At 36.0% G+C, this 114,399-nt stretch overlaps 2 protein-coding genes across 2 annotated transcripts; one reads left to right on the forward strand and one right to left on the reverse strand.

Moving 5' to 3' along the window:
• Positions 1–67,078: 67,078 nt before the first annotated feature.
• On the reverse strand, positions 67,079–67,951 carry CAPZA3 (capping actin protein of muscle Z-line subunit alpha 3; the record flags this gene model as incomplete). Its single annotated transcript, XM_079541299.1, has 1 exon — positions 67,079–67,951. The coding sequence occupies one exon, from the start codon at positions 67,949–67,951 to the stop codon at positions 67,079–67,081; it is 873 nt and encodes a 290-aa protein (XP_079397425.1).
• An 808-nt stretch (positions 67,952–68,759) lies between these two features.
• Positions 68,760–114,021, forward strand: PLCZ1 (phospholipase C zeta 1; the record flags this gene model as incomplete). The annotated part of the gene is made up of 12 exons (XM_079550807.1): positions 68,760–68,945; positions 72,215–72,449; positions 77,598–77,799; positions 82,076–82,220; positions 83,720–83,872; positions 90,675–90,902; positions 93,021–93,177; positions 94,592–94,708; positions 106,984–107,156; positions 109,884–110,016; positions 111,719–111,868; positions 113,939–114,021. The coding sequence occupies 12 exons, from the start codon at positions 68,760–68,762 to the stop codon at positions 114,019–114,021; spliced, it is 1,962 nt and encodes a 653-aa protein (XP_079406933.1).
• Positions 114,022–114,399: the final 378 nt, after the last annotated feature.

Genomic DNA, 114,399 nt, shown 5'->3' on the forward strand with positions numbered 1-114,399 from the left:
GTTCAGCACTAAATATAAATCCTGCATGAAACAGATGTCTTTGCCTTTTTTCTTTTGCGTTGCTTTGTTATTGAATTTAATGATTTGTCTACGATTTCTCATATTTTCTTTCTCTTAATAGTCAAGGAAAAGCAGACAAATCTGCAGTCATCTCTTTGAAATCTCTTCCTTGATAATTATAATTAAAATGATGGCAAAGAATATTAAAAAAGCCCAAAAGGTTAAGGGAGCAAAAGTGCAATGTATCTGCAGCATTATAATCCATTCTACTTAGTTGTTTATTATTACCCTCCCACTATGAATGTCATATGAGAGCTCTGAGACACCAACTGATGTCAAATTTTATTATCATTTTATCTCTACACAGTCTAACCATTTAATATTTCAATTTTTTAAAAGTTGTTATTATTTTTTAATAGATACAAACAGAACATATATTTCCTTTCCCAGTTCTCATCTCTTTAATAAATGTCCTACTTATCTTGTTATCCATGTTATTTCCCTACTTTTGCTGAAATTCTCAATATATCCTATAGTCCTTCAGGTGCTGGCTTCCTGATTGTCAGATTTCACCACATTTCTTAGAATTATCTCCTACCTTTCTTTGTTCTCTTTGATAGTAGACTCTGCAACACTATATTGAACTTCATCCTCAGAAAGAGCTTCAACATGTATTTCAGCTGGACTTTAAATATTTTTACTTTCAATACAGAATTACAGCCAAGTTAAGGATGCAGTTTAACTTCAGTGAGAAGAATTGTATTAGCTCTGCCATAGTTTTCTATGTGGAGGGGGGAAACAATGCAGGGATATTTTAAAAAATCTTAAAAGTAAGAAATTTTCAAATGTTATCCAGGTTGGAAAAAAAAGTGAATTGCAGGACTGAAAGATAATTCATGTTGGAAAGGACCTGAGGGTGTAGTCTTGTCCAACATTCTGCTCAAAGCAGAATCTATTGTTTGATTGAATATTCACCTTGAATACTGAGTTCGATTTTGGGTGCCTCACTACAGGAAAGACGTTGAAATGCTGGAGCATGTCTAGAGAAAGGCAATGAAGATGGTGAAGGACCTGGAAGACAAGACTTCTGAGGAGCAGCTGAGGCAACTGGGATTGTTTGGTCTAGAGAAAAGGGGAGGCTCAGGGGAGGCCTCATGAGATGGGAGCTGAGGCCTCATTTCTCAGGTAACGAGTGATAAGACAAGAGGAAATGACCTTGAAGAAAAGGTTCGGGTTGGATATTAGGAAAAGTTTATTCTCTCGGAGTGGTCAAGCATTGGAACAAGCTGCTCAGGGAATGGTTGGAGTCTCTGACCCTGGAGTTGTTCAATAAATGTGTAGATGTGATAATGAGGGGCAGAGTTTTTAGTGGGCTTGGTGAGAATGGATTGATGGTTGGACTAGATGATGTTAGAGGTCTTTTCCAACCTTAGTGATTCTATGAGTCCGTGATTCGATGATCAGATCAGACAGCCCAGCACTGGGTTTTGAATCTAGCTGAATTTTGAAGTCTCCAAGAATGGAGACTGCACACTGCACAGCCTCTTTGGGCAGTCTAGACTTCTCTGCTGCCTGACCTTCTCATAGAGGAAGTAGTTCTCAGATCTGGTCTGACTCTATCTTGTGTCTACTTAAACCTGTAGTCTCTCTTACACCTATAACACACCACAGTGAAAATGTCAGTTTCTTTTTCTTTTCTTTTTTTCTTATAAACAACCTCCCTTTAGGGACAGGTAGGCTGCTTTTAGGACTTCCAAAGTCCTTCTCCAGACCAAAACAGTTCCATTAGCTGAATCTGCCTTCTCTTCACAGGGTAGTAGCTCCACTGAAGTTTTACCAGCTTATTCATGTCTTTCTTGCACCCAGGGCCTGAAAAGGGATGTATGGCATTCCAGGTATGATCTAAGAAGTCCAGAACAGAGACTATAATCCCTTGAATTCCACAAACAACCAGCTATTGGCCATCAACCATTTCTGTTTCAGAGTTCTATTGCCTGTTCTCGACTGGCTGTTCACCAGGACCCTGGGTAAGTTCCATAGATCTGCTCCCCAGGCAGTCCAGGACCAGCCTGTGTGCTGGAAGGGGATCTGACTTCTGCTTTTGGCCCTGTTGAATTTCATAATGTTCCTGGTGGCCCTTTCTTTCAGCCTGTCTGGATCTCTGACCTAGTTGGACAGCATATTCTTATTCTCCAGAATTTGAATGATGCTGAATAAATTTTCTTTTAGTTTCCTACTAATTTTTCCTCCTTTCTCTTTCTTTCTTGTAGACCCCTGTGATTCATGATGTAATTTTGATAGTAGACCACTTCATTTCACTTCTCCAGTTTTTGATAGGCTTCACTGCATTGTCTCCTGTTGTTCCTGAAAGTATGAAGTATTTTCTGCTGTTTCAAAGTGTCGTCTAGCCTGCCTGCTACAATATGAAGAAGGACTCAGTGGCAGCATTGAATAATTATTTACAGAAGAAGTAAAAATTTTTTTTTTAGTTGTGGAAACCAGCCATCCATCATTTAAGTAAATTTTACTAAGAGCGAAACTGGACCTTCCAAGTAACCTGAATATAATGCTTCCTCTTTATTTCCATGGAAACTGCAACAGATACAAAGAACACAATAACATTATTTGACAGAGCAAATTCTCAGCTACAAAATCACTATTTTTTAATGTAGACACGACACTATCTGTTTTAGCCAGTGATGAAACAAGAGTCCACATGTCACACTTGTAAAAATCTGCACCAGAGGAGGTGAACCACTGTTGCTGTCATCACTGCTAAAATGCTCCAGTGACTGTTTTATTGTGCTCACATTCACTCTTTGATCTCCAGAAATGTTCGGCAAGTGTCAGTGAACATCAGTGGGTGCCATTTTTTCTGCATGGAGGAATTCAATGACACACCTTTTCTTCATACACACTTCCATGTCAGACACCATTCTGTCAGACTGCCCCTCTGCTGCCTTCTGTCACACAGCAACAAAATGAAGTGAAATATTGGTGTAAGGGTTCAACCTTTACTGCTATACCACCAACATCTGCCTCTAATGTCACGGACCATTATAATAAAATAGAAGGCATTACTTTTAGAGCAGCTGTCATACTTCTGTCACAGTCTAAGTTCTTCATTGCTACTGGCAATATCTGCAACTACAAGACCTAAAATAAATTACATCTTTCAAGCTGAAAAATTGATAGTTTGGGTTGGCAGTTTGAGAAAGAACATCATACAGAAGAAAGGAATAGCTTGATATATTTGCTGACATTTAATCTTTGCTCTTGTATTTGTTAGACTGACAAATAATTGTGGAACTGATACGCATAAGGAAACCTTTCTAAAGGGAGCAGTGGCTCTGTGCTTAAGACTGATGACAATTTCCGGCTCTCCGTTGTATTACTCCTGTCTGAAACACTACTCTGTGTGTCATTTTCCCATAGCTTGTTTTTCTTTACTTCAAGTCCACTCTTCCCTAGTTTTCTTATGTAATAAAGTACTCTAAAATACACAGTTTGTACTATTCTGTTTTGTTCTCTTAGACTGTCAGAAGTGTCCTCCCTCCCAGACATATGTATCCTTTACAGACAAAATTTTAAAAGTGGGAGCAGTAGCTTGGAGGTGAACATTAAGTCATCCAATCTTCTTCCCTAAGGAGAGTCATTGTTAGTGGTACAAATATATGTGCATGTGAATAAAGATGCTAATTCTTCATTATCGTTGCAACAGAATAATTGGTACTCTAATTTACATCTTCCTAGCAGTATCTGACTACCAAGATGTAATGAGATATTTAACATGTTGTTAGTCTATGTATATATGTGTTTTATACTTAGCAACCTGTTATCTCTCAGCTTAAACCAGCACTGTACAATTAGATCCTTTTCCACATAATTATTTTAACATATACTGGGCAACCCCCCAGCAGTCAAGTAACATGCACTGGATATAAATCATGACAGAATAAGGCCATTAACTCCTTTAGCTTGTTATTTTATGTTGTTTCACTTCATCTGAAACTCCAGATTCTTAAGAGAAATGGACTTTTTTAAATGAGAAATCTTTGCATTGCTGTTCAAGAGGAAGAAGATGAACCATTTAGCAGGTGGAATATGGATCAATACTTGTTTTCAATGGCTCCTGGTTCTATTACCATGGATGTTAGTGGATGTGTTGCCACCTATTTCTAAGAGTGTAAAATGAGAACCAAGTAGCAGTAATTCATAATCTGTCTTTTCTGTCTCCCTTGCTGGTGCACAGATAGTCCTGGAACCTTGAAATTCCATTGTGCATGAGCAAATTGTACTCAGAAACATGGGGTTTCCTGTAATCTGACAGTTCTGCCATTTTACGAAGTCCTTGCAATTCTGCTCAAATGGCTTTTTTTGCAAATAAGCTTTCTCTGTCAAATTAAAGTAGTAACTTATCCCTTATTCGCTCTTGTGTCTTTTTGTTGTTGTTTGTTTTTGTTTTAATGTTCATATACAGTATGAAGTTTTCTGCCTTCTGTGTCTTTTTTATTCAAAGAACAGTACTGAGCAGAGTACTTGTATTCTTATTAGAGATGATGCATATTAACATCAGATATAAATTATAATAGGTTATTCTCTCCAACTTTGCTGGCAACAAATGCATGAGCAGAAGGTAATTTTTTCTGACATCAAGTACACCAGTCTTCCAAAAAGCTATATTGCTTCAAATTCAAGAAACAGAAAATGAAATGATTCACTCGAAAACAGAGTCATGAATTAAAAAGAATGAAGAATGACAACTAAATTTAAGAACATTAGGTGAAAACAACCTTAGCTGCATTGGGATTGACAGGACTATTCCATTATGTGTTGACATACCGACAAAGTAAATTTAACATTATTTCTTTTCCTTGAATCCTTCTCCTGCAGAGAAATTCTGATTTTGTGAGGTTTACATCAAATGAGGTTGAACTGGAGTAAAGGTGACCTATTGCACCCGGGTTTTGTATCTCTCCTTGTCTGACCTTTGTCTTTTATCCCTGCATGTTGCCTAATCAATGATTAGGATACTGTTAGATAATTTTATTTTCTTAAAGAAAGCCTTTACTTTAATAATTGATGTGACCTTCACAGGGAACTTACTGATGGATTTTTAGGAATTTTCAGAGGTGGAATAAGTTTTTAAAACTAAACTTGCCCACAGTTTTCAATTACTTTTGCTTTGCAGTCAATGCAGCCTCAGGTGTGCTCTCAGCATGGAACAGTGTTGATATACAATTAGGCAAATACTCTATAAATTAGTGCACATTACTGTAACTTTCCAGATTTACATCATTATTTCTCTTCCCTTCAGCAAATGTTAAACATATTTCCATGTACCTTTGTCCAGTTAGCCCGATGTGGTGGCATGTCTTTTATGCATGCAGACATTTTGCTGAATTACAGCATTCCATAGCTTTATTGTAAAAATATTTCACTTCCATTTTTAATTTCAGATCACCTTACTGAGACTCCTACAAACTTCTTCAGACAAGAGTTTATTCTATACAGTAAATAATTTGGAATAGAGATATTAACCTAAAGTTTGTATCATTCTTGAAATAATGCATTCCCAAATTGACTGACTTGTCATAACCATAATGTAAATGTTAAAACGTGGCTAGAATTTATGTTGAGGAAGAACTGAGACAGTGATCATGGAAAGCAAATTTAATACTGTCTCTACATTACAGACATAGTTCAAAGTTACAGTCATCGTGTGTCAGAAAGGAAGTATATCAAATGTCTAAGTGGGCAGTCAAAACAGCTCCAATTGCAACCATCAGACACTTCCAACGAATTGCTTATGAATAAGCAGCAGGCTAAGAATTACTGACAAGCTATTTGAAGAGGAGTTTTGAGCAAATCTGAAAAAGAAATCAACATCCTTTTTCAAAGACAGTTAACAAACAGGGAGATGACATTTGGCAAACAGATAATTCAACATGAATTACTCACTCAAGACTACTAACAATCCCTAGCAATTATATGGTGCTTTACACATCCAGTGAATTGAGTAATCTCTGACATTCATTGAGTTGAACAGACTCTTGTCTACTCTTTGTGTTAAAATTCTCCTTCATGAAAAACTTAGTTTGGCACAGATTGACTCTTGTGATGGACTGGCTATTTGGCTACCAAAACCTGTCTCTGCATGTGGAAGTAAATACATGGAAAGAAATAAGATTAAGGTCTGAGGTAAATACATGAAGCCAGCTTATCTGTTTATAGTGTGCCACAAACGAGGAATGGTGTGCAGATGTTGTAACAAGCCTGGAAGTGGACTGGCAATTTCTCAATTACTGTCCTTTTGATGGGAAGGAGGAAGGACGTGCCTGCTGAGTTGGTGCATGCTGTGTTGGTACCTACTGAAACACTGGCTGCTGACTCAGTGGCTATGGCTGGCACAGAGCCCAAATGTCCTACAATGCCCATCCCCTTCCCTGCATAGATAGGAGCAGCAACAGCATCACTAGCAATATTTAGAGATAATGTAGCATATGTCAAAGTATGTGTCAGAACACTTCAGGAGATGTAGGATACATGGTAGGGGGAGAAAAGGCCTTTGCATGGCATTTTGTTCATTCTCCCTTCTCTCTGACTTGTATATAAGCAGAATTGTTCAATTAAGCTTTGAGTAAATGGTGTTAAGAGAAAACAGAAACTACTAGCCTCATAAGTACAGGCAGTGTTTTCTATGATATGTCCCTAATACTTCAATGAAATTCACACAGCAAATATTGTCAAAGCATCTACCTTCTCTGTTGAGAGATACAATTAAGAAGAAGTTGAATAGTAATAAGAAAAATATACTGAACCGGTACAGAGCATCTGATATTGGTGTAGTCCAAATTTTGGAGGATGTCTTGAACTGATTAGAAATTATAAGTTGTTTCTGGAAAACACAAGAGACTGCATTTGAATTTATAGAGATGATACATATTCTAAAAAAAAACAAAGGAAAACACATCAGTCCCCGTGTTTTTAGTTGATGGGGTTAAAAGACGAACTCATTAGCACATTCATGAGACATTAGCTTATCTGTACACCAGCCTTCTGTTGCTGAACAAGCCTCTAGAGTATCCACTGGTTCATTTCTCTACCATTGTCAGAAGTGCCACATGTACAAAGTTCAATACTGTCCCAGTTATTCAGCATTGGTGAGTTATCACTGTGCCCAATAGCTGCTCACTCATGTGTAAGAAAATCAAATGGTTCAGAAACTTTGATCTCATTGCGTGTCACTGGTTGTGTAATTTATAGGGCTGATAATTGAAAGTTGTAGAGGTTCCCCGAGTTAAATTCTCTGCTCATTTTATAATGTGCTTTGATAAATGAAGTAGGTTGGTAAGCATAATTACAGTACTGCTTTTTGGTATTTTTTTCTCTCTCCTTTAAGAATTATATTTAGATGTAGTGGTAGTACATTTTTTTAAATGAGCTTTTCTTTAACTACCATATGCTGAGTTCCTCCCAAAGCTCAACTCCTTTGGATACAAACTCTTGGAGAATGTGCGTTTTTGACAGACAGCCACCTGTCATATATTTGAATATGTGCATTATGATTTGCATATCCCTTTTATGATTACAGAAAATAAATGCTCATACTAAGCATTCATGGGTCATTAATAATCAATAGCTTCATCTTTCCTAGTGTCATGGTTAGTGTCCAAGTTAGTCTGATATTCAGAGAGAAGGGAATACATTCGTGATAGGATTCAAGGCAAGTGTGAAGTAAGTCTGGCTACATCCACATTACTAAATTCATCTGCTGCAGGAAGCAATTCCTGGCTCTACGGTCCTGAGACATAACTGGAATATTGTGTGTTTGCAAAGTGATAATAAAGTGAGATAATCTGAAAAAAAAAGTGAAATCTATACAGCAGCCTACTAGAGCAGTGTCTCCAGAGCAGGATGCCAAAAGCAGGCGTTTCTTGCCCTGCAGCATGTCCAAAGGGTATGTGCTTGTCTTTGTGGGCACAGAGCCTGCTGGCATCGAGTCTGAAGTCTGTCCCAAACTAAAGGAGCCCAATTTGGCACCATGTATTTCCTATTTTCTGCCTGAAGGGAGCCCTGAAGCAAACTACCATACCAACTGTGCCCTTGTTTCCTCCTGGATGAAATACATTTACTCACTCGGAAAGGAGCCTGGAAAGGCCCTGGCTCCCTGCGGTATGGATAACTGGGAACCAGGGGTGGGGAACATGTTTAATTAGTATAGAAGCCCCTTGGGACGGTGTGGTCTTGCCATACAGACTGAGAGCTGTAAGCACTACCACAGTTCAAATAGATAATTGAATACCACAATTTCCATGTCTGCTTGACTTTGCCGAGCTTTTTGTTGTCTGTTAATTATAAAGGGCAGTCCTGTCACCTGCCACTGTACATTCTGGGCTTAATGCAATTATTCTTATGGAAGGAAACCATTCACATTTTTTCCCATAATATGATTTTCCATTGCATATCAAGTAACATAGAAAAAAATAGGAAAGGTTGAGGGAACTGGGCTTGTTTAGCTTGGAGAAGAGAAGGCTCTGGGGAGACCTCATTGTGGCCTTCCAGTACTTGAAGGGAGCGTATCAACAGGAAGGGGAATGGCTGTTTACATGGGCTGATAGTGATAGGAAAAGGGGAAATGGGTTTAAACTGAGACGGGAGGTTTTGGTTAGTTATTAGGGGGAAGTTTATCGCACAGAGGGTAGTGACACACTGGAACAGGTTGCCCAAGCAGGTTGTGGATGCCCCATCCCTGGAGGCTTTCAAGGCCAGGCTGGATGTGGCTCTGGGCAGCCTGGTCTGGTGGTTGGCGACCCTGCACGTAGCAGGGGGGTTGAAGCTCGTCGCTGTGGTCCTTTTCAACCCAGGCCATTCTATGCTTCTGTGATTCTGTGATTCTGTGATTCTGTGATTCTAGGATTCTAGGATTCTATGAACATTATTCTACCATATTTTATTCTGTCCTTTAAGTTCTTTCCTTTACATGTTAACCATATCTTAAAGATGCATCTAGACAGATATTTTCTAATATTTCTAATACCCATAGAAATAAAATGGCTATCAACATTTAGATGTCTCAGAGCGATCTGTCTCCTGAGCATTTACTACTCATACTGTCCTTTTCTGATTAGTTCTTTCAAGCCACCACTTTCTCAAGTAGTAAGACTAATTAAAATGACAAAAATAAAAATTTACTCCTAAAGAGCTGTTTTATAAGCTGTTACTTAATATTTATTCAATTTTCAAAATAGCATTTACTGCATTCACTTCTTTAGATGGCTCTGTAACCATAGCAACATGATCTCATAACATATTCTTTAAAGCCACATTCTGGAAATGGCACATTGTTCCAACTTGCATTGTTTACTCTGGTAGTTTTATTAAAAATGATTGAATCTATTTGGCTGTTGCTCACATAATGATAATGCAGTTCACTAGCCCTTTCCAACCAAAAGGCCTTCCATGTATTGCCAAGTGGTAGTCAAAACTTCTGTTAAAGCCAGTGTGCATTCCTACCTATGTGGAAAAACTAAGATACAAATATATAAGCTCCCTTGCCAGCTGCCAGATAGAATGTATGTATGTGCAACAAAAGGCAGGCACCAGAACAATGTTCTGCCCTTCCAGAAACAACATTCTCTGTTCCCAAGTCAAACAGTGTGAGAAACTAAGTGAAAAAAAAAAAAAAAAAAAAAAAAAGAAGAAGAAAAGAAAAAATAAAGAGGGGTTTTCCTTTAAAACTCAAGCTGAATCAGATTAATTCCAGAGGTTTGGGAGCCATGCAGTTGGATAAAAATGAGTTCCAACAACTAGGTCATTGTCCATAAAACACACTCAGAAAGCCAGTGTGGGATTTCTCTTGTTTACACTGCTATTTGTTTACAATAACTGTTGAATTTCAAATTTATGCTGATGCGAGTGCAGAACTCGACCTCTTGTTTTCATGCAAACATCCACCACATGAAATAAAAAGAAGGAAGCAGTAAAAAAATCTGAAGGAAGCCAAAAAGTTTCCCAACAGCATAATTTTCATAGTTCCTTCTGAGGCCTTTCTGAAGGGTTTGGTAGTGCTGCTTTCTGTCTAAAATGACATATTTATGCCCTTATCCTTTTATTGTCATTCCCATTAGAATAGAACTGTAAACATTTTTAACGATGATATGTTTTCACTGATTATTCAACAAATATACCCAGTGTCAAGTTAGGGGAAATGAGGCATGAAGTACTGCAGGCAGAGTCCATACAATGCACTACAGAGGATTGAGAGCAGCTGCTGAACGCCATTGTGTTGAGATTTTCTTTGAAAAAGGTGCAGTTTTGTACAATAGACTGTAATGTTTCTAGAAGAGCTACTCAAAGCCTTTTGTGTAAATCATTTACATTCCCATTGTGTAAACCATTTCATTTGAAAATATCTAAGCAGTCAAAATGCCACAAATATTTGTATGATCCATGCTTGTGCTTGAAAATGCGAAAATACAATTAAAATATCCATCATAAAGGATATTTTAATATCCTGCAGATTTTCCTCAATTCTCCCTGCTTTGGAATCAGAGTATGTTGAGTAAGATATTCAAAGTTGTCTTGCAGAGTAAAACAGCTATTTAATTAGAGCTAGGCATCAGGACACCTTAGCAAATCTATTCCTTTCATGTAATTAATCCTTCTTTAGTGCCATTTATTTTAATGGGACATAAAGAGATGTTTACGTTTTCATGTTACCACACTTAGAAAGTTGCACAGTGATGTCATTTTGGGCTAATATACCTTCTGGTAATGCTGAATATGAACAGTCAAATGCCATTTCTGATGACTCATGGACATTACTGAGGTAATTCTTGTGCCTTGATTTTCCTTTGATGCTCTGTCCTTTCAACTTCATGATTTCTCTGCTCTTCTGAGCCACTCTGAGTCCCCGTCTGACCCTCGCTGACTCCAATCTCTCTGCCTCTTATATTAGATGGCCTGCTCACCATCTCTCTGATTTTTTAATTTCTTTATCTCCACTTCCGTTCACGTATGAAGCTTATTAGATTTCTTTGGATCAAGGGGGGAAATTAATTTGCTTCACTGTCAAGAAGCACAGTTTAAGAACTCTGGATGCCATAGTAGTCATGAACACTATGTAAAGTTACACAAAGGTCTGTAATATGTGAATGAAGGGCACACTCAGTAATTCAGTAGCAAGGAAGTGAGACTCTAAAATACACCGCACTGCCCCATTTTTATTTAAATAGACCAAAAAAGGAAATTCTGCAGTATCAAATATGGGCATCAACATTAGAAAGCAGTAATGAACTTCTGTACTTTTCGTAGAGCCACACTGCAGAAGGATGGATCACTTTGTCATTGGGTTTTTATCTGCTGATGGCAGAATAGGTGGGTTCAGAAACAACCTTAACTGTGCCCAATTCTCTTCCTAGGGAGGAGCAGAGCCTTCAGAGGATGCTTTCTTCTGCTGTGTCCAGTCCACTTCATTCTCTCTCCAAAAATCTCCGTCCAGATCTATTCCAGCTCTTCCTCTAAACCTCTGGGCTCCTTGCTGAACCAACCTGCAGCCTGTTGCCTTGAGCTCCTTGTCCAGCTCATGCAACTTGTTTGTCCCTGTCCCCATACTATACTGCACTACTTCCAGACACAGACTTTCTCTCAGGGTTTCCTGAGGAGTTTCTTTCCTTGTTCTTTGAACTACATCTTTTCTCTTTTCCTGTTGAAATATTCCCTGCTATCCATTGCTGTATCAGGTTGAGATAACCTACTTTAACTCCTCCTTCCTGACTCATTTTTGGCCATCCTTATCCAGTGGATCTTCCCTCATGGGAAATCTTCTCTTCATTGGCAGTTATTTCAACACATTTCATTTTTCTTGTGAGCATAAGTTGAAAAAAAGTTATTTTTCTTTACTCTTGTTCACTGAGGCAATCTTGTAGCTCAGGCTGCACTTGACATTTGAACTGAAGCAGATCTCAACTGTGGCAAATTTCAACCCTTTCAGTAAAGTTCACCAGACTTAAAAGAATGTATTGCAATGGCTGGTGTCTGGCAATCTTAATAATAAACATAATTACTTTAATAGTAATAATACCATCACTAGTCACTCATATTACATATATTTTTCTTGATTGTTATGGAAGATTTCCCTGTAACACTCTTTTGAAATTATATCATCTTTTTTCTCTGTGAGTAAATTATAATCGACATAACAATTTATCACTTGAGAATAGCAGCATGATATTAGATTTTTAAAGGCTGTTTTTATTCAGATCACTCTGGGGCAGGTTCCACAAAGTAGAAGAGATCATGCAGTTGGTCCTTCAAGGTCAAGGAGACTATAGTGAAACAAGCACATTTGGTCTTACCATTGACAGATGTCATACATGTATTCCATGGCTCTGTTTAAAGGTCTTCATGATACATCTAAATGTTCTTGTTCAGACAGCATCTATCATTCTATGACACCTCTTCCTGATCAATTGAGGAAAACAGTTTGGAACTGTTATATGTCATCTTAAAAATAAAATAAAATAAAAAATTTTAAAAAATAAAGATTTTTAGTAATGGAATTAAAAACAAGCTGTATCCTACATTCATTTCTAATGAGGGAATGATCAGAAAAATATTAATGTGCAATACAGGATATTAATGTTAAGCTGATCCTTTTCATGATTTCTTATGACTTACGAGAGAGTGTCCCAGTACAGAAAGTTAAAGTCTGCTTTTACACCATGAAGAGACCCCATTACTTAGTTTATTGGAAGGGAAGTGAAGACAGCATCAACACTAGTAGTATAAATATAGGCTTTTTTCTTTGGATCTTCTCTTTACTCATAGAGCATATACCTGTTGATAAATGTATCTATATCACAGAGGTAGTATGATGCTTTACTAATGCATAATCAAAACTTCAGAGATTATATACGAAATGCTGTAACAATTTTCTTTCTTTCTTTTTCTTTTTTTTTTTTTTTAAGGCAATATTTTTAGTAATAAAATCTTTGGAATAACTTTCCAAATCAAATTAATGTCTCACTTTAATAGCTGAGCATGACATATGTGTATTCCTTAAATAAGTCTAATTTGGAATATAACATGCGCAAAAGTTTTGCACTCCTCCTATAGGGTATTTTGTTGAAATTATTACACATAAATCAAAGAGATGATACTAAAATAACTTCACTGAGTCTTCTGTTTGCTTATTTTTTGCATGTTGGGCATAAATGATTCACTGTTTAGTGTTCCCTGGAGAGTTGTGAAATCCAAAACCATTCTCTGTTGAAATAGCATAGTATTATTCATGAAAATAAAACTGTATTTGAAAAAAAAATAAAATAGAAGCCTACTAATTAACACAGGGCTACTGCAAGCAGATGTATTATGTTTTCAATATTAAAGAATTAGCATTTTTATTACTGTACTATTATATACATCATTAGCTTATTTATTAAAGAGATGAAAGCTTTCTTAAACTTTCATGAGTACAGTTTGATGCAGCAGAATTGCCTTACTGGAACAAGCTACTCCAATTCTTTCCTCTCATTTTCATCATTCATTCTCAAACAAATAAGGTTTATGGTTATGGTTATGAGGCCAAAAAAGCTGAACTTACTGTATCTTTCCATAGGTGTGCATATAATTATCATGACATTGCAATGTGCTGCTCCTGTTCTCCTTTCACATTTGTAGTTAATACAGTGGAAAAAATAGGGTAATTCATTAATTATTTTACCTACCAAAATACCAGCAGTTCTTGGAAATTGCATTTGAATTCCTATGTTCAAAAAACGATCAGTAGGGATTGTCACAAGTATCCCTTTGCAACTCTATGGCCTGTGAAAATGTTCCAAAAAAGGTGTAGGACAAAGTATATTCATATTTCTGGGTAGTCTGAGAGAAGTGAGGTTCTTTAGGTCTGCATTTGACTGTCCTCTGCTGCCAAAGAGGGGTGCTGCCATTGTCTGTTCTGTTAGTTGCTTGGCAAATAATAGATTGTGTTTAATAACTGTGTGTCACTTCTCATTGAAAAAAACAGTGTCAGAACAATTGCATGATATGAACTATAGTCAGTGTCCAAATAGCGTTTGACAGACATCTCAGTGTTATGGTATTTTGTCCACAATTGGGTTTGCTTATCAAACTAACAGTTGTTTATTAGTGGTAAAAATAGGATGAAATTCTATTTATTAGCTGTGGAATCTTTCTGATGAATTGAACTGGACAGTGATAACAGTGTTGTTCAAAAGGCCAGTTAATTACCCTGTGTGCGTTAAACCAATCTCACACACAGAGATGAGATACTGATGTATTGCAAAACTGTGCAAGTTCAGGTGCTATGCATTCTTCCACAAAACTAGGACATCCCAGGATATTTGCAATGCTTTTTTATACATGTTTTTATCACTAGCACTACCCTGATACAGCCTGTGGCCTACAATTGAACAGCCAAAGGTGGGGTAATGATGTCCCTACCTGCAGGCTAGCCAGGCATGCTAATTAACAGCATGCTTTTTCAAGATGCTGCTTTCTTTGAAGACAAGTTTAGTTGTTGCATTGAGATTAGATTTTCCTCTACTTCATTACTTCAGTTGTTTCAAAACTGGTCATCCTGACTTAGATAAAAGGACAAATTCGCTATATCTAAGGATACACATACAAAGATTTATACAAAAGTTAGTTCTTACTGACAAAAATTCCCCCATTTGAAACTTACCTAACCATACAGGTAAGATCAGTCTCATTTTCTCTGAGATTTTGTTAGTTAACATCAGACAATGCTTAGATATACACTGCAGTGTAACACACAGACAAAATTGAACATTGCTAGAAATGCAACTGCTATATTTTTCTTATCAGGGAACCTGGAAATCAGTCATTTTGATACCTCTTCAGATCCATGAAGAATATTGTCTTTTTGAAACTCATACAGTATTTTTTATCTGCTTCCAAATGTCTTCTGCATCCGTAGAAATCCTACCACTTTGGTCTACATATAAGCAACAACTAGTGTTAATTGGTCACAAACCCCTCCTTTTCATGCTAACAATGTATCCAGGGCCTTTCTATTTTTCAGGGCCATCATTCCTGCTTGAGGCACTTCTTTTTGTCATGCATGTATCACATCCGTTTATTTATTTTTAATCGCTTGTAAGGTGGCTGATATATTTATAATTTCCTTTTCCATTTCACTTCTAATCAAGGGGAAAAAAAAAAAAATTGAGCAAAGGAAAGGAATGCACAGGGCCTAACTATTGAGTGTTTCCCTCTCCTTTGTCATCACTAACTTTTAAATTTGTCCTAGCCCACAGGCTTCTTCAAGATATAATAGCCAATGAAATTCCCTTCTCAGCATGTTCTGGAAGATGAGCATAAGTACAGCAATTGCTCTTATTAGCAATCTGAACTGTATTTCTGATTATTTTATGAAACATATTCTGATCCCATGGGTTTCATGATTTCCATACACTTCTCTGAGTTTTCTTAATCATCCAAAGGCAACAGAAGAGTATCATCCCACTTAGTTCCTTCATTTCTTTCTTCAAAGAAATCTGTAGTTACACAGATAAGCAAAATATGGACTGAGGAATATCAGAGATACAAAAACAAGGGTAATATTCCCCAAGTATAGGCCAATCCTAAATAAGTATTCAAACAGTTCCAAGTGCTGTTCATGTGTTTCTTTTGATATTTAACTTCAGCGAATTGACTTCTTCAGCTCTCCACTTCTCCTGTCGATTTGCCTTTATCCTGGTGCAATGAAGCCAAGAGTCAATCCCTTTTTAGTTTTACTGCAGTATTTGTTGTTAGGAGTTTCTTCAGTAAGACAAAAAACTTCTAAAGAGAGCTCAGTGGAGGGCCACAAATATGGTGCATCCAGGGGCAATGGAGTTCTTAACTGCACATATCTATGGAGCAAAGAAAGAACTCTTGCCAAAGATCAGAGACATTCAGTAATTATTTGATTTGATTATTTGACATGCATCTGATTGCTTTTTCCAGTCAAATCTATTTCACACTGTGTCAGTGAATATTAATAAATATTAATACCCTTTTCACTTCGATAATTCAGAAAAATCAATTTGCCAATATTTGCTGGGTAGAGAAACCCTTTTTATCTCTCTTTGGGTGTCTCCTCTGAATGTCAAGATTATTTTTAAGACAAATTCTGCACCTCTGGGCAGTACTCCTTGCAAACAAAAACATTAATTCCCACTGCTTATCTAACTAATTCAACTAGAGTTTCTGTCCCCATATAAGTACTCTTGTGTGTTCTTTCAATTAATTCTTTCATTACTAGATGAGTCAGTACTTTGTCCATGGGGTGTTACGACCTGCCATCTTCGGTACTTTTAATACAATGTAATAAGTAGAAATAGAATAGAAATCCTCTGTTTAATTTTTTTTTTTTTAGTATTATTATTTTTATATAAATAGGGACCTTAATATTTAAGAACATTTCAGGAAATAAGGTTCCTACTGTTATGGTGCTATTTTCTTGGCAGCTTCATCTGCTCTTCTATTCCCTTTGATTGACATCAGTGTATCCAAACTGGTGCACCTTGCAGAATTACTGCAACTTCTCTTGGTTTAAGTAATCTCATAATTTCTGTACTATTTTTGATAGAATTTCCTTGAGATGATAGTAACTCTCTTTCTTTCCTTACAGCTCCATGGTTATGTGTATCATTCCAAAGGCATATTTCAAGTCAGTATGCATGTTAGCTCACTTGTCATTTGACAGTTCTTCATGCTTGAGTCAGAGCAATTAGCTCACCTTTCTGAGTACATACTGGTTGGCAAGAGTGTTACTTCTTCTGTTCTTAGTTCTTCTTTTCTTCTAACTCTCTTTTTCTATTTCTTCTTCCACTGTTAGAATTGCATATCCAGATTTCTTTGTTCCCCCTTAACTACAAAGCTGCATCAACTAACATCTACATTGGTCTTCTATTTTTGTTCTTTCTCTGGTCTTATCTGTGTGAGTATAATGCAGCAATGAAGTTAAGCTATTTAGTGTTCTGTTGTGTTATATTCAAGCACTCTAAAGAACTCAAGTGATTTTCAGTCCTTTGTAAAGGAAAGGAGATGGCAAAGATTGTTGTAGCTTTAACCTAACATATAAAGCTAAATACATAGGTTTTCCTGGTAAGCAATATTAACTTTCAAAAGAGAAGCAAAGCCCACATCTCACAAGTGGAGAAAAGAACTTGAGAATCCATTCATGGGGACAAACTCCATGCTAATATTTAAATGTTAGCATAATATAAAGTCAATGTCATTTATGGTCTCAATTAAATTTGGTTTAAGCTAGCTGTAAGCACACATTCATCTCTTTCTTGAGATCCTCAACTAGAATAGAAGTGATAGAGCAATATGCCACAACAGAAATTTGGAGTCAGACTTGAAATAATATGGAGCAATTAATGGCCTTGTCTTTGATATGTGCATAAAACTTATTACTATAGATATCTGAAGGTAATGAATAGTCATATAAAAATAACAATAACAACTAACCTAATAAATCTGCTAAGTTCTTCTGAACAGAGTACATCAGAGTGCCATGAGCTGGGAAAGATTTTAAAGAGATTATGGGCTAAGGAATTCCTATCTGACAGATCCCTCTGGAGGTTGGGCAGGGAAGAAAACAAGAAGCCATGTGGCCCAAAGATGATCCGCTAACAAACAATTAAAGGATGTCTGGGTCAGAAAGAGAAGAGAGAAGGGAGACAAAAGTGGAAATGCTCTGTTGTACAAGCTGATTGAAATGCTAATGAAAGGAGTATCCCTTTGTGCTGCTGACGCCCGGCTTTTCAGTGTTGAAATGCCATGCAATTTTTATTTTTTTATTTTTTTATTTTTTTATTTTTTTATTTTTTTATTTTTTTATTTTTTTATTTTTTTATTTTTTTTATAAGGCAGATTTTGCCTGTTTGGGTTGCATAATTGCCAGTGGTTCCCTGATGTGATTGCTGATGTGTAATAACTGTTTTGTGCTCTGCATTAGCGATGGTTTCACTCAGTACCGGATGGTAAATCCTAGAATATTACATGCTGGGGTAATTATCCTGGAAACCATGACACCCTTTTCAAAAAATGCCAAGCTAACACTAGGACTCTGACTACTCTCATGATGGAGAACCTGCCTCAGGAGGAAAATTGTCTTCAGAAGGTGAAGTAACATATTATAGCTTCGAGGACAGGCTCTAGATATGGGACAGAATGACTAAGATTTACTCAAACGGGGCAGATTTGTGTAGTACAGGGAGAAAAAACAGTCACTACTGAAGTCATGAGTTTAGAGGAAAAGAAAAAGAATTTTACAGTCTCCAGCTCTTGAGATTGTAACAAATTCAGACGCTGTCTAAAGACCTCAAATACAATTGATTTTTTGCTAAGTTAGTTCTGTGAACATCCCCAGCTGAAGTTAAGAGGGTAGAGAGAATTAAAATGTTAGGTTTTTTTTTTTCCCCCACTTGCTGTGAAAGTGGACTTGCCGAACAAGAACACTTAAAGTAACATGGATACAACAAAATAAATTAGTAGTATGCTGGAGAGAAGTTTGGAGCAGCTTTTCTGGCTGAAAGAGTCTCAAAAGTAGCAGTGCCCTTTTACAGATGAAGAGTTTCCTAAGAAAAAGAAACAAAAAAAGAAACAGTCAAGAAAGGGAAGAGTATAAGTGTTTTGAAAGGAAGTGTTGCATTGATATAGGCTGATTCTTCCTGGATTTCAGGTGATATCAAGGGTATATTTACTATTTAGGTAAGTTAGATTATTTCCTAATATTTTGTGTTTATTTTATGTTTCTCTGAGCTTTTCTTTTCCCTTTTTTTCTGCACCCAGCAAAACTTTGGTCAGCTGTCCTATCTGTGAGTGATGATTTGTCCACATTTCCTAGCACAACATCACCAAAAACAAAAGATGACTGGAGAAAAGTGTCCTTCCTAAACTTTCCAAGCAAGTTAGTCTGTAAGAAAAAAAAAGGTGCACTAAAAATTGAGTTGGGAATGAAGTTGGGGAAGCAGAAAGAGAAAGAAAGGCCTAAACTGCTGAAAGCATCTTAGCTGGTAAAGTGCATGATGGTTTTTTGTTTTTGTTTTTTGTTTTTTTTCAAACTAAAAGGATCACTGGCTATTCAAGATTCACAAACCACAGCGGATAGTGATGAATGCCATCACAAACATGGAATATCTGTTCATGATTTTTTAACTCAGAATGATGTTCAAACCCCTGAGTTACTTATTAATTTGTCTTTTTTTTACCCCAATTTGTTTCATTTTGATCTGTCCTCATGCTGAGTTCTATTTAGGGTGTTTAATGTAAATCTAAATTGGATCCTGTTGAAGGTATTTTTTGTGCAAATAAATCATATATATAAACTAAAATCTTAGTATCTTTAAAATGTAAAAGTAAAAAAAGATATTTGCTCTTACACTCAATGTATTATTCATTCTAGGAAAGGAGACGTTTCTAACCATAATTCTGAAATCAAATCTGTAAAAACTGGTGAACTAGTTACAGTAAATATAGATTATTTCCTAACAGTGGCAAACCTGCCCACAACAGGGGGGTTGAAACTAGATCATCTTTGAGGTCCTTTTCAACCCAGGCCATTCTATGATTCTATGATTCTATGAGTCTGTAGGTTTTCAGAACATTTGTCATTGCTATGTCCTAAGTATGCAAAATATCTCACCAGGTTTTGCAAAACTTTGTCTCTTTGTTGTTTCTTCCAAAGCCTCTGCTAATGCAAATGTTGTTGATTCAGCTTTCTAACTTTCCAAACCTGAGTAAGAATGGTTACAACATCTCCGTGGAATTCAGTGGAAAAGATAATGGATCTGTTTAAAAGGGAAGGGAGTATCTTCTCTGAAGTTACTTCCACTTGAAATCAAGAACTCTTTTTGCATGACTTTCCTTATTATCAGTCCTGGAAATGAAAGTGGTGTGTTAACACAGTTGGTTGCAAATTCCCCATGTATTAAATGCAACTCTACTCTGTCACAGCCATACTGTATGTACTTCACAGCTGGCCTGGATGTAGTCCGTGAAGTAGACATAATCAAAGGAAAAACAGGAAAGTTTAAAATCCATTCCTGTGACTCCCAAAGGATCTTAATGACCTGATAATTATAGCATTCTTCATGTGGTTCTGTGCTTGAGCTCTTATTCAGAGAAGGTGAAGACGTCTCCACCCTGGGAAATGTCACAGGTGTAATTCACTGGAGCAGCTCTGCTTGGCTTACATAGATGGACCTTACAAAACTTTGTTAATTAGCTTGGCCTTCATAACACAGTTCCTGGTGTGGCATAATTAGAAGAAATACTGGACAACAGGTATATGACTGGACAACAGGCTGAAATGACTATTTCAAGCCATAGGCAGACACAACTAGGAATAAATTGCTGAGTCAGGTCTCTGAGCTTGGAAAACTATGACCATCTGGGAAATTTAAGAAGAAAAGAAAGAGTGCTACAAGGAAAATGTATTTGCATTCCAAACCTACATTCAGGATGCAGTAAGTCAGAGTAGACAAAAAAAAAAAAAAGCATCACTGAAAGAAAAAATATGAGCAGATTGTTGTGATGGAAATGGAAGAGACAGATCTCTCAAGGCTTGCATGGAATATGTTTGAGAAATAACAGGAAGCATAAAAATGTGATGCCGTGAAACAGAACATAGGTGACAGTGAAGCAGCAGTGGCAGCATGGATAAAAGACTGAAAGTAGACTGAAAGGAAAGGAACTCTCCACTTGTCATGGGGTGAATGCCCTGGCCCTGGAGACTCAAGGTCAGGCGAGGGCTCTGAGCACCCCAACTGGGCTGTAGGTGTCCCTTTTCATTGCAGGAAGATTGGATTAAATGGCCTTTAAAGGTCCCTTCGAACTCAAATGATTCTATGATTACATAAATAGTAGGAAAGAAAAATGAAAAAACAAGGTATTAAGCAAAGAGCAGAACTTGTGACTCAGCTGTAGCACAAACTCTTTGACTAAGCTCACAGAGGCAAAGAAATGATGTAAAACTATTTTACACTAGGCTTCATTTTGAATTTGGTTAAAAGAACTTATCTCATGGAAAGGACAGGGACTGAAGTACTCCAGCACTGATCCTGATGGCTGAAATGACTATTTCAAGCCATAGGCAGACACAACTAGGAATAACCAAGATTGCTCTAGTCTGTGGCCAGGAAGTATTCAGGCAGTTTATTGTTACCTCTCCACCTTCTCTTGAGCTGCTCTACATACAGCCCTTGTTTGGCATTACTCAGTGAGCACGAGATCATCTCTGAAAAAGAAAAATGGAACTACGATTAGGGAAATCCTAACCCAAATGCAGAAAACACAGAAATGCCTTCTTGATCAGCTAGACACCAGCAAAGTCTTTGTAGCAAAAGAGTTGGAACTGAGTACAAAAATTTTTGAGGATACTGTATGCTAAAATGTTCCTGCTTTAGAACTCCAATGGAAACTTTCAAGAAGACACTTGTTAGAATCATTTCAATCACGTTACACACTCATATGAATGACAAACACTATTTTCTGTGGAATGGTGAAAAGAGAAAAATCAATCAAGAAAGATCAGGACTGTCTATGTGACATGAAACCCCCCGAGCTTTATGCTTGCTGACTGTGTGGCACTGAGGAGAGGTTGCAATGAGGCACACTGCTAAAATCCCTTGTAATCTAGAAAGAGCCAGTATGGAAAAGATTGATTGGGTCATGCTGCTATTAAAACATCATTGCTGATATACTCCTGCCTGTATCAAAATACATTTTCTGAAGAGATTTTGCTAGTATATCCACACAAATCATGAATGTCATGAATGTCTTAAAAGAGCAGACACTGTACTCTAAGAAATGTTGGAACTGGAGAGAATAACCATACACGCTAAATAAAGGCAGTTCATTCCTGCCTGTCTGACATCCATTCAGCCAGAAAGAAAATGTTTTAAAAAAGGCTGGAGAGGATGTCACTTCTCTGTAATAAGAAGTTGTTCTCATCCATTTCTGAAACACTTTACAGACATTCTCTAAGTTGAAGGCTGTCATTTCAAGCATCTCCCTGTGAAGAAAACAGGAAATTGGACTTCTCACTGTGGAGGAAAGGACTTTCCTTTGCCTTTTTAGGATATCTGCACAATAGAGGTGCAATAGACATGGGAGTATTTACTGCTTAAATTCCTTTTGAAAGGACCTCAGTGATAGCTTCCCCAGCCAGAAGAGCACTTTGGAACAGTGTATGAGATGACCTGGAACATGTAATCAAATTTCCAATAGTATGGGTAAACAGGCAGTGTCATCACTCTCAATAACGGTGAAGGAACAGTGATTTCTAATGTGAGAATGACTTACGTAAGTTTTCACATCATCACTGTAAAGACAGGCATTGTAGACTTAGACAGCTCTAAACACACAGCTAGAACTGAATTTCAGACACTGAAATAAGTAGTACAGATAGCAAATATAAGGAATCAGCTGCCAGAACATGATTAGAATTGTGTCTAGTTTGCTTTGTTCGCTTTTTGCTTTAGTAGTTTAAATCACAGTTCTTAGTATTAATACATATCAGTTCAGGCAGCTGTTAATATCCTCTGAGATTTAGAAGCAATTACTTTTAAAAATGAAATTGCAGAAGATGTATAAACAGGAATGGTGTTTTAAAGAAATTAAACAATGACCTTAATTGCAAATCCAGTCAGATGGCTAAGAACAGGAATAAACCTTTTTAAATGAAGTGCCATTGACAAGAAGAAGGAATAATCTGGCATTCCACTGCATGAATTAATTTTTCTTTCTAAATACTAAAAACTTGCTGGATGATCAGTTGCTGTCACATACAGAACTAACTGTAAATCAAGTGTGTCCAAAAAGATGCATTGCTTACTACATATCTAGGACAACAGCACAAAGGACTAACATAGACTGTAGTCCTAACTCAGGCTATGGCCATGTCATGTTTACTTCTTTCAGTAATTTCACAGTAATAAATAATGGCAGTAAATATTTATCATTCTAAATGAAGCTGAGAACAGTCTTGGTATGTAGTTGATGAGCCATTCTTCCATAGCAATATGTAATAAGAAGGATTATCTCATTGTTTATAAGTGAAATTGTCAGAGATTTTTACTTTTTATAGTGAAGACAAAAATCAAATCCTGTCCAGCTCAGTTCCACTTTTTTCTTATAGATCCTCGTTGTTATGCAGTGTACTTGGATTTGGGTCTTGTCACAAGTCCCAGATTAAAGATACGTTCATTTCTTAAAACAGGGTAGAGTTTTTAAGGTTTTTGTGAAGTATACTGTTTTTATTTCTGTTGAGATAAAATTTTGCTGATTGATTGGGCTGCAGTTACAGAAAGCTGATTTTACAGCACAACAAAAGCCTGGCAGATCACACAGTACTTTTTATCCATAAATATTTGCCTTAATTTTTTATGAGACATCTCATCAATTGTATTTTCCAAATGATTATGTGTATATTTAAGAATCCTGTGGGCCTCATTGATGATGACTTTATAGTCTGCAAGAAAGTAGAAGTGCAAAGATCTGCTGAAGGAAATGAGGCACATGATAGGGATCATGATCCAAAAAAGACACAGACAGTGAACAGTTATAATCACATGTACATATACTTTACTGAACTTCATCCTTAAACAGTGACTTTGCTTGATGAATCAGGAAGAAGCAGCAGGAGGATCCTTCCAAGTAATCTTTGTGTACAGTGGCAACCATAATAGTTGCAATACTAACAACCAGTAAGTATTTGAAAGGACTGTCAAGAAGAATTTTAGTCAGCTATATAAAATTTCCAATTTGAATACCAAGCAATTAGACAAAAATGGCTAATTAAATTTGACTTAGTTTTTCAGCTGTAACTATAATGAATGCAGAATCAAAAGAGCAGCATAAAGCTTATTTACCTTTGTGGTTGAGGCATAAACCCTGGATTCTACATAGCTGAAGTTTAAATTCAAATTAAGAAAAGACTGGAATTTAAAAACTTGTTCTTTGTGTTACTTAATGAGAGTTGCCACTCATTAGAAAGAAAATTCCTTCAAAATTGCAAATATGACTCTTTCCTGCTCCTTTTTGTAATAGTACATTCTAGATTTGCAATTTCACCTTTCATGATACATGAACATTTTCAAAATTATTGAGACCATTAAATGAATGCTTTCTCAGGAACGTGAATCAGCACAGTGCTTACTTTTGAATAAAAATGAACAGAATGAGAGCACCAAAGCTGTATGCCTGATTGTCCTATTCTCCTCTCATTTACTGATATATATCTGCTGAATTTTCTGATTTTGAATCTGATCTTGCATTTCTGAGAGATACTTTGAGGTCTTTAATGAAAATCAAACCCTAGCTAGCCAGGAATAAAAGCTGAAATTACAGCTTCACTGGAATGATGTTTCTAGCCCTGTAAAAATAGAAAAAGGTGACCAGGAAAATGAGAGCAGCCATACTCAACAATATCTATATTAAAAGCAAGCAGAACAAAAAGGATCTTCAAAATGAATGTGTCATCTTTGTAATAGAAGTACAAGTGAACAAATACCTTTTATATGCTCTGCATTTCACTTTTGAGCCGGTTTTTTTGGATCCCTCTCTGCCCCTGCTCCCCATGGATTGCTGTACATTTTCTGTCAGCATTGTGACAATACTTTTGGGTAGTTGAAAGCATTTACTTTAACTGTCAAGTCTGCTTGTTGAATTTATGCTATGTAGTATCAGCACAGATGTTATGTCCCAGCAGTGTTTGAAGAGAAATGTTAATGAGGCTTGGGCATGGGTCTGAACAGCAGGATCAGATCTCTAGGAAATACAGGGAAACCATCTGAGAACTAGGCATAAAATGAGAGTTAATGACTGAGAAGTGACAAATGCTTGTTTCTTACTGAATACATAGCTCTGGGTATTTTGCAATGCAATTTCATTGAACAAAGACCTACTAGAAGAGAACGGTAGCAAGTACTAATTTTTGATATCAATATGTGTACAACTTTCCCTATAAATATATGTGTATTTGTGTGCTTACTTTATCTGCAAAGGCATATTCACGAATGTGCTTATCAGTAGGATGAGCTATATATTACAGTATAGCCTTGGAAAGGCAAAGTATGAGAGGTACTTGAAAGCTGGTGTCCTGTCTTACGTCATGAATGAAGTTCTGAGCTTGAGTGGAACCTTCAGCTGGGAGGTCTATTTAGCAAATAATACATCTTAAGGATTATCTTCTAGTCCAATTACATCACAACTAATTCCTAGCTGCTCTACAGATTTCAGTTCAATTGAAATGAAGGTAAGGAGTAACAGCATTGTAAAGCAGTAACCTGGCATATCTATATTTGTAATAGAGACATGTTCTTACTGGTGAACTAGAAATAATTCATGACTTCTGCACTGAGAATTTCAAAGTTCAAGCATACACTGAAGAGAATTGGAAGCCTAACAGACTGTGTGGAAGATTCTGACTTTTTTTGGTTAAGCGACTGGGAACTTCTCTTTGATTGAAAGATGGCTGAACTGTTGTAGAATAGTAAATGGGCTGTTGCATTCTTTGTTACAGATTTTACATTAACATTTAATAGAAGGGAAAAAATCCACTGGTAGTACTGTGTTTCTGCTTTCCTTTAGACTATATCACATGGAGAAAACTTACAAAGAAAAGAAAGACTACAAAATTAACTGCAGAAAAATAAAAAAGAATTAAGATTACCTTTATTTGAAGATATCCTTCCCTTGTGTGTATTAATTATCTTACAGTCTAATCATATGATTACGTTTTAATTTTTTCTTTAGACTCTAGGTTCAGTCATGCACAGCATGGATGGTGCTTACTGCCTAAGGATTTTTCAACATTTGGTTCAGTGTGCAGACCCATGCCTGAAATAGATTCAAACCACATTCTTAAGAAAAGAAGAATTTTTTGAGTTCTGCTTAGACTTACATAACAATATCTGAGTGTCTAGCCAATATTAATTAATCTATTTTGTGATGCTCTGGTGAGCTAAACTGCCCTATGGCTTCCTTTTTACAAAGGGAAAGTGAGGCACAGCAGCAAATACTGCAGAAATTATCAGCCAATGTGATTAAAATCTGGTGATGTGATGAGCTGCTGATTAGATGCTCTGGTGGGAGAAATCATTGACGCAGTCTGTGAGTAAAATTACATTTACTTCCAGCATTTTAGAATATATTAGTAGTAACAATGCTTTAGGCCAGAATTTGAAGAATAATTATATACTGCCTTCTTATATAGTACTGGAGTAATAGGATCAATGCCTCAAGCTGCTAGAGCTTGTTTGTTTGTGATCTCACAAACAAAACAGGGTCATCTAAGGCAAATACTCCACAGTAACTTCAGGAGGGCTTTCCAAAGAAATGTTAAACACCTTCAGAGGTGTGATCCTTCAGAGCACAAAAATACACTTTCAATATGCTGGGTTTCTCCACCTTGCTGTCAACTTTCCAAGTGATCAGATCTTGATTTTCATACTGAGCTCATGGTGAGATCTCCACACAAATTACAAAGACCCCAAAGTCTTGTGCCGTTAACCATCACATGTTATGACAACCAAAATAAATGAGAAATGCATTCTGGTGTGTCTGGCATGCCTTGCCAAATATGAAGCCATTTTCCTATATACTTAAGTGTACTAACGTGGATATAGAAGAGACATGCTTCTGCATACTGGAATTGACAGAGCAAAACTTGGTTTTCATAACATACCACTGGTGTTAATTTTTTTTTTCTTTGCACAGGCAGAATATTTTTAAAATAATTCAGAGTAAGTGAAAAACACATGCTTGAATAGTCATTGGCACAAAAGAGTATGTATATAAAAGCTGGTGCAAGAAGGTAGGATCTCGATCTGTTCTGAGCACAGCACTTGCTCTTCAGGTGTCGCTTACTTCTGCCTTTGCATTTCTATTGCTGAGGTGAGGATACTATTATTGCACAAAGGATTCTACAAACATAAATAAAGCACTCTGAAATGGCAGGGGGAAAGGTATTTTATAAATATAATAAATACTGAAAACTGCAAGATGCTATTGATGGCTGCATACTTATTGCTGGGTAAGAATTATGGGTTTGTTTCTTTTTCTTGCCTTCTTTATATTTTTTAAAATATGTGCGAGACAGTTGTTTTACTCATGGAGGATCTTGGATTTATATTTATTTTAAAAAATTTTATTTCTTTGTTTTAAAGGAATGTGGAATGTATTTATTTGCATGCAAATTCCTTTGCATTTTTATTCTATTCAGGTGCATAAAACATTCAGTAATTGAAGCCCTAGTGTAAAATTTACTGTGTTATTTGTAGAAGTAGCTTACTGGAAAGTAAAACAAAAATTCTCACATTCTCTGCCTTACATCTGTAGCAAACAAAATTTAGTTTTCCTGGCTGGAAAAAATACCTACCTCCTAAGGTTTTACTGTAAATCTCATGCACCTTATTAAAGACACTGGCCTGAATTAGTAGGATAAAGGCAACTGCAAAGCTTATCTCTTGCTCCATAGTTGTTAAGTTGTCAAATCAAGGCACTTAGGTTAAGATGAATTCTGCTAGAAGACGTAGTCTATCTAATTCCCAGAAATGGCTCTGCAATAGGACATATCATACCCAACACCACAAGTAGCTGTAGCAAAATATGATTTTAAGGTAAGACACCTGTGCTGCTGAGCTTACAGCCAGCTTTATTTGTACTAGGCTAAAAGCATATAAAATTCATATCCCCAGCACCTCCACATTGTTCTATATGTTGCAGCTCTTTCATTAAAGTTATATATACACTCACAGACTGCCAGAGATGACTGACTGCCTACAACTGCCTACGATTCCTACAGTGCCCTCATGATAGGGGTGGTCTTCTTATGATGCATGAAAAGTATTTCAGAATTACAAGATCAAAATTAAAGATGCCTCCACTACCTGCCTTCTCGATTCTCTGCCTCTCTTCCAATAACAATTAGCCTTTATCTCTGCATTTCTGGATAAAATTACTTCTCAGACGAGCTCCTTGGCATCAAAGATAATTTAAGGGGTTTCTGATCTCCTGCACCTCTTTACTCTTTTCTGAAAGTGGATGGTTTTGAACTACCCTTACCATACTAAAATCTTACTGAGATGAGATGTAATCCAGTCTATAAAGGTTAGAGCATGGGATTAGGGATTTCTGGTAGCTACTGTGGGCATAATTTAGCTACACTAAGAGCATTATGAGCTGAGCTGGACATGCTCTACTCGCATTTAAATCTTTGGATCAGTCTAAACGTGACATAAAGCTCGCTACTTAGAACATTAAAACAATCCACTATAGAACATGTATGCAAGGAGCTGGGTGCAGTTTTCAGGTTATTTTGTGGTAAGCTAACTCATCAGTTCCTGGGCGTGCATTTTTCCTGGTTATTTCATTATCATGTGATATACTAAAAGCAAGATCTAAGTGCTGAATATCTACTCCCATAAGGGGAATCTGATACTGCAGATGTCAGTGACCTGGCAGAATATTTATGCTAATGGTTTCTGCTAATGGATCAGGGCTCATGCTTGCCATATGTGTCAAAGGACCTCCATATCTTATGGCACAGCAAATAGACTCCATTTCTTTTTTGACCCGCATGGGTCTGACCCCAAGTATGCAGCTTTTATTTGCAAACTGGGTGCTTCTAATTGCTGTAGCAATGGAATGCCAGAAATAACACTTAAAGAACAGTTTTTTAAAAAACAGCAATAATGCAAAAAACCCTTAGCTTCCCCCAGCTTCCCTATCAATCAGAAAACAAGATGCACCCCTCTAGAAAAACCCAACTGACATTTTAAATAACCATCAGTTTAGCATTTTTGAAACATATACTCTTTCATATGCTCCAGTTAATGACTACTGCATTTGAAACTATAGTTTCTACTGAAAAAAAGAAGAGCATCAAAAACATGTCGGCTCCAAATGACATTACTGTAGGATAAGCCTTATTCTCCCTAAGGATTATAGAATTTATATTAATACAGCTGGGTTTCATGTATTCAAATGATTATTTTTTTCACGACTTGTTGTACCATGACTGGTACAATTACCTGCAGCTTTTTAAAGAAGTTTTTGGATTATTAAATCCTATTTTTCTAAGTATTCCAAGGGAGTAGATTTCTATAGCAGATTTGAAGGGAGCAGATGTAAGATCAGAGTTTCACAGGTGATCTTTTACTTAATTTTCACATCGTTTTTTGAAAACATCTCAGAAGGATTGTTATATATCAGAAAATCTAGAATGTGACCTTTTTCTGTCACCTTGATACTGAAATTAAAGTATGTGAATTGAAAATGTCTCTTCAATCAAATGAACAGAAAAGATATGAGCAAGTGGAAAATAGAGAAGACCAAAATGGATTTCAAGAAAGCAGGGATACACACCCAGAAGGCATTCTTGCAAATATGACTGAGTGCAGAACTAATGTGGGCCGTTAGCAGATTTGCTAAACGTGTGTGCAAATCCTATTTTTGGATTAAATGAGTCATGTTAACTACACACAAGCCAACTAACTCTCTGAGTACTTCAGAAACAACTTAAATGTAGAAACGTCCTTCAAGGAATGAGGGTTTCTATTTTATTTTATTTTTTTAAATTTCCTTTCTTTCTTTTTGTCCTTCTTTCTTTTCTTTTTCTTTTTTTTTTTTTCAAAGGTGCAAAAGTCCTGCTAGCAGAATTGACATAAGATAATAGGCAGTTGCTTTACGAGGCTGTTGACAGGAGGTGGTAGACATTCCCTTTAGCAGAGCACGTAGGTAGCTAGGTCAAGCTTGCATGGCCAGTGAGCACTTGCAGTAGTTCAGAATTTAAATTGCTTTTGTCTTCTTCCACCAGCAATGAAAGAATGAGGCCACGTTGTGCAAAAAGGAGAAAGCAACTCCCTCGAGTCAGGCAAGTCTAGTGTTTTCTCTTTCAAGAACCTCTTTCACATGGAGAGCTATTTCCTGTATTTACCTTTTTCTCATTCTGCTGAACTGCAAACTGCCTGATAGGTGACAGAAGATACAACTGGATATCTTCCTCAAGATTCCGCATTACCATCAGCTCCCAAAACTTACATAAATAGTTAGAAATTTGAAGTTAAGGCGCTTACAAACTTATCCATTTGTCTGTTGGGCATAAAAATAATTTGTCGCTTCTTTGATGCTTTTATCTCCTCCATTTTCTAACTTAACTCTTTCTGCTATTTTCCTTCCATAGATGCAGAAATTAGAAGGAATATAAGCAATGTATAATGATGATCAGCATGCACTTCTGTAACTCAACTGAAGGAATTAAAGTAGAAACAGTTAGCTTCATTTCTCAGCGTGATGAATCCAGTGATATGTACTTCTATTCTCTTAAGCACATAAACAACCTAGTCTTAAATCTCTTATTTTATCTACAGCTGATTAAAAAGACTGACATAGTTTTGTATTAACCATGTAGAATAAACCAAAAAGAACCCTACTGGCCACAAAATTAACTTTAAGATTTCCTGACACAAGAAACTGCAATTGCCTCACTGCAAATATTGGACTTAGTTGCATTCAGAAATCCTCAGCCATCCAATTTCCCAAACGTACTCCTAATTCCAGTTTTATTCCTAACATTTAATACTTTTCAGTTGGCAAAAAATCCCTTACTCTTTGTATATGCAAGTCATTCTGAAGTCAAGCCTTGCAAGGCCGTCATGTTAGCAGAATGGGTGGTATCACAGAATCACAGGATCACAAAATCACAGAGGTGATCACAAGGTTGGAAAAGACCTTCAAGATCATCCAGTCCAACCATCCACCTATCACCAATAGTACTCACTATTGTCCATGTCCAGAATATGTGGTACGTGCAGAAGGATGTGACTTCAGATAACATTTTACAGTTAGGGTATTCTAGGACCTACAATTAGGTTTGAAATTGCAGTTCAAGGCAGCTGAGCTCCAGAAGCAATGAAGATACATCACGCTATTGAGAGATGCTACAAACAAAAAATGTATTAACTTTATACAGAGGTCTTTGGCCTAGAATTTAGCTAGAATAGTTGTGATAGGAGCTGTGGTAACTATATGACTGTAGACAGTTTCCCAGGCCCTCAGTTGCCCAAACCTACTGTTAATCTAGTGCTAACCCTACGTAGTACTAACCCATACCTGCTACAACCATTAAAAACTTTTCTCTTGAAATATATCTGTTGTTCTGACAACCAGCAAATCCTGCAATATCACTTTCTACTTAAGGATAATTGGCTGATAATGGCCGGGACAAAAGTTTACATTTAGTACTGGGGCATGCAGAAGTTTTGTACAGTTAAGGTAGTTCCTCAAGACAGAATAATTCATCATAGGGTTACAGAAAAGCAGTTATTGAAGTGCTGCACAGAGTGCTGCACAGAAGGCAAGGGAAGCATGAGAACCCACTTAGACAAGAGTAAGTGGCTATTCTCTGTTGTATAGTGGAATAGATGGCTGTAGGGCTCTAATCATCACAATGTTACCACCACAATAAAGCTCCTGCAGCATTTAGGGAGGCCCTTTTCTGAAATTTTTGGCTAGGGTGAGGATTTCCAGCAGTAGGTTCTGAGAAGTTGCAGCAAGGAACGCAAAGGACAGCAACAATACTTTGTATTGGTCCATGGGACAAGGATTAAAATTGTTATATGGTAGCATATACTGCCTTATACTTTGCTGTGGGAAAGGATCAAATTCCATGATAGGGTACTGAAAATGAAGCTAATAATAAGGTCCAGGCATAAGAAACTAGGATTTAGAAAACTTGCTCCATAGTAGCCAAGAACCAGACTCCTACTGCTACTAGCTCACTTAATTGTAAGTGCTTTATGGGAGCTCATCATTCTGTTCCCTTACATGAACCCATCATAACTCAGTCCTTCTGCAGACAGAAATAAGACATTCACTTTTGCCAGCCACAAGTTCCTCCAGCCCTGCAGGCATCACAGTATGAGCCAGTACTTGTAATTCTGCAGACTCTAAATCACAGACCCCTTATAATCATATTGCAGCTGTGTCTTCCTATTGCTGTAATAAATATAAGATTTTCTCCTATACTAACGAGGTCGCATTTCAGCTCGTAGAGTTCCTGCAGAAAACAGCGGGGATATGACAGCTCACAATTTAGCTATATAATATTTGCCCAGGGTTTCTCCAGCTCAGTATTCCTCTGCTTGTCCTGTCTATTTCATCAACTATTTCAAGCTGCATAGAGGGCCATACATGGAACACCGCATATGGAAATCACAGCACTTCTGGAAACCACACTAGTATAATATATATCATAGAATCAAAGAACATCTGGGGTTGAAAGGGACTTTAAAGATCATCTTGTTCCAAGATAAAAATATATATGTAGTTGTAAATAAGCATTGAAACATTAGATATTATTCTTAGGCAACCCTTTTCCAGGATATGTTGGAAGTTTCCAAGAAAATAAATAATACATCTTGCCAAAGCTACCATCTCCAAATCTAATCGTTATTATGGAGAGAAAGCTATTTGTTCCATATGATGGAACAATGGAAGCTATTTGTTTATTCCTTCAAAAGGCTATTTTAATAAAAGTACAAGTGATGTATTGTTGGCAAAATTTTAGCAATTACAGTCTACATCAGCTGGCTGTACCTCTTTGTATTTCAGCATAGTGTTTTAGAATCTTTATTTTACCAGATATCACAAGACTGTTATATTTTACAGAGAATGAGATATTTCTGAATTAATATTGTGATCTGTGACACTGCACCATGTGAATTGAAGAATTATATAAATGAGATGTACTGTTCCTATTAGCTGTTGACTCTGTGCATTTTGGTACAAGTTTAAATTTTCATCAGCTTGGCTAGCAAGATACTTTATTATCTACCTATTGCTTTCTCACTGAATCTTGACTGTACAAATAATTGCACCTTTCATTTAATGGACTATTTTCTGGTGTGAGATAGAATGTGAAAATACCTCAGCAAGCGAGAAGAATGCATAGATGCCACCATTAAGTTATCAGATAAAGTTATGAGAAGGTGGAAGCATGGATTACCAGGAAACACATTTCTTTGAATTAAACAGTCAGAGAAACAAACGAACAAGCAAACAAAAGAGAAATAAGATTAGGTGATGTTTAACACATATCCTTTAGAGAAGCTAAAATTTTCAGGTAGTTTTATCTACCCAAACTATGCTTTTCTTTGTGTGTATTTTGCAGAATATTGTAACTCACAGAACTTGACACTGGCTCTCAGAACCTTCCTTTGTTAAAGAGAGATCAGTTGCACATGTTTAGTAACCGCTAACTGAAGTTTGAAATTCCCTAAGTAATACCACAACACATTACTGTTCACTACACACATTTTTAAAGCACTTTTCCAAAAGCCCTCAAAATCAGCTATGCAACATCCAAATAGGTGAAGAATCAAAGCCTTAGAGATACATGAACATCCAAGAGAAAACACCTGCGAGCGAGTACTGTGTACTTATTAGTGATATGGCCTGCAATCAGAACATCAGTCAAGAACTCATTCTGTCACAACATTTACTGTCAGAAAGATAGTGCTTACTTATAGCTAGCAGCTAGGGAGATAACACTGACATATATAGATGACTTACATAAGATTTGAGTGCAGAAACTCGATTTTTTTTTTTTTTTAAACTTTATACACAGCAGGAGATTGTCATAGATCAGCTGTTTCAGTAGGGGTTCAAAATGCATGCAAAATGTACCAAGTAGGTGCTGCAAAATAAAATAGCAATTTTGTTCATTGCCATGTCCTGCAAGTCCTTGACTCACCTACTTCATACATTTGCACTGATTTATCCTATTCCAATTAAATCTTTGCATTTAGTTCCCTTATTTCAGAAGTTTCTATTGAAAAAAAATTCAACAAATAGAACAGATCAGGGAACACCTGATCACTTCCCACTGGGATCTGATAAGAGCACAGGCAGTTATCAACCTCCTAGCTGCCTCACCTTTAGAGGACTTTTGTTACAAATATAGCATGTTCTCATTTAAAGGAACGAGATTCAGTTATTTTCAGCCATAGAAGCTGAGGACTTAAGGACATGCTGAATCATATTATTTCAACATGTTTTACACTAGCACCACACTGTACAGATACACACCCACAACTTGGGGTTTCTGGAAAAGAGAAGGGAAAATTTAGTATTTTTTGCTTATTTCCCCTGGGGTTTGAAGAACCACAGCACGTCCTTCTCCAACGTGACTTCTTGGAACATCTACATTAAAACACTGCGGCTGCAGTGGCTGAAAATTCCAGGTAGCTGTAGTGATGGGCAGATGGAAGGCAAATTGTTGTTGACAGCTAGTAAACAACTGGAGATCAAACTAGAGTAAATTCTAAAGGTTGGGAGAAAAGATACGTTGTAGAGTGCATATGGGTGGCTAAATAATGATCTGAAGGTGATTTCTTCATTATGTGCTTGTTGCTGTAGTCACTGCCTTTTTGATATTTAAACTGGGGTTTGCAGTTTGAGTATCTACAAGAATATATCCTGCCTTTTATTATAATGACAAATACTTGTAATAAGACAAACATCAGTAGGTAAAAAAAGGCAGGAACTGCCCTTTGATAGCCTTGCAAGGGTCTTGCACTCGTCTATTCCTGAAGAATTTATGAGTTTAACCTCAGCAAGACAAGGCACACATTTTTCATCATTTATGACTGAAAGAAGGACATTCAGAAAGACAAAGTACTGCCACAGTAATACTGAGGTCCTTGTGCTATACTGCTGTCAGAACAGTGGTTGTCAGCAAAGCCAGCAGTAGAACTAAACAAAAACATTAAAAAGGAGGAATAAGAAGGCTTTAAAAAGTTAACATCTGGATACAGTTACTGGCGACATTCACTGCTGTGTTTGATGTCTGGGCTGACTACCTGCCAAAAGCTACCTATTAAGCAGCAAGACTTAGCAATTCTGTTGTATGATCAGACATCAGAGGCCAGCAAATAATCGCCCTTCACCATTTGCCAGCTGGAGAATGATCATGGTGTTGGCTTTTGGCACAGCAGGCAGCACCTCACAGCCCTACTCTTTGGCTTGTGCTAGATCGGAGCACATGCCAAATTGCCTCTTGCTGTCACCAAGACAGGAGGTGGCCCCAACATGCTGCAGCAGGGAGCCCAATGCCCCAGGAATACCCCTGATCTCAGGTTTGTGCTTCCCCTCACATTACATTATTTTCTCTCCTGTGGCAGCAGCAGTGCCATCCCAGCTCCTGCCTTTGTGATAAAGAAAAATTCAAATGAAGAAGCCTCAAGATATTTCTGAGTAGATTCCAAGGGGTTGAGAGATGCCCCAGGAAGCTGTAGCAGAGTGCTTTAGGAGAGAAATGAAGTTGGTTGCATCATTCAAGACCTTCTTCTATGTACTCCAGTATAGCAGTCTACTCCACCATTTGCTAACAACCATCAGGTTTGTGCACTGATTTTATGATGCTTGTGTAGCTCACTAGGCACAGAAAACTATAGACTGGTATCAAAATCCACCTTTAAAAATAAAGTTGGATAGATTCTTACTGTTTCTTTCGCACTATTAAAGTTTTTAAGGAGTAATACAAACCCTTTGAAGTTGGCATCATTTTTGCATATGCATTGGAAAAAGGATGATAGGCTCAGCCGTTTTAACAAAATAAACAAGCCCATATTTACAGAGTTGTATTGCAAACCTGATTAATAGTGCAGATTTCCAAATAAAAATCTGTTTATTTAACTGTGGTGAACCAACAAAACAAGAAGCCTCTGCTGTCACGTGAAATTATTACATCCACAAAACAGGAGTTCTCTATCTGAATTTTGTCATTTAATGTAAATGTTGGATGGAAAAAAGAACTTGGTATGGAGATGGTCATGTTCTCGGCTTGGAGAGACCAAGACAGTCTTGTCCTGACAGGTGCACAATTGAGTAAAAATTATTTTTGAAGGGAAATCACATAACTATGGGGAAAGTAATGTGTGTTATTATACAAAGAAGATTTATTACCCTAAATTCCCATATATTCCCTGATTTTGAAAGTTAAAAGCCTATCAGTGCTTTTTTTTTTTTTTAAATGTAGAACTAAATGACCCATAAAGAAACTGCACCTGAACTGAACTGTATCTTTTTCTGTGTACATTGCTGAAAGTCAAAGCAAGCAGAAGGTATGCTTCCTGGTGGTGCGTGAGACAGACATTTATTGCACTGCTGTCATGCCCTATTAATCCTGGGAAGCTGTTTGCCATCTTCAGCATCTGCATTACAAGCATGTTATTAAGAAATGAAATGATGGAGAAAGAGCAGAAACTGTTCCATTGAAATATATCCAAATCAAGAAGCAAGAGACAGGAAGGTAGGGTACATTTTGTATTTTCAATGAACATCTGTTCAGATTTTGTAGAGTTTTTTATAGAAAATAACATCAAAGTACTTTATAGGACTAGAATAGTCCTGAAGGTACTCTGCCTCTCCCCTGATCCTGGTGTAATCCACTCACATCCAAGACAGTTAAAACAGTAAAACAGTGTTCTCATCTTCTGGAAAAATTTTTCTTTTTATTTATGTGAATCAGTTCCCTTGCATCCACAGCTCTTCTTGAGACTGTTCCTCAGTTTGCTCTTTCTTCAGAGTTTTTTTATGCTCTGACTTTTTTCTATGTACTTTTTTTTTTTTTTTTCTGCTCTCTGTACCTTGTGTGTTCCCCATCCCAAGCCATTTTCCTTAAGGTTGTACTTTCCAGCCCTGTCAGCCACTTAACTTTTCTGCTGTCTGCTTTGAGAGCTTTGCACAAAGCTCATCTCTGAACAGGTCTTGAGGCTTTCTTGTACATCCTTTCCCCAGTGGTTTAATACCTTTCTTCTCCAAGGCTTTTCTGTTAGGCAAGAGAAACACCTGGTCTTTCACATGAGAAATGAATGCAATTTTCTCAAATTCTTTTGCTCCACAATCTTTCTTTCCATGATTTATATTGCCTGAGGTTTCCTTCATCTCCAAAACGGTGTATGTGATTTCTACCAGATGGACACTTCATCTCCCCTATCTCCCTTATCCCTACTTTCCTCTAGAATTAGTTTCTTAGCATTCATCAAAATGGCCATGACCAACTTTCCTTGATGCCAATAGGAATTTTTGTCGCAGAATATAGAAGTAATATCTTAAGTTTTGTATATTCTTCATGGAAATATCATAAGTAGGCCACTGTTTTCTCTTTTCCTCTTTTTTTTTTTTTCCCCCTTCTTTTGAAAGGGATAGTTAACAGTATATAATTGTGAATATGGCAAAGATGTGCCATAGCCATAGCGAACTGATGAAAATCTACTTGTACATCCAATAGGGATTTTAAAAAAGAGCAAACTAATAAGCTTTGTAGATATTTCAGACGATAAAACTATTAAAAGGAAAAGTTAATTCTGTCTCTCAGCTGGTGTGACAGGTGTGGTGAAGTGTGCTCACCATGAGTAAGAATAGAAAACTTATAAATACGTAAATGAATCAAGAGGCTCTTAAAACACATACCTTGCAGCATTTGCTTCCAGCAGTTTTAACACATTTGTCCATCAGTATGTGAATCAAAGAGATTAGCTTCAAATAATTTGCCTTGGAGAGAAGAAAGGAAAAAAAAGATATTCTTTGCAACAACTTCAAATTCTTGCTAGTGGGACACTGAGTAGGCAGTAATAAAATGCCAGGCTTAACAATATTGTTGCCATGTTGAAGTTTCTCCAGTTGTCTGACACATTTCACTGTGTGCAAACAATAATGCTCTTATGATGAGAAGGAAAAAAATAGTGTCTTGTATGCCAGGAATACAAATGTTCAGAACTTGAGAAAATATGTGGTCAAGAGGTGCAAAAGAACATTCTTCTTTTAATGAAAGTTTTTCCACAATACCACTTAGGTTTTTAAGATGGCAAACAAATATTGCAAAAAAGGCACTTTTAATTTATCAGCTTTAGCAATTTGCAGTTACATGTCTTATGAAATGAGACTCATATGTCATATTGGTAGATACAGTAAAACCATTAGAGATTTTCCCTTCCATGCCTTGGAAATAGCAGATGTTTGAAGGCACAGTATGATGCCAAAAGAAAAGCGAAAACACCAAGCACCCCAAAACACTACTTCCTAAATCATGTTATCAAAAACCATTTCTCTAAAAATTAAAATAGACTTAAGACAGAAGTTCATTACAATAATATTAATAATCATATAATACTTAATTGTTTCATGCATTAATAATCTGGCAAGCTCAGTTCAGTTCAGCTGGCCTTTCATCACACCTCACATGCTCCACTTGGATTTCTGCAGGATGTGAAGCATGGGACCTCTCATCTGTAGGGCACAGATAGTATGAGGAAATTGAAGGCACAGAATGAGAGACGCATATGGACTTTCACTATTCCCTACCCCTGCAGATCTGTAATAATGAGATGATAGCATTGGCTTTGTTAACTGTAAATTCTAAAAAAAAACAAAAACAACCAACCAATCAAAGAAGCACCAACAAAGCCACCAATTAATATATAATGCTTTCATACATAAAAATAGGCATGCATATACATAGACAGAAAATGTTATTCTCTGGTATTTTATTCATTTGTTACACTGCAATAAATTGCCTCATGTCAGGAAAAACATCCCACAGTATAATAAAAACAAAGACAAAAACATTTGGTCACAGAGCTGAAGTGTTTGTCATCTGTGCTTGCCAACAGCAAATCCCACTCCAGCTAGAAGCAGACAAGCAGCCTTCTCTTCACTGTGCTCTGGCAGCTGCCAGAAATCAAAATTGGACACTTTGTAAGAAGAAAAAAAAAATTAGGGAGTTCAAGATAAATTTGAGGTGTATGGTCACCATACTACATATAGCTATCTCTCATTCTCTGTTTTGCAGGAAAATATTATTTTTCTGTCTTTTATGCTCTAATTTTCCCTACCAGTGCTTGTTATTGAAGATTTAAGGTCAAATGTGACCATTACTCGCTGCAGGATGAAGATTTTTGCAATGATTAGGCCCTAATCCAGCTCCAATTAAAGTCAATGAAAAGACTCTAATAGCTACATCAAATCAGGCACATAGCCAATGCTTCCAGACTTTGCAAAGGCCCTAAACAAAGAAGTTTATTGTAGAGTGAATCCCATGTTCTCTAATCTACAACCAGTAAAGGGGTCACCAGATATTTGCAGAGTGTTGTAACCTTTCTGACAGGCACCAACTGTCAAAAGCAATGGTCAGGTTCATTAGAAAGCTACTGAAAACAGTGTGAAAATAAGCATAAAATCACATTTCAAACCTTTTTGGATATAAATCATGTTATTTGGAATCTTGATAAGAAGTGCTTGTGAATCTCAGTTTGTAAGCAGAGGGTTAGGCTGAAATACAGAATAGAATGTCACTGGGGAGCAAAGATGATAGAGAATCTCAATAATACTTACAAAGTGTACAAGGTCATAATTCCTCAGAATACAATGAGAGGGGCAAATTTCCAGCCAGAAAAGCTAACCATTTTCTAGGTGATGAAAGAAAGACATGAGCAAGGATCTGCTTCTGTAAGGGCAGTGAGTGGCCAGGGTTTTGGGGGAGTTTTCGGGATGACGTTGTTCATCCCTTTCCTGCTATTGTCAGCATTCACTAGAAAGTGGAAGTTCTGGTGAAGATGATGCTATAGGATACTGATCTTGATGAATTTCCTGTCTGCTATCACTCGTGATTCTAGTTTGCCATTTCCAGTAATTTGATCTCTGCAGGCTTGTTCTATGCAGAGCACCATATATACACCAAGTTCCTGTAGTGTCCCAGTGCATTTCATACTCATTGCCACATAACAATAAAGATACTGAGTAAATCCTCACAACCTCCAATAAAATCTAGAAAGATTTTCTTTTGTGCATCAAGGATTCTTCACCAAAAACTTCAGCTATAAGTACCTGCTCCACAAGGTTCCTTCACTCTGAATCACTGAGGCTGGTCAGCTTTTCAAGGATTTCTCAACATTGATGATAAATACCGTATTTTCTTCAACTTTACTACCAGAAGCTTCTGAGAGACAACTGAAAAATAATTCCAAAGAATGCATTTAAATAAAATTTTCTGGGTCTAGCTCCAGATCCTTGTAATCACTTTGCTTATCCTGAAGCTTCTATGATGGGAGTGCTTTTACCATTGTGGGCCTCTAGGATTTTCAGAGATGTGCCAATTTCCACCAAATTAGTTAATGATTTTACTTGATATAGGATTCCTAGAAAAGTAAATTGGTGCCAAATGGTTGTTATTTGCTGATGTTAGCAAGACCTTGTGTTAAAATTATGAGAAAACAATGCATTATTTGTTTGTAGTAGAATTTTAAGGATATGAGAGCTGAGAAGACTAAGTATAGCACTGACAAGAACATTTTTACAGCTATTAACTTGAAGTCCCATAATCATTCAGGGTAAGTATATGTGACAGCACCAACGTAAAACAAGGGTAATGATCTCTGACCTGGGAGAAACTGGATTCACTCCATGGTGAAATGGCTGTTCTGTGATTGTGGGGCCACATGTTCTGATGGGATAAAATGGCTAAATATCAGAGAAGTCTATTAACCTTTATCAGCTTAAGCTATTGGAGAATATGAAAATCAGAGATCTCTTAAGTTTTGATATATTTAATTCTCATTAATATTTGAACATACGAAACATCAATACCATGCATTTTTCAATATTACCTGTTCAGAAAATTTTGTCCCTTTTAGGAGGAATGACTCAAGATATTCAAGAAGAAAGACATTGCAGTTTTACAAACACAGAAGTAATAAGAAAAAGAAAAAAATAATTATTTCTATGCAAAGTTGACGTGATGTAAAGGGTGTCCCTCACCAGTCCCTTCCTGTGGTGCTGTTAGTGATCTCGACTTTGTTACACTAGTAAGTGCAGACAGTCTTGGTGTGAACATGCTGCTCTGGAAGTGAAGAAATTTGAAGATTAATTCCTTGGTTTGTTGTCAACTCAAATGCTTATCTGGTTCACGTAATGTGGCATCAGTCATGCCACTTAGTCCTTTTGAAATTATTAATTGTAAGAAAAGCCTTTTGAATCTGTACGGAAGAGCAGGATAGGAGCCTGTTCTTGCTCAGTCACGACCTGACTGCTGTAACTTCACAATTAAACAAATAGCACCATCTACATCCTTACTCTAAGTGTTAAAGGTCTTAAATAACTAGAGGTCCCCATCAGCTCTTCTGGTTACTAATGGTTATTTGAGGCTGTATTCAGGATTTTTGCACAACAAATTGTTCCCAGTGCTTCTTATTCATTAAGAGACTGAAGAGATTAAATAGAAATGCAGTTTGAGGTTGTTGGGCTTTTTTTCAGAAAAAACATTGAATTTCTTTGTGAATCTTGATAATAAATTATTGCAGCACTTCAATGTATTGTAAGCTATGCCAGCTGCACTACAGACAATGTTTAAAAGAGAAGGTGCTATATTAAGGCCACATCACAGTATTTGTTGTGAGTTTGCCAGGTCCAATTAAGCAAAACTCATCAAGGCTGGCAAGAATCAGCTTGTTTCATCTGCTCCTTGAAAGGCCTGATCTGTATTTTCTGTGAGCAAATTAATGGTTGGCCTAGCTTAGAATACTGATCACCAGTATATAGGTAGTATAGGTAAACAGTGAAAGATAAAGCTGTAGAATCCAGGACTGCTTGTGAAATGCCTGTTCCATGTACGTAGTATTGCAGCTAAAGTTCTATTTTTTTTTTTTTAATTTCGGACAGGCAAAATATGAAGAATTATCAAGCAATGAATATATATTCATTTTGCACAGCATACAATGGGCACAACGTTTCTCTTTTTTCTTATTTGGACTGAGTTATTGTTATCCTCCTGGAAAACTAACAAAATCGCCATAAGATCAGTTATGTAGTATAGATCATAGAAACATAGAATTGCTCAAGTTGGAAAAGACCTTTAAGATCACCAATTCCAACTGCAACCTGACCTTACTACCCTAATAACCCTCTGCTAAATCATGTCCCTGAGCACCACATCCAAGCGGTTTTTGAACACATCCAGGGATGGTGACTCAACCACCTGCCTGCAGAGTCTAGAAGTGCTTAACAACCCTTTCTGTAAAGAAGTTTTTCCTGATATTCTGTCACCTGTCACCAGTGAGAAGGGACTAATCCCACTCTCACTATAATCATCTTTCAAGTATTGGAAGAGAGCAATAAGGTCTCCCCTCAGCCTCCTCACTCCCAGACTAAACAGCCTCAGCACATACCCAATGTTTTTGTTGATGGTTGTAGGAGAATACTGTAAGACACTCTTTCTACTTTTCATCTTGCTTCTGCAAGTATTGGATGTTACTAATATTCATCAGTCCTATAAACTGGAAACTGTAAGTCCTTGGGTCTGACAGCCTTGAGATTCTGTTTTTTTTTTCTGCTATTGCTTAAGCTGTGGGCCATCTAGGAATGCTTCACTCACCATACTGCAGTTAGTGAGAGCTTTCTTATCCTTTGAAAACAGATGGAAGTTTGTTGTCTCTTTCAAAGTGAGTTTTTGTGTTCTTGAGCTGCTTGCCAGCCAGCTTGACTTCCAGTATTAGTGCTGTTCCAAAATAGAGATCACAGACAGTATGACATAAACAGCATTCCTGTAAATGAATCTGTCAGTGCTAAGAATTTACCAAGCTTTGTTATCTAAAAATCTAATTAAGTATTTCAGGAGAAAAAAAAATGACAGCAGTGATTCGGAATATGACTTTTTTTTTTTTTAAATAATTTCTAAAAGCAATCTCTGGAAGAAAGCAGTCTAATAGAAAAAAAGTTTTATCTACTTTATCCTTTGAACTTCATTGAAGAAGATTTTTAGCTACCATTGTATATCTCATGTTACGAATGAGTTAAAATTCACTGTTAAGCTATCTGAATGGACACAGCAGAGAACAGAATATCATAAGTGAAATAAATTTCATGAATTTGATATTTTATTCTACTAGTGACTCAAAGAAGTAGCACAAGATCATTTTTAATCCCAGGCTGTGGTGTCCCTCCTGCTAAATTTATGACAGTAAACAAGAGAGCACCATCCACTATTAGCCCTTTTCAGCTGGGGACTAAATATTGGAATTGCTATTGAATAGGCATATTTAAAGTAATAAATGGTCAACAACATAATAAATGTGCAGGCCTATTCTTCACTCCCACGTAAATTTGACAGGGGAGAATTCTTATTTCTTGTTTCTCAGTAGTCTTGCTCCATTACAGTTACTGAGATCCTCGCGAAGAATCTTAATACAAACTCTGATGTGACCAAATTTTAGATGCTTGGAATTAGAGAATGCTTAACTAGACTGCTATGTATGACACACATCATTTGGATGCTATTTATAAAGACAAAGTGGACTTGCCAGGGGCAACATGGGACTTTCTGTCTCAAGAACATTAGTTTATTAATTTCCCATGGATTTTCAGCAAAGCTGTACTTGTTATCAACTCAAGTGTTGCTATAGTTTCCGTCTTTCCTCCTTCTCTTTATCTTAATGCCCTTTCTCATCTATGTAAAGTTTATTTTTGCTTATATTTGACTTTGTTTTGACCTCTAAGGTTACCAGCAAAAGCAAGGAAGTGCTAACAGGCACCTCCATTTCCTACCCACTGAGCCTATTTAATCAGTCATATAGTTAGTTGTATAGTGGTAAATTGTAATAATTGCATGATAATTGGTAGCAAATACTGAGCTAAATGCAAACATTTCACTTTATTAATACAGTCAACAATAATGAAGATAATTTAGTAAGGTTCTGCTGTATGTCTGCCAAATAGATACTGCTTCCTCGAATGAACTGCTTAAGAAAAAAACAAGCACCATTTCTTAAGGAGTGTGTCATATGTGAGGTGGGAATCTCTTGATCCCCCCAGTCAGGTAGTTAGTGGGGCACTGTTGGATACTGTTCTGAAAAAATACCTCTGAGTAATTACGTTAATTGTGGCTGTAAATGTTGATTTGTTGTAAACAAAGACGATACGTGTTGTTAGAGCATAAAATCTGTATGAAGAATACACAGTAGCCAATACTTTCCCAGTAGATTAATGCAGAACAAGTTATTTGTGGTGTTAATCTATTCTGAAGTATGTTGCTGTGTTCTGTGAATAAAGGAAACAAATGATAGCATGCAGGACAAATCCGCTATTGTACAGTCACTGTATTATAAACTCCTCTATTCCTAGTTTCCAGGTAGCAGAAGGATATCCTATCACTTGTATTTTGCTACAGAAGTGGAAGGAACAACATCACATAATTTAAGTTGTTGCTCTATCTGCTGACCCTGACCAGTTCTCAGTACTCTTTATTTCTTGCCATAGACAGACACAATATTAGATGACTCCACCTACTTATTTTGCAGTCCACGCATAATCTTTCTATCATATTCATCTAGCCAAATATGAAAATAGTTCAAACCAATTAGAAAGTCATGAATGGAGAACTGGATTAACTGTTCAATGCAAAGGATTCATTTGTGTAAAATTTGAATTTTCAGTTTCAATGTAAACTCAATAAAGCTCTTGAGGATGTGATATGCTCCTTATAGGTACTGCACTGAAAGTGAACTCAGGCAAGTCAGTTGCAGACTACCATGCCCTGGAAGGAAAGGAAGGTGTATTTTGTGTATTACTGATTATTTACACAGGTGCATACATTTCTTCATAGCTTTATATAAGCAGAGTATATAGGCGGAGTATATGCTGTGTACACATCCATGGAGGACTGCACATTTTTTCTTTGGAGAATTTGTCACGGATGACAAAAAATAACAAAAGGCAAACAGCTAGAGCGTTTCTCTATGAATGTTTGGTGAGTGGTTGTGCTTTTATTTATTTGTTTATTTTAAAATAGAGCAATAGCAATCACCTCTTTTAGCAATAAAATAACAGTTTTGAGTATAAGAGTGTTTTGGGGTGCTGCTCAGAAGCCTTAAATTAGCAATGTAATTATGGCAGGTTACTTTATGATTCCAAAGTCATTAACAAAGCACTTTGTTTGAAGAAGTATTTCATTTGAAATTTTATTATCCCTTGTAATGTCATTTCTGTGAGACTCAAGTGCATCACTTTTGTTGTCAAACAGAATATTTCATGGCTGAAGGACCTAAATGTATATAACACAATAGTTTTTCATACAAAGTCTTCTAAAATACTGTTATGATAATATTTTTCATGCTTGCAAAATCAATAAACAGTATTTATATTTAGAACTTTTAGCTGCATTGTTAAAACAAATTACTGAAAGCAAATCTATGGTCAGGTATTGTCTGGTGATCATTTTATTTATTTTTACTTTATTCATATTCATTCTAAATTTGAAAGCTTTTAAATAAAGAAGAGTTGCCAGCTCTACATTTGTTAGCAAGGTTGAATACAATGCACAAGGTACAGTTGGGTCTTGATGTAGGCCACAGTAACTTCTGTAAAGTCTTCCTGACCTTATCTTTCTTCGGTTCTTCCCATTTTAATCAACTTGCTACTTTCTAGCTTATTTTTACTTTAAGTACTTAGTGCCTTCTTTACCCTTTCCCAAAATATTTATTGAAATTAATGAAGTTGGCTTTACTTTCTTTTAACAAGCACCACCTCAATTAATAAAGTTCCCGACTCATCCACTCTATCACACTACAGGGAAGCTTATTCCATTTTCCAGAACAAGACTCTAAGTTCTACATGGTTTTTGCTGAGGGTAGATGAGGACAAAAAAAAGACCCAGGAAAACAAACAAACAAACAAACAAATGAAAGACAAATTCTGTTTTATCGTTCTAATTCTTTTTATCTGAAAAGATGGCAAGTTCTATAACTCACGCCATGAGTTAAGTTTGCATTCCTTAAGTTCTCCCAAAACATCAGCAATTTTCTTTGGTTTCTCTGTCTTCAGTTACTGAATTGTATGTTCCTGGCAATTAAAAATTAAACACATTGGGGATCTATGCACTTCAGTTGTCAACAATTACAGTGAGATAAAGCAGTAGCACAAATGTTAATAATCTTTGTGCATGAAGGTCACAGGAAGAAGTTAAAATTTAACTTGCTCTATAATTATTACTACATATTGGAGATCACTTATATCCACAATATAAATTGGTGAGAGAAGAATGATTCTTGATAATGACTTAACATCAGATATAAAAAAAAAATCCAAGTCTGAAATGCAAGGAGTTCACTAGCTAAAGATATAATTATTGCCAAGTTAATGAGCGGGTATGATTGCACAGACATATGCTCTTCTTCCTCTTGCTTCTTCAGTTACAATTGGGCATCAGAAATCTTCCAGTCTTTCAGTGACAGATGCTTCTAAAGCATTTAATCTGCTTAATATCTGCTCCTCTTTTTCCTGACCCTTCTAATGAATTCAGCCCAGAGGTTCTCCAATTGAAACAAGGACCTATGCTTTACAGAGCACCACTTGCAACCCAAGGGGCTTACAACCCACACAGATGAGAAAAGGGTAAAAGAAAGAGGCAATTTCATCCTCATTCAACCGACAGAGAACTTTGGCCTGAAGCATCTGAGTCATTTCCCCAAGTCTCTGGCAAAGAAGATATTAAATCAGATTGCATACATACATCTCCCTTCAAAAAGTCTTAGTCATAATATTTTATTGTTCAAGATTTCTAAACAAGGAAAATAAGAAGTTTGTAAGGAAATTGCTTAATAACTCTTTCTCATCTATGTAAAGATTTTTCTTTGTTTTTTTTGTTTTGACTTTACTTTTTTCCCTGAGTTTGCTTGCAAAAAATATTCAAATAAATTTACCAGCTAACAACAATACTCTAGTGGGAAATGGCAGCATTTGCAAATCTGCTATGATTCCTGCTCTTCTGGTTCCTGCCTTGGTCATGAGGCAGCACCCAAGAGAGGAAATTTGCCAAGGAGAAATCCAGGGACTGAAGATGAGGGCAGCCTTTCCAGAACATGACCCAGACTGAATCATGGCTTTGCCACTGGGCTTTCTTGAAGGCTATATAAAACCACTGCAGACACTATTGTTCTTTCTCTCTCATCTGGAAAGTACTTACTAAGAAATCTCAGTGCTGAGTCAAAAGAATGTCTTTTAGTAGGCAGAGTAATGATTTGTCAGGAGTCAAAAGCTTAGGTAGTAGCAGTACAGAGAACTCTGAGGGCTGAGAAGAAAATACACGCATACTAATACATTTGCTCTGATCTGGTAATGATGGTTCTCAGACAGGCTACAGGTGTTTGAATACCTGGTAGTCACTGAAAAGTGACAGTAGGTATAAAAAAAATCAAAAAGACACAGCTGTATGGGTGACAGTAACTACATAACTGGAAATTGTTCTCTTTTATGTATTTAAACTGAAATAACTTAAATAGGCCATAGGTTTCAATCGTCACCAACACATCTCAGAGCAATAATAGAAAAAAAACACAAGAAAATACAATGCATGAAGTAGGAAAGCCAAAGAAAACAGAGATCAAATTTAAAGAAAAGTCTCTTGTTTACACTCACTAAGCTCTCCTCAATGAAAGACAGTATTTGTAAGATGCCCTGCAGATCCAGCATGCGCGTAATAATGCATCAAGTTTTACACATCAAGAATTGGTTGATTAGTTTTACATGTTGTGATTGTGTTGATTAAATGAGATTTTCTGGGGGTTATTTTTCAATATATATTTTTGTTAAGCTTAATCTTCAGGTAAAGAATTGTTTTTTTTTTGTAATACCAAACAGGATGGTAGTTATCCTCTCTGTCTACTGCTCTCTGCTCTGGCATTCCACTGATGCAAATCTGTGGTCTAATTGTGTATTATATGGGAGGTGTGCTCTAGGAAAAATGGAAAACTGCTTGTTATCTGTATTGCTTAGAGAAAAATGAGTGTTAACTCTTTACTTATCCTAATTATTAAGGATAAGGGATTACAGAAAACTACTGATTTTTAATCTGACATTGATACATTACATTTTTTTATAAACTATGCAAACACTGGAAGCAACAAAAGGAAATCAGCAAGTAATTTAGGGAAAAAAAAAAAATGGGATTCTAGCTCTTCCATTTATTTTTCTGTCCACAGACTCTGAAGTACAACCATGTCTGACCAATGTACATTAATTCACTTACATAAAGAAAATGGGAGACTAGTTTTATACACATTTCAGTGTATTTTGTGCCAAATTTTGAAGTCAGAGGGATTTTGTATGGATACCTGAGAGCAAACTGAGTTCATCATCAATCAAACTCAACGACTAACAGGATGCATTATTATGTGGTGAAGTCCCACAGACCCGTAACTTGCCCACCACACAAATATATCACTTGTGGGACAGCACATGGTTTAAAATCAAGATTTAAATCATTTTCCATAAGTGCTTTTTAGAAGACGCTAAATTGATAGATATTAACATAACCTTGAACATCAACTATTCAGAATAGAAATGATTTGTGTCATGGCTGAAATTTGTGGATTTGTCTTTTTTATTTCATTGGCTGCCATTGTGCTGAAGTTTCTCCCATCTATAAAGAGCTTCAGGTCTCTGAAGCTGAACACGTATAGCAACGGATTAAAAAAAACACAAAACAAAAACTACTGTTAATCTCCACATGTATCAATTGCTAGCAAAGTTTTATGTTCCACTTTTGGTAATTAATGTGGATTTACACCTATGGAAGGGTAACTTTCCATTTCCTAATATAATACAGTAGAATTCTACTCATCTATTTAAATCTGTGTATTAGACTAAAGACTAGATTTTGGTCTTTCTCATTCCAGTGAGGTCAGTGTAACTAATCTGATCTGCTGTTGAGTAAAATGAGGCATAATCCACCCTCACACCCTTACAACTCAACCTAAAGTCAACACTTTAGTCAACAACAAACTTGTTTAAACTCTTGTATCTAAAAATTTTGTACTTAATCTTCAGAAACATTTTTAAGGAAACATCCTTACTTTCCATATTCTTCATATATAAAGACAGTACTAATACAATACAATGTGTTTGTTGAACAGAAATGTTGGATGATTTTGGAGATAGAATCTGTGGTTATTTTGGTTGTGAGACTTCACAGAACAGTAAAGTAAGTCTGAGGTCTCACAAAATGTAAATTACGGACTTTTGAAATATCTTAGACTATACTGAGAAGTGAATAGCTTATTTTAGCTCAATTTTTTGGTATGCATGTAAGCATTGCCAAGCACTTTCTTACAAATTTGAGAAAAAGCTATTTATCAACCCATCTTATTTATTACAGCCACTTTCAAAAAAAAAAAAAAAAATTGCATCACCCAATTTTAGGCATCCATTTCACTGATGCTTTGTTGCTTTGTCAGATATTTCTACTCAGATCAATTCTGTACAGAATGGCATAGCAGTATACTACTTAGGATGTAATACATGTCATACTTGTGCCCACACATCTGTGTTTGCAAATTTGCTTGCCAGCACTCTTCAATCCCAGATCAGTCCTAGTTACACCTATTAAATACCACAGAAAATTTGTTCCACAGTTCTCAATATAGTGCTGTCTTGTAGCTGTCTTTCTAAAGACAATTTTAACTACATATAATGTTTTTATTAGTGAAGTATGACTAGCAGCTTTACCAACAGTATCTATGATGTAAAATACATGTACATAGTGTTCCACATCATATCCATCTGCTTCTATTAATTTTCTTGGTCTCTCAGAAATTTATCACTGTAAATCTAGTTCCATGAAAATATTCTCATATTATCTCTGTTCGAATGTGTAAAGTATTTATGTATAATGACCATGGGGTAACTAGGAAAAATAAAATAGCTCTTATTCCTTAATATTATACTGACTTCATCTATGAAAGAGTGAACAGATATACCTGCTCAAACTATGTCACAGACACAAATATGAAACAATGGCTTGAAATAGGACCTATGAAAATGTGTGTTGTCTTTAACAGTCTATTAAAAAACTACTCATCTTTCTGATAAAAAAAAAAACATGCCTGGGAACTGCCAATTTTTCCCATGGTTTTAAGGACAGAAGTTCCTGTTAAGAGTGGCAGAACATATCCAAAAAATAATTTCTGTAAAATAAGTTGCCTCATGTGGATACACTGTAGGCAGTGAAACTGCAGAAGAGCTACTGGGATCTGAGAGACTGCAGCACGTGCTTAGGGTTACTGCAAAGTGGCTATTGGATGTTGAACTGTTTTAATTTGGGGGTTGTTGATGGATATTTGTGCAAACGCAAATGGTATCTGAGAACAATCTAAGTTAGATGTGTTATTTTTCCTTAGGGAAATCATCCAGCAATGTTCATTCCCAGGCTGCCTAATTTAGAAGTCACCTGTACTTCTTTCTGTTGTTACAAGGGGACAGTTAGATCAGTCTTGATGTAAAACTGGATGATTGATATATTTAATTATGAATTTTAGGATAATGTCCCTGTCTGAAAGATCCCAGTTGGGACAGCAATTGCATCTAATACAGTGTAATGCATTGCAGGGTAGTATAAGAGAATCAATGCATACAAATATCCAGCAACATACCCTTGCAAAACAGAGAGATTCTTGTATTAGATAAATGTGATACTCCATAAAAAATTAGAGAGGCAATAAATTTAGTAGGATACAATCTCACTGAGTCAGAAAGACATAGGGAAGAGAATCACAATATTTCTAAGACATCTGTTCAACATAAATGTGATTTACATCTGAAAAAATTGAGATAGCTTCTCTCAAGCAGAAATGATACTTCTGATCACATGAATTACAGTCAGATAGGCAGGGACATAAAGGAAACAAAACACATTTCTCAAACAGTGAGTTCTTGATGACTAACCACTACAAAGAAGGCTTCAAGCAGATAAATATATCACAGAAACACTGCAAACATCCTGATATCTCTCAACAAAGAATGGAGTAGTGGCAAATTTTTCAAGAAAACCAAATATGAGTGAAAATCTGCTGGATCATAAACATAATTTGAACTCAAAAGGGGTAATTCATATAACTAATTCTGTTTTTCAATTAAAATTATTTTGGATACCCCATGGATTTAGATCTCAGAGCAAAATGTCAATTTGAACTATTGTTGATGAGCAAAGACCTGCAAGAAGAAAGAGAGGATGAGGTTAGAGATCATGTGTTTTATCTCCCTTTTGGGAGCTGGCAAAGTGGGAGAGGTAATCCAAGGTGAGAATGTATGACTTATGACTTAGAGGGAGTTACACAGCAGTGCATAGAGGAAGGCCAGAGGAGTGACTGCATCCCATGGTTTTTTTGTGACAGTATTTGCTGAGTGCTATGCTGCAACAAAGAGTACAGTTTCTCTCTGTTTCATTCCCCCCTGCCTCCACATGGATATATCTGTAAGCAATACCAAGGAGAGTTGTGGCAATGAATTTCTTTTGTTTACCTTCCCTGTTGAGAAGTGGAGAGAAATTACTCCTTTTCTGGTCTGATACATGACCTAAAATCTTCTGTGTGTTTTTAGTGTGATGTAGATTACTTTTAGCTTCTGAATTTAATCTCTAGATGAGATGCATTGCTTCCTAGATTAGCCAAAGTGTCAGTCAGGCAGCAAAAGTCTCCTCTTCACAGTTAGTATGCACTCCTGCCCCCTGGTCCAGGCCCCTGTGGGATCTTCAGTGAGATGTGGGATTCATGTGAAGGGACACTACTGCCGTGCTGAGACCTCCCACATTTGCATGACCTTCCAGAAATCTAAATTTTTAGGGAATCTAATTAGAATTTCTACATCTTTTGTAATGAAACTTTTTTTAAAATAATGAGCAAGATATGCAGCACAACTAGGTCCTTTGGCTTAAATGAGAATAGGATCGATTTTCCAAAATAAAGTCCATCTTCCTAAAACTGGGGACAAACATCCAGCAAATTAAAAGCTGAAAGCATATGTCACTGAAGATCTAATGATTTAACTGCCTTTCTTTTGTGTCCAGAACATTTCAATAAATGGGTGGCAGAAATGATAATTTACTGTGACCATTCAAGTACATTTGCAAAGACATAAGATGAGCATTTATGTATGGTGTATTCCAGCTGATAGTCCGCTAACAAAGTCAGCACTCAAATTGTACCGTTCTGGTTTTCATTCTGTACAGCAAATGACTATTAAAAAAACTAAAACACATTAAAATAAAATTATTTCTTCTTTATTTAATCATATTTCCAATTGATAAAAGAGAAAATTTAAATTAAGTCCCAATTTAACTAGGGGAATAAATCAAGGTAATCAATGAAACAGAGCACTTATGCAAAACAAAATAACCAGCAAACCCACCCGTGAAACAAAAAATAACGAATGTAAGATTGTGTGGTTAAAACCTGTATCAGAACATATGAACAATTAAACATCTGAGTACTTGGCTTTCAACATATTGCTTTTTAAACAGAACATTTAAATATAATTTTCTAGGGTTTCCAAAGTGCTTACCGACCAAACCAAGAATTTTGAAATCTGAAGTAACATCAATTCCTACATATTTTTCATTCACAGGAGTGGATCATCTAGCTACACAGAGCACATATCTGTCACTTCAGCTGAAAAAGGAAAAGCTCACAGAAAATTGGTATAAGGTGAGTTGCCCATCAGCTAAAATCTTATAGTCTACCAGTGAATTTTAGCTCTGTGCTAAAAGTAGAATAGTATTTGGGAGGTATGGGTCAGTCCATTAGCTACAGACTCCTTTTGCCTCCAGTCCTTATTCAAGACTCACACCTCTAATTCTTGTCCCATTTTTAAGATCTCTTGTGCCAAGTCATTCTTCTCTTATCCTTCATCAGTTTTTTACCCCCTCTGCACTGCAGTAACAGAGTACAGCTACTTCTCTGAGCTGCACGTCTTCCTAACATGGGAGCTGTAAAAACAAAGGAGAGATTAACACTTTGCTTTTATTGGCACATAGAAGTAATGTCAAAGGAGATTATTAAAGGACTTGCAAGCAGTCTGCTCTGTATCAATGGATGTATTGAAGAACTCTGTTTCAGCGCTTATGAGACTTTACCTGTAGCACTGCGTCCCATCATGGGATGCCCAGTAGAGGAAAGGCACTAGCATACTGAAGCAAGTCTGCTGAAAGGACCACAGGTTATTCAGAGAGACAGAATGTATAAGGAGAGTGTGAGAGCTGGGTTTGTTCAGCTCAAAAGAGAGGCAGCACAGGGGAGATCTAGTTGCTGTCTACATCTACCTAACAGGGGAATGTAGTAAAGACAGGTCCAATGTTTTAGAGGTACGGTGGAAGGACAAAATAAATTACTCAAGCTGTGACATGGGAGATTCTGAACTACTATAGGAAAAAAAGTTATATTATTCAACAAGTCCCAGAAGGCTCTGGCCCTATTGTTTTTTTCTCAAGCTATGCTTTTTTTTTTTTCCCAAGTACCCTCAGGCAAGCCAGTTGAATATCTCTTACAACAGCAGGCTACTCTTGGCCACTGTCTCTCCTGAGAGTCAGATGTTTCCTTCTCTGTCATGTGCCAGCACACGTTCAGTCCACATGATATAAAAATTGCCTTGTGGAAAAATCTGCATTTTGGGGAGTGCCCTGTTGTAACCTCAGGCAATCGTTCCCCTGCAGGCTGATGTGCACAGGGATGAATAAAGGCAGCAGTGGGCTGTCTGAACAGTACTTGCAGAAGTATGCCTATCCCTAATCTTTCTGAGGACAAATGTGGGAATGGAGAGGAGCTGCATATGCATTGATCTCACTGTATGTTTCATAAACCTGATCTCACTGAAAATGACAATGGGACCTCAGTTTACAGCTCTCTCTTGGATGACAATGATCTACTACTGACTCTATCTCGTTTCTCTGGGCAGACTGTCTACAACAGCTTACTGCTTCTCTTACCTAAGTCTGTGTTACAACTTGTTACAAATTTACTTTCCTCTTTGACAGAGGCTGTATTTTTGTCATCCTTGACTAGCAAGCCAAGTTATTTTTTCCCTATACATTTTTTTTATTGAGGTGTCTGTGTATGGAATTATAAGTATTTCTATGATGTTATGTTAATTTTTTGGTATGTAGCTTCACATGGAGTGGGGATGTGGTAGATATACTGGTACAGATACAGCTTCTTCTTGGTAATTTTTTGCTAATATGCAATACCATGATAAACAGGGCATACATGCATATAATAAATATACTTCATTTTCTGTATAGATTTCTGAACTGACATTGTCATAGCTTCAAAAATAATGCATATGAGTCTCCATTCAGTTTGTAAACTTTTTGGAAAAGATACTCACACTTGGAAAAGACACTCAGTGATGTTTCACATGATTTTGTATGATTAAGGCATTTCAAAATTGTTTTAACAGAAATAATCATTAGAAGTAACATCAAATGTTATTTGTAAATCTGTATTTGTACAAGATATGTGTATTACAAACAAATTATCACTTACATTAGATTGAGTATGAAATTATTTATATGCGGGATAGGTTCTTCTGATGAGGCACAAGTTTAGCCATCAATCTATTATTATTAATCATTAAATTTTCTTTCAAATGAAAATTCTGATTAAGTTGAAATTTGTACAGTGCTGCAGATGTACCAAGAGTATATCATAGAATCATAGAATAATAGAATCATAGAATGGCCTGGGTTGAAAAGGACCACAATGATCAACGAGCTTCAACCCCCCTGCTGTGTGCAGGTCACCAGCCACCAGACCAGGCTGCCCAGAGCCACATCCAGCCTGGCCTTGAATGCCTCCAGGGATGGGGCATCTACAACCTCCTCGGGCAACCTGTTCCCGTGCCTCACCACCCTCTGGGAGAAAAACTTCCTCCTAATATCTAAACTAAATCTTTTCTGTCTTAGTTTAAAACCATTCCCCTTTGTCCTATCACTATCCACCACTTAGCTTCATTGTGCTTTGATACATTTATTTTTCAGTAATTCCTCAAATATGCCTGAAACCTTGGTTCTTGTGAGGATTATTTGAAAACTGCATATGATGAGTGTTTTAGCATTAAACAAAGAATAACTGACTACTGTTTGCATCCTGCATGTGAATTAAAGCTTAGAACTTCCACAATTTTTAGCTCACTTAATTTTTTTAGCTCTAATTCATCTAAAAGCTTATTAGTTTACACTGCTTTCTTTTCCTCCCCTAAATTACATTTTTTTTTTTTTTTTTAATTGACAGGTCTGTCTTGTGCTATTCAGGGCATTTCACACCCGCTGTGCATTTGTAGTGACTCCAGAATAAGCACCATCTATGCTGGAAACATTACACTATTCAACACAGCTGGGGCTACTATAAGAGATACAACACAAGCTCTAAAATCTGCCCAACAGCAGTTGTTCCATATTGTATGTAAGCTTATTAGCCTGAGTCTTAGCTCTTCTGATGGTGCAGAAATGAGTATTTCAATAGATACACGTAGATTTCTTGGTGCTTAGACATCCCAGCACTAACCTCAATTGTGCAAATATTTAATGCAAGTGGATGAGAGAGCCTTTCTGGCTAGAATCAACTGCATTTGGATTGCAGCACAATCCGAAATTCAGACAGAAATCAGCAGTTGCCCCACTTGTAGCAAAATCCTGAAGCCAATTCTCACCTTGTTTAAAATAGATAAATTGTGGTGAAAACGATAACAATATCAAAAAATGATCTAATTGCAAAAATGACATGTTTATTGGAATAAAAGATTTATCTTTCTAATAGCTAATGCAACATGATTTTGTTATAATGCACAATATCTACTTAACGTAACTTCTGATATAACAACTAGGAAGCCACTGGTCACATAGTTTTTAATGCTCTAATAATGGCTATAATAATGGCCTGTGTCCTACAAGGCTTTCCTATTTTAAGATTTGGTAGCCCTGATTTTGATAGTCTGATAGAAGTATATCAGCTCTTCAAGTATATTGTTCCCCTAAATTCTACATGCTGTTGATTTATTGTTGTTGCTGTTTTTCCAGAAAAACGTCAGGCATTACTACACTCTAATCTCAATCACCATTCTCCCCTCACCTTCCCACTTAAGATTTATTTATCTTCATTTTCTTTTTGTGTGCGCGGTTGCTCATATTCATGAGACTGCTTGCCAAGCCCTCTTTCTTTTCTATGAGCCATGGAAATGAAATATTCATTCTTTCCCTCTAAAACAATGAAGGAGATTTTCTGCTGTTGAGCGTGCAGTTCTGCCTCCAAAGCTGGCTTTAAAGACAAGCAGTTGCCCAGAACTCTGGGTGAGCTACTAAACTGAACAAGCAGCACAGGTCAGGCAATATGGTATGTACATGGAAGAAGAAAGGTATTAACACCAATTTCTCTAGCAAGTGAAATGTGGCACCTCCCCTTTCATGACAACTCCCACAGATCTAAAAGAATGAGTTCAAATGAATTTTTTAAGTGTGAGATCTTAATTCTCCTTTTGACCAGTCTGAGCAAACAGAACATGTAGCTTTTGGTCTTTTACACCTGACCAACATCTTTGAAGTACTCAGTACTCATATTGTACCAATGCAGGAGTTGTCTCTGGCCTAACCGATCACAAGCCATGAGGCTAATTCAGCTTTATTTAAATTTTCTTCTGGTATCTAAAGGTAGAAAGTAAAATAGGAGAAGTTGAGTTGAGTTCTGCTGTCAAATCACAATTTGGCAATTAAAGTTGCATTGCTGAAAGAAATGGAAAAAAAAAAGGCAAATTCCAGGTAAAAGATCTGGGTTTGGTATTGTTTTCATGCTTCTGAATGAAGCAAATAATATAGCCAAGAAAACATTTCTGCCACTAATGATATGAAATCTGTATGGAGTACTTGAAAATGCATAAATTCCTCACTAATTATGTCTTAAACAAACATTTAATATAATTTCATATTTCACTTCATCATACTAATGAGCTACAAACAACTGTCCTTTGACCCAAAGCTTACAGCCCCCCTGGCAATTTCTTTTCTACTTACCATATCATGATGGCTTTCAATGACATTTTTACAGTATGACATTGTTAATAATTTGGTTTTTCAGAAGAAAATGAAATACAGGAACATATTCAAGGGAGCTAAAATTATAAGGATTATGCTGCCTATGAGGGGTTTAATGAAGCAGGAACGAAAGCATCAAAGTGACTTTTGAATGCAGAACTTCAGGATAAGTAAATTGAATCCTTTTTGTTTCCTCTGCAACTTTTTGATTATGCAAATAGTTTGCCAGTAAAGAGACAGACCTTGGAATTACCTTCTCACTTACAGGAGTAAATTTACAGGTATGTTGACCTACTGTGCTATGATCCTACATATAATCAGAATTGAAAGAAGGTCTTTTAATAGTTGTAGTATTTTTAGGATATTCTTAGTAGTGAGCTTTAGGTAACTGTTAGCAAGAACTCCAAATTATGAAATAAAAAATGCTAATTCCAGGCAAAAAATTGAAGATGTTTTTCTTCTTCATTCTGTATCTAATTTCTTCCCTCCTTCCCGTTTCCTGAAGACATGTGTAAACACCACTCACAGAATCTGATAGAGTCTTTCATGAATTTACTTTTCTTAGAGCACATACAAAGTAACAGTGGTCCATTATCTCCCCCCAAAATAATTGTAGTAAACCAAATCCAGAAAAGTAGTATGGAAAGCTTAAAGAATTTGTTTTATATCATCATAAGATTAAAATACAGAAGAAAGAATCAGAACACAGTTCTCCAGCTACCTTCAGTTAAGACATGAATTGTATCATGTTATTTTTGTTCTTCTTTAAGTCCCAAAATTGTGCACTCTGTGATACAGATTAACACATTTTCTACAGGTGCTGTGAAGTGTGCTTCCTCTGAATACCTGTTTATAAGGTAGTTGTCAGGGGGATCCACTACACAAAGCAAACAGGATTGAATGTCCTTAAATTTAGAAGATACCGAACACCGTCTCCCCTTTTCTGAGTAAGTTTTACAATGATTAGGTTGCTACAGGAATTTGTTTGGTGTCATCATCACCTTACTAACAGAAAAACGAAATGCAAATATTTTTTACCTTCTCAAAAGGTAAGACTGTGGCTTTCAAACCTGGAGTTGTGAATTTCCATCTTATCTCACTGCAGTGCTTAGGCCCACAAGAAGGCTGACAAACTTTGGACAGAGGCAGAATTTCTAACACATCACTTCCTTCTGCGTCTTGTTCTATAGGTCAGGGTAGCCATTCTCTACTTACTGTGTCCACATCTGTGAAATCCATGCCAGGTGCTGGACCTTGGAAAGCAGATCTTTATACAATTGGTCCAACTTCACTTGTGGCTACACTAAGAAAACAATAGGAAGAATTAAAAGGCATTGCAGCTCATAAGGAAGAGTGAAGTATAGTAATCTAAAGGAGTTGTTTCATAATCAATATGGTTTATTGACTAAGACAAAATGGAGGAAGAATATGTAAATTAATTTAAAAGATAGGCTGGAAGTCTATCTAGGAACTTTTTCTAGGTCATTCATGGTAAAAGGAAAGGAATCTTTCTGCTGCTATCTGTGCACTTTGTATCAGGTTCTTAAGGTTTGCATGTATCAACTTAACCAACTATAGCATTAGAGTACCTGTATAATTCTTTTCCACACAATGGAAATAGTCAGGTGGTTATAATTAATCAAACAGTTACAATTAAGTGTATTGTTGAACTAGAACTTAAGCAGAGGAGCAGAAAACAGCTGAAGGCAAAATAGAATCTATGCATTTTAATCTCCTCTTTCTCTTCATCAATATTTTACATAACATAACACACTGCTTTGACAAACCTTAATTTTAAGCACATTTTGTCCCATAATCTGTAGCACACATTTGGCAGCCTATGTAACTTTGATAAAGGAACATAAAGAATTGCACAAAGAATAAAAAAATGTTAATTACACTTTTCATTTACTTCAGCTAAATCCATATTTTGTAATGGATTTAGACATATGGAACTACAGCCCAGAGGCTGAAATAGCAGCAAGTCTTACAGATTGTAGAAAGCATGTTGTCTATCTCCAAAATGACCTTTAGATGGGGAGAGAAAGAATGGAACTATAGATGTTCAGTGAATATGTACTTGCACACTTGACTGTAATTACTAGAGGAACTGGTATGAAAAGAGTTTTAAAAAATTATTTTAAGAAATCATGTAAAAAAAAAAAAAACTACAACAAAAAAACCCAAACAAATGTGCATGAATGTAGGTTGCTCTGAAAATAATGCCTATTTATTCCCATGAAAACTACAACAGATACAAAGAGTGCAATGATACTATTTGTCAACACAACTGACAGAGCAACTTCTCAGCTACAAAACACTGTTTTTCAACACAGTAAACACCATTAGATATGTATTTTCACTAGCAATGAACAAGAACCTGCATGCCGTGTTCATAAATATATATACCAGCAGAGGCGATCCACTGTCGCTGTTACCGCTCTTGAAATGCACCACCCACTACCTCACTGTGCTCACATTCACTGTTTGGCCTGCATAAGCATTCAGCAATCATTGATGAATGTCAGTGGGTGCCATTTTTTTTGCATGGAGAAATTCAGTGGCTCACCTTTGCTTCGTATGTATTTCCATACCAGATGTCATTTTGTCAGACTGCCCCTCTGCTGTCAGCTTTCACCTGTCAACAAAACAGAATGGGATGGAATATTGTCAGGAAGGTTCACCTCTACTGCCATACCACCAACATTTACCTCTGACATGGTGAGCCAGCATAATAAAATAGGAGGCATGACTTTCGGAGCAGCCCTTGTAGCTATTGTTATACATGCAGTATAATGATATAATATCTACAGTATCTAAGCAATCACATTTATTTTATGCACTTGCAAAACCAGTGAACAAGGTGACTTTCTAGTGCAGATGCACTCCACGCATCAACTCATTACCAATATGAGTAATAAAAACTTGAAATAAGCTGTAATTCTCACATCTGTCTGTAATGAGGATACTATTAAAAGTAAGTTGCAAATGTGAAGTCTTGTATGAAATACAGTTCTTAAGTAAATTAATGTTATCTTCAGTGAACTGGCAATAATGTTTTGCTTAAAAATGTGCAATTCCATAATTACAGGGATTTGTAAATGATAATTAATAATGGTCTCATATGCCTTACAAACATAAATCCTTTTTTTTTTCTGACCTGTTGAATGCTATAAAGCAAGAAAATATCATAAGGAAACTATGATTTGCAAAATAGCTGTTTTTAAAGGTAAGTTGTCCATGGCACTTAATTCAAGATCAGTGGAGAACAAATTCATGGTACATACAGGACAGCACAGCAGTTAGACGCATATAAAAGGGTTTCTATTTCTGAGCTTCTGATTTCAGCTTCTGTGTGGACAGCTTCTCAGAGAACATTCTCTTAATTGTAACTTCAATGCAGGACAAAACAAACAATCAAGCTAACAAAATGCCTACGAATCTCTTAATTTATTCAACTCCATCTTTGTTTTGACTTTGTCATTTCAGAGAGAAAGTATTTCTGTCTGAAACCAAAGACATTTATTGAAACACAGAGCTTTCTACTGAAACAGCTCCTTAGGAGTCTTGGCTGTTTACTCTCCACCCACTGAGATTTTTCTGAAGGGATGAATAAATGCTTTTTCTTAACTTGTTAAGAAACGGAATTCCCAGGTCTGAGTGCATACCTCAGCCCAACCTCCTTTCAGCTAATAAACCAAAACTACACGTTGACTTCCAGGGGGAAGAAATGTGGGACTGTGGGCAAAAAGATTAACTGTAGGAAAAGACCAGTCTATCATGTCCCCAGAAAGAATGGCTGGAGAGGACTGACATCAGAATGTGACACTGATGGTCTCCAGTTATAAACATGACTCTGAACACAAATGTTTTCATCTTCTTTGCAAATATACTGTGAATATAATATGTGAATATAGATTTAGTATGTTCTGCAAAATTACTTTGGGTTAAAGTCTCATTTTTCAGTGGAAAGACTATGCCTGATAAGTCATGAGAACACCTGCTGAGAGCAACCAAAATTTAATGATTTACCTCTAGAATCATAAATTTTGACCTTAGGAGATTTTCTGAAGGAAAAAAAAAAAAATCCTACCTTAACGGCTAAGAAATAAGTAGGGAATTAAAATAATTCATAGCTGGAAAATGTGTTATTTTTTAACCCTCTATACCCACTGCAGGTATTTTTCTATGATAAGTAGGTCTGTCCCTCACAGGTTTGTGGAGTCTAAATCTCATCTGCAATATGTGGTATGCGTGTAGACAAAATGAAGTTGGATAAGTAATTTTCTATGAAGAGGGAAAAAATAGAAAAAGATGTCTTACTTATGGACAGAAGTTGGAGAATAGTAAAACACATTCAAGATCTTGTTTTCTTGAGGCCTCTAAATTTATTGTGTTCAGGAATAAACATATGCATTTAGAATTGAATCATAGAATTGTAGAAGATTGACTTGGAGGGGACCTACCGGAATCATCAACTACAACTACTGGCTCCACACATAACCACCCAAAATTCAAACCCTATGTCTGAGAGTGTTCTCCAAACTCTTCTTGAACTCCAGCATAGCTTGGTGCAGTATCCTCTGCTCTGGGGAGCCTCTTCCAGGGCTCAACCACCTTCTCAGTGATAAATAAATAATGGGTGAATAAACAAAGGCTTCTGATCCCTTGCTTTATTGCCAGTTTGCCTATGAGAGCAGCTAATGTCTGAAAAATGAGCTCCCTGCAGTCAGTGAAGCTTGAGATGAACAAACCTACATACCTGCAGGGTTGCAAGGGCTGGTGCGTTGATCTGGGGCCTGTGTGGGCAGAGTGTGAGGCTTAGCTTGTAAAGAGGGATGTCATACATGAGAACACAGCAATCTGCCTGAGGATGCAGACTGGTAATTCTTAGTTTAAATCAATCAGGATAGAAAATTTCCTGTTCTTTAATGCTTTCTACTTTTGGGAAAGAAAGTTGTATTGACTATGAATGAGTTTCATTTGGGATCATAGTTATTTTGCATTTTACTTCCTATCTTAGGTATTAAAAGCCAACTATTTTATAATTTTTTCATCATTTTTAATGCATTCTCATAGGGTATACATGAGATCAGGAAGAAAGGTTATCTTTACTGTGCACAGAAAGGCTGAAGATCACAAATACTGGAGCACTGATCTGAAATCTCTGGTAATCTAGATCTGCGTGGCTTGGTCAAAAGATATGGATGTAAAGGCAACGGTTCCCAAATGTGTTATAAAGCAATAATATTAAAACAAAACAAAGCAAAGCAGCTTCTGTTATTAGGATCCCACAATCTCAACATTTTTCTGGGTATGAATTTAACGATATATTGTAGTTCCTGTTCCTTTCAAAGATAATCTGCTACATAAATGACTTGATATAACATGAGTGATTCGTTTTTAATTTTCATTGCGTTCCTTTTTCATTCAGTGGTTACAATTCCTAAGTCTTACAACAACAAATTCTTCTTTTAACTGTGGAAAATTGCAGGATATTGTGATTTGAATAATAGTTTGTTTTTGAAATACTGACTTTTTTCTGAAACCAGTCTGCATTCTTAGGAATGCAAAATGTTGCATTAAAATGAACTACAAAATCCACAGTTTGTTTAATAGTGGCATGCTGATATGCAAAATTAGAAAGCATCTTGCACGGGGAAAGTGATAAATTCACTTTTTCAGATTTATTGAAGTATTCTCACTTTAGAGGGAAAAACAATTGTTGAATTTGGTCTTACTCTAACTGGAGGATTAATATATCAATTATACAAAATCAGTGAGATAAGGAGAAGCTTAGCAGCATTGCTCATTGTCTTTCATTTATGTTCTCTATGTCAAAATCAATTAATAACTATACTTTCTCTTCTGCATTGCTTGATATCAGGGGATAAGGAATGTAGTGAAATTCTGAACACAGACTACATTTTGGAAAACATACAAGTAGCTGCTTTGTTGTTTTTTTTAAATATTGGTATATTCACTCTCGAATGAAGTTAAGAAAGAATTAGGCTGTTTTCAGATGTTGTAAAGGGGAAAACATGAATTTATTCCAATTACCCATACAAAAAGCATTGATTGATTTTGTTTTCTGCAACCTCAATGCCAACAGACTACCTGAATGTTTTGTGCCTGTTAAAGATTTGTCTGTCCATTCTGAAAGAAGAAAGAATGCTGTTTTTAATTCAGCACAGCCATTTGCAAATGAAATGATGGAATGATTGTTTTGCTAAGTGTCCTAATTTTGATAGGTTTTCTACCTTATGCAGTTCCAGCTAAACATGAAGCTAACTTTACAGTGTGATCATTAAATCTTCAATTCAAATACTAACATTAAGAGTTGATTTTGTTCTTTTAATGCAGCTGGAAGCTGATAATGAAATTTTAATGTTACTGATGTAATAAAGATGATAATTTACTTTGCAGCAACAATTAACTGTAGATGCTCAATTTTTTTCAGAAATAAAAAATCTGAGCCAATTTGGCTCAGGTACATCTGTAACAACTTTATGATTCTAATGAGGGTTTCACTCCAACCTCACTGGAGGAATGAAGTTTAAATAAAATTCACATTTTATTTTGAAGGAAAATTGCATTTTATTGTGTAAATGTTCTGAACTGATACAACAGGTGATTATCTACTTTGAGAGAAATAACCATGCCTCTCAATAACAAAGATAAGCCAAGAAAGAAAGCAGTATATTATATAAAGATACTCGATTACAATCTGTTTTTGTAGGCACAAAACAAATTTTCAGTGATAGGTAGTTATGCTTGTAAATTGGTCCAATTCCAGATTTGCTATACTTCTGGCTGCAAAAGAAATCTGTTAGTTTGACAACTTCAATTTTTTGCTTTACTTACCTTAAAAATAACAGAAAGCACAAAGCAAGTACAGATGCCCATAAAAAAAATGAAGGATTCATAGGCGGCATAAGATTGTGAACAGTTTTCATAGAAGCGGACAAAAATGAAGGGAAATTTTAGGGATAAAGACAACATGAGCTGGAATGTATTCCCTAAAAAAAAAAAACAACAGCAGCAACAAAATTGATTATGAGCAAAAGCATAAGAAGTAGCAACTGAATCTTAACCATACTTTGAGTCACAAAAGCATATACGTAGAAGTTCAGTAAAATGTTCAGTGGAGTTGCACATCGTAGCTTTTTTCTCATAATGTGTATTTTCCCTCGAATTTCGACTTTCCTGTTACGATAATGTGAAGGGAAAACTGGCAAAGACAGTACTGTATTTTTCACAGATGTCCAACCTTTCGGCTTTCCTGGGTCACACTGAGAGAATAGGAAATGTCTTGGCTTCATATAGGATTTTGCTCTGAAATTATTGCTTCCTATTTATTTCCATGAAAACTACAATAGATACAAAGAGCACAATAACATTATATGACAGAGCAAATTCTGAGATAGAAAATGCTATTTTTCAACATAGTCAACACCATTAGATATACGTTTCAGCAGCAATGGACAAGAACCTGCATGCTGTGCTCATAATTATCTACAAGACTTAGACTCACCACCCACTGCCTCATTGTGCTCACATCTACTGTTCAGTCTCCATAAACATTCAGCAAGTGTCAATGAACGTCAATGGATGCCATTTTTTCTGCATAGAGAAATTCAGTGACACACATTTGTTTCATAGGCAATTTCATGTCAGACACCATTTTGTCAGACTTCTCCTCTGCTGCCATCAGATGCACAGCAACAAAATGTAATGGAATATTGGTGGGAAGGCTCAACCCCTACTGCCTTGCCTCCAATATCTGTCTCTGACATTGTCTTAGAGAGGACTCAAGGTGTTCATCAGAGATTTTTTGATGAAATTTTATTTCTTCTGTACTTCATCCTCAAAAACAGTTGTTCACCAATGTATATACTGCCAAAAAGTGATGACATGAGTAAGGAGTGACTGTGAAGTGATGGATATCGCTCTCTAATAAGACAGGGATTATGAAAGTCTTCACTGGCAAGGGCTCTAGCCACACCTCCCAAGCTGCAGAAAGCAAAGGTAAGAAATGGGAGAAGAAAGATCTGCCTTCTGTAAGGGAAGATCAGATGTGAGACCACCTAAAGAACCTGAAGGTGCACAAGTCCATGGGATCCGTCTATGGGTCCTGAGGGAAATGGTGGATCAGGTTGCCAAGCCATTATTCATCATATTTGAATGGTCAAGGCAGTCTGATGAAGTTCCTATGGGTGGAGAAGGGGAAACATAATCCCCATTTTCAAGAAAATTCCTATAAATGAAAATTGATTTTATCATCACTAATACAGAGTTATTTAGAATGATGCTTTTTATCCTTTGTTACATCCTTTGTTACTGGTTTCTCTTGGTAATCGATTATTATATCCTGATGTATATGGATAAGGAATCTCCTAAAGCAAGCTGAGTACAGGTGCAAGATCTTCATTTTGCATCAGAAGATGTGTTTAAATAAAATATTTTTCTTCACAATCCAGAATTTCTAGTGATATGTCCCTGTTTCTGTTTTCTGATGTAAATAGTTCATCTGTACTGTACTGCATACATGAAATGCACACAAAACAGGCCATCTTCACTAAAGCAACCCTGGATCATAAAACATGTTAAATAAAATTAATCTAAGTTTCAATAAAGAAATAATCACATATTTAAATAAATAACACGTGAAGACAGCTGTTTGATGAAGGAATAGCCTGCAACGACAACATGAGCACGAAAAGAGTTGGACTGTTGTTGGATCTCAGTAGCAGCTGTGGGGTGAAAAGAGAATGACCCATAGGTAATGTAGCATTCTGTTAAGAACCAAAGGAGCACAGAGAATGGTCTCCATGCTCCATCCTTCTCCCTCTCTGTGTACATGGAGCAAGTTCTCTAACAAATGGGCATCTGTAATATGTACTGTCAAGGGACATTGTCACAAGGGCAGTGGTCTGCTTTCTGCTTGCTGGAAGGAAACTGCATTACAAATGCTTTTCTGCACATGAATTAGCACAAAACTCCCCAAAATCTTTGTGCTGAGTGAGCAGAAAGATCATAACAATCAGACGAAAAATGTACTCCAGTCAAGGAAAATCTGAAGAAATTCAGATATAAATATTTCGTTTATTTCAGTCACATTCAAATATTGCTTATAAACAAAAATTGAGCATATGACTTCATCATCCATAACACAGAGTGATGTAGAATAATTTTTAGATTGGACACATTTTTTGTTATTGGATTCTCTGGGCAATTAATTATTATATCCTCATGTATACAATAAGAAACCTCCTAAACCAAGTGATTACAGGGCATGCTCAATACATCTGACAGCATAATTTCCACTAAAAGTTATAAAAATCAAGATCTTATGCTCACAACTTTTGTAGGTAGAAGCTTTTATTTTATATTGTTATAGCAGCTTTTACAGAATAGGTATAACTGGTTGTTTGAGTACCATCATAGGTAGCAATATGTGATGTATTTTATTGTTTTACACACTGAAAACAATTGGAGTGAGTTGCATGCATTCCTCTGTCATTTGTAATAAGTAAGTGGAAACCGGGAGTAGTAGTATTCTTTAGTCTATAATGAGTGATAGGAGACACTCAGTGTTTCTATTATCTGCAATGACTATAAAAAATTTACTTGTTCTATGTACTGATCTGCCTCTGTTCATGTTTCTTGTGCATACAGTTATGCACAAGTAAAGTTTGAAGGCCGAATTTCTTGGGTTTCTCTAGCATTAAACAAATCTAGTAATAACACCTCCATGTTTTTACCAATCTTATTATTTTCCTTATTACAAATTCTCCATGTAATATGAATAAACAAATACATTTAATATTGAGGAAAATTCTGAAGGAAAGTAAGATTTCACTTACTGACTCATCTGTAGTGGTATATACCACCTTTGACAGTGAGCGTTACTAGTACCTCCAGTAGCAGTTAAAAAGTACATGAATGGAAAAAAAACAACAGACAGCAAATAACTTTCTGTCTCTATTGATGTCCATTAATTTCACAGTGTCGAGTGACTGATCACAGCTTCTGCACTCTACTGAGCAATTTAGAAATAAATCAACTAGAAAGCATTCCCATTCTGTCCTTCAGTTATTTATTTGAGCATCTGAATCATACAGTGCAATTCAGTAATCATGGAGGTACTTCTTTTCTGGAAACACTGGTCTTTGGATGCTGATTGTTCAACAATTCATTCCAGTTCATGAAGGTACGAGTAATAGGGAGTCTCCTTCGCAGATTTTTCCTCCATGTATGCTCTGACAAGGCCTGGATGTTTTCCATAATGGCAGTATGAATCTTGTTGTCTTCGGCTTTCACGAACTTCACGAAATCTGTGACAAACTGATTTCGGTCTATCACATGCAGAGACTCGCTTACAGACTTGTTGACAGTTACATGGAGGTTCGCATCTCTGAAGTAGTGTAACTGGAGAAAAAATACCCCTGTAACTCGGGTCATAACTGGAGTCAGAGCAAAAGTCCAGTCAGACTTCCAAAGGCTGTTCCAGTGTTTAGAGGGCTGGTACAGATGAGCCTCAATGCAGGCCACTAACATCTGCCTCTTCCCCAGGCTTTTTTTGAACACACAGCAGTTCCCTGAAGGAAAGTGGCAGTTCACATAGGCATTCAAACCCTTGTGGAGGGCTCCTCTCCACAGCTCCCCCTCATCTAGCATTACTCTATGCAAATGGGTTTTGCTGGTTATCCCACTCAAATGGTCAAACTCAAAGGAGAATTTGTCTTGAGGGTAGAAGAAGCGGTTTCCTCCTATGTCATTGTACTGAGTCAGTAGCACAATGTTCCCATTTACAAACACAGGGGTGAAGTTGTTCTTATTGTGACGGGCCCCAGCGTGGGCAGCCTCCTGCTTCACCAGCTCATCGTCTTGGACCAGATCACAGAGATCTTGGACAACCTGCCTGAATTCTCCTGGAGGGGACTGGCGCAGCAGCCCGCAAATGAGGGACACTTTCTCTGACGCACGCAGCCCCTGCTCCACACTCATGATTGGGGCCAGGGCTAAGAGAAAGATAGAAGTTGACAGGTGAGGGGAGGAGATGCTGAGGGAACAGCCACAAGATAGTGAGGAGGGGGAGAAGTGTTGGTGCTCCAGAACTCCACAGTTTGTGACCTCACACATCTGAGCTAATGCCAGTGGGGTCTGAGTGTGGGGAAGGAGCAAAGAGGGTCCTGGAACCCCAGCACAAGAGCTGGGGTGTGAGGGAAAGAAAAGGGCCCCACAGGGAGCCAGAGCATGCTGAGGTGATGGCCTGCCAAATGCTAGCAATGCCGTCAAAGTGAAGAACAAGGAGCTGGCAACGCGGAGTCACCATGGAGGAGAACAGATATCCTCCTCCACCTCCCTCAGCTCTGCCTCCTCTTCTTCTCCATCCTCCTCCTCCTCTTGGTCTTCCCTGTGACACCTGCCACTGTATAACTTTTTCCTGACTTGAGCATGCATCGAGGCCTGGGCCAGGCTTGGGCCTGCATGGGACCACATGGCTGAAGTGCAAGAGGACCTGAGCCTGCAGGATGGTCTGCTCAGGGCGTGCTAGCTTGGGCTGCTTAGGCCAGTAGGGTGGGCACAGTGCCTCACTGCTGCTCCTCATGGACACTCCTTTTCCTGCTGTCCCCCATCTATCTCTCTGCTTCTCCCTCCTCTTCTCAAGGCCCTTCTTCACCCTGACTACCCTTCATCTTCCTGCACACTCTCCCTGTGTCTTTGACTCTTTTCTGTGCCCCCAGGTTTCACTGAGTGCAGAGCACAAATATATTTCTGTTCTGAGAAAACATGCAAGCATTTTAGGTTTAAAATGTCTCACCTTGTCAAAATAGTGGCAGAGGTCAGACTTTTCCTTAACTTGATCTCTTGTACGTGGTTTTTGAACATCATTCAGGATGACTTCATGGATGGGAAGATTGATTTAGATAGCACTGTTAAACTACTTGAAAAACTGCACATGCCTTTTAATCTCGCCCATGTGAAACATGTTTTCAAGGTGAGGAATATGTATATTCAGCGATCAGATACATTTAGAAGGTCAGTTACATAAGGGTATTATATAAGCTGTGCTTTTAAATCTTTTTTTTTTTTTTTTAATTTAGTTTATTTTGTGAAATTAATTTCATGCTTACAGAGTGTGCACAATCAGCAAATAATTTGCCATATCCAGATCCTTTGTTTCTGTGTAAAATAGATAACTGAGTGGTTGCACGACCACTACCATCTCTTCACCACAGCAAAATGGTGTTGAGCGATAAAAATAAACAAACATGTAGGCCCTGATTCCCAACTGTATTGTAACAAGGCCTCAATGGAGAACAATGTAAATATTCTGACTTCATCCCATGGAGCTGCTTTGTGATTGAGCTAATGAGTGCAGCCATGCCTGGCTATTGCTGTTCAGAGACATTAGAGAGATTGCTATCAACAATATGTAGGTATTTGATCTGTTCCAGCTTCAAGTCAATGTAAATCCAGCACACTTACTTAATCAGTTTTCCACCATACCTCTCTTGTGAAGCACTTAAGAGATATGCTTTGATATCCCATACATCCATAGCACTCTCGCTCCTGGGGAAGGATGTGGCCTTGAGATACAGCAATGATCATGGGTTTTCTACGGATGCAAAATCAAGAAATAAGCCTTAATAATAGGGTAATTTAATTTAGGCTCTCAAATTGTGATTAGGTTCATATATTCCCACTGAGAAAAAACTGTAAAATTGAGTGCCTTTGGACACATTGGGATTTCATGTTCTTCAGGTCCATCCTATTAATTAATCAAAAATTATATGGATTTTTCTTTTATCTCATTTTTTTTTTTTCCAAACCAAAATAGCCATTTGGTAAATCTGTTTTGCTAAGGAAATGAAACTCAGTGACTATTTATACATATCATTTCTATGTGATAGTTTTGTAACCAGTTTCCTAATTCTGTCCAGATTTGGTATAGGAGAATTAGCTCTGGGAATTCCAGAAGTTTTAGATCTTGTCATACTGCAGGGAAGGCAGGGAGATGGAAAACACTAGTATTTCCTCATTCTATCTTGTTTTGTAGTTCTCTCTAGCCCAGGTGAAAACAGCAGTGTGAGCGCAGTCCTTGCTAACCATGGGGTGATGCCCATGATTTTTGAATTTTTCACTGCATTGAGACAATTGCTAAACTCGAGAATTTCATGAGAACTTGAAACTATTTCTCATAATTGTCTGTTATTTTCCATTAGAAATCCACCTGATTTCTGACAGAAATATGATATATTTGATGAACTGTGGGTGGAGAATGATTATTTGGGGAAGTGATCTGCATAGAATAAGCTTGATCTAGCTACAGATACTCAGAAGTGTATACTCTGAGTATCTGCGTATAAGTGTATAATGTATTTGACAGCCTGATCTAGTAGTTCTTAGCAGTGCTGTTAGGTATTCTTTACTTTCTGAGATATTTGGCTATTTTCAATAATTTTGGAACTCAAATTGTTCATCACTCTAACAGGATGTAAAATGCAAAATCTGGAAGGAATTTTTTCTGCCATTATTTTCACTAACTACATATTGATAATCACATAACTATACATAACAAAAATCTATTTCGTAGGAAACATAGTTTTTAAAGAACAATTTACTTTGTTTTATATTCTCTTTTGTTTACTTTACTGTAATGCTCCTTTGGGCGATATCAGAATTATGAACATAAACATTTTAAAGGAATGAAAAATTTTAATATACTTCTCAGATCTAAGCCCTTGTCAAGATACTTTTTTTTCTGAAAAGATGTGATGTGCCTTAATGAAAATAATAATAATAATAATAAAAATCTGCCAATAAAAGTTTTATAACTATCTTTTTTTTTTTTAACATTTTGATGAGATTTTCATAACTTCAATTTCAAAAATACCCCTGGGCAGTACAGTTATCTACATTTCAGAAAAGGACAATGAAATAGAAAATTTAATTTTCTGGCCAGTTTCACTTTGTGCCAGTAGCTGAGAGAAGGTCTCCTGAGTCCTCGTGGATGCTTAATTTCTAAATGAGTTGGTATTTCCTTTTTCTGATTAACAATTATGAGTAAATTTGCAGTTGCCTTAAAGATGTTAAAAAAATAGTTGAATGATTTCAACCCAAGACTTGGGATTTTTCAAGCAGTAATAAAAAGCATATGATTAGTTTCCTGAATTATTATCTTGCTGCTTAGTTTCATTAAAAGTGATTGTTACTTTTTTTTTTTTTTTTACAAACTCAAAGCAAATACTTCACTACTGTTACATAAAATTTTTGAAATTTTCTTTTTAGCTAGTATTGTATTCTTTGTTGTTGTACTTGCACTGCCATCTCTCAGTGGGAACTCTACTGCATAGGAAAAAAACTGGCAGTGTAACATTTAGATTCTATGGTGTCTCTTCAAAACTAGTCTAATCAGTAGCAATCAGAAGCTTTCATCAAACAGCAGCCAGAGTTCCAATTAGATATCTTTTATTTATGGACAATTTTGGGGAGGCTCTGCAAATCAAAGCAGGTGTCATTATTATGTGGTGAAATCCAACCTCCTCGGTAGTCACATCTGAAGGAGCCAAAAGTTACAAATTTTAATTAGCCTACAGTGGTAAAAAAAAAAAAAAAAAAATTGTATATGATTTTGTGGCTATTTTTTTGAGTAAATTTCCAAGATTTATCTTACTTTTACAATAACAAATTTAACACATGCAAGCTAAACTGATGTAAACACATTTCATATGCACAACTACATATTTTGGTAGAAATTTTTAAAGGATAACATGAAAATTTGGTTCTTATTTCATTTTTCAGATCACAACTTGATGTATGTTGTATGTAAATTTAAAATACTGTACTTACAATTTGGTTCAATTTTCTGTGAGAGGGGTATCATATTAAGAATATTTTCCTCAACATTTTCTATGCTGCATATTTATCGTAACGCATAGCATTTTAACGTAGATTTATGTTTTAATATTGCACATATTATATATGAATTACTTTTAGTTACTTAGATGCCATGTCATATGATACGTTTTAATTTGTCCAAAAACACTTTTAACACAGAAGGACAAATCTAAACGTTGCAAATAAAAGACTATAATTTGATAATGTATTGTAGCCACTGTTGCCCTAAGCTTTCTCTATTGTTGTAGTTCTTTCAATATTATAATAAAATATAATATAATATTATAATATATTATAGACTGGTTTATCTGTATTTTTTTACTATTGTATATCTTTGCGTTGACTGTTTTGATTTTTTGTTTTCAGAAAACAGTTGACAAGCGGAAGATACGTACTATTAACATGGAAGACTTCAGAGCAATTTATCGAGCTATTGTACACAGAAATGAATTTCATGAAATTTTCTGTGCTTACTCTCAAAACCACAAATGTCTTGCTGACACCGAGCTCACTGAATTTCTCAAAAAAGAACAATTTAAAACTGAAGATGCTGAAACAACTGCCTTAGAAGTAATTTTGAAGTATGAACCCATTGATGAAGGTATGCATAGTTGAAGTGTTTGATTTCTAGCTCTTATTTTTTTGTGCTTTTCATAGACAGTTTATACTGCTGAATACTCACCTGACTAATGCAAACTGGACATTGAAAAAAAAGTAGTGTAAGCAAGAATATTATAATTATGTCTGTTGTATGATATCATTTATAAGCACATATATCAAATATTTATTTATTTATTTATTTACAATTCAGGTTTTTGAATATTGTAAATATGATTTAATATTAGAAACTCTTAATAAAGCAAAGTAAATTTACTCAGCAACAGAACATGACCAGCTCAGTCATTCTTACTCCTTATTGCGACAGACTGGTCCAAAATCTAGCTGTAGATTGCTTCAAACAAAATGCAATTTTTCTTAGAGTAGGGAACCCACACTAAATTTTTTTTATACCCACTGAAATATATGAATGAGCATTACTAGGAAGCCAGACTGACTCTTTAGTGACAATCTCTTTGCTTAATTAATTAGAAGATTACAAGTGCTGGACTATGAAGATAAAAAATACAAATAGTGTTTTGTTATCATGCTATCTGCATTTGAGTGTTCTGTGGCAGAAAGTTTAACTGTAGAAGTAATCTAATACAGTGATTTCACAGAAGAAAACAAATTCTAGTAAAGTTATATCTCTTTGTCTTTACTAAGTAAGGCTGAAATCTTGAACAGTTACACTCTGGTTTGCTGTCAGCTGGGTATTGTTGGTAAGAATTTCAGGGATGCATTAAAGCAGTCTTGCAAATGTGGTGAACTTAAACAATGCTGACAGACTTGGAGTCTGTCAGCAAAGCCACCTGCCCCATTCAACAGTTGGCCCACATGTTCTTTTCAAAAACACGGGCAATGAAGTTGTAAAAGCACTTCATGTTCCACTGAACTTCCAAGCCAGTTTCAAATTGAGTCATATTTTAGCTTCCCTAACACCATTTCTGCATACCCAAATTATATTTCTTTATTCCTCCCTTGCAACTTCCAAAACTCTGAGTTTTATAGTGTTTTTTTTTTCACTTCTAGTATTGCCCAGCAAATCCATGACACTTCTCGTGGTGCAATGGAGGGAAGCTGTCTAAGCAGCTAGAACTGATAATTCAGACTGGAATCTGATACTCAAGCTAGGTTCTTCCAGATATCAGTAATACTTTGCAGTATATTCGTCCTTTCTGAATCAATAGAAATGTGAGATGAGTGATTTGTTGAATCTGTAACAAGCAGATATTTCAGCTGCTGATGGCTGCTTCAAGCTGTGCTGCTGCATTTCTGATGTTTCTCTCAACATGGCAAGAGACAAAATTTGCTACTAAGCTGAAAAAAGGAAATCAAACGTAAATACAATTTATTGGAAACTTTCTTTGTTCAGAGGAAGATGAATATTAAACGTTTAACAGTGTTTGTTTCCTTTGGTTTCCATTGTTTCGTACTGAGTAAGGAAAACTGAAAAAATAGCAATAAATTCAAGAAGGAGAAAAACTTCCTTTTGAGATAACAACTCTGGAATGTCTATGCTGATCATTCCCACTATTGTGGGAAAAACTACAGCACACTTTCAACCAGAAGCAAAAGGCATTTGGTGTTTCACTAAGTCACTCATTGTCCAGTGATAGCTACAAAATCTTCCTTATGTCATTAATTTTAGAGGCTACCTTTCAAATTAGCACAAATTTTATTAAACATATCCTACTCTTTCTGAAAATTAGTCTTTCCGAAGTAATTACGTAAGTTATTACCAGTTCAAAAGTTTGTTTTGAATGATCTGATCAGAAAGTTAATAGCTATAAAAAGAACAAGAATCTTTACTCAGTAAACACAGTTGTAAATATAATTTATTTTTTTTCTTAAATTTCTGATTTACACTAGAGATTTAAGTCAAATTTTCGTTTTTCCTCTTCTGTGAAAAAATTGTTTATCCTGTTACTGGAAATAATACTGCTGAGTGAAATAATAGCTGTCTTGTTCATGCTGCTTTGACTGGACAAATGCTCCCACTCAAACATATTTAGTAGAAAGTTCCAGATATGATTGACATGATAGTTGATTCATACGGTGTCGTGATATACCGTTTTGTGCAACTGTCATTCTGAATTTGGTGTAGCATATTCTTCATCAAGATGATCTGTTAGACTCATCTGCCAGCCTTGTCCTGTATTTTACAAAAAGAGAAAAGGGCAGATCTTGACACAAGATTGACTGGTTTGCTAATAGTAACAACCATTATCTGATAAACTTAGTACACTGGTATGTCACGATGATGATAAAAGCAGTGACTAGATATATACAACATTGATAAGTCAATTGTTAACATTTGGTCCATCGTTAACATTTGCGTCCACAGAGAGACAACTTTTCAATGTCATTGAGTGACATAACTCCAAATTAGCTCTCTGCAGATGCTGTATTTTGTTCAGAAACAGCACAGAATACACTGCTCTTCCATTTTTCTTACACAGTTTAAATTTCTAATGACAAAATTCTGCATTGACAGATTTGTGTGTGTGTAAGCTAAAGTTTGCATTTTTGACTGAAGGACTCATTTATGAAAGTGATCGTAGAAATGGTGAATATGTGAATCATCTGACAGTTACCTCTTACTAACATTGAGATGTCAGGTTTGTTGCACACAAACATTCAGACATCTCTCCATTCTATTACTAATTTCATATAGAAGTCTTGACTCAATAAGTGATATTAAAGAAACCATGTTATGCCAACCAAATGACCAAAGGGACTTTGTCTTTCTTTAGTACAGTTTTTTTTTTTAATTTCTTATTTGTTTCTCAAAATTCAATATTTGCATGGATTTGATCATTGAGACATTAGTACATTTGTCAGATAAAGAATTTAAGTAATCTGGAATGTATTTATTAATTAAAAAAAATTTAGGCTATAAGCTTCTTAGCTGTGTTTGTATGTGCCATCTACTCTCCATTTATATAAATACAATATTTTAGACAGATTTGTCCAACATTCTATGAAGGCTTAATTTCAATATTTCTTTCCACAAAGAAGTTGTAAATTAAGAAAGTAGGAGGAGATGAATTCTAAAAAATATAGGCATATAATATATCTTTCAAAAAATCATGCACTGGCCATAATTCCTGTGATATACCTGTATTTTTCTATACGGCAGTGCTGAAATTTACTGTAATTGGGCTGACAACAAGAGAAGAACAAATTACTTTTTACAACAGTTATCACTGGAAAAAAAGAATATTAGCAATACATAGTGTTTCAGTCTATCTGAAAAGGGAAGGCAAGAAAAAAGCATTGAACTTTGTAAACAAGAAAAAGCTACAAAAGACAGAAATCTTCCCTTGCTTTTGCTTTTTATTTCTGCACCAAATGGATATGTGTTTACTAACTACTGCTAATGGAGAAAAAGATTGAGATTCCTCTCGGGAGATGCATAAGGCCTTGATGAAAGCATCTATTCCCCATGGAAAGTTTATGAAGATATATTCCCATTTCTTTTAACACAGAAAAAGATAGTGTCTGTAAATGACCAGAAAATAGTTTGGCTGTGCTATTTATCAGAATTTAAAAAGCATTGTACTTGTGTTCTTAACCAATTTTGGTATCTTCATCAGACAAAGATAAGAGTGGGTTCTAATGAAACCCAGTAGGTTTCCTTCACTGGTCAGAGAGTTATGAGCTAACTAGTAGTATGAACTAACAGTAGGAATAACAACAATTTAAGCCTTCTTCTATCTTAGACTTTAAAATCTGTGACCTTTTTTACTAAACAAGAGGTCTTCTCTGAAAAATTATTTTAGCAGATGATATGCTGTTCATGATCACGTGATGATCACATCGCTTCATTACTGCTTACCAATTTCATTCGACAAAGTTGCAATGAATTTTGATGGCTCTCCAGAAACAAGACTTTAGTTGTATGCAAGTCAAAGATAGCAGCTATAGATCCTGAGAAAAGAGCTGTAAATGAATGTAATGCAAGGTCTTGTAATAAGCTATAAAAAAGTAAGCTATATAAAAATACATATATTTTTTTCCAATGATGAGAGAAATGAAATGAATTCTGAATCCAAGGAACTTATATGCTGGCTATCAAAGTAATACATATTTGCCTTACAAAGTAATGTTTCTAATTTAAAGGGACTATACTAATGAGTGCATTTATGTGAACACATGTTCTCTTCAAGAAAAAAACTACTACCATCTTCTATTTATTTATGGCAAGAGAAACCCAAAATAATATAAAAAATAGTGAAGAAACTTGAAAACCCAGTGTTATTGTTAGCATAAAGTACTGTCTGATTACCTATTGATTAAGAATCACTATCCAACTATGGTGACAAAAATAAGGTTATTTTGCAGTCAGAACTGTGAAAAATCTCTGACTAATTCAAACTAGGTTGTGTTTTGAATCAAAACTGACATCTGAGATTATATCATTTGCAAAAGAGTTACATTTGAAGCATGACATTAGAGCAACAGTTGGCAGCGTAATGGATCTGTTTGTCATTAATTCAGTTAAATAACAAAATAAATGGGATGACTATCACTGGTATGAAGGCAATTAGCATGATTTGTTATAGATGCAGTAATATAATAAGCGTGATTTCAAATTCATCTTTGTGGGCAGTAATTTATAATGTTAAGATGATGTTTTTTATTTCAAATACTTCCAAACAAAACATCATTTTGTCATTAGCTATTTTCAATTTTCCACCATTTAAGATGCTTGATGTTAAGAATCATGGTTTCTGCAAGATTATGAATGACATTTTAAAGAAAAACTCCATTATTTTCTACTGAGAAAAAATCTATTAGTGCACTGACTAGCATGTTACTTTCCAAAACTAAACAATAAGAAATATTTTATATTTACTTAGAAATATTGCAAACTTTTTTTTCTAAAATCCACAGAAGTACAAAAACATAAGAACACACTAATTTACTCTCATAATTTAGAACCACATCAACACCAGAACTGTGCAAATCTGACATTTGTGTTCATATTGCTTTTTGTGAATTTTAAAATTGCAGAGAAGTGTTGGGCTGTAAAACATTTAGCAGTGTTCTGAATTATCTACTAAAAACTATGAAAAATACACAGATATAACTATCAGCTTAGCTTCACACCAGATTTTTCACCTTTCTTTTTTTCTTTTTTGAACAGTTAGGAAAAGAAGACAATTGTCGTTTGAAGGGTTTATAAGGTACATGAGTTCAGAAGATTGTATTATATTCAAAAAAGAGCACCGGACCGTCTACCAAGATATGAACCACCCATTATGTGACTATTTTATTTCATCTTCTCACAATACCTACTTGGTATCTCACCAGCTAGTAGGACCCAGCGATTTAAATGGATATATCAGGTATTCAGATGGAGGGGGTTTTTTGTTTGTTTTTAACCAATATTGTAAACATTCTCTGGCTTTCCAGAAGTAACTCACAGGTAATGCTTCTGTCAGTAGCCATTGTGGATGAAAGTGGAAAACAATAGTCTTATTTTATGTGTAATCTTTTCAATATATTTACCAAACCACTTGATCATAGACTGGAAATAATCCATTGTTTCACTTAAGCACGTAACATCCTTTTCATAGCAAAATAAATCTATAGCATGCAGCACAGTATATGACTTAATCAGTTTTTATTCTCAACATACCATGAAAAAATTACAAATAAACATAAAATTTCTGGGCCAACTCAGTTCTGATCAATATACAGGACATAAGTGCACACTATGTAGCTGTCAGTTATTCGTGATTAGTGTGTGTTGCAATGCAGTCAATTTGGAAATAGCAACGAAATGGGACAAAGGTCTTATGCGGGCATTATAGTAGCCAAGAGAGAGAAGAAACTGTTCAGTTGTGCAGCATATGACTCGAAGAGCAAAAGGAAACAAGTATACCTTATGGCCAAGATGCATTTAGCAGAAATAAGAAGTAGGAGAAAAAGGTGTGTAGAAGAAGAAGTAGGAGAAAAAGGAGAAGTAAGAGAAAAATATTGGTCATGATTTTGGCTGAGATAATTAAAAGTCCTATGAAATTTTTTGTTTGGTTTCTCTCTAGATATTCTCTAATGGCTTGCAATCATCACATTTATTTCTAGCAGAATTTAAAATTATATAAGGTAAAAACTGTGTCTCTTAAAATAATTGCAAACATGATATTAAACCTTTTCACTTCCTGTTTTTGAATGGTATTAAAAATATTAGAAAATATCTGTCTAGATACATCTTTAAGATATGGTTAAAATAAAAAAAAAATATGGTAAAATAATGTTCATAGAATCCTAGAATCACAGAATCATAGAATGGCCTGGTTGAAAGGGAACACAATAATCATTTCAACCCCCCTGCTATGTACAGGGTCACCAACCACCAGACCAGGCTGCCCAGAGCCGCATCCAGCCTGGCCTTGAATGCCTCCAGGGATGAGGTATCCATAACCTCTCTGAACCTGTTCCACTGTGTCACTACCCTCTGAGTGAAAAACTTCCTCCTAATATCTAACCTAAACCTCCTCTGTTTCATTTTAAGACTATTTCCCCTTGTCCTATCACTATCCATTCATGTCAATAGCTGTTTCCCCTCCTGTTGGTATGCTCCCTTCAAGTACTGGAAGGCCACAATGAGGTCTCCCCAGAGCCTTCTCCTCTCCGAGCTAAACAAGCCCAGTTCCTTTAACCTTTCTTCCTTGGAGAGGTGCTCCAGCCCTCTGATCATCTTAGTGGCCCTTCTCTGGACCCACTCCAAGAATTCTGCATCTTTCTTATGCTGAAGGTCCCAGGCCTGGATGCAGTACTGCAGAAGGGGCCTCACAAGACCTGAGTAGAGGGGGACAATCACCTCCTTCTCCCTGATGGCTGCCCCTTTTTTTAATGCAGCCCAGGATATAGTTGGCCTTCCGGGCTGCAAGCGCACACTGCTCAGTGTGTTTAATCCATCAAACCAGTGTGTTTAAACCATAAACCATCCACCAGTTCTTTAATCCATCAAACAGTCCATCTTTCAAATCTCTACCTCTCCAATTTAGAGAGAAGGATGTGGTGAGGGACCACATCAAAGGCTTTGCAGTCCAGCTCCTCATCCACCAGGACCACCAAGTCCTTCTCAGCAGGACTGCTCTCAAGGAAGCCTTCTCACAGTCTGTATAAATACCTGGGATTGCCCCAGCCCAGTATAACACCCTGCACTTGGTCTTGTTGAACCTTGTTACGTTCACTTGGCCCCACTTCTCCAGACTGTCTAGCTCCCTCTAGATTGCTTCCCTTCCCTCCAGTGTATCAATTGCACTGCACAGCTTGGTGTCATCTGCAAACTTGCAGATTGTGCACTCAATTCCATCGTCTATGTCATTGATAAAAATGTCAAAGAGCACTGGTCCCAAGACTGACCTTGGGGGACATCACTTGTGACCAGCTTCCACCCTGATACGGAACCATTATTCACAGCCCGTTGGCTGCAACCAGCCAACCAGTTCTTTAATCCATCAAACAGTCCATCTTTCAAATCTCTACCTCTCCAACTTAGAGAGAAGGATGTGGTGAGGGACCAAGTCAAAGGCTTTGCAGAAGTCCAGGTAGATGACATCTGTCCTTCCCCTGTTCACCAATGCTGTCACTCCATCATAGAAGGCCACTAGATCAGGCAAGATCTGCCCTTGGTGAAGCCATGCTGGCTGTCTCAGATAACCTTTTCGTCTAGTATGTGCCTTAACATGGTAACTAGGAGGATGTCCTCCATGATTTTTCCAGGCACAGAGGTTCAAGAAATGCTTACAAAGGCTGACCTGAACGTAATGTCTTTTTTTTTTTTATGTTGGCCCACAATGTCAGAGATAGATGTTGATGGTGTGGCAGTAGAGGTTGAATCTTCCCACCAGTATTCTGTTACAATTTGTTGTCATGTGACAGATGCAGCAGAAGGGCAGTCTGACAAAACGGTGCCTGACGTGGAAGAGCATATGAAGCAAGGATGTATCATTCAATTCCTCCATGCAGAAAAAATAACACCTGACATTAATAGATGCTTGCTGAACGATTATGGAGATCAAAAACTGGATGTGAGCACAGTGAAGAGGTGTGTGATGCTTGCTTTTTAGCAGTGGCAGCAGTGACATGAAAGACAAGCCATGTTCTGGATGGCCATGCACATCAGTCACATCACAAAATGAAGAGCACCTCAATCAGCTCATTTGCACGAATCTTCTGATTATGACTGGGGAACTGTGTATGAAGCTGAGTATTGGCTTCAAGGTGTAGGAAATGATGGTGGCAATGTTGGAATATCGCTGTTTGTGCCAGATGATTCCCATGAATGCTCACACAGGAACGAAAAGAAGACTGTATGCAAGTTTGTCAGGACCTATTGAAGCAATACAAGGCATTACTAATGATGAGAGGTGTCAGTGCTGTGAGCCAGAGTCAAAACAGCGGTCTGTGAAGTGGAACGTGATTTCTCAATTGAAAAAAATGTTAAAGACAGTCCTCAGTGGCTAAAGTGGTATACACTGATTTTTGGGATAGGAAAGGAGAGATTTTTCGGGAATTCCTGGAATCTGGAGGAACCATCAGCTCTGACCACCACACAAGAATGTTGACAGAGATGATGGCCTGGACTTCTAGAGTCAGGCTAGAGAAGAAATCAATCTTTCTCTTGCAAGATGATAATGGTAGGCTCCACATATCAGTTGGAAGATCATTGAATGTGTTGTCAATCTTAGTTGGTCTGTCCTACTACACCCACCATACAGCCTGGATTTGCACCTTCTGACTTTCATCTTTTTGAACCAATGAAAGACTGATTATGTGGGCAACATTTTGCTAGCAACAGCTTTGAAAAATCTGCTGGTGCAGATTTTTACAAGTGTGGCATGCAGGCTCTTGTTCATCAATGGCAAAAATGCACAGCAAATGATGGTGTCTATGCTGAAAAAATCATGTTGAACAGTTGAGAATTTGCTTTATCAGATAGTGTGTTTGTATTCTTTGTCATAACTTCCACAGAAATAAATAGGAGGCTTACTTTTGGAGCTACCTACATAGTAGCAAGGCAAATGTTAGATACCTAAGTGATTTAAGGGGAACAATTAACCTACTATAAATTGAAGCAGTAAATTTAAGGCTTCTGGGAAACTTTAGCCCTACCTCTTAGAAATTAAGTCCGAGGTAAAACAGCTAAAGAAAATAACAAAGAAGCAGAACCTGATTCTTTAGGTGTGATGGTGATATACTAATCCTTTTAAGTATGACAACTCTCAAACTTTCAGACATATCATGAAATAGTAATAGCAAAAAAAAAAGCCCTTTCAAGTATTTATTATTCCATTCTAAGCATACATTTACCAACTTCCAAAGTTTTTACTTTAAAATGTTGACTCTCTTTTTCAGTCTCTTAATGAAGGATATTCATATAATCTATCTTCCTCCTTAGTACACTGATAAATTTTATTACCTAATATGCCTAAGATGAACAGCAGAAAATAGAGCTTGGTCTCATATCTTTATAACTTCCTAGGATTTATCAGTTATGATTATAGACTAGTATTTTTTATTTTATGTGCTTGTAGGCAGAAATATAGTGACATAAAAAGAAATGAGGTGTTTTCCTTTTAACTGTGAATTATTTCCTTTGTTCTTTCCAAGTGCTCTGTTAAAAGGATGCCGTTGTCTGGAAATTGACTGCTGGGATGGCTCAAACAATGATCCTGTTGTGTATCATGGTCACACCCTCACAAGCAAACTTTCATTTTATTCTGTAATTCACGCAGTAGACAAGTATGCTTTTGCGGTATGTATATATATGTCAGTTAAAATGCTACAGTGTTTTAATAAAGCCTGCAAATATACTGCTATCTTGAGATTCTCAGAGGTAAAAAATAACCACAAAACTGAGATAGTCTTTATAGAATGAACATTACTAAAATGAATTACAGGAAAAATGTACAATCTGATTATTAATTTTGCAGTTTCTTAGATGGAATTCTTACCTAAGGTCATTTAGTCAAGCACTGAAAATGAACTGAAAAACTATTTCAGAGTCTGTCTAATGTTATACTTTCCGCCTTTATATTTTGCTATGAATTTACTTCACTTATTCTTCTGTTGCTAACACTGTCTGATATCCTAAGCTCAATTTCACAAAATAGAGAAAATATTAGACTAGAAGCTAGTTTGATATTTATTCTGTTTTCATTTCCACTTTTTTTTTTTTTTAAAAAATTCAAGATGTGATACAGGTCTTGTTGTCAGATGATTCATTAAGGCAATGTCCCTTCTGTCTATCTTTGGCAAAAGAGCAAAAGCTGGAGATTTTTTGTTACTCAGTCTCTTTGCAGATTTCTGACAAAACTTCTACTGAACTGATGTCCTGCAAGACTGTTAATGTAATTTGCATAATATATGTACATATGTACATTCACACATTTATGTGGATTTTTATACACACACATATATAGTCTATTCAGATTTAAGCTGGTCTTCAACAGGTATCAGATAAATCTCACCTATGTTTGCTTGTAAATAGAATATTGTGTAAAGGTATAACGTAGACTTCATTTAAGAAGCATGAGTCATAGAAAAAAGATGATAAAATTATATCAAGAAATAATAGTTCCTATCAGTCTAAACTAGTATGTTCTTCTGATAATGGTCACCAGCAAATCCTCAGTGAAAAAACGTTAAAAATTGAATAAACACAGAATGACTCTTCCTTTATAAACTGTCAGTTTAGATCCTACCCAAGCAAATATTTTATTCATTAGCTGATGACTTCTGAAAATTATTTATAGAATTGAAATGGACATGTCTCCTTTGAGGCATTCTCTGAAGTTTGCCAGAGTTCCTATGTCTCGCTTGAGTACTGTGATGGGTAAAGAATAGAGTCCCAAGAAAATACTGTGACATTATTAAAAAAAAATTGCATGGCTTTTTTTTCTTTTTAATCTCCGTGGATTTGTTTCTATCTCCTCTTAACGTCCTGGATGCTAACATGCTAAACGAGGATGATGTTTGGTTGTTTTTTTGTTTGTTTGTTTTTGTTTTTTGTTTTTTGTTTTTTTTTTGTTTTTCTCTTCTTTGGATTTAAGTTACTATTTCAACTATTCTTTCCCTTTTCTATAAGTATTGTGAGCTTTACTATTCTGTAACTATCCTAAAAAAACAAACACGTTCAAAGTATTTTGCAAATACAAGGAAAATATAAATTACTAAGGGGCCTTCTGCAATATATTTTTGGGGATCTTCTTTATATTTCTTAATCATAATGGACTTTAAATTCTATTTTTTTAGGCATCTGATTATCCAGTTGTGCTGTCTTTGGAGAATCACTGCAGCCCTAAGCAACAAGAAAGGATGGCACAATATTTACTAAATATTCTAGGTGACAAACTACTTACTTCAACAATTGGTGACATACCGGTGACTCAGCTACCTTCTCCTGAGGTAATAATACTGTATTTTGCTCTGTGAAAATTAGTGAAAAAAATCTTGCTTTTTTTTTTTTAAAAAAAACTCTTCTGAAACTGATCATTTGCATCTGAATGAACTTCAAATGGTAAAAAAATGAAAAATTAAGCAACACAAAATACATAAAAATATTTTCTTTAAGAAATAAATCATACAGATCAATGGGAATTTTAGTCTGCAAAAAAACTTTCCAGTACCACATTGAAGCCTGTATTCATAAAATGCTAACACAGTAGCATTTTTTTTTTTTTTTTTTCAGAGGTCTTTCATGTTGCAGTTCACATGAATCCAATTTCTGGTGCTTTGTATACATTAAATGTTTTATTGTATATTATATTCAAAAGCAGCTAACTTTCCAGTGCATAAATCTGCCTTCCTTAAAGGCAGATGCTTTTTCCTGTGTTTAGACTACCAGATTTTGACATAGGACTGCTTCTGTAGATGAACCACAATATGATAATTTAATTCATATTAAGTCATACTCTAAAGAAATTACAGTAATTTCAGTGTTGGCATTTGGTTTTTACTATGCAGTTTTTTATTCAGTGTTAGAATGGTTCTCAATGACAAGGTGCATTACAGCTGCCCTGTTTTCATATAAAATAAAAAGCAAACTATAAACCTCAGTTGAGTTACTTGTCAAATATTCTAGAAGTTAGAAGTTTGGAATCTGAATTCTGAATCTGAGAGCTGTGCAAAAACCAGGTTTTGGAAATTGAATTTTGGAAATTCAAAGTTATGAACAAATTTTCAGATTTTTCTATAAAAAAACCTTCAAAGTTTCCATTGACCTGTACAGTCGATATTTTGAAATTAAATTGAACACGTCTTTTCCTCTCCTCTCCTCTCCTCTCCTCTCCTCTCCTCTCCTCTCCTCTCCTCTCCTCTCCTCTCCTCTCCTCTCCTCTCCTCTCCTCTCCTCTCCTCTCCTCTCCTCTCCTCTCCTCTCCTCTCCTCTCCTCTCCTCTCCTCTCCTCTCCTCTCCTCTCCTCTCCTCTCCTCTCCTCTCCTCTCCTCTCCTCTCCTCTCTCACCTTCCCTTCCTTCCCCTCCCTTCCCCTCCCCTCACTTCTCTCCTCCCCTCGCTTCTCTTCTCGTATCCTTGAGTCCATTATTTGAAAGTTCTGAAAGAGGAAACAAATTGTAAATTTTAAAACAAAGTTATGCTTTAAAAGAAAAAACTTATATTTAAATCTATTGGTGTACCTGTTATTGGATAATTTATCTTAGTTCCTTAGATTAAAAAAAGTCCTGAATTTTAATGTTGTTTTAGAAATGGAAACCTAAATCTACATATATTTTGGTTGTGTTGAGAAAAGTGTTCATGGAACCATTTCACTGAGTTCCGTTACTGCAAAAAACATTTTCTCTTATTCTTTGATTCACCCTTAGGCAGTGTTTCTCAGCTGGTGGCTTGAGACCCCAGGGATATGAAGTCAGAAAAGGCAATTAGATGAGGGTAGAAAATTTTAAAATTCCCATTGTACCAGTCTTTGCATTAAATGTTATTTCAAGAACAAAATATTTTTTAATGTCTTGTAACATAAATACATGCATGCAAAACAGTCATTCAGGCTTGCCACTGTCATCAGCAATATGTAAGATGTATTTTCCACACTTCTTTACAGTACCTGAAACAGAATGATGCAAATGCAAATGTTTTGTTTCAAAACAAGGATAAAACTGTGTTCAAGAGGTGTCTGGATGAGGAGCTGCGAGATATGGTTTTAGTAGCTTGTAATAGCAGTGGTAATGAGAAGATGGATGGACTAGATGATCTTATAAGTCGTTTACAACCTTGTGATTCTATGATTCTATGATTGTCTTAATTGTGTCAACACAACATGCAGGTAGAATTTGGTAAAGTAATTGTGAAGGAAAAAACATTTTTAAAGAAATTTGTTCAAGAGATTTGCTAGAGTATTATAATGCTACTATATTTTCGTAGCAGTATTGTCTTAAATCTATTTAGTACATCTTTATAAATTTCTCATAAACATTTTTTTTTTAGATTGCAGTCAAATATTTTTCTATCAATGTCCAGTCTCAATTTGCAAACCTTGAAAACACTGTAAATCATAGAATTACAGAATAATTTATGTTACAAGGGGCCTATGCATCCATTTCACCTAGCTCAAGCAAGGACACTCAGCACAGCGTGCTCAGGCCCATGTCCAGATGGCTTTTGAAGATCTCCAAGGAGGAGAATCCACAACCTCTCTAGGCAACCTGTGCCAGTGCTCATTCATCTGCATAGCACAGAAATGCTAGCATTCACGAGAAATCTCCTGTATTCCAGTCTGTGCCCGCTGGCTCTTTTCATGGTGCTGGATACCACTGTCAAAAGCCTGGCTCCATCTTCTTTGTGTTCTCCCTTCAGGAACTTATACACATTGATGAGATAGATCCCTCCCAAGCCAGCTCCTCTCCAGACTGAACAGTCCCAGCTCTCTCAGCCTATCTCCACCTATCCACATAAGAGAGGTGCTTCAGTCCTTTTGATCATCTTGGTGACTCTCCTTTGGGCTATTTCCACTATGGCCCTGTCTCTCTTGTACTGGGGAGTCCAGTACTGCATAGAGGACTCCAGATGAAGCCCTGCCTATACTGAGTAAAGTGGAAGGAGCGTCTCTCATTACCCACTGCTGATAATTTGTTTAATTAATCCAACAATTCTTGATGTCTTCCACTATTTTAGGTTCTTTTCTGCAGCTTTCCAGCTAAGTGCTCCCCAGCATATACTGGTGTCTGGAGTTGTTCTTCCACAACTGCAAGCCTTTGCACTTCACATGTAAGGGTTTACCTAAAAACATCTCAAAGCACAACTACATTCAATTTAATTGATATACAAAGATTATACATCCTCCATAGCAACCACAGAATCATTGTACTGCATCTGAATCACGGAGTCACTAAATTGCATACCACAAATAGTATATCTATGGTAGATGTTACTTTCAAAATGCTTCTCAGAAGAGAATGCACACTTCAAATTTCCATAGCTTAGAGTTTTCATATGTAATGTCTGTAGAATTTATATCTGAAAATGTATTGACAGTTTCCACAATCAGTCCCCACTTAAATGTATGCTGTTCATATGAGATTCAAGATATGTGAGATTTATACCACAGTAAGAATTACCTGAATATCAGTGTCCTCATCTGATTTTCAGAAGCCTGAATTTAATTAATCATTATGCTGGGAGTCTTGTTTTACTTCAGCTGTTCTGATTTGTGTTGTACATTGCATTAACCAGAAGACAATTTAGAACAAGAATTAGGTTTTCTTAATTTAATTATTTAAATATTTTTTCCAATTGATTGTACCTGAAGGTTCTAGTTTAAGAGTCTCAAATGACTTGATAATGCTCCAGGAAGACCTCATTGTGGCCTTCCAGGCCTTGAAGGGAGCGTATCAACAGGAGTGGGGATGTCTGTTTACAAGGGTGGATAGTGTTAGGACAATGGGGAATGGTTTTAAACTGAGACAGAAAAGATTTAGTTTAGATATTAGGAGGCAGTTTTTCACTCAGAGGGTGGTGACACACTGAAACAGGTTGACCAGAGAGGTTGTGGATGCCCCATCCCTAGAGGCATCCAAGCCAGGCTGGATGTGGCTCTGGGCTGCCTGGTCCAGCAGTTGGGGCGTTGAAAAGGACCACAATGATCATCGAGTTTCAATCCCCCAGGCCATTCCATGATTCTATGATTCTATGACCATTATTATCCAGGGAAGATATACTATGCTTTACATGTTCACATTTTTAAATATGTTTGCACTTTATAAATTCATAAATAATAAAGGTATATTTTTAAAACAATTTGTATTTTATGTTTAAATTTTAAAAAATGAAACAATAGTGGATGTTCAGACTTTCAGCTCATTATTTGCTTAGAAGATTTAGACACGTTTGTACAAAAAATCTCAAATGTTTAGCACAACTGATTGTCAGTTAAAGAACTCAAATTTCACAGTCACAGATTTTGTAACCATACATTTGTTATGAGTACTTTTGAAGATCTGTTTGAAGCTCAAACTTAAAATGTGTGACGTGTCTTTTTCAGTTCACAGTTCATTTTCAGTGATTCAGGTTAACTTTTATTGGAATCTGCTTATGGCCCAAGATTAAAAAAATCTCTTTTTACTACAGCATTTTCTGTAACTGTTTTTTAAAAGAATGTAATGATTTTTAATTGTTATTTTTATAGTAAAAAAAAAAAAAGTTTTTCCTACCTGAGGATGTTTACCACTTTCCTGTAATAATAAGTAGACCAACTTAGAAATGCCTTTAAATTTTATGGCCTCTTTTTGTACAGTGAAACAAATTATGGCCTTTCTTTACTTAAAGCAAATTTACATGCAATATGTCCAAGAAAAGGTTTTCTTCCTCTTGCATATCTGGTCTTTTGTGATTTGTAGAAGTAAGTCTTAACTATGAACATGAAAACATTAGACCAATCGGGGACAGAACTGCTTTTCAATATTGCAGTAGATAAAGATAGGAAGGAAAATTCTGAACTGTAAAAAATATGAGTACTCACATTAAATCTCTTCTAAAAATAGCACAGAAAAAGAATGGGTGTATCAGTAAGAAATGAAGGAAGTGTTAAATTGCATCCTTATTCTGAATCACCCATACAGACAGACTAATCAAACCTTACACTAGCATGACATTGATGAATATTAGCTATAGGATATATCATTTCACTTCTATACTGACATACTAATAATACCAAATCTGAAGTAATAATATCAGCAAGGAAGATTACAATTCAAATAAATGGAATATATATGTAGTATCTGTTATATAGATTTAGTTATATATATATATTTCTGTCGTTCCTATTTTTCATATTGATTGAGTGGATAATTTATAATGCATTATCTGCTACATATAAAAGTTCAGTTATGCTTTATTTAATGTGAAGTAATTGCTTCTTGTTAACTCCCCCTGTACTATAACCTTCCCCTTCACTATTGCATATGAATCATGAGGAATATTTTTGTGGACTACTATCCAAGAACCTAAATTTTATTATTCACTGACAGTAACAGTGTCAGTGTTATGTCCACTATATAATAGCTATTCCTCTGTGAAGATTATTTCATAAGTGAAATTCATACTTGTATTAGAGGCATAGAGGAAAGGCATTTATTGGAAATGATAATTTTTATGAACTTTTTCCTTAGTCCTTTGTTACAGAAGAAAGGATCTTACCAGTGAAAAAATACCTTGTTTGTTATACAGTCAGTAAAAATTTACTAGATAATTCATTTGAATTATTCTAAATTTCTTTCAAACCTTTAGTTAATGAAAGCATATAAGTATCAATGCAAATGTTCTTTGTAGCAGTTTAATAAGACAATGTTTTACCTTTCTTAAATTACTTATATGTAATATTGCTGTGGTTTGTTTACTTTTTCTCTTTATTTTCCTTTCTCCCTCCCCCTACTCCCCCCAAAAAATCATGAATTTGAGCACTACATATTATGAGATAGCTTCTCATTTCATTGCAGAATTTTTTCCTATATATATAACTGGGTACTCATTTGATTAAAAAAAATGCTGTACAACATCATAGCAAAAGTGTATAGAGAAAAACAAGAAATATCTTCATTATTAAACCTACTAAAATTCATAAGGATTTATGTAGTGTTTTAAAATATTATGTAAGGTTCTGTTACTGAGTAGAAAAATTCTGCTTTCAAGTTAGTAATCTCTAAAACCATCATTCATAGGTGGTGGAGCTACTGATTATGAATGTTCTTTTATGTATTGGAACTGTATGTATAGAGATCTTTATTTTCTCTACATAAAGGGATAGTCCTTTCACTCCATATGAAATGTGCATTTATATATGACCCATAAAATAGAAAAACTGTTTAGTTAACAAATTATCAAAGTCCATTAATTTCCACATATAGGTAAGCTCAGCTCTAGGGTACACAGTGTTCTTGATAATAATAACATAATAACAGAAGTTTTGATTTGATATACCACAGAAGTATGCACCAGTGCACTAATCAAACAAGTTTTTTTAGCGGTTAGGCAAAAAAACAGCTTCAAATGAGCATCAGATGATTGGCTGCAAGTCTACATATAAAAACATATTCAAGCTTAGTAAATAATGTATTTCCTACATCTTACCTGGCCATCACCTCTGACACTTCCTTAGAATAATAGAATTAGTCAGCTTGGAAAAGATCTTCAGATCTTAAGATCTTCAAGTCCAACTTCAACACAACCAAATTTACCCTAACTCTAAAAACCCTCCACTAAATCATGTCCCTGAGCACCACATCCAAATGGTTTTAAAACACATCCAGGAATGGTGACTCAACCACCTCTCTGGGGAGCCTATTTCAGTGATTAATAGCCTATTCCGTAAAAGAGTTTTTCCTGATATCCAACCTAAACTTACCCTGATGTAACTTCAGGCCATTTCCCCTCGTCCTGTTGTCCTTATCTTCAGTCTTACTTATCTTCCTCCATCCTGCTCATATCTGCATCTATGTATTGCAGAGCTTTCTGTTTTTCCTGTTGAATTGTTAGGTATACACATTCTGTTCCATACTTTGATCTCCAGTCTCTGTTTCTGCTTGTTTTACTCACTTTTGAAATCTGTATCACTGATACTTACATTCACTATATTGTGCTCCCTCACTTCATTATACTTCACGAATAGCTAAGAAAATGCATTAAGCATCATCTAAATATGAAGTTCTACAATTAGTACATACATAATTTTAGTTATTACTGCTCAACTTTTTATCTACAGGCATTAAAATTCAAAATATTGGTAAAAAATAAGAAAAGTGGAACAATTGAAGAAACTATGCTCAGGAAAGGTCAGGACAGTCATGGTGAAACAGGGGAAGTATCTGAAGAGGAAATTACATCAAGTGACGAGGAGACTGATGAAAAAGCCCCTATTTACCCAAAAAGTAAATCCTCAAAAAGAAAATCTGAAGTTCGATCTTCACCTCCACCTCGAAAAAAGGCAAAGGTAAAAACTTATGCAACAGCTGAATTTAGAAAACACGTATCTCTCTGTCAGCCTTTCTATGAAAAGAAGAAATACGCTATTTCAAAATACAGACTATATTTAGGCTTATTTAGGCTTTATTATTACTTAGAAAAATATATTTTGAAGGATATTTTCCTGAATACATTCCAAACTGGACCATGTTTTAGTATCCAACTAAAAAAGATCTTCCCTGTGCTCCCATCCTGAATTGCACTTGCATTTTTCACTTTCGAATCTAATGCTTGCCTGTGGTGATCAGTGACACAGTAGGTTCAGCTGCTTTGTTAATCCCAAAGCCTTTCTGGAGCTATGCATGAAGGATGCTAATAGTGGTTCCTGATGATGAAGGACAGTTTTATATCCATTCCATTCTATGGTCTTACAGTCTGTTTTGGAGAGATCCTTTGTTATTAATTTACAGATTAAATCAATTGTAGACTTCTGGTTGCACTAGTATATTCTAAAGCATTTATTATAGAAAAGTTGTTGCAGCACTTATTATGTAAAGACATAATATTAAATACTACTTCTGAAAGAGTCTCTATGAAAATTAGATGTCATTTTCTTTTCGATTGTCAAATTGAACGTTTTGTTAATTGAACAGTAGCTCTCTTAACGTGGAAATCCAGAAATCCATTGATTTCAAACTACTTTCTTCAGCATTTAAAGTAGGCAGGATGCACCCAGTATCTAGACAATTTTGCACATCACACTGTGATTGTATGAATGTATACAGACTGCTCCTCAGGACTCCACATTTTTGCTGAGACACAGTAAGTTCCTCAGTGTCTTTTTTTTCTCTCAGTGATTTGAAGTTCAAGATCTTTAGTTCTTTCTCTTTCCACCTGATAAGAAGGGATACCAAGGCAAAATTCTGAGGAAGGATGGGATAGGTGAAGAAAAACTTCAAATAATAGGGTCATACATATTTATGACATCATGTTACAGACCAGAACATATATCATGTGCATCTGGTTCAATTGCAACAAGAGTTGTCTGGTCGCATTTCACATGCAGAAGAGATTATTGCTTCTGGGGTCCTGCACTATGGATTGGGAGTATTTATTCTGTGATCCAACCCTACTGTTCTGTTAGGAGGGCAGGAGAACATTCAAATCCACAGTTGAGGTACCCTGGTGACGTTGTTGTATTTGACTTCATCACTTCCTTTCACTTTGAGAGAGTTCTATTATTTAACTCTATGCCAATAGACTCCCGTTTCTCCTCATGGGACATATCTCCAGAATAAATAATGCACTTAAATTTTGCATAGTTTATGTCAGATGGGAATTTACTTTCAGAAGTTTTAATGGAATGTAAACTTTATTGACATTGTCAGCTCTTTCTGGATACTAGCCTGATTAGCTCATACCTCTGTGTTAAGTTAAATGAAGAGGTCATATAGTACCTCAGTTTAAGAGATAATAGGCTGGTAAAATTTCCACTCACTTTCACTGTACACAAGCGTTTGCTTTTGCTTGCTTTGGTAATAGAACGAGACTAAATAAAGACTGACCAGAGAAATTTCAATCTTAATTAAGAACAGAGTTTATCATCAGAGCAGTTCATGGAGGAGTATATCTTTGACTGATTTGTTTGACATGTTAAAATATTCTCCTGTTATCTGTTTCTTGTAGTTGAGTTTGAGTTGTCAGTGTGCACAATACCTTCTACTCTTTTTTATTTCTCAAAGTACTTCCTACCAGTATATCTTTTCTGTAATTTTATGTACTTAAGTTGGACATATATTTAACGTGAGTAATGTTAAGAGCCATGAAAAATGACTTTAGTTTATATACTTGTCTGAAAAGCAGGGAAATATTAAAGCTGTCCAATATTATGCCAGGAAGCACTGGAAGTATCCCTGCATCCCTTCCACATCTACTGCGATTATCACAAAGACAATAACCTTAACTGTCTTTGACTGGATCAACTTTTACTATCACAAATCATATGTTAAGGTCAAATACACGTTACATGCAATACATTTTCCCACACTTCATATGTCTTATTTGTTAAGTTCTTCTGAATTTTTAATAATGTAATATGTACTGTGATTTTTTGTGTTCTTACATTATTTTATTCTCTGATTATTAGACGAAGAAAATGAAGATTGCCATTGAGTTGTCGGACCTTGTGATTTATACCAAATCTGAGAAGTTTGTAAGCTTTGAGCATTCAATAACTCATCAGAAGTGTTATGAAAACAATTCAATTGGAGAGGTTAAAGCACAAAAATTTGTAAAACATGCAGGTATTTCCTTTTAATTTAAACAGAAAAATTACAGTGTTGTTATGTTTCATTGCTTAGGCATTGGGAGAGTTAAAAAGCTTTACAGAATTTCTGTTGTCCAATTTTACTTGGCTGTTTCTGTAGTACTGTTTTAGAAATAACTCATTTTCACTGCATTTTTATATTTCATTTGGTTTTGTGAGCCAGTTTGAAATTCAGCATTATTCTAATTTCATGCAACTTCACAAGAACAAATATTAATGTGGTATACAAAATGTATGAATACCTTTTGGTTCATTTTTTCCTACATGAAATGATTTGAAAGTTACATGAAAATGTAAGGAACAGATCTTTTTTCTGTACACAATCTGTAGCTCTCAGTGGAGTTTAGTATCAGTACCTCTGATTGCAAATGAGAGAATCCACATGAAATGAACAAACTCATAGAAGACAGTCTGTTCTTTGGACCACATCTTTCATATGGGCCAAGTGGATTACTGAAAACACAGTCTATGCTAGATTATCTCCATTTGGTGCAGCCAGAACAACATAGTCTCTGCTGTTTTAACTCCAACTGCCTGACAACAGCCTTCAGGGAGTATTAAGAGCAGAGATCACTGACCATGAGAATGAAGTCTGCCACAGCCCATTCATTCAGGTCCAGCCCAGCTGCCATCCACTCTTGGCAGAGATGATTCAATGGTTGGTTAGGTGAATGGTGCTGAACATCATTAAAGCAAGTAGGCTTTTGCCAGCTGTCCGTACTAAAAGTCCTTGCCGGTCTGTCTAGCAACCTAGTAGTTCAACTAAAATAAGGGGAAAGAAGTTGAATGGAAAGGATCAGAATGATGGTCCTGGAAGTTTAAAGCTTTCTTTTTAATCACTTAACTGGAATAGCATAGGTAGATGTAATTCTAGATTTTCCATGTCTGTGTAGTTTATGCCTTTATGGGAGATAATAAAGCGTGTTTTAGAAATGTACTACTCACAGGTCTTGAGATGATTCATTTGACTTTTCTAAGCCTCAAAGCAGAAATCAAGCTTAAGTTATTTGAAGATAGGATAGATGTGTTTCCACTAGAATAATTGAAGAATGAACGGGGCTTTTTAGCCAATTTCTTGTTTTGTGTCTTCCCTATTTTACAGGGAAAATGAGAGGTTTAGTGTAAAAACTGTCTACTTAGTAAATAAACAGGTACAGAAGATTTCCCTGAAGTAATGATTTTGGTTATTGAACCTTCAGAAAGTCTGCATATTAGAAAAAATATTATCAAAGATCATTTTAAGATTTAAAAATACGATTTTTATCATATTTCAAACGGTCACATTTAGTAATGTAACATGCATAGAAATTGTCTTAAAATCTTATTATTTATTTAAATGTCTATTTTTTTTTAAATGTGCCTTACTAAGGTTTTATGATTCTGTTTTTCAGCTAATCAGTTTGTTTCACATACTTCACGTTTCATTACAAGAATCTACCCAAAAGGAACAAGAGCAGATTCTTCAAATTATAATCCTCAAGAGTTCTGGAATGTGGGTTGCCAAATGGGTATGTATATTTACTGACTGTTGCATTCAAAATTTCAGAGATTATAGAGATATAGAAGTTCTACCTTTTTGTGAGCTACAAGTTTCATAATTTCCTTCAGTGGCATAATTTTGCATTATCTAAACTTCTCATACAGTCTACATATTCAGGTAACTTTTATATCCCAGAATCTTGGAATTCTGATAAGAAAGAACTAAAAGGAATATTATTTTAAATTATTTACTAATTAATTACAATTAAGTCATAGCTAATTACAGAAATAAATTTTTGCTAAATAGCTATAGGCATATCCCAAACATCTCAAATTATTATAGTTCACTAATTGCTTTGAACTATTGTGGTGTTTTTTTTCCCCTATTAGAAACTGAGGAAAAAAGAAGAATTAAGGACAAGATATTATTAAACTTTGAACCTTATTTTGTATTATTCCCAACTCTACAACGACACAAAAGTGTGATTTAATCTTCTGAAACATTGCAGCAAAAGTGTATATATAGAACATTCCACAGCTAACACATAACTTTCTTCTCTTTCTTTGTACAACTTCCTTTTTTAATTAATAATTCTGTTATATTTCTTGGTGTCTGTCTGTACGGAGAGTCTAAGCAATAATTTATATTTTATTGCCTGCCTGTTTTGGCTGAAATTATTTATGTTAACTAAGTTACCTTAGGTTTAGAGTTAAAAGTGAGCATACTACGCATTAAACAGTGTACTTTCAGAAACAAAAATTTTGCAATTTTCCTTTCAAGAAAATTAAAATAGCTTACATCCTTTTGTATTCTGTGTTATTCAAATCCAATGATCTCCATGGTTATTTGTCTGCTGTGCTGAGGCATCACTAGAGCATCTTTATAGCAGAAAGTGGGAAAGGTAGCTTTTTTAATCTTCTTTTTTCTTGTTATCTTTCCTCTATTTATCTCTCTCTTAATAAATAATATAATATAATATAATGTAATGTAATGTAATGTAATGTAATGTAATGAAATGTAATATATTTTCCTTTTCTACTGGAGCCTAACATTTCCTGTAGCTACTCTGTACTTAGCAAGAGAATAGAAGCAGCTGCCTGTTTAACTAAATGTGGGCATTGTAGGAATGCAATTGCTTTTGTATTTTGCTGAAGTTGTCCTATAGCACTGAATTACAAGAGAGGATGGAAAAGTATGTAAATGTGATCTAGGAATCAGCACTGCAATTAAATCATCATCTGAGGATCAGTTTGATTTTCAGTGGCTGTGTGTGACTGGGGTGGCGCTGATGCAGGAGATGTGTGCACAACAATTAATGTTGTTGTCAAGAATTCCCAGATTATGATAGCTACTGCAAAGATGCAGTCAAATACCCCTGATCATCTGGATGCTGAGTCACAGCTGCTGCCGTCTACAGTGACTTAATACAATCAAAGCAGATTTAGTGTCTTTCTTTTCAGTGTATTTCAAAGCAAGTTAGCACCCTGAGCAATGAAATAACAGTAACCTTGGTTTCTCTTCAGTTCAAGTTAGTTTTTAATTTGAAAGTGTTAAAGATAAGCATGACTTTATTCTCAGTAGGCTTTGAAAAATCTCTTAGCCTGTAAGCACTTTCCACTTCTTAATGGCTTCAGGCACAATCTTGCTTCATCATTTTATTCTTCAGTTTAAAAGCAATATTTTTGCATCTGGATATGTATTCTATCATTTATTCTGACTATATCATAATCGGCTGACGGAGACTGTGGAGTGAGTAGGGCAGTTTGCCATAAACTTCATAGTTTCAAGAAGTGAAAGAGACGGTCTCACTTTCTTACATTACAATTCACACTCATACTGTGAAATATATGATTTTCACTTTGCCTTTAAGGCTCAGGAACTTATGTGAAAAAGGCTTCCCATTGCTGTGGCCCTGACCACAAGCAGTGGAGGACTGCCCCAGGCCTGAATTTGTTAATGTTTGCCAGCCCTCTACCCAAACTACACAGTACTATCAGGATGTAATGTGGGAAGCAGTGACTAGGGAGGCTGTGTGAAATTTCCCACTCAGTATTGGCTGTTCAGTGAAACAACTGAAATGCACTCAGATCCCCTCACAATTCTCTCCTTATAATTTCTGCTTCTCATCCTCACTATTGTATTGAGGTATAGTTTTACAGCTACTGTGGGAGTAAAAAATTACTAGCCAGTATAAATTTTGTGTCTGTGTTTTCATAAATATTTTTTATGGTGCATATTTAATACTGGGTTAGGCTTTTGCTGGAAGTATCTCAACATTACCATGCCATTTGAAATTCGTTTGATGATATTCTGCCTTGATTGGTTAATCCTCATTTAACTTGTGCTGTGCTATTGTGGGATTATTTACTTGAGGTTGTGCTCTCTCCATATTGTCTGCATTGCTATTAAGAACCAGTATGCTTGTTTCATGCTTAGAGGAAGAACTAGGCAGAAGTCCTTAGTTTTAAAGGGCTTATCACACAGCAGTTTGTTTTATTTTTCCATTTACATTTCCATAATGATCTATTTAAAGAATATATCCATTTTTCACGTCTCAAAGAGGGCTTAAATACTTATTAATGACTACATTAAGCTGGAGTATACTTAAATGCAAAATCATTTTGAGGATTCATTAAACATAAGATTTTTGCTTTGGGCCCCTTCTTGGAAGAATTAAAAATATGCAGGAAATGGTTAGATCTGCCCTCTTGGTCACAGCACTTGCATCTTCATTTAAAGGAATGCTTTTCTCATGGGAATAGGCTGATTACAAATAAGTCTTCTCATGAATTATTTCCAAGCAATGCCAGACCACGTCTTGATTCCCTAATCTGTTTCAGATAACTGTTTGGCTGAAATAAGACTGCATTCCAAAATGTAGCTCTCAAAACTCCACTCAGTGAACCTTCTACTGATGCTTTTTCTCCGATTTAACTCACATTTCTTGATTTCTTCATTTTCATGTTTTCAAAAATCCCACATATTCCCTCTGCTCCTTACCACTGCAGTCTACATTCCATGTGCAGAAATGTTCCCTACAGTCCCTGGGATTTTCAGATTTATCCTACGTCACTTGTTCCTCTTCCTCAGCTCCTTTATCCCATCCCCACTCCTGAATGGTTGCCCTTCTACCTTATCTTTAAGTTCTACTATCTGTTCTTGATGCACAGATAAATATATTAGGTTCATTATATGTAGTTCAAATCTACATATAATACTACTTGCCAGGACTCTCTCTGCATCTTACAAATGATGACAGCTGAGTAATTCTTTCATTTCCCCTATTGATGGGCCCAAAACATTGCTCTCTCCTGTACCTTGCCAGCAATTTTCTCTCTGAACTGTTTGGGACATTAACTTGGAAGATGCCACTAAACCAGGATAAAATTCAGCAAGCCCAAGATTTGCTGAGGCTGAAGATAAGAATTCTGTATTTGTGTAAACCTAATTTTCAGAGGAAGGCAAGTTAAAAATGACAGTGAAAAGAGTTCCCACAAAAGCATTCTTCCATGTCACTCTGCACTCAGTGCCCATTCTCTGAAAACTGGGTCTCATAAGAACAGGGTAGGTTTTGTGAACAAAGAGGTCTTAGGGAGAAAAATACCTACAATAACATTTTATGGTTTGGAAAAATTAGTATTCCTCTTGCATGCTACTGCAGTGTAGCACTGGAAAGAACTGGTTTGGCATATCTTTATCTCCTTTTTATTTACTAAATAAAATGGAAAGTAAAGATTTATGCATGGAAAGAAAATTCAGGATAGCTATTGAAATAAACAGATATGAATTGTTTTAGGAAGGGTGAGGAAAACAGAGCAAAAAAACCCGAACACACACACACACACACACACACACACACACACACACACACAAACCCAACCCAAACAAACAAAAAGAAATTCTCAGTTAAAAATAAAGAGAGAAATAATTAAATATCCTTTTGAATACATCCCTTATATACAGTAGAAAACATTTTTCCATATATCACAACAATCTACAGGTCTGACCAAGTCAGCATTAGTTACATGAGATAGCCAGGGTATGGCAGATTCAGGATTTTGTTTTAGAAGAGCTACCATAGACCGTATGTTTTCTGAAGAAGTCATAAAAATGTATACACTACTGTGAAGGAACCACTACTTGTATAATGGAACTTTTTAATTGAAAATTTTGTTTTGGCTTTTGAAACTGAAATGCAGCCTTGCAATTTTATCATATCTGTTGTGTGGCTAAATTTTGTGTGGAACAGTATGACAAAATACAATGCATGAAAAGTGGAAAAAAACTCTCCAAGCAGTTCTGAATTTTAACTCTAATGCTACCTAGGGAAAAGAAGATCAGTTATGTAGATCTTGTACTTCATTTGCTGAGCAGGAACTGATCATCAGTGTGGGCTAGATAGGACTGCAAATAACTGAAAATTTAAAGGTGAAGCAGATCTTGGAAAACCTCCTAAGGAAAACACAAGACGCAGGCTCACTAATTTACTTTTCAATTTTCAATTTTTGCATATTTGCAGCAAAAATATGTTTTCTTTTCTCTGTGGACGAATAGCAAAACTAGAGAGAACAGAACTGATTTTTTTTTTTTTTTCCTAAGATCAATTTACCAGGTTATGTTTGATATTGGGAAGTTTAGATATTTCCACAATCTTAATGAATGCTCTGTATTTCTGAATAAGTGATGAAGTGTCAAATTTAGTGAAGGTATTTCTAAAGTAATGTAATAGAATTTAAGAAAAAACACAAGTTCCCCCAATTAAAAGATGGTGGAATATCACTTTTTCTTTTAATCATACACATAGTTTGTTTTACAGTATGATAATTTTATATTCTTGTTTATGATTTCTACTGGATTTTTTTTCTAACAGAGAAAGTGTGTTTTCTATTAGGTCTTTTCTAACTGCTAATAGTATGTCTAAAACAAACTGAGAATATGCATTGCATCATACATTATAGATAGACTTAACTCTAATCAGTGTCTATGAGATGAGGGAGACAGATACATCACAGAATTTCATACGTGATTATTTGACATCTGTGAGGGCTGCTCCAAAAATAATACCTCCTATTTTATTATGTTGGTCCATGTCAGAGGTGAATATATGGCAGTAGAGATTGAACCTTCCTGCCAATAATCCACTGCATTTTTCTGCCACGTGACAGATGGAAGCAGAGGAGCATCTGTCAAAATGGCATCTGACATAGAGTTGCAGATGAAACAAATGTGTGGAACTGAATTCCTCCATGCAGAAAAAATGGAGCTCACTGACATTCATTGATGCTTGCTGAACTTATATGGAGACCAAACAGTGGATGTGAGCAAAGTGAGGTGGTGGGTGGTGCATTTCAGCAGTGGCAACAGTGATATGAAAGGCAAGCCACTTTCCAGACAGCCATGCAGATTTTTATGAGAGCGGCATGCAGGCCCTTGTTCATCACTGGTGAAAATGCATAGCTTATAGTGATGACAATGCTGAAAAACAGTGCTTCTTAGCTGAGAATTTGCTTTCTCAAATAGTGTTATTTTGATCTTTGTGTCTGTTGTAGTTTCCATTACTTTTGGAGTGACTTCTGTAGAAACCAGCCACGTAACAGAAACTCAGATGTATTTGCAGAATGATTAGAGATTTTATACCAAGATTGAAAGAGGTCTTCTCAAAACCAGGCTATAAATCTGGTATATCATTACATCTCATGACAAAAACACACTCAGGCTGTTCTGCGCAGGTGTTCTTTTGGTCTGGAGCTCATTCTGTATTTGGGCTTGCTGTGGCCTTACCTCACAGTCATGGACAGTATGCTATAAGGAAGACAGGAAAGATTTCCTGCTAGCTCACAACACAAATAATGCCTTGAAAGAATGAGTGAAGAAAGCATAAAAAAGCATCTGTTCATTGCCCACTCAATTTTACTTGAGCTTTCAAGGACAGGAGTAGTTGTCATAGTTCAGCTTCTGTCTCACAAAAAGGATATATCTATATTATTACCTTTTTACTGATTTGCTTTTAACAGTCCAAAAATTCATCTTTAGGAACTAAATCTTGCATAAATGACTTAAATCCTACTCAATTGTGTTGTACATTCTGAAAAGGTAATAGTATGATGCCAAAAAAAAAGAAGCATATGTTATTAACAAAGTCATGTTGTTGAAAAAAATCCATAAATGTAATCGGTCACGTCTGTAATGCTTTATGAAACTCAATAAAAACAGCTTTTTCACATCTTACTGTTTGCTCCCAGATGTCTCCAACTCGATGGGACAGTAGGATTATAGGACTCCAGGGATATGATTAGTCTCATACTGAATAATGGACCCACTTTTGCTTAGGCTACTCCTCAAGTTCATTGACTGTATTCTCACTGGCTCTAGTGAAGAAGCTAATTCCTCTAAGTTAGGTGGGATAATATCTCCAGATAAATTGAACTATTTCAATACACTTGCCTTTCTGTTGGAAAGATCCAGGGGCTAGGAGGTGTCTTGAATAAAGCTTTCATATTCCTCTTGCAGGAACATCACTAACCGCCAAGTTTATGACAAAGGTCTTGGTTACTCTGGAGCTCGCTTCTTTTTGACAGTCGTGGTAGATTTTTGTGATTGTTTAGTTTTGTGGGCAATAAAAGCTGTAACTTTAAACAAAAGAAACATTGAAATTTCATTTTGTCAGCGTTTTGTTGACAGTAATCATGAAAATAACGTTTTTTCACTAAATCCAGAACTGCAGACAGCTAATAGAACACTAAATAACTTACCTGACATTTAGTCATTGTAAAAGAAATACAGAAGAAACTACACGGGCACAATTGTCTCTGAACTTCTTGTTGACCTTGTTCTAAATGTTGTGTTAGAAAGCCAGGCTGAAACAGGAAAGTGAAGCAGATTATATCCTGTGCTCTGTCAGGAAACACAAGGCAAGCAAACTAAGAAAATATTTTCAAAAAATATCTATTTCATGTTTGAAGTAATTGCAGTGACAACCAAAAGATGCCGAGACTTACACTGCAGTGTAACTTTCAATCTGACATATTAATTAAATAACAAAAAACAATTTAGATTTTAGATATGATAGTTTATCAGAAATGCTTTAGGTACTTTTCCCATGAGAACCTCACAAGAAAGGATCTCTAATTGAAATCAGTTGTAGAAATTCTTGTGTAATGGATAGTGGATGGTTTTTAATCATCTGACATCTATTTTCCAGTAGAGATACCTGTAATTAAGTAGGAACATTGTCAGCAATTATGAACACTAGAATGACTGAATTCTTAACATTTCTGTTAATAATGTCTGTAGAGCAGTAGTATTCAGTTGGCCCAAAGACAATAAGAATAGGCTGACTGCATACGCTGTGCATGATGTGTCACACAGTTATGAATAGCACTCAGTTTGCAGATGAGTAATCCTTCTTACTACAGCAGAATACCTCATGATGTAAGCCATTCATAAATTGAGTTTCTGTGGACTGAGAGTATCGATTTCAAAACGAATCAGCAATAAGTAAGGCTAGAAATGACAATTTAAGCAAATTCATTAGTCAGAAAAAGTCTGACACCGCTTGTTTGTCAGAATTAATACTGATGAGTGAAGTGTGCTTTTTTGTGTTGATAATTAGCCCTTGTTCATGAAATTTTGTTGGGATCACACTTATTCACTGGCTTGGTGAGAGGGCTGAAGTAGCATAAAAATTTGAAAAAAAACAACTCTCAGGGCAAAGGTGATGTTGAGAATATTTAAAAGACTGACTTATGATGGTTTTTGTACAAGCTTGAATTTACAAGCAACCAGGGATGGCAGTGAGAATCAGAGGGACATGTCAAGGCAAGACCAGAATAACAGGTAATATTCAGACACACAGCAGCCTGAAAAGTGTCATAGTTTTTCAGTCTTAGTTCTGGCATGTTTTCTTAGTTACTCACGAAGACCCATATGGAAAACATTTTTAAAATTCACTATGTTCCATCGTTATCCCAGCTTATGTGTTTTGGCCTCTTGGAGATAGCACACATTCTGTACATCTGCTGTAAGAAGAGGATTTTCAGAGTATGATAGTACCTATTGGAGCTTCATCAGAATACATTTTAGTTTGTATAATACTTTCAATTTACTAAAAGGTAAATATTCTTTGTACCTAAGATAGAAATCAGTGTTATATTTACCATTCAGATGATAAAAGTAGTATTGTATTTTAGTTTTATAGAATCTATTTGGTTCATTAGTACTGATGAAGTTCTGAGTGCTATGTATGCTGCTTTTGGTAAATGAATCTTTGCTTCTTGATGTATATAACAGATGACAAATTGTCATCATGTTACGGTTTATTCTTAGGTCAAATACTTTCAGTTGATTTCCAAGTGATTGAATGTCCTCTCTTTTTCATTCACATCTTGAGTCCTCATATTTGGTTAGCATGTTTACGCAGGCTGTAGATGAAACCTTTTAAAAGACACATCACTAAAAAAAAACACAATATGGACTACACAGTCATGCAAGGACTTCTGAAAATGTTTCTTTAAATTTGGGCTTTAATGGATTGAGTGCAGCTGTGACATATATATGACAAGAAAGGATACTCAGTCAATGCCCATCTGACAGTGTTAACATAGAATAGATGCAGTATCTTCAAATCCAGTTACATAGATCATCTCATAACCAGTAACAAAATAATCCAGATTAGGATTTGGTCCTGTTTTTATAATATTTCCTGCTTTGTAGAATTCACTTTACACATTGGTTATCTAAGGCACAGAAGATAATTTTGCTGGTATACTTTCCATTAGTGAGTCTTCACTTGAAGCATTGCAGTTTCTGTGAGCAGCCCATTTTAAGGGCATAGGCAACTGGAAAGAACTGAGACTGATCAAAATGTGGTGAATTATCTCTTTAGAATCAAATGGGTGAAGTAAACCATGGAGATAGGAACTGAGTGCTTTTCACATATATTTTTGGAATTTGCATAGAATTCAGAGATTTTGAGATGGATTTTAAATGGCATAAAATACAATTAAGTAACTTATTTTAGGGAAAACTGGTGATAAATTTATGCTTATCCATTTTAAAATCCCTCATTTTAAATGCAGACAATATAGTAAACCTCAGGGTTGTAACATAGCTAATAGGATCACGAAGAGAAGAATGAAAAATAAAAAAATAACAAGTCAAAAGTCAAAGTAGGGACGTTAATTGAGAGACAGCATCACACATGAAAGATATGCAGCTTTCCTGAACTGCCTTCAAATCACAGCAACTTAGAAATCTAAGAACACTAGTATTCTGTTTGGTTTTCAAAAGCTGTCATTTTAGTCTAAAAATTAATTACGTCTTGAATGGCAGTACTTATGGAAGGTTCTGTATTTGAATATTTATATTGTGTTTAGTTCTGCAATTACTTTTAGGAATGACTTAAGTTGACTGCGATACAGGAGTTTAAGATGAAATACATCCTTTGCATTCCTCTCTGTATTAAAGGTTGCTTCATTTTTTGCATAATAAATGCATTAAAAATTGTGACTGTTTCATGAAACAGAAGTACAGAACATGTTATCACCAGTTCTATTCTTGAATTCAGCAAAACTGAGATGAAACATTGGTTAGAAATTCAATCTTCCTTGTGGAAAGATGTTGCCATAAGGCCAAACTGCCAGGCAATGCAAAGCATAATCTTTAATTTATGAACTTTGCCATTTCTCAAGAAGTGCAAGGGTTGTAACTGCATCTGATTGAAATGAAAAACTGGGCATCAGCAGTATACCATAATGCATTTTCTGAGGAGTCCCCTGGCAGCTCTGAACCTTGCAAACAGTTGTAGAGATAGGAATTTCAGAGAATATAATGCAAAATCTTTCATTCCCTTATCTGAATGAGGTTTCAAGTTTCAATACAAGGAAATCCTGGTTGAAACTAGTGTTCAGTATATTTTAAATTATTCTAAGGTAAAATTAAATTGAGTAAATATATAGTGTTGATGTTTGAAGATATCATCCCATAATAACATTGACCTTCACTTATGTGAAGTAATTTACCTAATGTGATAAAATGTAAAGTATTCTTCTTTGCTTGTTTCTGTTGTTAAATCAGATTTTCCTGCTTAGTAGCCTATGAAGCTTGCAAATATAGCAACAGTCTCATTATGTGCAATCATGTAATTTGTTTCATCATGTGGAAGCTACAAGTGTATTTTATTTGCTTCTATTTGAAGCCACAGCTGTTTGAATTACGTGATTTTAGACATAGTTTTAAAATTGTTTATTCTGAAATGACGGCCTAGGAATTACCTATGGACTGAGAGATCTTGGGTTATCTGTAAATCATGCCTGGATGTAGGTTTAAAGAGCTGTGAGGGTTTCACCTCTATAGAATTCACCTCACTGCTTAACTCAACACATTTGATACCACCATTTCCATATAACAAGGGTCACACAGCACTGCATTTGAGTCTGTTCTGGATGGAGTTTCGAGTCATAAAAGCAGATAGTGAATCACTGCCAAAACTATACCATGAGAATACTTGCCCTACTGAAAAAAGGAAACAGAAGTTTATGGAGCGCAATGAGCAATAAAAACATTTTAAGGTCTAGTTTTTGTTGTCAGAGATAAAATAGGCTTTAAGATCCTTTGCTTATTGACACAAATCTATGCAAGGGCCTATGTTAGTATGTAGTTCAATACAGGAGTGCATGTTGTGTTTTCTTTTTGCTATTGTTTGTGGTGATGTTTTTTAAGCAAATTTCCAGGTGTTCCTACTTACTACATAATGGCATTTCTTGCAGAACAATCTTACCTAGCACAGATGGGATTCCTTTCAGGTGAAACTGAGGATGCACTCTGGGAGCACCTAATATACTCCAGCTATTCACTGACTGATTCTGTTGGGCCAGGCTAGAGCTCTTCTGAAGTAACCACATCAAAACCGAGTGTAATGCAAACATTAGAACCTTAGTACCATCTGCCTCATTCTCCAGATCTATTGCTGTCTCTGTTGCTTAATAAAGAAGTTTTTTAAAAGCTCATCAAAGCAGTGAAGAAATAAATAATTTTTGCAGTGAATCTGAGCCAAATTTCTTGCACAGGAGATAAGAATTTCTGAATTTTGTTACTCGTTTATTCAAAAGATTTATATTATCTCATAGGAACATGTAATAATGTCCATTTTCTGAATTATTATTAGGAATCACTTGTACTGTCTCGGTCTTTTTTTCTTCTTTTTTTTTTTCCTGCCAACCCATCAAGTTAAGTGACTTTTTATCATTTTCTATTTAACACATATCATGTTCTCACTTCGCTGATTTGACTTGTGCATTTTCTATTTTCAATGTGACAGGAAGCTCCAATGTACTGTAATAGGGGAAAATATCATTAAATTCATTACTATTACTATATACTATGCTATACTATATACTATTTCAGTGTTGGTTTTATCTCATGAATTATAATATCATGTTGATGAGAAGTGTGCTATTTCATTATTGTTGCTGCAGCAAACCAAAAATGTTTTGAGCTGGCAAGAAAAGGAAAATCTGTTGAGTGTGCAGTAACAAAAAATCATCAGCATTGGAAAACTACGCTTGAAGGGTTTGCTTCCATAAGATTTAAGAACATTTTGAAAATTGATTCTAAATCTATAATCTTATAACTTATATTTTCACTAAGTATTCCAATACTAAAATAAAGCTTCTTTATCTTCTTGGGTGGTAGGGCACTGGAACAGGCTCCTCAGAACAATGGCCGTGGTCCCAAGTTGTCAGAGTTAACAAAGTGTTTGGACAGTGTTCTCAGACAAAGGGGTTGAATTTTGTGTGGTTCTCTGTTGAGCCAGGAGTTGGACTTGATGGTCATTGTGCATCCAACAAAACTCAGGATCTTCTATGATTCTATGATTCTTCTGGGTGATATGGTTTGGTGGTGAATTCTGCTCCTCAGCTAAAGTTAGTATTATCCTATGGTTTTGTCCTATGTGGAAGAACTCCTCAATTAGGCTCAGAGTATGGTGTATTGCTGGGCATTGTCATGTGAATTTAGTCCTTGTAGAGTGAAAAAAAAAAGAAATAATGTCTTATTCTTCAGGGTTTAATGTAGAAGGAAATGGGTAAATGCACAACACATTGCAGCGCACTTTGTTTCTGGATGTTAATGATTCACTATTGAATATTGCTATACTTAAGAAAAGAAGCAGTATCTTGCATACGAAATAAAAGGTATACAGTCTTAAATCTCTTTTGCTTTTGATTTGTCTAATTGTCAGAGGGTTGCTTTATAAAATGACATCAATGGTTATTCTTTAAAATTCATATTTATCTGTTTTTACAGTGGCCTTAAACTTCCAGACACCAGGAATACCAATGGAACTGCAAAATGGGAAATTCTTAGACAATGGTGGTTGTGGATACATTCTGAAACCAGAATTCCTGAGAAATCGCAATTCAACATTCAACCCACACAACGTGGGAAGATATAGTAAACCAATATCTCTGTCAATAAGGGTAAGCTTAGTTGATTGTAATTTGCTTGATAAAACATAAAAACAAACTACTGTTACACATTCCAGGCCAATTTATAATCTGTTATTTTCTAATATCGCTCTCACTCCCGGTTGTTGGAAAGTTTATTGTTGTTTCTACCAACACATTACTCTCATATAAATTTTATTGCTGCTTGGATGGTTTCCCATCTGTACATCACTTATGTTTACTAAAAATATCTAGATGTTCAGAGTAGATGAATTTATGAAAATACATGATTTCCACAGTGTTCGGTACAGAAATCTCAATGTACACAATGTAGTTGATCAAAGAATGCCAGTTATGGCTGTATATACTGAGCTCTGAAAGCTTTCAAAAATCAAATGTACAACATTTGTATTATTTTCTTTAAGAATTAGCAATACTGCATACACTAAAGTAATTGTACTTGACAAATGCAAATATTTTAAGATATGCTATCAAGCTTTATGCTTCATTTAAGTTTCATTATCTTCTTATGCATACATAAAATATTATTTATCATCTTAAAATAGTATAAATAACTGTAGAAATGAAGATGAACCAATAAGCCTTTGAATTATTTCTACTTCTCCAAAATTCAAATCTGATTTAATTCTGAAAAATATTTTAAATAAATGTGATTTACAAATAATGAAAAATAAAACTCCTTCTTTTGAGGTCAAGTAAATGTTTTATAATTATTTGCTGGTTGGAAAACTACCTTTTCCCAGTGAAAATGTGCTATTTCTGATTGTACAGTATACTACTTGCATAAATGCTATTTAATTAGCATAAAATTAGTGTATAATTGATATTTCTTTCATAAAAATAAATAGCGGAGATAAAATATTAGCTAATAGCAATTATAAAATGCTTACATAATGTGTGCACCTAATCAAGAACATTTTGGTGTCCTAACTGCGAGCATACCAATTACAAACAGACATGACTGGATGATTTGAAGCACCCATGCGTATACATCTGTTACTTTAGTCCTTGATTATATAAAGCTGGAGTTAATTAAGATGAGGAAAACTTCCTGACTGTAATCCAGGAGACAGACAATGGAAAGGAAATGTCTGAGTTCGGAAGGAGCTGGAACAGAGAAAGGCAGGGTTTTAGACTGATGACATAGACTGGGATGACAGACTGGATAGCAGCAGCAACAGCATTACACCAGCTGTGTGTGGGGCTGTGGAGCTCCTGCAGAGAAGCAAAAAATGGGAAATGGTAGTTGAAGACAAAAAAATATCTGGAGTAGCAGTTAAAGGGAAAACAGTTTCTGCTAAAGATTTACTTGATGAATTGAGAAATAACAGTTTTTGGGCAGAGGTATAATACACCTGAGGTAAAACTCTGTTAGGCTGACTGATTAAATTTGGAAGACACAAGTGAAGACAAAAATCATACAGAACTTGATTTCATTTAACTCAGTACACTTTCTTACCCGATGTGCTACAGTTGCCATTAGGAGAAAGATTGTATATAGCTATTGAAGAAGAAATACAAATGTACAAGGTGTTTTATACAGAAATTTCTAAGCCTACCATGCTGTTTTCTATTCCCTCTGTATGTCTGTTTCACCTTGGATCTCACAGGTGGAATAAGTTTTAGGATTTGAGTGATAGGAGGCTCTAATCAGCACCTTTTTTTTCCTCCCTGTCAGAGACATAGGTTGAGTGGGAAGCAGTGCAGCTGGATTTTAGTAAGGATGTTCAGGACGTGCCGAAGGCCCTCCCCTCATTCTAACTGAGCAGTCTAAATGTCCATGCTTGAATTGTACAAAGCTTTTTAATGAGGGTAATTCTTTAGGAAGGAAACTGCCAATACCTGCGTCTGCTAAGCAACTGCCAGTCAGTGTTTCAGGCAGAACTTTTCTTGGATCAAGGTGTTACTGAAAGTACCTAAGCAAAATGCACGGTCTGTGCTTTTTGACTTTTCGGTGAGTGACACGGGAGTAAGAATCTGTATCACGAGTTTTGAAGTTTTCTCCTGAGATCTTAACCATAACCAACCAACCAACCAACATGACCATAAGCGTCATGTCTCTCACCTAGGTTTGCAGGTTTGTATCTCTCTCGATACACTCCAGCATTAACTGCTAAAAAGCAGATACTTTACAGATATTCTCTCCTTGGTGTCCTGAGATACAAATAGTAGGAAAAGTTGTGACTTTCATAAATCCTTTCTTAGGCTGGGTGCCAGATTATCAGTCAGTCTGAGGCAAAATTTCCAGGTAGCTAACTAAATTAAGCATAATAACATCCAGGAGTCTGCTAAAGGGTGAGTTTTTATATGTTCCTGTGAAAGAATAGGAACACACTCTACATACCCTACAACACTTGTGCTGGTGTCACCCTTAGTGTTACTGCTGGTCTAGTAGGCACAGCTTTGAGAGAAAATTATGGGCTTGGTCTCAGATAAAGCAACAATAATCAGATTGATTTCTCCAACATTTTTATGAGAAGTATAAATAAAAAAAGCTTAAATCTGAAATCATTATATAAAGCATAATGATATCAAATTAGCCAAGAATTAAATTAAATGGGAAGCATCATATTCTTAACTTATTTCATTGTGTTTAATGGGTATTTTGGTAACAGCTCCTTTATGGCTGGTAAGTGTAGTTTCTTATGGAATCATTTTTGCTACGATGGCTACTATACAGCTATTATGTAAAGTCAGTTCTTACAGTCATTTCAATTCATTACAACTTTAATTTTCCAGCTCATCAGTGGTCATCAGTTACCACCCAGTAACCTGTCGAAGAGTAACAAAGCTGACCCTTTAGTGCAGATAGAAATTTATGGTGTGCCAGAAGATCAAGCAAAAAGAAAATCTAGTGTCATAAAAAGCAATGGTGAGCATCAGTCTTAGTCTCTTAACCATGAACAAGACAATAATATTTTATATGGAATGGCCATCTTTCCTTCCCAAGAAGCTGCTATGTACTTGCAGAGGCTGCAATTATTTCTGTCTAGAGTAGGGTCTTCTGGTAAAAAAATCTCTAGCAGAAGTTTAAACTATGTGCCATTTTCACTGAATTGCAGATTAAGGAAGGATAAACTCTGACAGTAGCACTCTCTTGAGGGAAGACGGACAATGCCTGGTGTTTACTCACTGTTGTGGTTCAGCCCCAGGAGGCAGCTAAGCACCACACAGCTGCTTTCTCACCTTCCCCTCTCCTTGCACACAGTGGAATGTGAGAAAAAATTGGAGAGGTAAAATTTGTGGGTTGAAATAGTTTGATAGGTAAAGCAAGGCTGTGCGCTCAAGCAAAACTGATAAAGAAATTCATTCAGTCCTTTCCATTAGCAGGCAGATTCCTGTTAGCAAGCTGTTTCCAGGAAAGCAGGGTTTCAACATTCATGACAGTTATTTGGGAAGACAAATGCCATAACTCTGAATGTCCTGCCCCTTCCTGCTTCTTTATGCAATCTTGGGGTTACTTAATTCAACTTCAGTACAACATCATGTGCTATGGGATATTCCTTTGGTTACTTTGGGTCATGTATCCTGGCTGTGTCCCCTCCCAACCTCTTTTTCACTCCCAATCTCCTTGATGGTGGGGCAATGTGAGAAACAAAAACATCCTTGATTCTGTGTAAGCACTCCTCAGCAACAACAGAAACACCAGTGTGTCATCAACACGGTTTGGGTCACAAATCCAACATACGAGTTTCTATGAAGAAAATGAAATCTATATGAGCGCAAACCAGCACACTCATGTAAATTCTTGGAACCTTTTGGGAAGAAATGTCTTCAGCTTCATCATTTAACTCATATGAGGTTTCTAGCAGGCTATGTCCCTTAATTGCTGGACAGATAGTGTGTACTCTCTGTATTTGTCTTCAAGCACTCCCTTATCTTTATCCTATCCTATTCTTAACACCTCAGCTTAAAGGTTCTCTGTGATCTCTTCTCTGCCACTCTCTTCTATTTTTCCTTTCTCATTTTTGTAGATAGCCTCTACATTCCTTTTCTCTCTGTATAAATATTGAACAGGGCAAACACCACCTCTTCTGTTCTACATTCCCTTCTGTATTTTGCTTTTAGTCACATGATCACTTTTCCACCAAAATTTATTCAGCTCCTGCCTCATTTCCAAAACTGTAAAAAGAGAAACCTTGGGAAAAACATGAAATTGGAATGAATGTTGGAAAGTTTAAGTTGATCAGAAAATCTGAACCTGGATATCACTGTCCCATTTTGCTCTTTTTGAAGAGACAACAACAACTTTCTTAGGTGCTTGATTGACACTGTTATATACCCAATATATGACAAATCCATAGAAGGGGATGATATGCATACTGTAGGCAAATCGTAGACTGTCTGCTTCATCTTGAGCACTCCCTTGTCACAGTTTTTATTTCATAATCCATACAAAAGATGTGACCTATATCACTGCAGTCAGTTGGAGTCCTGTCATTAATTTAAATTGGCACAAAAATCTAGAGAAAAAGAAAGAATTTTACCAGTAAGGACTACTGATAGCAGGCACAACTCAGATATTAAATATAATAAATGGTATTTTGATACTATATATTTTCTCTTTTCATTAGCTTTGAGTCCTAGATGGGATGAAACTTTCTCTTTTACCGTCCAAGTTCCAGAACTAGCACTGATTCGCTTCTGTGTACAAGATGAGATCTCTCTGATTGCAAATGATTTCCTTGGTCAATACACTTTACCACTGCTGAGTCTGAGTAAAGGTAACATCTTTTTAAGTGAGTCACCAGTAACACTCCAAAGTTATCTACAACAATCCATGCTTTTATCATTACTGTAGTATTGATGCAGCACAGCATTATGTGTATTTCCTAGAGAACTGAGTAACACTAGGTTAAAAGTTGAACTCTGTATTAGTATAGACTCTGAACTGAATTAGTAGACTCTGAATTAGTCTACAGTGTAGAAATCAAGACACTATTAACGACTGTTAATAATTCCTATTAAAACATTCATTTCAAAACAGAAATTCTTCAGATAGTGTTTTAAATTTTCTGATAGAAAAAAAAGTAAGAGCAATTAGTCAGAACTCTGCATTTTCTACTCAAGCTCCAAACCCCAGTTAGCCAAATTAAAACAAAGCAAAAAAGTCATGAACCCCTCAAGTTATCTGCCCATAACTTTTCAGAGTGCAGAATGAAGAATATATATTAAGCAAAATGTATGTAGTATTTTTCTTAATAGTGTTTCTTCTCTTGTACCAGTTTAGTTCCTGGAATCTTACGTGATTGATAGGCTGCACATAAAAAACAGACACAGAAGTCAGTAGGCCAAGAAGAAAGGCTTATGTAAAATGACTGTTTACTGTACTGGATTTCCAAATGTATTTCTGACAAAGCAGACAGAATCAACTTTTGTTAGTAAATGAAGACATGAAGGCAAAAAGTGGAGCTGGCAGTGGACACTGTGCCTTTTTTTTTAATAAAGCTTAGTAAAGCTTGTTAGCAAGGCTATGTCTAAATCGTTAATATTAAAATCAAATAAATTCATTTATTTATTTTAGTAGAATCATTCAATGTGTAACTTCTCAGTGGCAGCTTCACCACACAGCTACAGGTTGCACTGGGTAAGGAGACTTGCTGCCCACCTGTATCTGTATGCAATTTTTCATGCAGTGATTTAGTACTTAGAGGGACTGAAGATGGGAATGTCCCTCTAGCTGGGAGGTTAAAGGCTAGAGGGGTGACTCCTGGGTTATAACCCCTTTGTCTCAGTCCAGTGTAAGACAGGAATTTAATTGTCCCACATCCTAGCTAGCTATCACTGCATCAGTTAACAGTTGATGATTTCATACAAATTGGAGTCATTTCAATAACAGAATTTTACTTGATCACAAATGCATGTTTACAAGGTTCATTTTTAATATCTGTTGCTCAGAAGCTGAGCCTTAAGTGTAAAGTGAACTTTAACACTGAATAAAAGAATCAAGAAAATCCAAACCCAAAGGAAGGTCCTGAAGATTGTGTCCATGTCCAGACACAAGCAAAGAAGAGTTTTGAGAATTGCAGTTCTCAACTGAACTTTTAGTGACAACAGATATTTAAATGACTGCAGTTGTGTAGACACAGAAAAAAAACAGAACATTTTTTAACTGATGTGACATTTCTATGAAATAATATATGTTACATTCTTATGAATGTAGGCTTTGGCTTTGGAGGAGGGTGTTTTTTTGTTTTCAGAGCAGGTAAGATAATCTTCAAGTTAAGAACAAGACCTTCTTTAAATGACAAACACACAGTTTCTGGGGGATGCCTTACCTCTGATACTGGGAATTACTCATATACAGAAGGCAATTCTTAACAGACTTAAGATTTCGTGATAGAAGATCTTATGCCACACTTTTTTTTTTTTTTTTTTTTTGCCTTAGCTGGCAGTGTATTATTGCTGTAACACCACTCTTTTCCCTAAAGCACTATCACTATTGATTCAGAAGTTGTTTAATTTGCAATAAAAAGAATGCATGAAGTATAGTTCCTTGAATATTAGAATGCACGCTTTATTCATATTTAAAGTTTTGCTGCTTTTTTTTGTCCAGTCTTCACCTCAAAAAACTGAGAAGATCCTAAAAGATTCTATACTTAGTCTTTTACTCTGTGTCCTGACGTGCCAGATTCAAAATGTTGTATATGTAGAAGAGAAAACCGTAGAAATGGGGGTTTGGTTCTGTATCATTTCACTTTATTTTAATGACTTATTCTGAGGTTCATTGCTATGTTACATTTGCACAGTAGATCATAAAGCACAACTGTAACCAAGTGTCGTTATTTTTTCAGGTTACTGCACTGTTCCCCTGTTTTCCAAACGTGGTGGCAAACTGGAACCTGCATCTCTGTTTGTGTACGTATGGTACTACTAATAGTGCTCTGCAATAGTTGTCATTCTGGTGACTCACACCCCTCTCAATAAAGCAACATCACTTGGCCTGCAACAACCCAGTAGTCTGATTTCCAGAGTGGCATGTTCTCATTGATTTTTTTTAAGCTAATGTGACTTCTTGTGTGAGTAAATGGTATCCTGAATAAGTAATGGCTAGTGAAGTTAGCCCTACTAATAATTCATACAGAGTGAACTGTTTTGAACATTTTGTTGAATTCAGTTAATAATTTCATTTGCAGCTAATTGCAAAATTATGATTAATTTCTGAAGATAAAAATTTAATATTTGTGATTTTATACTACAAAATTGTAAACTTGTTAACATGCACATATTTATTTGTGTTGACAAAGAGCAATCA

Source organism: Tetrao urogallus, assembly GCF_951394365.1.
Source record: "Tetrao urogallus genome assembly, chromosome: 1".
Lineage (NCBI taxonomy): Eukaryota > Metazoa > Chordata > Aves > Galliformes > Phasianidae > Tetrao > Tetrao urogallus.